Source organism: Eumetopias jubatus, unplaced genomic scaffold (genome assembly GCF_037043125.1).
Source record: "Eumetopias jubatus isolate StellerSeaLion01/CBP00866 unplaced genomic scaffold, mEumJub1_p1.0 scaffold_16, whole genome shotgun sequence".
Taxonomy (NCBI): domain Eukaryota; kingdom Metazoa; phylum Chordata; class Mammalia; order Carnivora; family Otariidae; genus Eumetopias; species Eumetopias jubatus.
In genome coordinates, this window is record NW_028274822.1 from 8,531,187 (window position 1) to 8,675,365 (window position 144,179).

Here is a 144,179-nt window from a genome sequence, read left to right on the forward strand (position 1 = left end):
CTTAGATATCCTCTAGGTCCACCCATGTTGTTGCATATGACAAGATTTTGTTCTTTTTTATGGCTGAATAATTATCTGGGGGGTGTGTGTGTGTGTGACATTTTCTTTTTCTATTCATCTATCAATGGACACTTAGGTTGCTTCCATATCTTGGCTATTGTAAATAATGCTGTGCCTTTTTGAGTTAGTGTTTTTGTTTTCTTTAGATGAATATGTAGAAGTGTAATTGCTAAATTGTATGATAGTTCTATTTTTAATTTTGTGAGAACTCCATACTGTTTTCCATAGTGGCTGCACCAATTTACATTCCCATTAACAGTGCATGAGTGTTCACTTTTCTCTACATGCTTGTCGACACTTCTTGTCTTTTTGATGCTAGCCGTTCTGACAGGTGTGAGGTGATATCTCACTGTGGTTTGATTTGCATGTCCCTGATAGCTGGTGATGTTGAACATCTTTTTGTGTGCCTGTTGGCTATCTGTATGTCTTCTTTGGAAAAACGTCAGGCCGTCTGCCCACTTTTTCTGATCCTGATTTTTAGGAGAGCATTGATTGGCCCAGGAAGGCCTTCATTTATCTGCAGACTGTCAGCATAGTAGATAGTTTTGCCATCTGCTTAGCTGAGGAAGGTTTTTGGTTGCACCTATTGGAAGGGCACCTATCACTTTGATGATGGTAGCTGCTAATCCAAAAGGAAGGGGAACCCTGCACACCTGTCTGATTTCCACATCCCTGATAGGGTGGAACCAAACCTAGGACCGCCATGCAAACCTGTAACATGATAAGATGTAGCAGCTAGGAGTCCATTCCCTTACTGAGGCACGTTTTGCAGAATTATAAAGGGAGGGAAAAAATTAGATTTAAAATGACTGCATCTTCATGTTTTTCATTTATATAGATAAAATCTTAGCAATAAAAATAAAAAGATCAGGCAGAAAATACTACTTCACTCCAAGTGATAGTGTCCTCCTCTAAATCCTCCTTGACCTCCTTTGCTGTACCTATAACTTCCTAATTTGCTACATGATTTTTAAGCAACTGCTTTTTCAACCCTCCAGGCTGAGTCATCCATCTTCCCCTCCTCCAACCTCTCACTGAATGTTTTACAACCTAATTAATAGGTGTTTGATAAACATCAATGTCTGATGAATAGATACAAAATAGTAAAGTGGTTGACTATGTTAACAGAACAGGAAAAGGAGAGCACACGGTATGCACACATTCAGATAAGAGGAGAGGTGGCTTGAAGAAGCAAATTGAATATGTCCTGCCGGGTAGGGCCCGCTTCCCTCCGTGAAGAGAAATTTGTATATAGAAAATTTGCTTTCAGAATGGCTTTAATTGGGGCACCTGGATGGCTCAGTTGGTTAAGCATCGGCCTTTGGCTCAGGTCATGATCCCAGGGTCCTGGGATCGAGCCCCACATCAGGCTCCCTGCTCCGCGGGAAGCCTGCTTCTCCCTCTGCCACTCCCCTTGTTTGTGTTCCCTCTCTCGCTGTGTCTCTCTCTGTCAAATAAATAAAATCTTTAAAAAAAAAAGAATGACTTTAATTACTTTATGCATACAAATAAAGTACATTTACATACATGCATAAACTATGAGTTTATTTCTCAAAAATAATTATTACTTATCAAGGGCCAAAACCACTTGGACGAGTACTGATGTCACATAAGTTGTAAAAGGAGTTAATATGGATTTATCATTTTTTCTTCCATCATGTTGGGGAAATAAAAGCAAAAACAGTATTTTATGTCATTGCAATAAATTAAATTCTTTTTTATCCTAAGTCCCAATTACCCTGGATGAGATGCTAGAAGAGAAATTTATCTGTTTTCAGATTGCCCTCTTATTTTTAGATTGTCTTTTGCATTGTCATTTAAATTTCTTTTCTGCAGCATCTGGTGGAGAGGACTCACATCCTGCTAGTGCTGGTTTATAACTGCACGGAATGTTTCTACTTCTTGTCCAATTGACAATATGTGGTCCTTAGGCATCAATTCCTTTACCAGGTCCTCCATCCAAGCCCTACCCTTAGTGCTATGTGCCTCTTCCCTTCTTTGGGTCCTCATGATATGTTGTCCAGACTTTTAAGATGATATTCGTAAATTGCGCTATTTTCTTTTCCCTTTCTTCCCCCAAAGACAGATATGCCCAAAGGCATGAGTTCAGTGGTTTTCATGCCTACGTTCCCGTTGCCTACCAGAGTGCCTGACATATAACGAACATAAGCATTTGGAAGCTGAATGAAATCATAAAATCAGTCATTATTCTATAATTCCTGAACAGACTATTTTGGTTTATCATTTCTACATAAAGTTTCAATATGCAAATCAGCATCAAGTGCACTTAATTTAGAAGGATGTAATTTGCAGACTATAAAGTTTGAAATACCACAATGTTAAAGACCTCCAGAGATCAAACTGACATGTTGATGAATTAGATTTCATCATTGGATATTGGATAAGAGGAAAAATTATATGGTATATAATATTTGGCATGGTAAAACATAGAGGTGTAAATTAATATATTTATTCTCAAAAGATAATGTGAACACTATTAATAGTTCCCACTTATTAAATGTCTCTTATAAAATACAACCCTGCCACGTGTTTTTATAACTTATCTTCTGTCTCACAACCATGCCAGCTGATTTTACTTAAAATTTCTAGATGAAGAGATAGAGATTTAGGTGGTTTATTAAAATTAAGTACAGCATTAGAATTTGAAACTATCACTCATTTTCTCTGATCCTAAGAATATCTCCCTAAACCTCTCAGTCATAACTAAATCATGTGAGGATAACGTGATTAATAAGAGGATAATAGATACTATGAATATTTTGAGTACCCTTTAGTTACAGAACACATTGTTCCTACCTTGGGTAATACTGGTATTGTCATTGTATCCAACTTAAACCTTAGACAAAAGATAAGTAGAAAATAATAGTAACCAGTATTTTATAGTGCTTTATAGTTTAAAATGGTATTACATGTTTTATTCTAGCTAAGTTTATTTGGGTTTTTGTTTTGTTTTAAGATATTTCAAGGAGCAATGCTCTTAAATTAAGATTCAGAAAAGAATGAAATATTTTCCCACTGGTTTGAAATCTCGCCAAACTAGTATGATTTTCCTATCCAAGTCCATTTGCCACCTAAAGTGTTTATTTACACACATAACACTCTCTCTCTCTCTCTCTCTCTCTTCCTATATATAGGGATCTGTGATATATATGTATATATATGTATTATATATAGATATCTATGTCTATATGTCTAGTTACAGATATTTTTGTATTATATGTGTTAGTAATATATTATGTCTCAAGTTAACAGATAATCATTTTATAGAATTAATCCTCTCTTTTTGAAATTGGTTATGGAGAATAAGACCAAAGTTTCCTTGGACAGTTCACTGGGATATAACATGGATGCCCAGTTTTCCAAGGACAATCTCAGGAACATTGCATTTGCAGGTAACATGGAAAAGGTAACCAACTCTCTCTATATGTAATGACTCCAACATCTAGGTAGGGAAATATACACTTAAGTATAATTGGAACAATAAAACTATTCACAGAAATTTAGATCCAGCAATTAAGTAACAACGTTTTACCTGGTAAGCATTATATCAAGAGTGGCAGATAGAAGACTGCAGTAGATACAGTCAGGTAAGTAATAGCCACTTCCAACAATAACAAACAAAGGAATTCCCAAATGAGCGGTAGATACAACAAGAGCTGGATTCAAAGAAGAGAGAGATTACTGAAGGGAAAATAGCATGGGAAACATTTTATCAAAGAGAAATGGCTTGAAATAGGTTGAAATGGATGCATAGTCTTTTGGGGAAAAAGGAGAGCCTTCCATGTCTGAAAGAAAAGTGTAGATGGAGAAGCACAGAAATATAAAAATGGTGAGTAGCCTAGTTTGGGCCATAACTGAAGGTTGGGCAAATTGAATAATAAAGAGATGGTATAAGAGCCAGTTTTTATTCCATGAACCTATTTTAATTGGCTGACCATAAAATAGTACTTTTAGTAACAGAGCAGTGTTCAGGTTTCAGGTCTCCAGGCAATTGAAGTAGAGTGAGGACTTTAGAAAAGTGTTCTAGAAAGGCAGAGTGGCATTTTTCTCTAAATTCAGAAATTGTAATATCTTCCCCATAAATTAAAACATGCAATTTTAGATTTAAAAAAATATAGATTGTACATCCAAAGGGAGTTCCCTACTCCTGTCTCCATAATTGATTCATTTAAAGTAAGGAATCCTAAAATCATGAAAATATAACATTATAACTTTGTTTTTTATAAAGTAAACATTTTCATATGCTCATTAAAACATTTTCTATTTATTTTGTAAATGTTGTTCATGATCATTTTCTCTAGCATAAATGAATTATGCGTGACTTTAGTGTGTGAAAGCATTTTTCTTCCCATGGTGTGAAGCTATTAAGGATCCAGAGTTCTTTTAACATATAATTTTGTGAAAAAATGAAAATGTTTTCAAATATTTAAGAGAATAAAACAAAGAAAATCATTCATTTTGCAATTAATAATACATTTGTCTTCTGTGGCCAAAAGTTATTTTTTTATTTATTTCTATTTATTTATTTTATAAAGGTTTTATTTATTTGTTTTAGAGAAAGAGCACGAGCGGAGGAAGGGGCAGAGGGAGAGGGAGAGAGAATCATAAGCAGACTCCATGCTGAGCGCAGAGCCTGACGTGGGGCTCGATCTCACAACCCTGAGATCATGACCTGAGCCTAAATCAAGTGTTGGTCACTTAACCCACTGAGCCACCCAGATGCTCCCAAAGGTTATTTTTAAAACAACTCATGGAATCTGAGCACGTGGGCAGAAAAATGTTGATTTGTAAAAATTTTAAAAAGTGTGGCATAATCTTTTACTGAGAAAAAGGAAAATAAAAAGAAAAGATCAGACAACAGAGGTGCATCTATCAAACATGAGCGTCTCCCTTCATCCAAAATTCAGCCATACTTTATAAGTACTGAGAAGAGAATATGCATTAAAAGGATAACAATTCTGTAGTATACATTCCATTAGTATATATCTCCCTTATTATCAAATCAGAGTTTTTGTTGTTGTTGAAAGAATATTATATTTTTAAGTTGTAATGGCTTATGTTGGGATACGGAACTGCCTCTCTTTTTTGGCTTCACATATGTATGTATAAATTGACTCTTGAACAACATAGGTTTGAACTGCATGAGTCTACTTATAAATGGATTACTTAAATAAATACAGCACAGCACCATAAATGTATTTTCTCTTCATTATGATTTTCTTAATAGTTCCTTTGTAAGAATACAGTATATAATACATATAACATAAAATATATGTGTTAATTGACTGTTATGCTATTGGTAAGGTTTCTGGTCAACAGGCTATTAGTAGTTAAGTTTTGGGGGACTCAAAATTTATACATACATTTCGACTGTGTAGGGGGTTGGCCTTCTAACTGTGTGTGCAAGGGTCAATGTATGTACATCCACATATATATAGTCTACCCTCAAAAAATCATTTTGCCTTATCATCCAAATAATGTCCACACCTATTTATTAGGCAGAATAAAATCTATTAGGTTAAGTAATATTTTATTAAAAGACTGACATTGAAAAACAAAGAAGTATAAGGGTAGGAATAATGAAACATGTAAATTCAAATAGCATGGAGCTAAAGAGGTTGAAGATATTTAAAGCAATTTTTGGCAAGCCTTGCAATATTTAGCTCAACATTTTTATATGTAATTAAATTATGAAATAAAGCCAGCTGGCTTTGTAAAGTTTTAAATGCTGTGTGAACAAACACAAAGGCGTATGGGCTTTTGCCCATGTCAGCTGATTTCAGTCTAGGTAGTATACTCACATGTTCCCAATAGTTTCAAATTTTTGAAGCTATTTTCCACTAGGTAAAAATAATTATTAAAATAATTATCTGACCCATGCCAAATCACTTAGTCACCTCTGTATATATGTCACATATAACAAAAATGGCCCTTCCTATTATACTTCTATAATTCATCTAATAAGTTAATAGATTGCATTTGGTTTGAACTTTTTGAATGAGTAAGAATAATTAAATATAAATCTGAAATTAGAACTTGCCAAGGAAGTAACTTTAATTTTGGAAGATGAATTAAAACAAACATGATCTGGCTTCAGAGTTAATAAAAAAATTGGTGCTGCTGGAACCTATCATTTCTTATTGATTTCCATTTTCAAACTGCACAAATTACTAAGCTTTCAGAAACATGCATATGCTAATAACTGTCAAAAGTTTCTCCCCTCAAAATAGGTAAAAATAGGTAAATAAATTAGAATAAAATTGAAAGTACAATATTATTTAGATTGCACATATTCTCTTAAATTGAAGAATCATACAAAATCTGTTATAGTTAATGTAAACATACTTTTAGTCTTTAGATTACTGAGAACGTTTCCAGTTTCCCAGTAACTTCACTGGACTAAGATGATTATAGTAAATCTGAATCCACTCAGACTGCACAAATTTCCTTTGCATATTAGTTTTATGTGTGAAAAAAGCACAGGTTTAAAGTTTGCTATTTATAGGGCGCCTGGGTGGCTCAGTTGGTTAAGCGACTGCCTTCGGCTCAGGTCATGATCCTGGAGTCCCGGGATCGAGTCCCACATCGGACTCCCTGTTCAGCAGGGAGTCTGCTTCTCCCTCTGACCCTCTTCCCTCTCGTGCTCTCTCTCACTCTCTCTCAAATAAATAAATAAAATCTTTAAAAAAAAATAAAAAATAAAGTTTGCTATTTATAAATAAGTGACATCAATTTTTACAATATTCTACATTCTAAGACTATGGTTGATACTGTACTTCCTTTATCTTTTCTGTTTCCTGGAATATGAAATCTGTAGCCACACTTTTTTTTTTTTTTTAAGATTTTATTAATTTGACAGAGAGTGTGCGCACGAGCAGGGGGATTGGCAGGCAGAGGGAGAAGCAGGCTCCCCACGGAGCAGGGAGCCTGAAGCGGGACTGGATCCCAGGATGCTGGTATCCTGACTTGAGCGGAAGGCAGTCACTTAACTGACTGAGCCACCCAGGCGCCCCGGAGCCACACTTTCAAAGGGAAGATATTTGGAAGCTAAGTAACTACTTATCTTTCAAACCTCCTTTTACATAACCTTTCCTGAACAGGCCTCTTCTATTCTGGTCTTTCCTCCATTTCAACCCACTTAATACTCTGGGCAACATGAATATTCTCACCTGAAAAACTCTTCAAATATCCTCGAGTGTGGGGTGTGTGTGTGTGTGTGTGTGTGTGTGTGTGTGTGTGTGTGTTTGAATAAAGTACAAACTTTTTAACCTGGTAGTGAGTTTAACATTCCATGTTTTGTCTTGGGTGCTCAATTTCTTAACTTCAGCATTATATTCTATTATTCCTCTTTATTTTATTTTATTTTTTAGAGATTTATTTATTTGACAGAGAAAGACACAGCGAGAGAGGGAACACAAGCAGGGGCAGTGAGAGAGGGAGAAGCAGGCTTCCCGCGGAGCAGGGAGCCCGATGCGGAGCTCGATCCCAGGACCCTGGGACCATGACCTGAGCTGAAGGCAGACGCTCAACAAATGAGCCACCCAGGCACCCCTATTATTCCTCTTTAAAGACCATCTGTTCAAGGTCAATTATACTGTTTGCTACAACACCCCCACTTTCTCATCCCTTGGGGTTCGTCTTGTGTGGTTGCATAGGCCCCTCCAATTGTTTCCTCATCCAAGGCTGTTTACACTTGCTTTCTTCTGTTAGCCCTTTCTGACCCTAGCTCCTACATGTCCCATCTCTAGTATCATGGTACCTCATAGCCATTGCTTAACCTATTTGTTTATAATTATATGTGTCCAATTGTATCTATAGATTGTTTTTATTGGATTAGAAGTTTCTTGAAAAGATTCCTTTTCTCATCCCTTTGGAAATATTTATCACTCAGTATTTTTTGATAAATGATTTTCCCCATGTCAAGTTTCTTATCTGCCTGTCATATCTTCTAGGTGCCAAAGCCCCAGGAAACAAAAGAAAGCATATCTGAGGTGGTTCACTTTGGTAGCATTTGAGAATGGTAACTAAATACTCCATTACTGTTTCCATCTATAAATAAGAAAGATATACATTTATTTTCTAATTCACAGAAATACTATAGTTTGATATAAAGCCAAGTATTTTCTCTCAATTTTTATCCAGGAAAGGCAATTTGGTGCTAAGCTTTCTAGACAATGCCTATAACCTTCTTAACTCTGCATTTGGGATTCTGAATCATCTTGATTTTTTTCTATTATATATTGGATATTTGCTTTTTTGCCAACATGTTTTCAAAAGAAAGTTTCAGCATTAATTCTCACTTTCATATAGCTATGTTATCTCTTAGTAGAAGGTATCTACTCTCTTATCAGCGGATATTAATATGAAGTTGAAGGTGCAAAATAAACACTGTATCTTCTCTAACATAGTATTGAATATAGGAGTCACTCAAATTGCTGTTTGTACAAAATCAATAAAATACATGAAATGGTCATAGAACAATTGCTCTAAGTTGTTCAAGCTATTTCAATGAAGTCCTCTTGTTTATTAAAATCAAAATAAAATCTTTGCAGCTTCTTGTAAAAAAGGAATGATATATGGAAATAAGATAATCTTATTTTAAGAATGGCAATTTACTCTGGAGGACTCTTTTTAACCTTTTTCACACACCCAACCTTAACATCATCAGATTTAACCACACACGGAGCTTCTGCAGAAAGGATTAAAAATAAAATGACAGGGAGCCTGGGTGGCTCAGTTGGTTAAGCGACTGCCTTCGGCTCAGGTCATGATCCTGGAGTCCCGGGATCGAGTCCCACATCGGGCTCCCTGCTCGGCAGGGAGTCTGCTTCTCCCTCTGACCCTCCCCCCTCTCATGTGCTCTCTCTCTCTCATTCTCTCTCTCTCAAATAAATAAATAAAATCTTTAAAAAAAATAAATAAAATGACAGGTGTGCTTCTTAAATTAATTTAACAGTGTCAGCCAACATTCGCAAATGTAACATTACAGAGTAAATATGAAGGAAAAGTTCAGGTTGCATGCGTAAACCAACGGAAATATCTTCATAGAGAAATACAGCCAGAAAAAAATTCAGAATAAGTATAAAACTACTTTTTAGCCAGATCATCTTTTCTGCGTGGTCTGAACTTAGTGGCTTTTATTCTAGATCTTGGAGATCTCCGTTGTTACTGAATCCTCTGACCTATTCAAAGAAAACAGTATGAAACTCTTTCTGAGATTCCTCAGGCAAATACACAAAGAAAAATTGAATACAGGAGTTTTTTTCCCTAGTGATCCATATAAGTACAAAGAAAAAAAAATAGGAAAGTCAAATGTATGTGAACAAGTAATAGAGAAAGAATGAATACATGGAGTATTTGGTTAACACTAGAGTGCAATCCCATATAAAGACTGATAGAAATATGAATTTTATATTATCTTTTTTTTGGAGTTCTTAAAAATATTTGTCAGTGATTCAGAGGAGGACTTTTGTTCTCCTTCTTTGAATTCATAGATCCAGTACTCATGTTCATAATGTCAAACATGAATTTGGAGTACACAGTCTAATTCTGTAATTGAAAATTTTGGTTTGCCCACAGTTAAGACTTTCTTGAATCTCTGTGATACGTTGCCCAAGTATCTAGATAATAGGACCCCAAAAATTCTGCTGCCAGAGGAGTGTTTCGTTACTACCAGACTGGATGTGGGATGGGGCCGGTGATTTTGCTGTTTCTTTTTCGCTGTGTCCTCATGGTACGAAATCGGGTGTGGACACTGGGTGCACATCGTCACACAGAGGTGACAAGTGTGGAACCGTGTCGCATAAAATACCTAATATCAATTTTGTGTCAGTTCAGTGAGAAAAGGACTCTTCCTGTGAAGAAAACAAATTCCATAAACTCTCCCCAACATTTTGTGCCAGAGAAAGCAATGCTAAGCAACAGAGAGAGACACAACAAAGAACACAGGCATATTTCTGTTAAAAAAACCAATAATGGACATGATGCAGAACACTTTGGAGGGAAGGGAAGCCTCCAGCAGGAAACAGAAGATACAGTATTAATGACTGTACTTTTAATCAATCAAGAAAGTATTATTACAATAAAATAATAATAAAGGATGTGCAGGAAGAATAAACATTTTAGTGCACAATATATCAGGGGTTTGCAGACCAGGAAAAAATGAATAGTTCAACTAGGAACATAAAGTAACAATTGTCTTGATCACAAAAAGCAGTAGCGACACCAGCTGTGTAGGGATGATTAATTGGTTGTGTTCATCAGAATTCTTCTGTTATATATAGTATTATTTATGTTTATTTTTAAAATTTTGTTTTTAAAGATTTCATTTACTTGTTTGAGAGAAAGAAGGAGAGAACATGAGACAGGGGGAGAGAGAGAGGGAGATGCAGACTCCCCGCTGAGCAGGGAGCCCACTTGGGGCTCAATCCCAGGACCCCTGGATCATGACCTGAGCCAAAGTCAGATGCTTACCTGACTGAACCACCCAGGAGCCCCTAATTATGTTTATATATATTTAAGCTTAATGTAGTACGAATTAGATTGCACATAGAACTCCCTCCAAAGTTTGGCTTCATTTATTGGAAATCATGTCACTGTAATCATGATAGAGTTACAGGTTAAGTAAATCCTACCTCTGTAGTTTTGAACATGGACATGAAGGCATAGTAGAGGTAGAATTTGTTTTAACATTATGGCCAGGCTTCCTGTATCAGTCATGAATAAGAATAGACAAGCAGTGCCTTTTATAGAATTCTGTCCAAATAAAAATAAATTCCAGCTGGGTGTGTTATTCATTACACTTCTATTATCCAGGCTTTAACTCATTATTCTACTGTGTTGATACACAAATTTAGTATAATGATTGGTATAACATTTCATATAATTTAAATTCAAATGTTATGACATCCTGTTAGCTATCTATACCTAATATTTTTAAAGACTCCCACAATGTAGAATATGTAAATATAAACTCATTTGCAAGGGCATTAACCTCAATATACAAACCATCCTGATAAAGCCTTTGGAGGCTATATTGTTACCGCTAAGTTAATACAGCTAGAATCCTAGTGCTGACAAAGCAGATGTTTTACATGCAAATATTTGTCTTCTGTTTTTTTTTATGTTTATGCCTGCCCCAAATCAAGATTTGATGAATATCTACATGAGAATGCTAATTAATTCACTAGTAGAAACACGAGGGAATTATAGGCAATGATGCCATAAAACAGCTCCGAACCAGGTATAAGTAAGCGCTGTGTATTTATTTGTTGGTTTGTTTGGAATCATTGCTGAAAATATTTTGGACTAATGAATGATATTCTTGCTTCTACAATCACCTAAGGATAAAAATTTAAATTTGTCGGTCCTGGGGATTTAAAGGCTTCTAAATAAGTCTTTTAAATATAGTTTCAAGGCACTTAAAACTTAATTAGTAATTCCTTCTGTATGACCTGAAGGTGTATCATTGTAACAGCTTTCTTAAGCCCACTGAGTTTTCTTTTTAAATCTCTAAAACCCAAAGGAAGTTGCTTGTTTTCCAATCTCTTGTTTCAACGTAACTCTTTGTCAGTGAGGATCAATTGCCCCACCTGTTATCCAAAATACTATAATTATAATGTACACCAAAAAATTATATATATGCAGTACCTGCATGAGAATGGAGAAATAGAACATTATGAAACAGAAAACAGATTCCAGAAAGAGAAGACATCCCAAATCATTATTATGAAAAGATGGACTGTTCACTCAGTGGGGGCAGTTGCATATGAAAATTGAAATGATAAATCTAGACAGTGATTTTGAAGTGCAACATTTCTTTTTTGGTCCTTTTTTAGGATTTTCTTTGCTCGCCTTACCTGGCCCATCAGTTCTTGTATGCTCTAGTTCATCCCTTAGAGCCCTCACCATATTACTCGTAGTTACTTTCAATTTTTCATCTGATGATTCCAACATCTCTGCTGTATCTCAGTCTGGTCCTGATGCTTGTTCTATTTAAACTGTGTTCTTTTACCTTTTACTGTGCCTCCTAATTTTTTCTCGATCGCTGGATATGATGTACTCTGTAAATGGAACTACTATAAATAGGCCATGTGGTTGTGAGGTTTGGGGAGGAAGGAGGCCGTTCTATAGCCGTGTGATGTGGTCTGAGCCTTTCAGGGGGCCTCTGCCTTCTGGACTGTGACCTTCACAAATGCTTCTCACTCCCTGCCCCTCCTCCACACTTTAGGTGTGATAGGATGGCTCGTGCACTACAGTTGAGTATTTCCCTTCCCCCAGGTCAGTCAGGCTCTGTTTCTCTGAGGGCAGGTCTTCTTAAGAAGGACAGAATACTCTGGCATATTTCAAAATGGTTCATTTTCCTCTCCTCTTGCCAGAAGCACAAGGAGATTCTTCTTCACTGTATATTGTGAGAACCTGGTAGAGCTGGAGGGGGTAAAACTCACAAAACCGCTAGGCTCCCCTACTGACGAGGTCCCCACAGAGTTTTTAACTCAGACTTGTCTACACTGAGTCTCATTAATTCTATCGATTCATCAATTACCATTCCGGTTTTCCCATCGAGGCACCAGTTCCCACAGGAATTTCTGCTCTGGTGTGTAGTGATTCTCTGAATCTGCCTGCCCAGTATTAGGGGCAGCGACATGGCCTGTGACCTCACTTCTCTTACGGATCTAAGGAGGTTTTTCGATTTTTCAGTTTGTTTCATCTTTTTTACTTGTTATTTAACAGAGTGGCAACCTCTGAGCTTCTTTCCTTTTTATATAGTTTAGAAAATCTTGAAGCCCCCCACCTTTCCTTTTTTCCTGAGGGAGGAATGGCTCTGTATTTTGACTGACTTTTTTGCTATGATTACAAGTTTATATAGCTTTACTACTTCTTCTGAAACAATTTTGGCTGTGGACATTGTTACCAAAAGAAACTGTAATTTTATGCATTATTACCTTTTAATTTTTAGATTTTACTCCCGATTTTTTCACATTGAGCTTTCACCCTTAATGTTGTATATGCCAGTCTCTCTCCTTTTCTTGTGATCAGACTTGCCAAAGACTATTGGTCTTTTCTAGGATCCAAGTTTCATTTTCCCATGTGTTTTGTGTTTCATTGATTTCTCCTTTCATCTGTATTGAGTTCTTGAAAGTTTTAGGATATTATTTAGTTATACTTCTTGATTCTTGGGCTGTATTTATCCTTCATTTGTTTTAAATATTTATTATGTTCCAATAAAGGCATTAATTGGAAGACCTGTTTTTTACCCTCATTTTGTTCATTTCCAAGTAGCTGCAATTTTAGTTTTCCTTTCCTTGTTTAATAAATACTCGAGAATGCTAGCATTTATATGATTTCAAACAAAGATGCCTATTTCTTGGGGATGGTGGGGCAAGATGGGAAAGACAAAGGTTTTGTGATTAGCAACTCTTTTTGATGCATTTTGGGGCAAGAGATTGACCATATGTTTTCCTTCTTTGTGTAATTATTTGTTTTTTTCTTTGTGGCCTAATGCCTGGTTCATTTTTTAAGAAGTTCCATTAGTGTTTGAAAACAATAAATATTATTTGTGAATTGATTATAGCATATGGTGTTTTGGTTGTTTAAGTCTTCCTAAATCTTAGTTATTATTAATTTTCTTTGTGTGTATCTGAGCAAGCTGTCATAAATTCTATGAGCATGATTGGATTAATTGTGTTTTTATTTATAAAAGTTTTTACTTTATGTGTTTGCACCTGTGCTTGGTATATAAAATGAGGTTCATTAATTTTGTATCTTTTCACATTAAGATTTGCCTCTTTTTAAATTACAAAAGAATTTTCCTTTAGTCTTTAAAAATATAACAGAATTTATTTTTTCATCATTATAAAGTATTCGGCTGCAGTTCTTTCATTTTTAACTATAGTATTTTTTACTTTAAATTTCATATTATCCTATATTAACATTGCCATTATTCTTTTGTTGACACTTCTTTTGATACACTCCTGTTCATCCTTTATATTCAACTTTTCTTAGAAATTATTTTTAGAAGTGATTCCTGTATAAACGATGTGGCTATATTTTATTTATTTTTTAAAGATTTTATTTATTTATTTGAGATAGAGAGAATGAGCAAGAGAGCAGAAGCAGGGGAGCAAAAGCAGAGGGAGAAGCAAGCCCCCCTCGGAGCAGGCAGCCTGACGCGGGGCTCGATCCCAGGACCCTGGGACCATGACCTGAGCCGAAGGCAGACGCTTAACGACTGAGCCACCCGGGCATCCCTATATTTTATTTTTTAAAATAGTCTTTAAATGTCTATAGTTGAATAAAATTTCAACTTGGTCATATTTAATAATTCATATATTTTATGTTATTCCAATATTATTTATTTCTGATTTTATGCTTTCTTGTGTTTTCTCTTAGCTTAAAATATTTTCCTCTATACTAGTAATTTGGGAAGTCTTCTGTCCAAGATCTTGATTGTAACCTCCTGAGAGCCCTTAAAACAGAACCATCTTACTAACCTGCCTCCCAAATCCTGACCCACAGGAAGTGTGAGATAATAAGGGTTTGTTGCTTTAATCTCTAAAATTTGGGAAAAGCTTTTTTAAGTGCAAAGAGATAACTATAACAGTGACTATAACAAATTTATTTATCCACTTTCTTGCTTGACTTTTTTCTTTTTAAGATTTTATTTATTTATTTGACAGAGAGAGAGACACAGTGAGAGAGGGAACACAAGGAGGGGGAGTGGGAGAGGGGGAAGCAGTCTCTCTGCTGAGCAGGGAGCCCGATGTGGGGCTCGAGCCCAGGACCCTGGGATCATGACCCGAGCTGAAGGCAGATGCTTAATGACTGAGCCACCCAGGCGCCCCAACTTTTTGTTATAGCTATACGTAGAGGTAGATTCAGTTCTATGCAGGATAAAGTGAAATACACACACATATATAAATAGCTAATAAGTTATAATTGTATAAATATATAATGAGAATTATCTCAAAAGCCATTTAAATGAAAATTTTAAGTTTCAAAGACATCTTGTAGAATAATAGAATTTATGTAAATTTTTAAAAACACATTAAAAACTGAGTAATACAATGAATACAGTGATTACAAGAGGGGAAAAAAAGGGGGAATTGATTGATTCAAGGGGAAATTGGCTTAATATGTAATGATTTAGTTTTTCTAAAATTTCTAGAAGCAATACGATAAAATGTAATCCCAGGTAATGGAATTTAGATGATTGTCCCAATATTTTTTTAATGTCTCATGAGTTTAAAACAGTTTTTCTTAAATTGACTTCTAAAGCAATAAATTGTTTTTAAATACATTATTCATTGAATCACTTCCCAACTAAAACCATGTTAGTAAGTATTGACCGTGATGGATTTATTCCAGGAATGGTGGAAGAGAAGTAAGTTAAAGGTAACTGAGATTTCTTACCTGAGTTTACTGGACATATAGCAGTATTATTTATGGGAATAGCAAAAATTTAGACCAGTGAAGTTATATATGGTGACAAATTGTTGAATTGATTAAACCTGAAAGTCATTTGAAATTCAGGATAAATGTCAAATTAGATTATGTCAACATTAGGGAAACAATGTTTGAAAACTACATACACATACTTCAAATCATACTTGTAGTTTAAAAGTGCATATGTGTATATATATAGCTTATATATGCAAACATATATAGTTTAAAAAGTATACATAAAGTTTACATATATATTTAAACATAAAAGTTTAGGTATGGTTTTGAGACATATTTCATTCATATACATATAGCACATAATGACTAATAATGACAGAATTGCAAGAAGGGCTGCTAGATAAGCCCTGGGATTGTTACCCATCAGGGTGGCCTTTGGGAACTTATCTTGAGATCTGCGTAGGAGGCTAGAAAATCCTACTCATGGCATCTGCAATAAGCCATATCCCTTATTGGGGGATGTCTGAATCCTATCTTGGTGGAAAGATCATCTGGGGCTGCCTCTTTTTGGTTATGATACTAAAAATCAGGACTGTATCCTTCTTTTAAAAAGCACAATTTATTATGTGCTTAGTTGGTTAAAAGGAGTAGAACAAATGGAGATTATCTGTTAATAATTAAACTCAGGAATTGTTACTCTGCTTTTTTATAAAAGATTTTATTTATTTATCTGAGAAAGAGCAAGAGAGAGAGAGAGAGCAAGAGCGAGTATGAACAGGGTGAGGGGCAGAGAGAGAAGCAGACTCCCCATTGAGCAGGGAGCCTGATGCGGGGCTCGATCCCAGGACCCTGGGATCATGATCTGAGCTGAAGGCAGATGCTTAAGAGACTGAGCCACCCAGGCACCCCTGTTAAACTTCTATGACCATTTGAAGTTTAAGATATTCATAGCAAAAAAAAAAAAATTTGTACTACAAAGAATACTCATTATGTTTAAATGGAATTATCACCATATGAAAAATTTATGCTAGAATATTATTTACATGTGTTATTATTAATATTTAAAAACATGATTCAGTACTAGATCTAATAACTACCATAATTGTGAAGTAAGAATAAAAGTAACCAGTAGAACAAGCAGAAAGAAAAAAAATCGGTAAACATGTAGAATCTAAAAAACATTATCAGCAAACTTTATTATTTATAGGAAACTCCATCCAACATGGATGCATCACTTTGTTTCAAATGCACATGGAATATTTCGTAGTTAGACCATGTTCTGGGCCATAAAGTTATCCTAAACAAATTTTAAAAGAACTAAAATTATATAAAATATATTCTCTATCCATAAAGAAATTAAACTAGAAATCAATAATAGAAAGATATCTTAAAAATCTCCAAATATTTGAAAACTAAACAACACACTACTAAATAACATATGGGTTAAAGAAGTTAGAAGGGAAATTAGAAAATCTTTTGAATGGAACTAAAGTAAAAACACAATGTAATTTGTGAGATACAGCTAAAGCAGTGCTTCAAATGAAATTTATGGAATTAAATGCTTCTTTTAGAAGAGAAAGTCCTTTTGAAATGAAGAGCAAATTAAACCCACATCAAGTGAAAAGACAGAAATAATAAAGAGCAAAAATTCTTAAAATTGAAAACAAAAGAACAGTAGAAATAGACAGGTATAAAGCTCTGATCTTTGAAATGATCAAGAAAATTGATAAACCTCTAGCTAGATTGATCGATAAAAAAAATAAGTCACATATCATCAACATCAGGAATAAAAGAACATCCCTCATACAGACATTGAAAGGTAATAAAAGACTGTTATAAATAGTTGTATGTCCTTAAATGTGACAATTAAAATGAACTACACAGATTATTTGAAAGATACAAAAAGCCAAGTCACAGTTAGGAAGAAATATGTACCATGATTAATATCACATATTGTTTGATTATATCTTATAAAGTTATACATTATCATGTGACCAGTGAACCCACTTCTGGGCATTTCCTTGGAGAACTGAAAACTTACATTTATGCAAAAATCCACACATGGCTGTATATGGAGGCTTTATTTACAATACCTCAAACTGGGATCAACACAAATGTACTTCAATTAAATGGAGAAAATGTCTACCAGATACCCAAGTCTGATTTTTTTTAGTAGTACTATCAAAGAATAATGGAGTTTCATGAGAAGAGTGGCTCATCCAGATTGCAATGTAAACAATTTCAAAACTTTGAATCTTTGAGACAAGTGCTGATATTTGGTGTGCTGCAGAAATATTTTACATGTACTTCACATTTTACCACAGAATATTAAAAAAATGTGTACACAATGGATTAGCTTTAATAAAAGTATGACTTTTTTTCTGTTTCTTCAAAGATATTCTTGGGGCGCCTGGGTGGTTCAGTGGGTTAAGTATCTGCCTTTGGCTCAGGTCATGATCTCAGGGTCCTGGGATTGAGTCTTATCCCCACATCAGCCTCCACATCAGGCTCCCTGCTCAGCGGGGAGTCTGCTTCTCCCGCTCCCTCTGCCCCCCCCACTTGTGCACCCTCTCTCTCTCTTTTAAATAAATAAAAAAAAAATCTCAAAAAAAGAGACATTCTTAAGCAAAACTGGCATTTTCTTTACCAGTGACTGCATGGCATTGAAGAGTATAATTATTACTTGAAATTGGTGCTACTGCCTTTATTGATGATGGGCACCAGCAGTTTTGCCCACCATTGCTTTTCAATCATTAGAACTGATGTCAACCTAATTGTTCCAAGATAAACACGGAGACTCAAAACGTTTATTTAACGTTATTAATATTTCATCACCATTGTGTCTGTGGCTTCGTAGTCACATAAAAGAAGACTTCCTTCATTGGAGAGTTGGTGCAGAACTCAAAAATACAAGAAAAAGGGCAAGTTAATTCATGGCTATAGATCTGACCATTTGTAAGGCAAAGGTGCAATTCTACACATGGGATATTAACCCAGCCTTCTCGTCTGTATCTAAATCTTTAATACAGTGAACTACTTCATAGTGAAAGGTGTCAGTGTCATGGTTTATTTTACTTCCTGTTTTTTTTTTTTTTAGGATTTATTTATTTATTGGGGGGGAAGTAGTAGGAGGTAGAGTGAGATGGAAAGGAAGAGAGAATCTCACGCCGACTGCACTGAGTGTGGAGCCTGACATGGATCTCTATCTCACGAACCTGACATCATGACTTGAGCTGAAACCAAGAGTCAGAGGCTTAACAGACTGCGCCACCCAGGAGCCCCTTATTTTACTTACTGTTTATCCTGCAGGCATTCACCAATGTCAACTGTATATGGCTTTATTATTTTCTGAGCTCTTGTGTGTGCTTCTGCAGCCAATATGATAACTTATCCTGTAAGTTGCTTCGATGACGTTTTCATTTCTAGTTTGAAAGCTATAACAAATAATTTTTGGATCTGAAAGAGCTTATCACATTTATGTTTGAAAAATTCAGTTCTTTTTCTTTAATGATTGATCTCAAAATGATGCCATAGCTGAACTAGGGCCGTAAATACCACTCAAAAATGCTCTGTAAGGATGGTTACACACAGCAAGTTACATTTTAACATATGTAAAGCTTGGAGAATAGATTTCATTATACTTTTGTTTCTTATTTAGAGTTTTGTTCATTTTCTTTGGAATAGATTCTTCACTTTCATGAGTCAGAGAACTCGGTTATCCCAATTTCTTTTTCAGCGTTCTTAGAAGCTAAACAGTGGCATTTTGGGTGAGAAAAGCAAGTCTTCTCCTCTCCCTTTACAAAGCATCTTTAAGTATAAAAAAATAAAATTTTTATTTTATAATGAAATATTAAGTGTTAATATATTAATTCTGTAAGTGTATGAGATAACATATATAATTATATATAGTATATATCTTTTTTAGGAAATTTTTGAAAAAAATAATATTGCAAAACAAACAACAAAGTGTATGTACATTTTGTAAGGTTCGTTAATGTAGGGTTCCATATTGGCTCAGGAACCAGTGAAGAGTTTTAGAGTAGGAGTCATGTTTTATTACATCTTAGGTTCATTTGGGAAGTAAATATTATTTCTTCCTTCATCTCTTCTATAGAGAAAAGACAGAAACTAAAGGCATGCATGACAAAATACTGGCTCTAGGCCAAATTAAGGAAGTGACAATTTTGTTTCCCATGCTACATTCACTTAAGTATATGAACGAGAGCAAGGTCACACACATACACGTGTAACCAAGAAATACACACACACACACACACACACACTCTCTCTCTCTCTCTCTCTCATAGAAATCAAGGAATCAAGGATGACTCTCATCCCTACGAGACATTGTTCTTAAGTATGTGCCAGCTTCTTTGCACGACTACATCAGTTGACATCATCAGTTCATCAGATTCCTCTCAGGAAAATCAATATGCAAGTAATGGACCCTTCCAACTTTAGCACATATTTATGATGGAAGGAATATCTTAATCTATAAAGTAGAATTTAATAGGAATTAGTAGTGAGATTTTTTAATAGGCAAATCTTTGAGCCTTTAGATGCAACTTTTATATGTCATCTTGATCAAAGAAGGGCCATCCTTTCATTTTGCTTAGAGTTTGTTTTGTTTTGTTTTGCAAAAGAACTTTTCTTCAGACATATCTTATTCATTTTCCTATATTTGGTATGGTCACATCAGTGAGAATATAAATTATATGTATATTAATTATATATATGTGATCATGTCTAATTACATATTTCTAAAGAATATACTCCTGCCCCATTTCCTCATTTATCATTTTATACATCATATAAAGAATTCCTACAAGAACATACGGGAAGTTATCTCACCTGTGCCAACTCTTCTCCACATGACTTTCCTTTATTTTCTCAACACAATGAAACTTTTGTTTTTAGTTTAGTTTATTAGTTTAAATATTTCTTATGTATTTTTTTCATTCAAGGATTTTTTTTGTAACCTGTGTAGTTATTGTCAAGATTAGTTTCACAACAATTGTTCAGACTTTTTAATATCTTAAGTGTTTTCTGTGATCAAAATTAGTTGTTGTGCACAATGATTTCCCTCTTTTGATAAATATTGCTTTTTCTCCTCACTGCTAGTAAGTGTTAATCATTCTTTTTTCCTCGAAGGTGGTATGTTGTATTTTCTACTTTTTGATTTTTGCAACTGAGAGTGTCTCTTTGTCACCAACATCTATGAAAGTTTTCCTAAATTTTATGTTCTTTATTCATAATATTATTCCCCTTCAGTACTGAATACTTTGATCTCTTGCTTTCTGGCATGTAGTTTTGCATAGAGAACTTTGAAACTAGTATACTCAAACCTCCTTCCCAATTTTGATAAATAATACATTTAACAGAATGTTTATAGGATTCTTTTAAACTCTGTGAAACTGAATAAAGGAAACCTCATCTAAAATAGAGTTGAGAGACCAGAAGAGAGAACTCTCATGTACCAATTCACTTTCAATTAGAGACCCAACAGGAACAAGCATACTTTGCATTTTCAATAGGAAGAAGCCTACTGTACTACCACAGCAAGAAAAAGAAAGATTTTCTCCTTGCCCAGAAACAGCCCAGCCAATGAGAAATTGCCAAACCTCAGCCAGGCAGAGACAGTCACCATCCTGAATTCTCACTTTCTCACTCCAATGGGCCTTCATTCAAAACAGCCCCTCCCAACTTCCTCCTTTTTCTCCATAAAGTATTATTCCTCTCCTTTTCTGGACTTGCCTATGATTTTGCCATGGCTTTTATGTCTTGAAATTACAATTCCTCTGCCATCCCTGAATAAACCCATTTTGCTGATCAAGAAACTGGCTGTTTTATTTTCAAGGCCGACAACTCATATAAAATAAAATAATTATTGACGATATCTTTGGATATATCTTTTATATCTAATTTTGATCAACAAAGGATCATTCCTTCATTTTGCTTAGAAATGACATTCTGTAGCATAGAACTTTTCTTCAGAAATGTCTGAGATGATTTATTTTGTTTATTTAATCTAGTCACTCCATCAGGACTACAAATTTCTAGAAATATAGGCATTTTGTTCCCTGATACTAATATTTATTAGTTTCCTATTAGCTGCATCTATTTCCTCTTATTCCTCTGATTGTAATAAATTTAAGCCTCCACAATACTGAATACATTTTTTAATGTGTTAATATAACTATCCGATGAACTTTAATTCTGTGTTTTGAACTTTTAGCTTCCTTGCAATGTTTTCTTATTTCACCCTGTTGCCTTTTCATTTCAGTCTGTGCTCACTTGGCTTTCTTCACTAACTCTAAAGGGAACACATCCATGTATGCTTTTTCAAAGATTCCAAATAAATTCCTGGAATTTTCATCTTGATCTTTCAGAACACTATTTTTGGAGAAACTTTCCTTTAATTGTTAAAGATAATAATTTGCTTTCACTTATATGCAGTGTTGTTTTATCCAGAGGCCAATGTTATTATAGTTCCTCATTTCTAATTCTTGAAAAATTGAGATCTTTTAAGACTGTTGTTTGTTAACAGACAATAACCTTCTTTCATTTATGCTACTGAAAGAAAGTTCTTGAACTTTAAAAACCCAATTTACAGTCTAATATCAAGTTATTTGTAAGCTTAACCAAGGACACTTCTCTTTCACAGTGATTATATCTTTTCTTGGCCTATTCCCTAAATATTTTAAATGTCATTTTTCATTGTAGTGTAACAAGTCCTTAAAAATTTTGCAGATTAGGGGTGCCTGTGTGGCTCAGTTGTTAAGCGTCTGCCTTTGGCTCAGGTCATGATCCCAGGCTCCTGGGATCAAGCCCCGCATCGGGCTCCCTGCTCGGCGGGAAGCCTGCTTCTCCCTCTCCCACTCCCTCTGCTTGTGTTCCCTCTCTAGCTGTCTCTCACTGTCTGTCAAATAAATAAATAAAATCTTTAAAAAATTTTTTTTGCAAATTATAGGTGTAAAGCTTAAAGAATTTTCAGAGTAAAGACACCCAAAACATAAGAGAATAAAATTTATTAATGCTACAATCCTTTCTTTGTGACCTTCTTGGTCACTAAACCCCCAATGGAAAATACCTGACTTGTAATGCCATAGATAACTTTTGCCAATTTTTCAACTTTATACAAATGGAATATTATAATATATTCTTATTTCTGGCTTCATTTGCTCAAAATTATAGTTGTGAGATGTTGCATGCAGGTGTGCTTCATTATTCTCATTATGGTGTATAATTCCATTGTATGAATATATTTGCTCTGGACTGAATGTTTGTATCCCTCAAAAATTGACATGCTGAAGTCCTAATATCTAACATGATGGCATTTGGAGGTGGGGCTCTTGGGAAATAATTGGGTTTGGATGAAGACATGGGGATGGAGCATGATAGGCATCATGCTACTGTGATTCTTCCCCCTGAACCTGCCCTTCATTCTCAGTCTCCCAGAGTGTGGTAGCAACTGGGGGAAACTTTCAAAGTAGTCAATGTACTACTTTTGTTCATCCTACCTTTTATTTTTAGCCTAGTTGTTTTTTTTTAATCTTTTTTCTAAGTTTTATTTATTTATTTATTTATTTATTTATTTATTTATTTATTTGACAAAGAGAGAGCGAGCACAAGCAGGGGTAGCAGGAGATGGAGAAACAGGTTCCCCACTGAGCAGGGAGCCCGATGTGGGTATTGATCCCAGGACCCCAGGATCATGACCTGAGCCTAAGGCAGATGCTCAATGACTGAGCCACCCAGGTGCCCCTAGCATAGTTGTTTTTTGAGGAGTTGCTTATTATAATTAATGCTGTGAAATTACAGGAACAATGGAAACAAGAGTGTGAGAAGAATTTGACATTATTGTCTGCTTTGCAAATAAGCTCTTGCAGGGTAGACAGATGGATATTTGTTTTTTTAGTAGTTAAAGATGCCAGGTCTCTAAGTCAAGAATTGGAAACTTACAAAGAATTTTAATATTGTGCTATGAACTGCCTGAGTCCTATGAAACAAATCCTAAATATGCTGTTATATAAGTTATTTAAATCATGTGCCTTCTTTTAAGTGTAAATTTCTTATAGATATTGGAATTGTGTGTTGGCATTACTCTTCACTGTGTTTGAACTGTATCTAGGGAACACTGTTTTTGCTTGCTTAATTTTTTTAATTTTAAGTAATCTCTACACCCAACATGGGGCTCAAACTCACAAGATCAAGGGTTGCATGCTTTACCAGGCGCCTCTGAACAAGCCAGGCGCCTTGCTTGTTTATTTTTTAAATGTCCTTAGTTACTTATTTTTTTTTAAAGATTTTATTTATTTATTTGACAGAGGAAGACACAACGAGAGAGGGGAACACAAGCAGAGGGAGTGGAAGAGGGAGAAGCAGGCTCCCTGCTGAGCGGGGAGCCCGATGCGGGGCTCGATCCCAGGACCCTGAGATCACAACCTGAGCCGAAGGCAGACGCTTAACGACTGAGCCACCCAGGCGCCCCTGTCCTTAGTTATTTTAGAGGGAAATGTCTCCCGCATTTTCCTTAATACCAACTATTTCTGTCTCTGAGGATCCCTATGTGAAATACCGCAAAGCCTGAGGCACTTTGTCTATGTGTGTAAGCACGTGAGTGTATTTGTTAGAACAGTTTCTCAAGAAATAGTCTGACAGATGATGATGTGGGCCTGAATGAAAATCAGTCTCATAACTTTAGGAAGTACTAAAGAGAAATTCAAGCATCACTTCATCAAAGGAATTTAGTAATAAAAAATTCAGGAGAAGCTAGTGACCTGGAAAGGAGTATAATTGATAAATGCAGTGAAGATACAGAATTTAATGTAGCTTTTGATTGAATAAACTGCATTAATGTCAACAAGGAAACACTCAGGTTAGAAGCCAAAGCTCACTGAAAAATCTAAAAAGGTATTTAACCCATTTCCATACATTTTCACTATGTCATTGAATTAAAACACTAAGCCAAGAAGGTTAAAATAGAAGTTTCTTATTTTTTAAAGGGTAGAGGAGGGTAAATGGAGATGAAAATGAATTATATTTCATTTATGGTCTTTCACAGGAGACTGAATTAAGACCAACCTTATGGCTGATTCATTATAAGATTGATTTTTAACATTCTAACGTATGTGATAATATTAAATGAAGCAAAAATCAGTTTGATATTTGCCAATTTTTATTTTCTAATCCTTAGTGCTCTATTCAGATTATAACTGCAATGTATCTGATAGTGTTACCTTTAAAGAATATGAGAAATACAAAATCTAACTATTGTGTATGTCTAAGGGTTTTTTTAATATTTTTCTCTAAATATATTTATTTGATTTTTAAATCAAGGCTGTGATGCATTTTATAAGGGTTTCAAATAAGCTTTAGTTTAAATATGAATTATGAAATTTTGAATATATTTGCATTTGAAAATAAGTGGAAATAAAAAAATAGCAAACATCTAAGAAAAAAATGCAACACAATCGATACTTGCTTGAAATATGCTATGGCTAAGAGTTTGCTTCTTTTAACTTGATCTTTAGAGTAAAGCATTACTATCTGAGCACCTGAGCCAATGCTGTGATAACCTCAGATCCATTATCTCTTTCTGGGAGACCAAAAGAGGCTTCATGAAATTTTAATGATTTTTAGGAGCATGAATAAGACTACTTGAAGTTTCAGGATGCCTGGGTGGCTCAGGGTCCTGGGATCAAGCCCTGCATTGGGCTCCCTCCTAAGTGGGGGGTTTGCTTCTCTGTCTCCCTCTGCCGCCCCCACCCCCTGCTCATGCTCTCTCTCTCAAATAAATAAATAAAATCTTTTTGTAAAAAAAGACAACTAGAAATTTCTATTATTCCAGAAATATGGTACATTTATTAGCATCCCTGCATCCCAACATTTTGCCTCTTTACTTATCCCTATCAAAAGTTAGCTGGCCAGGGGCACCTGGGAGGTTCAGTTGGTTAAGTGTCTCGTCTGCCTTCTGCTCAGGTTGTGATCCCAAGGTCCTGGGATGGAGCCCCATTATCAGGCTGCTTGCTCAGTGGGGAGTCTGCTTCTCCCTCTCCCTCTCCCTCTGTCTGCTGCTCCCCCTGCTTGTGCTCTTTCTCTCTCTGTCAAATAAATAAATAAAATCTTTAAAACAAAAAAAAAAGTTAGCTGGCCTGAGATTATGAAGGAAGAATGAATATGAGTAGACAACTCTCACTAAAGATTACTGGTTGTCAGGGTTTTCAGAATGTTTAAAGTATTTTACATATTAATTCTAATGATTATCTAGTGAAATTTATAACAGGGATGTTACAAAGCTGTGTTTTCCTGTAATTAAAGGTTGAAATGTTTCCAAAGTTAACATGTTTTATCTGACTTCCCTGACATACATAGTTCCAGTTAAAGGATGAGTACTCTGTGACCCACAATTTTAAAAATCATCAAAGTATTAATTCACTAGTTTAAAATTATTTTGTATGTAAACTCCTTTAATGTGACTCTTTTAACAATCATAACCAGACATATCTTTATTGACGATCTAATTCTGCAGAAATGGTCTAGACAGTTTTTGTCCACTTAATGCATGTTTTATATATTCATTTGGAAAATAATTAGATCAGTAATTAAATATTAATATTTAAAATGTAGAGAGGAGTACCACTGAGTACTAGAATATGGTTTAATTTTTCAACAAGGCTTTCATATCTACTTTTGAGACAAAGAAGTATTTTTCAACTTATTTTTACTATCTATGAGGAAACTGAAATCACTCTGAATAATCACCGTGCGCTGTTTATGAACTATTCTTTACCATGAGTTATTATCGCGACCGGCAAAGACATATTTGAATATATTGTGGATTATTAGTCTTTGAAATTGCCTTGAATTGGGTGCAAAATGCCAGATGTGGTTCATATAACATGTCACTATTTATTAGGTGGAAAATTCCTGCTGAGCAGCTAATTGTAGGCAAAATAAATGGTTTGCATTAATTAGTAATTAACCTGGCTACATTATGAAGGTCAAAAATTAGTCTATGGTATACAACAACTTACCTACATATTTCACAAGATAAATTTATCAATCTAAATACTTTCTGGACAATACAAATAATGACAGAGACAAAATCACATAGGTCAATAAACGACAATGGCAAAATTCCAAATAGAATAGAGTTATACATAGTGAAAAGAAAATAAACATTTACTATGTGTCTTGTATTATCACTCATGTCATTATCTTATGTCATTTTCTATGGAAATGTAAAAGATAATTCTATTATGTCTGAGTTTTAGCCAAGGAATTAGAGGTCCAGAGATGTTTTTCCTACACCATAAATAATATAAGAAAACGTGATCCCTTTTGGTGGTCTGCTAGCTGCCAAATTTGTACAGTCCTAATAGCAGTGAAAAAGAAATAATTTAAAAAGAAATAGATGCAAAGACTGGTATATGAGTACTTAAATAATAGGTTAAACAATGAATTTATGAGCAAAATGATTAATGTTTATATTAGTGGCTCAGTCGGTTAGGCATCCAACTCTTGAATTCGGCTCAGGTCATGATCTCAGGGTCTGCCCCTCCCCCTTAAAATAAATAAATACATTAAAAAAATTTTTAAAAATGAATAAGTAGACAAGCATACTTTTTCACAAACACTTTGCTAATTCTCTCTATATAAAATTTGAAATAGTGGAAATTATAGTGGTGGGAAAAGTAGCAAATAGTGGAAAAGATGGAATAAGAGTTAATGCCAAAGGCAACTAATATTAGAAAAGTGAATATTTAGGCATTGTTTTTGAGATTTAACTAAAAAATGATGACTATATGTTGACTCAATACATTTATATATTGCAATTTGATCACCACTTTAGCGTTAGCTAACACCTCTATCATGTCACATGATTAGCATTTCTTTGTTGCGGGAGGAACAATCAAGACCTAGTCTCTTGGCAACTTGGGAGTTTATAATACAGTAATGTTGACTATAATCACCATGCTGTACATGTTGTACACTTTAAAATTGCACAGTGTTATATGTCAATTATATCTCACTAACATAAAAAACAAAGTCCTACTAAATCCAATAAAAAGCAATTCTCTCTTTGTAAATAAAACATAACAATTCCTGGAAAAATGATGAAATTATAATTTTGGCAAGAGGAGGGCAACAGGCAGAATATAATTTCTACCATTCTCATTTGGAGAAAATCTCTCAGCTTAATAGTTTCTGATGAATTAAAATTTTTAAATAAAAAAAGATGACTGCAAATAACCTTCCTGTTTATTGATTTATTTGTTGAGAATGTAGAAATATGCATATCTATGAATTTGGAGTAGACTGTTTTTCATGATGTCAATTAAAAATACAATTTTCATTTTTTTTAACTTGTTATTTTGAGAAAAGAAATGAGAATGGAGGGATTAATTGTTCTCTGTAAGGTCAAGAAGAGCACAAAATATGTTCACTGACAAGGAGATAAATTCAATAATTCTGGTACCATGTATGAGCTAGCTAGCTGTTCCTTAGTCTATGGAGAAAAGTGATAGCATCTTTAGGACTTTATTGTTATATGTGTCTGTGCCTGTCATCGAAGCAGAGGGGGTGGCAGCTACAGAAATAATAAGCTGACAGAGATGCAGCACATATTTGGGACATTCATCATCTGGGGTCATGATATTGAGGTCATTTAACATCAACAGGACCAACTGGGCAGGACATTATTAATGTTTGGCTACAGCGACACACAGCATTAACTACAAGGCTGGAAACAGGCACCTCCTCCTTTCTGGGAACCAATGAGACAAATGGAGAGGCAAATGAAGTACTTGTACTGGGTGCAAAATGCAAGGGAGTGTCAACGACTCCATAAATCAAGATAAATCAGGTTTTTTTTTTGATAAATCATGTTTTAATGCATAATTTAAAAATAAAAATCAATGCAAAAAATCTAAAATAATCAAGAATTTTAACATTGAAGATAATGAAAATTTTAATAAAATTAAAGAAAATATTAAAAGTTAACTGCAGGCTAATATTTAAAACATAGTATGAAAAGTATTTCCTTTAGAAGAAAATAATATTATCCAGAGTCTCTTTAATATATGACTCATAATGTCATTGGTACAATCTGTATTAGTTAGGGTTCTCCAGAGATACAAACCCATAGGAGATATATATAGATAAATAAGGGGACATTTATTATGGGCATTGACTCAGTCCATTATGAAGGCTGAGAAGTTCTATGCCATTTGCAAACTGGAGAACTGGGAAAACCAGTGGTGTAATTCAGTCTGAGTCCCAAAAGGGCCTGAGAACCAGGTGAGCTGATGATATAATTCCCAGTTCAAGGTTGAAGGCGTAAGAGCCAGAAGGGGTCTGCTAGTATAAGTCCCTGGCTCAAGGACCAGGAGCTCCGATGCCCAAGAGCAGGAGAAAATGAGTGTCCTAGCTTGAGAAGAGAAAGAATACCCTTTCTCTACCTTTGTTCTATTTGGGCAATCAATTGCCCACCCATGTAGGTGAGAGCAGATCTTCTTTACTCAGATTATTGACTCAAATGCTAATTCCTTCCCTAAATACCTTCACAGTTACACCCAGAAAAAATGTTTACCAGCTGTCTGGGCATCCCTTAGCCCATTCAAGTTGACATACAAAGTTAGCCATAACAACAACAAAAAAAATACCCATCACGTTATCCAAAATCACTAGTCATGTGAGCACTAGGAATACATCATTCACACTCAAGAGAAGAAGCAATCGTTGGAGACCACCCAAGAGATGACCCAGATGTTGGAATGAGCAGACAGATTTTCACAACAGATAACTATGCTAAAGAGTGTAAAGAAAAAATATAAATAAAGTACATGAAAATAAGAGGAAAACTCAAATGTGAAATGGAAACTAAAGAAAGAGAGAGAGAGATTTATGTAAAGGAGTTGTCTCATGTGTGAGGCTCAGTGAGTCCAAATCTAGAGCAAGCCAACTGACAGGCTGGAAATTCAGGGAAGAGTTGATGTTGCAGTCTTGAGTCATAAATCTCCAGGCTGGAAAATCAGGCAGGGTTTCTTTCTTTTTCATTCTTTTCTTTTTCTTTTTTTAAAGATTTATTTATTTGAGAGAGAGTGAGAGAGAGCTCGGAGCCTGATGCAGGGCTCGATCTCACAACCCTGAGATCGTGACCTGAGCCAAAACCAAGAGTTGGACTTTTAACCGACGGAGCCACCCAGGCACCCCAGGCAGGGTTTCTGTGTTACATATATAGTCAATCACATCTAAAAAAATACCTTCACAACAACATCAAGAATGTGTTTGACCAAACGACTTGGCTTCACGGCCTCACCAAGTTGACATATAAAATTAGTCATCGCAAATGGTTGTCCTTTGATTTTTAAGTATATATTTAAGCAGTATGCTCCAATGGAATGGGTCAATAAATAACTGCCTGTTATGGACACTGTTCTAGTACTATTTATCAGTATGGTATTTATTGATAGAAAACTAAGAGACAAAAAATGAAGTAGGATAAAAGTGATATTTTTAATTGATCATTGTTCTATATTTTTGAAGATTTTAATCATCAAATGCACCTAATAGTCAAATCAGTTATTCATATTTTACACTTTCAAATTTTATAGTTTCAAACACTCATTTTTGGAGGTTTTGCTCATACCTCAGTTAACACCTGCTCTCAGGGGTCCATCTTTCTGGTGCATCCAGGCTGTAGGTCCTCAAGTGTTCCTCCTTAGGGAGACTGCTAACCTTAGAAAACCTCCCTCCGTTTCCTCCTCTCTGCATGTTTTTTATCCCCTACACATGTGAATTGAGTCCAGTGAGGCAACTGCCTGTGAGAGTCGTGTGTTAGGAAGAGGCATGAGGAACTCTGTGGCTCTAAAAAGCAGTGAAGAAATTCTCATTAGCTGGAGCGCAGGTTGGGTCCGTTACACTTCAAAACCCTCCCTGTTCTTTATTCATGAGGCAAGAAGAAAGAACATTATTAAAAGAGAAATAACCTTTATTGCAACCACAGAGAAGGATGCTTTACAATTTGCCTCAGAAAAGTTGACTTTTCTTCCTATTAGTAAGTCATTCAAAATTAATTATTCCTTATTTTTATTTATTTTGCAATGACATAGAAGAGAATATATTGTGAAGGTAAAACATACATGTCCCTTTTTCTCCATCACACACACTTACAAGCTTTAGAAGCAGAAAGCAGAAAGTAATGACCCTTTGACCCAGAAATTCCACTAATAGAGAAAATACACTTTGGAGGAAATACGCACTGGAGAAACTGTTTTAGGAGAACTACATAAAGATCTCCAATCACCATTATTTTTTGTAGTAAAGTTCTGGAAGCAGTGCAAACGTTCATCCATTGAAGAATGGATAAATAAATTTAGCATGATCAAACAATGGATTAAACAAAAATAAAGGGTACATTTATTAAAATCAATAAACTTTAAATGCATAATTTCAAGTGAATAAAAAGCATGTTGCAAAATGATCTGACAGTGCTATATTACTCCTGTAATTATTGGTGACAATATATGTTTATAGTGACAATATATATTACATATATGTTACATATAAAACCATGAATGGAGAAAAACACATTCACTCAGTATCTCTGGCAAAAGATAGGAGGGAACACGTGTGTGTGGGGATAGAATTTGTGCAGTATATCTATAAAGCTTTTTTATAATAGATATAATAGTTAAATCTGGGTAATTATTACATGGATCTCTGCTGTTAATATCTATATGTTTTTATCTTTGCAGAAAATCACAATTTAAAAAACAACAAAGATGATATTAAGTTGAAATAAGCGGAGACAACAGAAGGCTCTTTTGAGAAGGAGAATCGTAGCTGCTAATTACAGTCATTTGCATCCAACTGGATCTTTCACAAAGGAAATCATCAACAGGGGGTTCTATTTTATTTGGAACTGCCTTCCTCCTTGAAAAATATGTATTTTGATATCTATCAAGACTCCTTAAGGTTTCTAAAAAGAAGAGCTATGAATGCTATAGAGTAAATAAGATCCTTGGAAAATCTGAAAGTCTAACCAGTATACTTTGTAACACAAACTGAATATGTTATGCTGGGTAATCGTGACAGATTAGTGATCAGTGTGCATCCGCAATTCAACAATACATTCGGGTGCACGATGAGATTGAATCTGATGTTTATCTTATTTAAAACTCAAATAATCACATGTATATTAAAAAACTGTAATGTTGTTTCAAAAATACTATGGTGTAAGACGCAAGCCTGCAGAATAGAAAACCAAAACAAGAACATTGTATATTTCAAAAATGGTACCGTTCACAGATAGAAAAGGGACGTTTCTAATCTTGAGAAAAAGAAGTCAGAATCCAAAGAAAGTGTTTCTAATGAAGCAGAGCTATTTATTTAGAGCCCTGTGCATACCTAGTAGATAGTGAAGTTCTAGAAACTGGAAGAAAAGACCTACAGTGATGACACTGATGAAATCTTGCAGCTTGCCTATACAGAGTTGCCTATAGAGAATGCGAATTGAAGTCTTATTTCTCCTGCAAACATATACTTTAAAAATGAGATTACTTAATAGCTCCCTGCTGCTTTTATTGGAAAGGCAGTTAGAAATCATACAAATTCCACTTTGTATTTCATCTCTCATGCCACATTTAATAATATAATCTCAAATAAGGCCACATGGAGAGGCATAATTCTGCTGCTCATGATAAAAAAAAGTGCCATTTTCAGAAGATATTTAGAACGTGCAGCGAAATTGTTCACAGATACCCAAAGCTGGTTTTGTGTTTTTCACTAGCATATAGAGGAGGCAAAGCTCAAGCTATCATCAAAATGTGCAATCATTGGCAAAAAAAAGCCATTTTCCTTGTAGACAAGAGAAATTACTTTGAAATTCTAGTAATGTAAGTATTCTATTAATAGAAATTAACTTCATAGTCACAATTTATTTGTGTTTTTTCTGTGTAAACAAAATGATTCACTGGATTAGAATAATAGAATGTAGAAATGGAAAGAGAGGCAGCCAATAATAAATTAATAATTGGAATTTTTCCAGCAGCTTTGGCACATTTCTCCAGAATATTTTTGTAGTCCTAGAATATTCAGGAAAAAGCCACCGGGAAATTATGCATGAGTTCATAATCACATATAGCTCCTAGAAAATATGTACAATATACTCTACCTTAATTTTCAGACTAGAGTATTAGATTTATCTTTTTTTAAAGATTTTATTTATTTGTCAGAGAGAGAGAGAGCACAAGCAGGGGGAGTGGGAGCAGGAGAAGCAGGCTCCCTGCTGAGCAGGGAGCCCGATGAGGGACTCAATCCCAGGACCCTGGGATCACGACCTGAGCCGAAGGCAGACGCTTAACCAACTGAGCCACCCACGTGTCCCTAGAGTATTAGCTTTAGATTCTATCCTTTCATGTGTTCGATTTGTAGATGAGGAAACTAAGGTCCAAATAAGACCATTTTCACAGCTATTGGAAGGGGCACCGAGAGCAGAAAAATCCCAGGGTTGTGCTCATTCTGGAACACCTGAACATTTTTTCTTCTTAAGAAAGATAAAAGAGAAATAAGTCAGTGGAACAAACCAACTATAAAGCACCATTAAAACACAAGCAGTGTATTATTAATGAAGGTACTTGTGATATAATAAGAAAATGAAGTTTTCTTGTCAAATTATCATCTTAGAAGAGGGTTAAAAAAGGTCCCTGGCAGTCAGAAACAATAACAGAGAGAATCCTGAAAAGAGTGTTTTTAGTTGTGTTTAATAACAATTTATAAAAGCTTTTATGTAAAGAGTAGTTTTATGCCAAGAAGTGTGCTAGTCGTTGAGACTACAAAGATGAGTGACACATTCCCCACTTTCAAGGCTGTCAAAAGCTTTTGTGGGAGAGAATGGTATGTAAAAATATATTAAGGGCAATGAGGAAAGTCTGTAGAAATTGCAATGGAATATTTTATGTGTAGATCAAGGAAAACTTCACAGAGTAAACAACTTTTCAGTAGTCTGGAAAAGTGGGTCCGGTTAGCAAAGCGTGAAAATCCTGATGAGGAGGGAGGGAAACGTATAAAGATGGAAAACAACAGGGGTCAGAGGAAGAGAGAGGGCAGAGAAGGGGCAGAAGAAGCTGGAATAGTTGATGAACAGCAGGGATTGGGGAATGTAGGGGTGGGATCTAAGGCTGGAAGCTGGCAGCGCCGTCCCTTCATTAGCTGTGTCCCCAGAGAGCACACTTCATCCCAGCCCTGCTCCCCACATTGGGCACGCGGCAGGACGGAAGATGGCAGCAAGCCTCCTCTCTCACCTTGCAGACCCTGCGGTCCTAATGAAGACAGGAATTTGGCTTGTGATAACCAGGAGAGGGCTGGGCGGATTCGGAGTTGGGCAGTTACTTGATCAGGTTTGGGTTTCAAAAAGCTCATTCTGGCAGTTGTGATGAGGGCAAACTGAAGGGGGTGATAGTCTGAGCAGAGGAACTTCTTCCTCAGACTGAGCATGTCTTTTCCAGAATAGTTTCGTAGTCCAGGAAGTGTGATAGTGTCTGGAGAACAGGATATGCAGGCTGTTGGCGGTTACTTGTCCACAACTGCTCTAGCTCTCCACCCCTACAAAGACTCCTCCCGTATTGAAGGAGAAACCTTTCTAATCATTCTCTCAGAAGGGGCGGGAAAGACTGAAAATAGTTTCCTAAATGGCAGAACGGTGCTCCATGTTGGAAAAGAGATAAACAGAGTTACCGTCTCTATCAGCTCTGGTTCTAAGAAATGTCATGTTGATCGCAGGAGTCTTTGGAAATGTCACTGCCTTGTCCTCCCAAATCATTGATGTCTCAGGCAGCCTTCAGGGAAGGATTTCATTCTCCAGTCTGCTTTCACAGAATTGGATTAAACACCTGTCTCTGAATTTTAACTAACCCAGACGACTTTCCTTTTCCTTCTGCTCTGACTTCTCTGTTGTTCACTGAAAAACCAGTTTACCTTTTTCACTTAACATTTCCTAATGTTCTTAGTCCTTCCTCTGAACTTCTGTTTCTTACTGTCCAAATGCCTTCATGTTCTTTTCTCTTCATGTATCATTTTGTAATCCTAGAATATAGTACAGGGACTCAAATATAATAATTACTTAGTAATACTTGTGGAAAACTAAGGGTATGAAATTTAAAAAAGAATAAATAGTCCTGAAAATGGTCCTGTTGTTAGGCAAAGGCTCACTTTAATTTTGAATTTGTTTATGTGGAGATTTTCTTTTTTTTTAGTCTTTTCTTTATTTATTTTTTTAATTAAATTTATTTTATTATGTTGTGTTAGTCACTGTACATTACATCGTTAGTTTTTGATGTAGTGTTCCATGATTCATTGTTTGCATATAACACCCAGTGATCCAAGCAATACGTGCCCTACTTAATACCCATCAACAGACTAACCCATCCCCCCACCCCTCTCCCCTCTAAAGCCCTCAGTTTGTTTCTCAGAGTCCATAGTCTCTCATGGTTCATCTCCCCCTTTGATTTCCCCCTCTTCATTTTTCCCTTCCTACTATCTTCTTTTTTTTTTTTTTTTTTACCATATAATGTATTATTTGTTTCAGAGGTACAGGTCTGTGATTCATCAGTCTTACACAATTCACAGCGCTCACCATAGCACATACCCTCCCCAATGTCCATCACCCAGCCACCCCATCCCTCCCACTCCCCTCCACTCCAGCAACCCTCAGTTTGTTTCCTGAGATGAAGAGTCTCTTATGGTTTGTCTCCCTCTCTGGTTTCATCTTCTTTCATTTTTTCCTCCCTTCCTCTGTGATCCTTTGTCTTGTTTCTCAAATTCTCATATCAGTGAGATCATATGATACTGTCTTTCTCTGATTGACTTATTTCGCTTAGCATAAGACCCTCTAGTTCCATCCATGTCATTGCAAATGGCAAGATTTCATTGTTTTGATGGCTGCCTAATATTCCATTGTATATATATATATATATATATATATATATATACCACATCTTCTTTATTCATCTTCATCTGTTGATGGACATCTAGGCTCTTTCCATAGTTTGGCTATTGTGGACATTGCTGCTATAAACATTGGGGTGCAGGTACCCCTTTGGATCACTACATTTGTATCTTTGGGGTAAATACCCAGTAGTGCAATTGCTGGGTTGTAGGGCAGATCCATTTTCAACTTTTTAAGGAACCTCCATACTGTTTTCCAGAGTGGCTGCACCAGTTTGCATTCCCACCAACAGTGTAGGAGGGTTCCCCTTTCTCTGCATCGTTGCCAACATCTGTCATTTCCTTGTTAATTTTAGCCATTCTGACTGGTGTGAGGTGGTATCTCATTGAGGTTTTGATTTGTATTTCTCTGATGCCAAGTGATGTTGAACACTTTTTCATGTGTCTGGCCATTTGGATGTCTTCTTTGCAGAAATGTCTGTTCATGTTATGTGAAGATTTTCTTGAGTAAACTATGAAAATGTATGTCTTAACAGCAGGATCTCAATACTAAATATATGACTGATACATACGACAGCTTATAGTATTACAATTAGAGATTATCTTGTTCAAAACTGGAGGCTAAATTTATGTAGTATGCCAAATTAATTAAAAATACACTGAGAATATTTTCATTTTTGAAAAACATGATTTCTGAAATCTTCACTTCAGAAAAAAAATTGAGTTGTTCATAAATACACTCAATGATGCTTAAGATAAAAAGTGCCAGACTCTAATTTTGAAGAAATAAATTTAAATCTCTCAAAAAATTTTAAAAAGAACTTTTATTTTAAGTAACTCATTACTAAGTACAGTTGTTTTCCTTTCAACACATACCTTCAAGGCCTTGAGATAGGGAAACTGAAGGGACTCTGTTTTAGAAAGGCTCCATCTCTGCTGTTTCTCCACCAGGCCCCATTTCCTCATGTTCTGTATTTTACCTTGCATCTAAGTAAACCAAAGAAGCTATGTTCCCATGCCAAAGGGGAGGCAAGAGAGTTAATCATTTTCTGAGGGTCATTTTTGGCCCCCATATACCGGATAACATCTTAGAGCAAACCTCTGTCGACACTGGTGTCAATACCCCCCACCTTCAGTGATTTATGGAGTAACACCTATCATTCACCCTGACACTTACCATTGATCAGACCCTACCCTAGATTCCTGAAGGAACACATACCCTGAACTCCTTTCCAATATAAACTTCTAACCCCAAGCGATGGATTGACTCACTTCTCTGTTTCCGAGTCTCCCAGACACTCTGTCTGCTATACTCTATCACTTACCTTATTCAATAAACTCTGTTCTCATTTCCTCCTGGCTCATGTTTGATTTCTATCCTGCGTGGAAACAAGGAGCCTCTTGGCTGGTCCTGTGGGACCCCCTCTGTGTCCTCGAACCTGGCCTGCCTACATCAGCACTTACAGGAAAGATTATGCACATTTGAATAACTGAAAGAAAGCCAGTGAGGCTGGACCACAGGGAGGCAAAGCTAAAAATGTAGGCAGAGATATAATCATGCTTGATCTCTAAGGCTTTGTGAAATATTTTTATGTTCAAGCGCTTGGTGATATTGGTTATTTGTGATGTCTAACCTCTAATATCTGCACAAGCTTATACAAGCTAATTAGCCTATAGAAACCTCCGTGTACTCAGAGTGTTGTTGGGAAGAGTAAATGAGATCATATATATTACTTAAGTCAAATGCTTAGCATGTAGCATTCAATGAATGTCAACTACTAATCTTATAAACATATTGCATGATGCCCCATTCAGACAGAGAATGGGAGAACATTGATGATCAAGGATAGTATCTTCTACGCATTGTGATTTCACATGTATTGTGATTACTTGAGAATATTCTTTTGCCCAAAACACTCTCTCTCCAGCCAGATTCACTTATCCTTTTGGACTAAACATAGATCCAGGCCATGCACAATTGCAATACCACTAGTCCAGGCCACTCCAGCCCACTTTTGCAGGCAGTAGTGGCCTCTTCTTTTTGGCCACATTCCTTGTAGGCTCTGAGCTTCTTGAACAAAGGATGAGATCCTTCCTCATCTTTGTTGCATGAAACCTAGTGTTAGTGGGAAGGTTCTGTCCCCAGTCCTGATGGGAGCTCCATTACCAAATCTGCCCTTGTTTTCCTCCTTTATGTAGTGGTCATTTGCAGAACAGACTAAACAGGCATCCCCCAAGCACTGCTTGGCATTCATTGTCCTCCAGGGAGCAAGGAGTTCCCAGGACTTGGACATTCCACTTCCGTAGTGGGTCCTCCTCTGCCCCTTAGTGGCTAAGGGCCTCACTTAGCAGTGGGCCATGTTTCTGCTGTCCCACTAAACCGCAATCTCCAACAGAGCCTTTGTAAGTACAGAGCCGATGTTTCAGCCATGATGTGATACACTTCTTGATTTCTTAATTTGTTTAGAACAAAGGAAGAGGAATGCTATTTCCTGGCCTACTGGAAGCCACAGCACTTAGTGAAGAATAGGTATTCACTAGACTTTTGCTGAATGAATGGAGATAGCACTTAATCAAATTCAACAAGTAAGAAGAAAATTTAATTAGCCTTGAAGTCTCGTAAGTGCAGCTATACTTTAAAAAAAATCCTGTGCTTGCAAAAGCTGTTGATTTAATAAATTATTTGTCAAGGAATGGGCTTTCTGAATATTTATCTCTTCAATATTAGGTAGCAGGCTTATTAGTTAGTAAAAAAAAAAAAAAAAAAAATGGACCACACAGTTTCAGTGGCAAAAAGGACAGTTAATCTAGAGATGTAAAATGATTATAATCATAAGTGTAGGCAACTAGGAAAATCTATATGTTGAATGGGAAAGGTGGAAAAAAATGATGCCAATTTCAGCATAAGCCAATTGTAGGGTAATTTATTGTCTATACGATCACAAAATCTTTCCTGCCTCAGCATCCCAAAAGATCACTTTTAACCACACTTGGCATTGCTTACATTCATTTTTAGGATAACCTAAAAGTTCATTTTATTTTCATGGTTGAACAAGTTTGGAGTATATTTCTATTCACCCATAACTGTCATTTGCTGTTAGGATGTGCATGAGCATAGGAGATGCTTTTGGAGTCAAATTTGTGTCACATGAACACTTTGAAGAAGGTTAAAAGCACACTGAAGTGTTGCTTTTACCTTGGGCACAATTTAGAAAGTTTAGTTTTTTCCCTCTTAAGTAACGCATTTAATTTTTACAACTTTTTTTTAAGAAAATAAAAGAAGGGTGCTAAATTGAAATTAAGGTTTAAGAAAGTAATATTCACACGAACTATATTTCACACTTAGATCAAACTCAGACTGATATATACAAGTAAGCATGAAAATTCCTTGTGAATTTCTCAAGAATTAATGTTTTTATGTTCAGCCTAACTTCATTAACTGCGTGTTGCCCTTCTCAGATACTTGTGTGGGCTTCATCAATAACCGTAACCACACACACACACACACACACACACACACACACACACACACATCCACAGATGTCCTATGGACTGAATTTATATAATTCTTCCTCTTCATTATCTGCTTTTGTGGAAATCTTCACACATACTTTATTTTTTTAAAAGATTTTTAAAATTAATTAATTAATTAATTAGAAACAGGAGTGGGGGAGAGGCTGAGGGAGAGAGAGGGGCAGAGGGAGAGCATCTCAAGCTGACGCCCCACTGAGCGTGGGGCTTGTGAAGTGGAACTCAATCCCACCTGAGATCATGACCTGAGCCAAAACCAAGAGTTTGACACTTAACTGACTAAGCCACCCAGGTGCACCTGCACCCGTACTTTTGGTACTTAGCTTCAACGAGATTTTTGTAGTTCTTCTAGCCTGAAAGGAGGGAAAGTTGACTAACAGACTGAATACCCAAATCTAGAATAAACGAAAAAACTCTAAAGTAATCCAAATAATTAAGAACACTTTGCACAGGGGGCGCCTGGGTGGCTCGTTTGGTGAAGCGTCTGCCTTCCGCTCCGGTCATGATCTCAGTGTTCTGGGATCAAGCCCCACTTCTGGCCCTCTGCTCAGTGGGAGTCTGCTTCTCCCTCTCCCTCTCCCTCTGTGCTCTCCCCTCCCCACCCATATAAATAAATAAAATCTTAAAAAAAAGAACATTTTGCACTTAAGTAAATACTATTTGAATGAGAATTATGTTTCAGGCAAACGCTTCCAACAATATGCATGATTGGATTATTTGACCTTTGGAAAATTTCCTCCTGCTGAGAAGGTTTCAATTACTGTCTGTACAATCAAAAATAGTACATGGCTTCAGTTCATCTAGGCTGATTTGGTGTCGTTTTATCGATCCCACACTTACACATTTTCCTTGCATCTTTTCATGGAAATGGCAGATCACCAAAGATAATCATGTTAAACTCCTCAGAGAGTTTTGCGGTTTAAAGTATTGAAATTCCCCCAGAATTATTGTGCCAACCAATTCCTCTTTTTTTTTTTTTTCAAATGTCTAGGACTCAGGATGCTCTTCAAGGAATGTTCTCCCCTTACAACTCTTGAGTGCCGTTTCTCAGACCACCATGAGAAAGATCAGTGTTTTAGTCTGTAAAAGTGTTCCCTACCCACACAGCAACCCACCCAACTCCCAGCATTGTCCATGAAATGCAGGCAGAGTCAAGCACAGTGACAACAGAGCTCAACCTGTTTTTTGTCGAGGTGGTTGCTGGTTTCATTCATTCATTCATTCATTCATTCAACAAATACTGCATTCAGAATGTACTATGGTCCAGGTGCTCTGTTAGCCACTGGGTGGTTCTCTCTCTCCTGTAGCAGAGATGAATTCTAACCTAAAGCTTTGTTTATTCTGTCATGCCAGTATAGATATGTTAAACATTTGAAAACCACAAACCACATTTTCTCCAAAGCCATCCTTCATGTTCCCCATACTTCCTCTTCCTCATTGTCATTGTGTGAGACTGTAAGCTATTCCAGAGCAGGTACTTTTTATGCCCAACATTTAGTCAGTGACTAACATGTAATATGTTGCCCAGAAAATGTCTGGGACAAGAATGAATAACTTCATTTGGTTAATAATTCAAATATATAAGCCTATTTCAATTTTTAAAGATAGGTAAAATGTTACCCTACCACTATTTTAAAAATCTTTTAGATTTATTAGAATTTACATGTTTTACAGTAATACATTTTAAAAAATGAGTAGAGCTGATTTTCAGAGTAAATTATACACTATCTTCCCTTAAAAGACTAGACCTCATGTTTTCTATAATTCAATATAAATCATAATTAATAGCGTTTAATTAAAACATCTAGCAAAGTCATCAAATAGTGTCCTAGAGAACTTTATGAATGCTTTAATTTGCATTCCATTAATATTTTAACTGGTACAAATCAATTGCAGGGGCTACTATGGAAATTTATTTCAAGGCGTCAGAGTTCAGCTTTCAGGGCAAACCCCCAAACACAGCACTAATTTTCCTTTTCCTCTCTGTCCCAAGAGATGCAGAAAATTAAGGAATTAAAAGGAAAACAGCTAGGTGGAAACTCTGCATGAAAATGATATACCCCAAATCATTACCAATGTTCTTCTGGAGGTGTATATAACCCATGTATTTCAAAGCAATCACCATGTTGTTTCTCTCTTTCTCTGTCTCTAACAATTCTAATTTATTTTTTTTTAAGATTTTATTTATTTATTTGACAGAGAGAGACACAGCGAGAGAGGGAACACAAGCAGGGGCAGTGAGAGAGGGAGAAGCAGGCCTCCTGTGGAGCAGGGAGCCCGATGCGGGGCTCGATCCCAGGACCCTGGGATCATGACCTGAGCTGAAGGCAGACGCTTAATGACTGAGCCACCCAGGTGCCCCTAACAATTCCAATTTAATGGTAACACAGCATTTTAAATAATAGTTATGACTTTGTTTAAATTCTCAGTTATTATAGTTCATGGGCCCTCACTTTGAATGGGGGCAGGGGAGATAAAATATATTTAGTGTCTGATTAACAGAGACAGAAATTAATATTAGTCAATTATCAGTATGGGACTCATAAATTTATGAAAACGGCATATGATGCATTTTGAAAAATTATTCTTGAAATTCTTTAAATGTGTAGCAGTTCTAGGTCACTAAACTTTTAAATTCAGTTATATAAAAACAAATAAAAATTAGGAATTATACTGGAAAAGAGTTCCCAGAGCAATCCATTTTTTTTTTCCTTTTTGGGGGGAGAGTTAATAGTGTAATGAATTGAAGGTGCAAGAGTCAGATTTCTGTCCCTTTTAACAGTATGAAACAGGGCCATTATCTTAAAAAATACTGTTCATAAATCATTCACATCTCTTCCAGAGAGATATTGTCATGCATACACATACGCATACTCACAGAGTATACATGATTCACTTACTTATTTAGTCATTCAAAAAATATGTGTTGAATGCTGACTCTCGGCCAATGATGGTTATGGTTATGCAGTACAAACAGCCATGTTCTCTGCTTTTGTAGAGTTTACAATCTGGTGAGCAAAGCTGTGGGAGGGAGATAAGTCACGACTTATCTTTTTTTCCTGAAACTCCAAAACAAAATGCTTCTGGGTACCAGGCACCTTTCCTCATGCCATCATCCTGGGCCAGCCTGTAGATATACACGTAATTAGCCTTTCTAAAAATAATTTTTCTTAATATACCTGAGTTTAACTTTTTTTTTTAAGATTTTATTCTATTTATTTGACAGATAGAGACATAGCAAGAGAGGGAACACAAGCAGGGGGAGTGGGAGAGGGAGAAGCAGGCTTCCCGCTGAGCGGGGAGCCCGATGCGGGGCTCGATCCCAGGACCCTGGGATCATGACCTGAGCCGAAGGCAGACGCTTAACGACTGAGCCACCCAGGCGCCCCTGTGTTTAACTTTTTAACTTCTTTCATGTGGAACCGAAAATTCAAATTTTATTTTTTCTGATATTTAACACCTTTCCAAATCTCATGAACCAACCTGTTCCCTACTGCTCTCCTTCCTAAGTTGTTCTCTATTTGAACTTCTTTACGGTACTTAACACCATGAAAAATTATTTTCTTTACTAGGATGAGGCTCTTAAGGACATAGACTTGATTTATCTTTTCCACCCACCACTTCCCAGCATCTAGGACAGGATCAGGCAGATGAGTAAGGCTCTATAAATATGCTGACCAACTTTCTACTTTCCAAAATCTCTTTTCTGAGTGGCTAATTGTTCTTGAGAATACCTTACATTTTATTAATGTGATGGGGTGGCTCTGCATCATTGATGATTACGGCCATTGCGTTTAGTGTGCTCTGTTTTAGGAGCATGGGATTTAGAATATGTTTTTAAAGTTTTCCAGTCAATAAAATTTAATATATAAAGAAATGGGTAGTAAAGGCTTAAGGGGTTATACAGTACTACATTGGTAAAACAAAAAGAAATAAGGAACAACGAAATACTGTAACCGTCACAGATACCAAAGATGAGATGCAATAGCGGTAAAACAATATTGCCAAGTAGAACAACTCATTTCTGGACATACTTGATTTGCCAGTTATTTGTCACTTCTCTGATCTCAATACCCCCTTCTTGGTCCTACTTTCTGATGCAAGACCTGGATTCTACAAAACTATTTTTCCTTTGCCTGCTGTCTCCTTATGAAAGTCTGCCTAAGGGTGTTCCTCTGGGGAAACTGCAGAGCTGGAGGAGGAAGGAAAGGCTTTCTGTTCCTCCTGCTTTGTGTTTGTTTACACTTTATCCCAGGGTGGCTTGGGAAGGCTGTGGAATGGTGTGGTCTCCTGGTGTCCCTGTGGCAATGCCCCCAGCCATTACTTCAATACCCAGCAGGGGGTGGTGTGTTCTTACATCAGCCACACCATCTCCCAGCGCAGGACATTCAGGCCTGGAAATCTCCACCTCCATCCCCAGTCCCCCACTCTGTTTCTCAGAGTCTTCCCTGTTCACCTTTGCAACTGGTGTGAATTAGGACCTCCTGCTGGTCTTACCCCCAGAAGCAATTCTGAGTTAGAACCAGTGTTTTGTTTGTTTGTTTGTTTGTCTAATCCCACTGGCATTAGATGCCCAAGCTAAATGTTGGAAATGGCAGGTTTTACCCAACAGTAAATTAAGGAAGATGCAGCATTTGTCACTTGTTGATCCCTTGACCGCGGAAGCAACATGGCGGCTTTGCTCTCCCTGCCCTCCTCACAGTGGGCTTCCCATGAGGTGAGGACTGAGGTTCAAGCAGAATTTGATCTTGTCTAAAACTTCCTCAGAGTTCTTTTTCAAATAAAAGGACAGTAATTTTCTGAGTCCCATTAATTCTTGCATGCTGGAAAACTTGTCAAAAGATATTTGTTCAGATTTGTTCTACTTAAGAACTTCTTTTAGCATTTTATGTCTTGGAATCCAAAGATCGGAGAGAGAGCTTTTTATTATAATGTAGCGTGGACAGCAACTAAGGAACTAAATAGCTTTCTTCTTCTTCTTCTTTTTTTTTAAATTACATTCATACCAAAAGACTCTATTTTTAATTAGAAGGGGATACAAAGCACAGATACAGAATTTCTGACACAAGTCGATGCCAATAAAGCAAAAGCACGTAAAATGCCCAAGAGTCAGTCCTTCTGTAGAGAAGAGTTTTCTGTTTACATCTTCATTTTTACTGCTGGCAGAAGATTAATAGTAAATAACTGTCAACCAAGTATAGGGTGGTAAAGCGCCACTAAGGAGGGAAAATACCATATGTCTTCCAATACTCAGGTACTATGAGGACATTAGGAGCATGATTAAAGGGGCAGCCACACAGCGTCCAGGTGTATGTGGCATATGGCACATTTCCTGCCTAACTGTGCATCTCATGCTCTTGTCAGCTAAAATTACTAATGCAGTTTTACTGCTACTTGTGAATGTATAAATATTGATTTGTTCCTTAAGTAAACTCTCAATATGAATCCTTTACTACTTATTATAATGAATCCTTTATTACTGATCATCATAATAAAATTACTTTAAGGGATATGAGTATAAAGAGATTCATACATTTAAAAACACTTTAAAAGTAGAATAGCTAATATTTATCAAAATTTTTCAAAGTGTTAGTCATCATTTTAATTTCTTTAAATACATAAGCATACTTAATTTTCATGAGTGTTATTATTGTCTTGGATTCAGAGAAGTAAAAAACTGAATTACGGAATTTGCCCATGGTTACATCTATTTTTTTAAGATTTATTTATTGATTGATTGATTGATTGATTTGAGAGAGAGAGAGAAAGTACATGGTGGGGGAGGGTCAGAGGGAGAAGCAGACTCCCCGCTGAGCAGGGAGCCCGATGCGGGACTTGATCCCAGGACTCCAGGATCATGGCCTGAGCCGAAGGCAGTCACTTCACCAACTGAGCCACCCAGGTGCCCCCCATGGTTACATTTAATAACTGGAAGAGTTGATATTCAGTTCCAGATATTTTTAATTATAAAGGCTGTGCATTTTCTACTCTATCATCCTCAATGGAAATGTTACAGATGTTTTTATAAATTAAAACATTTATGGAAAACAAAATATACTATATACACTAATTGTGCACTATTTCTGGTGCTTAAAATAAAAAATGGGTTGAAGATGAGGTACTCTTGGAGATGGTTGCTAAGATACATTCTTTGATACTTCTCCCTTCAAGAGATGGAACTTAATTTCTCTATCCTTAAGTGTACACTGTCCTTAGTGGCTTACTTTTATTAAGTAGAAATAGCAGAAATGATAGTATGCTACTTCTGAGATCAGGTTATAAATAGACAGTGGCTTCCATCTCGAGTGCATGCTCTCTCCTTCTCTCAGGTCACAACTTAGTGGGGCGGGCGGCTGTGATCTGCAGTAAAGGTCCACATGGCAAGGAGTTGAAGCATCTGGCTAGCAGCCATGTAACTGAGCTCAGAACAGAACTCTGAAGTGTTGGGGCTGCAGCTCAGACTTACTGTTTGATGACAAGCTCATGAGAGTTATTGTGGCAGCCACTCATGTAATCTCTGTCTTGATACCTCAGCCTCATAAACTGAGTCAAATAATGAATGCTTGATGTCTTTAAGATGTTAAATTTTGAGGCAATTCTTACACGGCAGTGTTCAATAATACGCTCTGTATAAGATTTAAGATTTACCACAATATAAATAAATAAGCTCACGATTGAATGAATGAGTGAAAGCTCAGGGCATTGGAGAGAATTAGCTTTTAAATTGCTAATATGAAGAATGTGTTCTCTTGATAAGTATGTTAAACAAGTATATGTATAAATTTATACATTTGAATATATTATATATACATTTGTTTTAAATATTTTCACTATGTATATATGAAATATGTGTCAGATTATCCCAAAGGTTTAAGCAATGCTCCTTAGCATGGTTTATATTATCATATGTACTTGAAAATAATAAAAGTGCATTTCTTTCTGGATGATCTTTTAATTCTGTTAAAAGAAAATAGCATCTGTTGCACCCAAAACCATAAGATACCTAGAAAGAAATCTAACCAAAGAGGCAAAGAATCTATACTCAGAAAACTACAGAATTCTCATGAAAGAAATTGAGGAAGACACAAAGAAATGGAAAAACGTTCCATGCTCATGGATTGGAAGAACAAATATTGTGAAAATGTCTATGCTACCTAGAGCAATCTACACATTTAATGCAATCCCTACCAAAATACCATCCACTTTTTTCAAAGAAATGGAACAAATAATCCTAAAATTTATATGGAACCAGAAAAGACCCCGAATAGCCAGAGGAATGTTGAAAAAGAAAAGCAAAGCTGTTGGCATCACAATTCCGGACCTCAGGCTCTATTACAAAGCTGTAATCATCAACACAGTATGGTACTGGCACAAAAACAGACACATAGATCAGTGGAACAGAATAGAGAGCCCAGAAATGGACCCTCAACTCTATGGTTGACTAATCTTCGACGAAGCAGGAAAGATTATCCAATGGAAAAAAGAGTCTCTTCAACAAATAGTGTTGGAAAAATTGTATAGCCATATGCAGACGAATGAAACTGGACCATTTCCTTATACCACACCCAGAAGTAGATTCAAATTGGATGAAACACCTTAGTGTGAGACAGGAATCCATCAAAATCCTTGAGGAGAACACAGGCAGCAACCTCTTCAACATCAGCTGCAGCAACTTTTTCCGAGACTCATTGCCAAAGGCAAGGGAAGCAAGGGCAAAAATGAACTATTGGGCCTTCATCAAGATAAAAAGCTTTTGCACAGCAAAGGAAACAGTCCACAAAACCAGAAGACAACCGACAGAATGGGAGAAGATATTTGCAAATGACATATCAGATAAAGGGCTAGTATCCAAAATCTATGAAGAACTTATCAAATTCAACACCCAAAGAACAAATAAATCCAATCAAGAAACAGGCAGAAGACCTGAACAGACATTTTTCCAAAGAAGACATCCAAATGGCCGGCACATGAAAAAGTGCTCACCACTGCTTGGCATCAGGGAAATTCAAATCAAAACCTCAATGAGAGGTTTTTCTCACACCAGTCAGAATGGCTAAAATTAACAAGTCAGGAAAAAACAGATGTTGGTGAGGATGTGGAGAAAGGCGAACGCTCCTACGCTGTTGGTGGGAATGCAAGCTGGTGCAGCCACTCTGGAAAACAGCATGGAAGTTTCTCAAAAAGTTGAAAATAGAGCTGTCCTACAGCCCAGCAATTGCACTACTGGGTATTTGCCCCAAAGATACAAATGTAGTGATCCGAAGGGGTACGTGCACCCCAATGTCTATAGCAGAATTGTCTGCAATAGCCAAACTATGGAAAGAGCCTAGATGTCCATCAAGAGATGAGTGGATAAAGAAGATGTGGTGTGTATATATATATATATATATATATATATATATATATATATATATATATATATACAACTGAAAATTAGGCAACCATCAAAAAAATGAAATCTTGCCATTTGGAATGACATGGATGGAACTAGAGGGTATTATGCTAAGCAAAATAAGTCAATCAGAGAAAGGCAAGTATCATATGATCTCACTGATAAGAGGAATTTGAGAAACAAGACAGAGGATCATAGGGGAAGGGAGGGAAAAATGAAAGAAGATGAAACCAGAGAGGGAGACAAACCATAAGAGACTCAATCTCAGGAAACAAACTGAGGGTTGCTGGAGTGGTGGGGGGTGGAAGGGATGGGGTGGCTGGGTGATGGACATTGGGGGAGGGTATGTGCTATGGTGAGCGCTGTGAATTGTGTAAGACTGATGAATCACAGACCTGTACACCTGAAAAAAATAATACATTGTATGTTAATTAAAACAAAAGAAAATAGCATCTGTTGATTTGTCACAGACACCAGTTATATTTTTATATCTCAGAAGACACAAGAAGGAATTTGGAAAACTCTTGTTCTGTATTTGATTTTGACTAATGAGGATGACTAACTAACTTGATGATATAACTTAGTTGACTGATTTATTGATGAGGTGAACTAGTAAATAAGTTAATCCATATAAAGTTCTATGCTATGGACTGAATTGCATCCCCTCAAAATTCACATGTTGAAGCCTTAACCCCCAATGTGATGGTATTTGGAGATGGGCCTTCGGCAGTATATCAAGTTTAAATAAAGTCGTGAGGGTGGATTCCTCAGGATAGATGGGATTAGTGCCCTCATAAGAAGAGAAACTAGAGGTCCTGAGCTTCCTCTCTCCTCCATCCTCACCTTCCTCCCCAAGCCATTAGAGGGAAAAACAAGAAGGTGGCCATCCACAAGCCAGGAAAAGATCTCTGAGCAGAACCCAAGCACGCTGGCACCTTGTTCTCAGACTTCTAGACTCCCAAACCATGAGAGAATAAATTCCTGCTGTCTAAGCCTCCCCTTCTATGGTGTTTTGTTATGGCGGCCTGAGCTAAGATGCTCTAAGCACAATTATCGGCACATGGTGATTTAAGCGATGTGAGCTGTTGTTGCCATCAACAGTATTCATATTAGTAGTAGAATTAGTAGTAATAACAGTATCATATTTTAATGTATCATTCCTCCACGAATGGAACAAAGTCCAGGAGAAAAAAAGTGGTCAAATAAGTTGTATTCCCAACCTCTCTATTTTTTTCCCAAGTTTCACAACTTTGCTGATATATACAGTTCTACAACCCCACATACCCATATGACTTGCTCCCTCCCTTCCTTTGAATCTATGTTTCTATACAATATTACCCGAGAAGACTCCGGAAACGAAATAGCCGCTGCTGCCCCTCACACCGTCACACACACCATATACCCCTCAGCTTGTTTTGGTTTTCTCTCTGTATAGAATTTTGAAATATTACATTTATGGGTGAGTATTTTATGTCATTCCTCACAACATGCAAGGCTGGGAGAATCAGGACTGTCTCTGTTCATTGCCTCATTGCCCCCGATAAGCTTTGCATGCATTGCAACTTTTTGAATTAATAACATATCTGGAACGTCTTTGAACTCAGAACCTAGATCTATTTCATTCATTTTAATGGCTTTGCATTTTATGAATGTATATTCATTTATTTACTTATTTCCATTTGGTGGTATTTACTTTTATTCTGTAACTGAATTTCAAATTTTATGTTAATTCACGTTTTCATATTTAAAAGCTGTTCCCAGCTGTGGGGTGCCCGGGTGTCTCAGTCAGTTAAGCATCCAACTCTTGATTTTGGCTCAGGTCATGATCTCAGGGTCCTGGGATTGAGCCCCATGTCAGGACCCTGGTCAGCGCGGAGTCCGCTTGAGAATTCTCCCTCTTCCTCTGCTCCTCCCCCCTGGTTGCGCTCGCTCTCTCTCAAATTAAATAAATAAATCTTAAAAAAAAAAAAAAAGCTGTTCCCTACTTCAGCCTCCCCAGTTCCAATTCTCACTTTCCAGAAACAACTACTTTAATTTCTTAACTTTTTCATTTGGTATTTATGTCCATTTCCCCCAGTAATTTGCTGTTACTGATATTTTTATTTAATTTTCAACTTTTAATATTATCATGAAAAACTGTGCACACAAACACAAAACACACATACGATCCTATTTATTTTGCAGATGCGTCTCCGAATTTATGGGTATGGGCAAGCAGAATTCTTATACTTTTTTCCTCACATCAACATGTACATTGATACATACGCATGTAGAAATATTTGGGGTAATGAAACATTTTCCCTTCTCTCCATTAATTCTTTATAAGAGGTCAATAAGAAGTAAATCCTCCTAAATCTATCAGAGAGGGTACATTCAAAATCAACATTATGGAAGATATGTCCATATATAGAACACAAGCTCTGCAGACATTACCTATGACTTATAATGTGGTTTAGGATACATGGTCCTGGGTCTGACTTAAATGAATAAATATCAAACTTTCTATTCACATGTCATGTAGTAAGATTCAAAGAGGCATTATCTGTAAGAGCACGAGGTAAAGATGAGGTAATGATACTGCTGTGTCTAGCCAGTCAATCAAATGAGTACGCCTTTGTGAAATATACGAACAACCAATGTGCCTCCTATGTTTATAATGTGTGTGCAGGCCCTGAGTACAGGTGTGTATTGGCATGCACATTTTTCTTGTACATACCTTCCTGATTTAAATATTCATGGAAACACAAATACTATTGTCTTTTATTTGTCATCATTTGGTAGTGAAGAAGGTTCAGATTCTACCCAACAAAAGGAGAAAGGACTTCCAAGGATAGCATCTGTTTCATTGGCAAAGCCTGCCCTGTTTGTGAATGTAGCCTTGGAATTACTATTGGGTTTGGCACTTCTGAGATGGACTGACTTGGTGAAATTTTTTTCTTTTAATTAAAAAAGCCCAGCGAATTTCAGGCCAGGTTCACATTCTGACAAATGTAATTGTGTTTTGAAAAAGGTGAGCAGGCCTTCTTGATGTTCTTCTGCATCTCACCATAGAGTCAAGCCCTTTATTGGATATGCGGTAACTGGAACAAGACAGACACAGTTGCGATAGTCTTTGCGTAGATATGTGCTGTGTGGGCTTGGTGCCACTCACCCTCCCACCTGGCTTAGCTAGCTTTCCAGCTCCATGCTTCCTTTCTTAGTTAGAACTCAAATATACCGACCGTTTTCTTTGCTCTGAGATTGCCTCTTTCTCTCTCCTTAGCGTGGGCATCTGCATGTTATTTTATTATAAATAAAATCTTGGATCTCTTGCTAAAATAGGGTCTTTCTGACAAGGAAGTTGCATGCCTATTTAGCAACATATTATCTCACTCCTTCAGGTATCTTACTTAATAATATACCCCTGTGCATATCTATCGAAAATTGAGGATATTTTTTTTTTTCCTAATGATAAAATCAAACTCAGGGATCTTTACATACATCTCCATTTGCCTAAATAGATAAATATTTCATAAATTTGGAATGAGTTAGACATTAGGGTAGAAATAGAGCAATGACATGTAGCATCAGTGTTTTGGAGTCCTTTAATTTAGGGCATATGGCATTAAAAAAGAAATAAAGAACAATGGTTTAAAACAAGAGTGTACCAGCACCTTTCAGCTCATCAGTATCTAGTAAAAATGCTCAAGGAATGGTGACATAATAAAAAACATCCAAATTCTGGTTTACCCAAAGAACAATAATAAAAGGGTCTTGTGTAACCCAAAAAGTCTAAATAATGTGGCTGAATGGCTTGGATGGGACTAAAGGCACTTTTCATTCCAGGTACTTGTGTAACAATGGGGATATCAAGGAGGTAAGTGACATATAAGCTTGTATGTGGATCATAGGTTTGTTTTGATGAGTTTTTAGTCATCAGGTATTTCAATATCGAATTAGGTATTTTCTGAAAATCAGAGTGTGCACCCTTCCACTAACATGAATTCTCAAGAAAAGCAATCCTACACCTAAATGGAAGTCCACAAGCTTAAGAACAAAGCATTACCTCCGCAAACAATGAATCATGGAACACTACATCAAAAACTAATGATGTAATGTATGGTGATTAACATAACATAATAAAAAAATTAAATATGCATTTATAAAAGAAAAGAACAAAGCATTACCTTTGGAAAGTACACCTTTGCCCCACTTTTTAATTACACCCAACTCCAACAGAGAGAGCATTGTCTTGACTTATTTTGAGAAGAGGTAACTATACCATGAAATGCCACCTCATGAATTGTTGGGCAAAAAGACATGGAGGAGAAGCCTGGACACACTTTTCAGAGCTGGTTTTAAAGAGCACAGATCTATAAGCTACAGTTAAATCCATAAGCAGAGGAAGGTGTTGAATCCAATCACATTTCCATCAAGGTCTCACCTGATGTGCAGTCAAGAGCAGCTTTACGATACCTCCATAGCCATGATAGCCTAGCAATATTGGAATGGAATTCACCGAGGGAATCTTTCAGTACTAAAGAGAAATTGAGTAACATCCTTAAGAAGAAAGGCAACTGAGGCTAGCCCTACTGAATGTTAGTCAACAATAACTATTTGAAGTGATTATGTATGCAACATACTAAACTATCATTGTTCCTAATAGGAGAAAGACATAAATAATTGTCTTCATTCGGCATGGGAACTAGGCACCAAATTGATCTGTTTGTGTTGCCTCTTTAAGAAGAAACTTGGAGCGTTCTAAGTTTTCGGAAACTTTAGAGAGATGATGTCTCTGAGAGGGTACTGCTGTGTCATTAAACTTAGAAAATTATATAGGCAAATCTATTCTTTTAAGTCAGGTTACCCTTCTCATTCTGTATTTCAATTCAGACTATATCAGTTGTCTGGCTGGATGTCTGTTCTAATGAAACTTGCTTTCCATTAAGTGGCTGCTGACAGCTTGAGAGTCACTGTACTGTGATACAGAAAACGACCCACTTTTAAATGGGTTAATGATCAAACATTACTGGGAATACCCATTGAAAACAAACCAACTTCTATTTGTACTGTTGACCACACAATGGTCAATTGCCTCCTTCCTCGCACCTTTTAAACAGGATGCTTCTTTAAACATTTAATTCTCAAATTTGTGCCTTCCAGATTATTGTCCATTGCATCTCTGTGTTAAATATTAATGCCTCTACATTTTTAAACCAACCCCCTTGTGCTCTCTGCTCTCACAAATGCACCTCTTCTTGCTGGAGCTCCCGGGTACCGCTGCGTTGAATAGATCACCCTCTTCCTCTTTCTAGTTTGACTCCTCTCCACACTGGCACATCTGTTCCCTTCCAGCACTTCATGTGTTGGCAAACCCACACAGCAGAACTGCATTTTGACTCACAGTCTGTTATTCTGTCATTTGGCTCCAACCATTTGGCTTCACATCTAAAAGCCTGGAGAAGAAACTTGCACTGCGTTGGTATGACCTGAGCTGAGGGCTCTCACTGGAGATGCGCTTCTCATCTGCATAAACAATGTAAACACAAAAATGAAGTTTTCTTTTCCCACACTTGTCATATTTTATAGTTCCAAACATGGCGTTCTACCACACCGCCTCCCCCTTTCTCACCATTTTGCTTAAAAAGGCCTTTTTTTTAAGGGAGAGAGACCTAGTGCAACAGGGAATCGGAGTCCTCAGTTTGGGTGGTGGTGAGTGTGGGCTCAGACAGTCAGCTGTGTGGAAACATTTCGGAGGAATGAGGTGGGAGAGTGGTAAAAAAAAAAAAAAAACCTTTCTTGGAGTAAGTGAACAAAAAGATCACCCTTCTATGATGTCTTTCTAGAATGATATTTAAAATTCTATTGTGCGAATGTAATCCCTCACCAAGAGAATTTCTTATGCTACACGGTGCTGAGAAAATCAGTATTATCAGTGACTCCATTCTTCTGGCTGCCTAAAATATAGCAATCTGACTTTTAAATGTAGTTAATTCATTAATAGATATGAAAGTGAAACCAGCACACATACTTCCCTTTAATTAAATTTGCCATGATACAAAGTGTTTTAATATATAGACTTATGATTTTATCTTTTTAAAAATCATGCTTATATGACCTCAAAATCCCAGTTATTTTTCAGTTCTCATTCTGTATTCTAGAAAATTTCCTTACCAGATTTTTGTTGATTTACATCATAGAATATATATTCAAGATCAGCTAAAACATGTTAGTAGATCCAAATCTTTTTTTTTCCCTGATAGATCATTTATTTCCTGGGATTTCGAGGTAATAAATAGACTCAGCTATGCATTCTTGGTTGTAAATATCAGATCCCTATTTTGGCTATTGTAAGCAGAGATGGAATTTATGTTAAGGATATCAGGATGCTCACGGAATCAACATAAAGCTGAGAAACCATGTTCAGAAAATGGGAACAAAGCAGGCAAACAAGGGGCACTGGGCTATAGAAACCCGGGTGAACTCATGCTTCAGGAAACAGCTGAGGGCATTAATGCTGGCACACGGGCCTGGGGGCACTGCTGGCTACACAGTCAATGGGCACCAGTCATGAGCACATCTACCTGGCAGAGTGTAGATTATATGGACCTAGGCTGGCTGCCACGGTAGAGAGAGGGAGTTATAGCCCATAGCAGTAAGTGCAAAACCCTTCAGTCAAAAGTCTGCCTGATGTCAAATATCCCCGTGTATGAAAGGAGTTTAGATCATGGGAAGCAAACAAAACAAATAACCACCATTGAATATATACTAAACAATGGAGGCTCTCAGGGTCTTTCCGTCCTACCAAATAATGATACAAATTATTGTTGTGCTGTTTACTATATGCAAAGTGAAGAGAGGACTAATCATCATCTGTGATGCTTTACAGTATGAGTCCCTAGATACTATTTTCATGGAGCACTTTTAAATATTCGCATAATGATTTTGTTCATTCATCTTCAAAACCCCAAACCTAAAATAACACATTAAAATGTTTTCTTGCTGTAGTAGGCAGAAGAATACTAATAGAATGGTCCTAATCTCTGTAACCAGTGGCTATTTTACCTTATATGCAAAAGGAAATTTATGGATGGGATTAATGTGGAAAACATCCATATGGGGAGATGGCCCTAGATTATCTGGGTGGGTCAAGTCTAATCAGATGAATCAGAGAGCCTTTCCCAGCTGTGATCAGAGAGCAACTGTAATGACACAAATGAGATCAGATGAATGCAGACTTACTGGCTTGGAGGACAGAGAAAGGAAACCCACAAGCCAAGGAATAGGAGGCAGTCTCCAGAAGTCAAGAAAAAAAAAAAAAAAAAAAAAAGGCAAGAAAAAGGGTTCTCCCTAGAGTCTCCAGGAAAGAATGCGGCCTTGCCAAACATCTTGACTTAAGGCCAGTGAGACCCATCCAACTTCTGCCCTCCAGAACTGTGAGATAAATTTTTGTTTTAGGATGCTAAGTTTATGGTAATTTGTTACAAGGTGATTTGTTATGGCAGCAATAGAGAATAGCCCAGTTCTCCTGCGAGTCAGCAGGTAGCAGGTCTTCCTTCCTTTGCTTTACACATGGACCAGGTAAGACTCAGGAAGACTAAGACTGACTCAGTAACAAAATGAAATTCGAGTGTTTAAGCAGCTAAATCAACCTGGTTCTCCTACTTCACTGCAACAAGTTTGCAAGGGCTCAATAGAAACACTCATACTGCATATGCATTATTGTGATATTGTCAGTTTTGAGGATTACGCATCACCCATCAGTGGGAAGATTTCCAGAAACACACATTTTTGAAGTTGCTTATTAAAAATCCAAAATTTCTAGGGATTCATGCAAATGTTAATACCAAGGGAAAGGCATTGCTAATATGCACAGTGTGCTTTTGGTTTCTATTTGAAAACAAAACATGCAGACAAAAGACTTATCTGTAATTGAGTCTAGATTTTCAATGTTTCAGTTACTAATCATGTAAAACTTACATCATCCCTTATTTAAGAATTTTCAAGCATGTGAAATTGAGGGGAAATCTCTACCTCAGGGCCAATGCTGCATTGCAGGTCATACACTCTATAAGACAGGCTATCAGTGTAGAAGGAATTCTCTAAAGGTTAAAAAAGGAAATATTAGCACACACTGCGTTTATTAAACCCTAGAGCTGATAGGAAGTTGAACAACAATTTGTTTTCAGTACTTCCCCATATTAAATTATATTATAAATTGGCAACCTCACGTTCAAGGGAAATAAAATACAGACAATTATTCCTTCATGATTATCAGTCCCTGATAATGTAAACTGTTGTGGATGGGTTCGGCCTAATGTGACCATACATGCTGGCATTGTTATCATTTGAGCCCACGAATTTCCATTCTGTTTTATGGTAGTTTTATGAATCCATAGTAATATTCTCATTTCTCAAACACAGAGAAAATACGCTTGAAAAATACGCATACTGGGTTGTGGACTTAGCTCCATCAGAGAAAGGTAAACATACCGATGACAATATACCGATGACAATAGTCAGGTCAACTCCATCCTTAATATAACAAACTAACCCTGACCCTGACCTTAATATAACAAACTGGCATTCTAAAAAGTCAAATTCCCTCTAACAATAGCTCACTTCATTATAACTGAGACTAAACCTATGGAAATTTAGTGAATTATACCAAAAGGATACTACCTCCATGTTTTCCCACTGTAGCAACTACACTGTTTGAGGCTTCAAACTGACTGCTACAACACTGAAATAAATAATAGTTCGGAATGCATAGAGACCACCATAGAGCAGCTACTTGCTTTTCCCCTCTGTGCTATTTGACTTATCTACACCATTAGTGTGATTGTCTTTTCCAGTTACTTGATTTAAAAGAATTTTAAAAGAGCTCTTCTATATAAATCCTGGAGACCAATTCTATATTCCTCTGAGATACAGAATGCCAAGCACTTTATGGCTTCATATTTTAATAGTCTTTTTTTGGAAGTGTGATATATATAGAGAGAGGACACATCATAGCTGGAGAGCTCAAGAATTTTAACCACAAAAACACCATCTGGATCAAGGAATAGAATATTTTCAGTGCTGTAGACCATCCCCCAGACCTTCACCCAGTCTTTATTTTCTTCGTTCTCATCTCCATAAAGCTACCCACAATCCTGTTTTCTAAAGCCTGAGATGGATTTTGCTGATTTTCGAATTTTGATTATATGTCATATATGCGTCCTCTCTCCTATCCACCACCCTGAACAGAATACTACTCAAGAAATCATGTTGTACCACATAGCACGAGTTTTTAATTCCATTTTTACTGTTATTATCTCATTTTATGAATATACCAGTATGCATTCAGGCTCATTCTACCTTGATAGGCATTGATGGTCTGTTCTAGTCTTAGCTCTTGCTTTATAATCTCCTCATTCACGTATGTCCTTTGGTACCTATACCATATATTTCTGTGCGTATATAACCAAGAGCACAATTGCTGGGTCACAGGGTATGTGTTTGTTTGGATTTAGTAGATATTGCTGTTACCTTCTGAAAATGAGAGTAGCAGTTTGCATTTCAACAGCAGTCCATAAGAATTCCAGTTACTCCAGGCCTTGGTTGACCTACACTTTCTCTCTTTTTAATTTAGTCATTCTTTTGGTTGCATAGTGGTATTATGTGATTAATTTAACTTACCTGATGGCTGATTTTGAACATCCTTTTATATGTTTATTTAGAAGTACTGAGCAAGGAGTATTTAATTCAAGCAGAAGAGTGGGCCATGGACATTTGAAGAAGGTGCTTCAAGGAAGACTGCATTTTTGAGGTGGACATGGAAGAATAAATATAACAATTTGTCTGGTAAACAAAAATGAGATTGAGGTGGAGCAGGGAGGAGGATTTTCCATATTAGCTGGTTTCAGAGCAGTGATCATTGCCACAAAAAGAGACAAAGGCCTAAATATATGTTAATCCTTAAGGACTCGATGAGTTCAACATATCTAGAGCACAAAATAAATGGAGGGGAGGAATGGAAGAGAAAATTATGAAGGAAAATTCAGGCTGGATTGGGAAAGGGGCTTGAATGTTCTTAGGATGGAGATGGGGCTCTGTTATTTAGGAAATAAATAAATATCTAAACTGTGCAGTTGTAAATAGCAATGATTATAAAAATAATCATAATAATTAAAACCTGGTATAATTACTAAAGAATGAAGAACACATTTTATGTTCACAAAATATTAGATTTATTTTGTTTATTTTTGCTGCATGTAACATTTTTATCTTGTAGAAATCTGTGCATGCCCATAAAGTAGACAGATTTAGATCCCATTAATGATTAATATTGTTTCAAAATTGAAATCCATGATTCATTGTTTGTACAGAAGTGAGCTCTAATATCATGAATGAATAATACAAAATATTACACAAAAGAATTCATGCTCATTCTATGAATAAACTGGTAGACAGCTTTTGGATAAGCTACACAAATTATTTTACTAAGAATTCATTCTGTATACAAGAAGGAAAACTGAGTTTAGGGCAATAAATTAAAATTATGAAAGCAGTGGAGTTTTGTATTTTAAGAACATTTGGACCAGTTCTGCTTCCAGAAACAACATTATCTCATCGTAATTTGTGATGAACCTATAGTTAGATCGTCATGGATTCCGTTCTAAACTGCCTCGTGTAGGTCAATGACCTTCAGCAAGTTGTCTAAACCACATGAGCTTCATTGGTCGTAACTGTAATATGAGAATATGCTCATGTTACAGAAAGTTTTGCATTTTTCAAGCAGGAATGTCTGGCATGAAATAATATCATCACATTAGTTGGCAGTTCAGCTTTCTAATTGCCACTTATTTTCTCTTATTCTTCAGACTACCCCCATTTTCACTTTCAAATATTTGCGGATTCTTATTTGAAAGGAAAATGACTGTAACTGTCCTGCTTACTCTTCCACAACGTCAGCGACAGACCAGGTATGTTAAAATTTTAGGGCTTTCTATAAAATTCTATAATTTCAGAAAAATGTGCCATGTAAATACTGTAGAGTTAAACCTATCTGTTGATACTTGCCTGAACTTAAAGGATTCATCAAAGTTCTGTGCAATTAATGTTTTCTCATTTCCTTAAAATTCTTGACTAGTACGTAAGTAGAAGATGCTTAGTTTTATACATTGCTGAAATGAATTTATAGATTTGTTTTAAATTGACAGTAATAGCGTTTCTTTATTTAAAAAAAAAAAAGGGTGATGAAGTGCTTCTTTTTTTAAACCACTGGCTTGTATCAGCTATAGGATCACCTGGGTTTTAATTTTTTAAATCCATTTAATATGTAATAAGTAATAGTAACTTCTGCTGATATATGACAGAATTTTGTTTCCCCAGCGTCAGAACACTTCATTGGGTCATCTCAGTTTTCGGGCATGTCTTGTCAGTGCACTTTGCCCAAACCTTCTATACCTGCCTCAGAATTTGTCTTCTTGCTTTATATTTTTCTTTTTTTTTTTTTTTAAAGATTTTATTTATTCATTTGACAGAGAGAGACACAGCGAGAGAGGGAACACCAGCAGGGGGAGTGGGAGAGGGAGAAGCAGGCTTCCCGCTGAGCGTGGAGCCCGATGCGGGGCTCGATCCCAGGACCCTGGGATCATGACCTGAGCCGAAGGCAGGGGCTTAACGACTGAGCCACCCAGGCACCCCTGCTTTACATTTTTCTATGAAATCTCTGTTTTATCCACAAAAACATGCACGACCTATATACTAATATGCCTCAAAAATGCACCTGAGTGCCTCCCCTGAGACCCAGCTTTTCTATCCGGCCTTTATATCCATCCAGCTTGGTGGAGGAGCCGTCTAATTGACCTTGTCCACAACAAGAGCATGACCTTCTCATTTGTTGGTGAAGATCTTTACTCCACCTGCATGCTTTCCTGCCTTAATAAAGGACAACTGTGTCCGTCATGGGATTCAGCAAAAAATCCTGTGAGATACCTTTGACCTTCTACTTTTACTCCCTGCGCATCAAGATCTGCTTCATTTTCTGAATCACTAAATCGTGAGTGCCTCCCTAATCCACCCATGACTTCGACCTCACTGTAGTTGCCTAGTCTTAACTATGCAACCCTTTATCAAGACCCTTGCCACAATACTCTGTTATCTGTATTCACTCTTGATGCTCCACCTGTATACTCTCCTCTCAATAGCCTGAGTGACGGTTACTACATGATCCAGCCATTATCCACTCTTCTGTATAAAATCTCTACAATCATTTCTCTTAAAATTGCTGTGAAATATAATTAATGCAAAAAGTGTATAAAACATTAGATAGAGATAAAGAATGAGCAAAGAACCAGCTGCATACTACAACTGAGTCAAGGAATAGAACATTAAGGGCAGCTTCCAGGATTTATTTCCTGGCCACTTCTTATTTTCCTTTCTTCCCAGATCAACCACCATCTTGAAATCTATACCCATTATTCCCTGCATTTTCTGTCTTCTTTGTTATCCAATTATGCATCTCTAATTGAAACTATCAAGTGTCGTGTATCTTAGACACCATATAACTGGAAGTAATATATTTATCTTCTGAGACATACTTCCCTCAATATTAGGCTTCTGAGTATCAGTGCTATTAATGCATGCAGTTTTTTTTTCTGTTTCACCCAATATTCCATTGTGATTTATTCATTCTAGATTGAAGTGCATTCTGATTGTTTTAATTATACTGCTATCATGACTGTTGTTACTGTTAACTTTCTTGTAATTGTCCTGGTACACATGTGTAAGAGATTCTCTAAGTCACGAACTCTGTGGTGCAGGTCCTGAGTTACAGAGAAGGGCAGAGGTTCCCAAACATCACTGCACTTTAGAATCACCTGGGGAGGGCGTCTGGGTGGCTCAGTTGGTTAAGCGACTGCCTTCAGCTCAGGTCATGATCCTGGAGTCCCAGGATCGAGTCCCGCATCGGGCTCCCTGCTCAGCAGGGAGTCTGCTTCTCCCTCTGACCCTCTTCCCTCTCGTGCTCTCTGTCTCTCATTCTCTCTCTCTCAAATAAATAAATAAAATCTTTAAAAAAAAAAAAAGAATCACCTGGGGAGCTTCTAAAACTCCCAACACCCAGCTCTCACTCCGTATCAATTAAATCAGACCAGCTAGATGTGGAGACAGGCTGCAGTAGCTTTAAATATTGCCACGTGACCCCCACGTACACCAGTATGAGAACCACCATGTTGAGAGTTTGTTCAACTCTGCTGAGTGATGCCAAAAATGTTTTTCGTGGTGGTTATGTTCCATTTTCCATCTCCAGCTGCAGTGGGTGAGTGTTCTGTTGTTTTGCAACTTCTCCAAAATTTTATATTATCCGATTTTTAAAATGTTGTCAGCTGGTAGATGAGAAATACCATTCACTTGGGGGTTTTAGTTTGTATTTGGTTTGTATGTCCCTGTATTTCGATTTGGTAGGAAATGTTTCCGTTTCTGGAAACTGCTTTGACATATATATCATTATGTATCTCTGTCCATGAGAGTTGTGCCCTATTCTTATGTTGTTGAATGTCCTCCCTCCCCAAAATATGAACTTTATCAGTTTTGTGGGGACAGAGCATCTATCGAGTTGTTTTCCCCTTAATTCTCAAGGTAATCTAATATTTTTTAATGGACCTATGCATGTGCTCCTTAAATAAGCCCCTTATATCTAAGCCATATTATCTCAATGTATAGCTAGATTCAATTTGCTAATATTTAGTGAATTTGCATCTTTTATTTTGAAATTTGTCGATACTTTTCTATGTGTGTATATTGGTACTGCTTTTGCTCATTTATTTTGATGTATATTTGAAATTTTTTACTCCAGACAGCTTTTCTTTTATATTTTAAGAAGGTAATGTATTTTCCCATGTGGAATATTTTTGTTTTTAAGGCAATGAAATCAGTTAAGTCTACATTATAAAAAACAACTCATTAGATACAAATCCTAGATTTAATGTTTTCTAGCTGTGTGTGGGTGTGGGTGTCTTCTGATAATGAAGCGAGAAAAATTAAAGTCATTCTCCATCAGCTTTTATTTTTCACTTGTTCATTCCTAAAAGAGCAAGCAAAGCTGTAACCAGGCACATTTTATCAAGTGACTTGGTAGAAATAGCATGGCAGAAGATAAGACCATGAACACTGAAGCCACGGTGTCTCATTGCAAATTTTATCTGTGCTGCTCACCAGCTTGTGACCTTGTGGAGCTTATTAGATCTGTGTCTCTGTTTCCTCACCTGTAAAACATGTTAGATAATAGTAGCTTGCTCGTAGGTTTACCATGTAGATTAAATGAGTTCATATTTGCAAAGCCCTTAAAGTAGTTCTCGGTTCATAGTAAGTACGACATATGGCATTATTATGTAACCGATAAATAGGATGCATGTGTACGTGTTCATGTCCCTTGCCTTCCCACCTGATGATGCTTAACTAGAAGGTAAGTTCCAAATGTGTGGCTTTCATCTACATGTCAATTTCTATGGGCGTATGCATAGCACATCCTTTCTTTTTTTTTTTTTTTTTTGTTTGTTTTTTGGCACTGAGATGAGCTGCTTCCTGATTTTGTTTTTTGGTTTTCTAAGTATTTTAGAGGTAAAATAATTTCCTTCTTCAATGATGCCTTTCCCCTTCTTTTTTTCATTACTTGTTACTGATGTTGTTGGGTCTGGGTGGCTATTCTCCCGCCCTCACATTTTCCCCTGAGAGACACAGGGAAAATGACCCTTCTGGTGACTTCTGGGTATTCATAAGTAATCCTTGGTGCCGATGAGCAATGGCTAGTTTGGAGAGAGCCCCTACATCTTTCTACCTAGGCTGCATCTCTGCCTTACTTTTTCTTCCAAATTTAGGGAGGGCATCATGAGGCACATAAATTTCTCCATCCCGGTATTGCTCTCTGATTAGGGATTAGAGAAGCTGCTTGTCGTTCTGTCAGTTTGATCCTAGGATAAAACTTGTGTCAAGCACTTCTGCTATGAATGATGTATAGGAAGTGTACAAACATATACACCAAAACTAGTTAAAAGTAGTTAAAAGTGTGTAAGATATTGTTATATCCATTTCTCATTAAAAATGACTAAGTCTAATGCTGTGTGCTGATGAAATTCTTACCTTATATGAAAAGAGGATTTTTTTTCCCTAGTTACTAATTGTCATGTTGAGATTAAATGTGGCTATGCACAAGTTTGTTGTCAGTTGCGATAAGGGTATTCTTTTTTATCTGATTTCATGCTTCTTGATAGAAAAATGTCACCACAATATGGAGTTTTGGCTCCCAGTATGTCTCTGTAACTCACATTTTTATAAACTCATCCTAAGGCTCATCCTACATGTGTTTCATCCTAGGAATAAAAATATACCATGAAAAATACCTTGCCTGCATTAGCCATTTTCAGAGTAAGGTATAATTATCTTTCATTGTCTCTTTTCTGAACTAAAAATAGTTCCAGTTCTTCTGTAAGAACTCCAGAAGTTTCAACTTAATGGTAAAGGTCAGCGAAACAACTAAGGAGTGCTTAGAATAAAAACAAAACCCACTTTCACACAAAAAATTCAAAACTTTCTATGATATGCCAATGGTTGCAGAAAAACAAAGTCTATTTTGAAAATGGAAAAAAGAGAAGCTTCATCATTTCAGTTCTTACATGGCACATTATATTATCGTCTTTTAAAAAAATATTTCACCAAAGTTTATTTGAATCTGTAGTCAGAGTTCAGGATTATTTCCAGAGTTCTTGAATATTGGGGCTCTTGATTCATTCGCAGTCTTAAAAATGGAGTTGTCAGCACAGTAAGGAACATAGCATCTGACAAGAAAAGCAGGAGCCAAAGTCATTTCATTAGCCAAAAATCTTTTTAAATGATAAAATTATGCATTGGAATCCCCTTGAGCACAACTCTTTTCATATTAGATAAGGAATGTTGTAGCTTTGGAGCTCCTCTGCTCTTTGAGGTACAGTTGATATTTAGATGTCCATTTGACACAAATAAGTGATTTTTTTTAAGATTTTATTTTATTTATTTAGAGGGGCTAGAAAGTGTAAGTGGGTGGAGGAGCAGAGAGAATTTCAAGCGGACTCTGAGTAGCAGGCTGAATCCTACCACCCCGAGATCACGACCTGTGTTGAAATCAAGAGCCAGAAGCTTAACAAACTTAGCCACCTAGGAGCCCCAAAACAAATAAGTGATTTTCTGTAAGACTCACACTTAAAAAATCACTGTTACCTTTACCAGTTCATGGACTACATAATTTGTTCTCTTTACAGATACACAAATAGCTTTTGTTTTAAGTGCTCCAAGAACTAGACATAATGACGTTAACTGGGCATCTAGCCTCTTAATTTTAGAAATCAGAAATGTTCTTGATTAGCCTAAATAAAGGTTCAACGCAGTCCTATATTTCCACCTTCTTGCCACACAGCTGCAGGTTCTTTCAATCAAACTGATGGGCGAGTCCACACCCCCATCGGCTGCTGGAAATGTGTGATAGGTGAGCAGCATGGATCTGGACTTCCAGAAAACGATGGGGAGTCTTCTCTTTTTCCAAATCGCCATACTTGAAGAAAGGTTTTGTTTTATTTTGTTTTACCACTATCTACATCTTTTGTATTTTTACTTAAAATTTATTAAAAGATTCATGTAAGTGAGTCTATATACTAAACCTCATGGTCAGGTTTTCCTTTTTGATATCCGGGAGGGCCTGTTTTTTTTTTTTTTTTAAAGATTTTCTTTATTTATTCATGAGAGAGAGAGGGAGAGAGAGAGAGAGAAGCAGGCTCCCAAGGAGCAGGAGGCCCGATGCGGGACTCGATCCCAGGACCCTGGGATCATGACCTGAGCCGAAGGCAGATGCTTAACCATCTGAGCCACCCAGGCGCCCCCCGGGCCTGTTTTTTTTAGGCCCTATTTCTAATCAGGTAAATCCTGGCTTTTACTTTTGCTAATTTCCTTTCTGTATTCCTCTTTGCTTTTCAGTGGGCTTTCTCTCCCAATGGTCTTGCAGTTGCTGTTCTAAAGAACACCCCTCCTCCCCTCATCTGGGCTCCTGCACACATCTGCCCTTCTCTGATATGTCCAGGGCTCCAAAACTCTTCCTTCTTGCCTGTTCTTTACCCACAACCAAAAGTTCCAGTGCATCACCAGCTGATTTCACTTGCTTTTAAAAATGAAATCATGAGATTAATACATCTTATATGAATATCATTTAAAAGAGAATTATTAACCCAAAGAAGTCATAATTGATAAACTTTGGGCTACACAGAGCTTCCTGGTGCCCCTAAATCCTGTTACAGGCAGCTGCCTTCTCTGAATGAAATGGTGCATCCATGCACAAAAGGATGCCCTGCACTTCCGCTTTACGAGGTACCCCCTGGTAATCGAGACCCTCTGTCGTTTTGTTTTGTTTTGTTTTTGCTATTGAGTTGTATGAGTCCTTTATATATTTGGATATTAACCCCTCATCAGATAAATGATTTGCAAATATTTTCTTCTATTCTGTTGTCTTTTAATTTTACTCTTTCCTTTGCTGTGCAAAAGACTTTAAGTTTCTACTTAAAGTCCCACCTGCTTATTTCTGTTGCCTTCCCTTTTGGTGTCAAATTTTTAAAAAAATCATCCTCAAGACCAGTGTCAAGATGTTTACCACCTACCTATGTTTTCTTCTGGGAGTTTTATGGTTTCAGGTCTTACATTCAAATCCTTAATCCATTTTGAGTTAATTTTTGTATATGGTGTAAAATAGTGGCTCAGTTTCATTCTTTTGTATTTGGCTGTCTAGTTTTCCCAGCACCATTTATTGAAGAGATTGTCCTTTCTCCACTGTATGCTCTTGGCTCCTTTGTCATAAATTAATTGACCATATGTGGGGCACCTTGGTGGCTCAGTCTTTAAGGGTCTGCCTTCGGCTCAGGTCATGATCCCAGAGTCCTGGGATCGAGCCCCGCATCGGGCTCCCTGCTCCGTGGGAAGCCTGCTTCTCCCTCTCCCACTCCCTCTGCTTGTGTTCCCTCTCTCGCTGTGTCTCTCTCTGTCAAATAAATAAATAAAATCTTTAAAAAAAAATTTAAAAAATTGGCCATGTGTGAGGGGGTTTATTTCTGGGCTCTCTTTTTCTGTTCCATTGATCTGGGTGTCCGTTTTTATGCCAATTGTTTTGATTACTATAGCTTTGTATACTTTCCCTGAAAGTGTAAATAGGATTGAATAAAAACTTACATCTTCAAGAAAATAGTTTAATAGAAATTCCACAATAGGAAAAAAAAACTGACCTTAAGCTTCAGACGGCCTCTAAATATTTTTATGTATTGTCCATCATAAAAGAAAATGCACATCAGTGACAGACTGAGAAAACAGTCAAAAGGATGCAGAACAGTGGAATTTCCTTCCACTAAACAGTAACTAACCTTGTTATCCTAGATAATAATAGACCTCAAAGTGATGTGATGAGCACTGGGTGTTATACGTAACTGATAAATTATTGAACACTACATCTGAAATTAATGATGTACTATAAGTTGGTTAATTTAAATCAAAAAAATTTCAGCAGAAATCTAGAAACCATTGAGATATTGCACAACAGCATGAGAACGAACTGAAAATATTACAATGGAAAATTGCAATGCTCATGATAAATCAATAGACAAGTATAATGGCAGACATACATATCTGATGAAATATCATGTTCAATCATTTTCTGAAAGGGCTAAAATGAAAAAAATTATAACATCAAATTTGGTAAGAATCTGCCACAACTGCAGCTGTCATACATAACCAGAGGAAGTACAAAATGTTCCAGTCATTTGTAAAAATAACTTTCAGTATTTGAGAAAATTTAAAATGTACCCACCTTATGACCAGTGAGGGGAGAGAAAGGGAAAAACAAATTCCTTAGAGTAGAATCCAACTGACATAGATGGAAGGATGGAATGAATGATAATAAATAGACTAAAGGATTAACAAGTGAAATATTGATGAGAAATCACATACTTATATAGGCTCAGATATCTTCCCAGATACTAGTTTTTAATTAAAATTAAAAAATGGCAATTTTAAAGAGAAGAAAACTGGCAATTTTAAAGAGAAGAAAAATGGCAATTTTAAAGAGAAGAAGTCCCTGACAAAGGACTGAAACCTGTCCTTACCAATACTGGGACAAATTGCCATCACATACCTCCAGACATTATGCACTAAGAAGGACACACTATCATTTCAGATGAATTTCTGTCAAGAAATAGAGTAGAATCCTGATTTAAATTTTGGGACACTTTATGCATTACTCTCCTGTAATCTGAAAAAAAATCAAGAAGCACACAGAAAGATTTAGGAACTGTTCTATAGTGAAAAACTATAGAGACATCTCAATTAAATGCAATGTTGGGTGTGAGTTGGATCCTGAGACGGGGGGAAAAAAAAAAAAGCTGTGGTCATGGCAGACCATAAAACAACATTCTCTGCCATGACCACAATGCAGTTATCAATTTCAGGAAATGTAACATTGATACAATTATTATGTTATCAATAGTCCATATTTAAATCCCATCAACTGTCCCAATATTAGCCTTTGTCCTCATTTTTTAGTCATTTTGAATTCAGTCTCTCTATATATGAATAAAGAGGCATGAATCCTCCAATTTATTCATTAGATAACAAGCATTTGGTATCTATATTATATGTTTGTATTTATGTATATTTATAGTGTGTATATATAGAGGGATTGAGCATGCATGTGAGAGAATGAACAAAATAGAAATAATTGATGACTTTTGTTAATGCAGGAATAGTAAAAGAAACTCTCATAGTTGCAAGTTACCTGTAAGTTTGAAATGATAGCAAAAGTTGCCATTTTAAAAATTTAATTTTAACAATATGTAAAAAAATAATACATTATAACAAGTGGAGTTTTCTTCCATGTAGACAAAGTTGGACTATTATTCTAATGGTAATTAATTCATTACATTAAGAGATTTAAGGAGAAAAAAACATAAATACCTTAAAATATGTAGAGAGGCATTTGATCAAATCCAATAGTCATTCCTAACAGAATTTAGAGCAAACTAGAGCAAATTAGGATTAGGGATGTAATTTCCTAAAGGAGATCTACAAGCCTTTAGCAAGTCTTCTGTTTCAAGATAAAATGGCTGGTACCAATCAACTAGTATAACAGAGGTCCTAGAAAGTCTTGTGTATGGGGGTGGTGGTGTAGGGTGTGTGCACATATGTTTGTGACAAAAGTGGCACTGTAGGGCAGTGGTGAAAACATATTCTTCTCAATAAATTGTACTATTATAGTTGTTTATGTTTCTGGGGGAAAAAAAAAATCTCAACCTTTGCTTTCTACCATACACATGTTTAAATTCCAGTTGAATTGCCGACCTAAATTTGACTAAGAAACAGTGAATCTCTCTTTTTTTTTAAGATTTTATTTATTTGAGAAAGAGAGAAAATGCACAATCAAGTGAATGCACAAGCGGCGGAGAGGGGCAGAGGGAGAAGCAGACTCCTCGCTGAGCTGGGAGCCCCATGCAAGGGCTTGATCCCAGGACCCTGAGATTATGACCTGAACTGGAATCAAGAGTCAGGTGCTTAACTGATTGAGCTGCCCAGGTGCCCCAGAAATAGTAAATCTCTTAAAAGATAATATAAGAAAATATTTTCAAGGCCTTAGATTATGAAAGTAATTCTTAAGAGAACAAGAGTGCTAACCATAAAAAAGGTGATGACTTTTCTGATATCTAAATTAAAACCTCTCCTTATTAAAACTTACCACTAACAGAGGCAAAAGTCGTGCTATAGAGTGGGAGAAAATGTTTGCAATTGGTAGGTAATATATTAAAAAAAAACCCATCTCTACATACCAATAAAAATGTGATCTGGGACACTAGAAAAATAGGCAGAAGCTTTGAAATTACATCTCAAAAAAATAATGTCCAATAAATATATAAAAACATGGTCAACTCTCTTAGGAAACTAGGAAATAAAAAGAAATCATAATGAGGGGCGCCTGGGTGGCTCAGCTGGTTAAGATTCAACACTTGATTTCAGCTCGGGTCATGATCTCAGGGTCCTGGGACTGAGCTCCCGGTCCCAGGCCCCTCATTCAGCCGGGAATCTGCTTGCAGATTCTCTCTCTCCTTCTCCCTCTGCCCCTCCCCCCTGCTTGCACACTTTCTCTCTCTCTCAAATAAATAAATCCTTAAAAAAAGAAAATAATGAGAGCACACCACAAAAACACCAGAATTCCTAATGTTAAAATGATTGTTAGACTTTGTACAGATGCAGAATCATGGGAACTCTCATTTCACCAGTGGGAAAACTGTTTGACCTTATTTACCAGTGTTAAATATCCATACCACCGACCCCTGCAGTTTCCCTCCTTGGTGTCTATACAACAGAAACTTGAACATATATGTGCCAAGGGACCTGCACAAGAATTCTCACAACACAGTTATTTCCAGAAGCCCCAAACAGAGCATATTAAATGGGATCAACTGTAGAATACATAAATAGTGATATAGTCATATATTGGAATACTATATAGCAAAATAAATAAAAGAATTACAGCAACATGCCACACTGGATAAATCTCATAGAAATATTGAGCAGAAGAAATACTCAAAGGAATATATACAGTTTCATTCATGTTTATAGAAAGTTCAAAGTAGACAAAAATGAATGGCTGGGGATGCATACTTACGTGATGAAAATATAAGAAAAAGCAAGACAGTGATTGCTATAAAGGTTAGGAGAGTGATTGTAATTTAGTGGTTGTATTCTGTGGGGACGGGCTGTAATCTAGGATGAGAGCTCTAGCTACTTCTTGACTTGGGTCCTATGATAATGTTGTTCTCTGTGTATGAATTTCTTAAATTGCTCTTTTACTTGTTTTCCTCTACTTGTGGTATTTACACAATTAAAATTTTAATAGTAACAAAAGATTACCGTAGCAGAAAAATTCTAATAAATGGAGAAGCAAAAGTAAGATGATTTGATAAAAATCTTAAATATTTATTGATTTTTAAAAAGCCAAGCTCATAGATACAGAGAACAGATTGGTAGTTGCAAGAGGCAAGGGTTGGGGGATGGGAGAAATGGGTGAACTGTTTTTGTTTTTTAGTTTAAATAAATTGAATAATAATAAAAATACCCAGCCAGGCTTCCAGGCCCACCTTAGCAAGGCAGTCCAGTAATCCTGACCTCTGTAGTCAGCCTCAGTCAGGGGGAATATTGCCTTTTGGGTAGGTTAGTGCTTGTGAATTGTCATATGCCTTGTACCCCACACCCAAAAATGAATATAAAATAACACAGCAATACTGAAATAAAATTTCCAGCTCTATTTAATTCTAAAGAACAGGAAAAGTAATCTAATGCTTTCCTTTCTCCAGTTCTGTTTGATCCTTAAAATAAATTTGAAAAGTCAGAATTATAAAGAACTGATAGAAAACAATCATTATTGTTAAATCTCAACTATACATGTATATATGAGATTCATGTGCCCAGGCTGGAATTATAGGCAACAATAGAAATGATTTTTATAAGATAAACATCTCTCATTATAGTTTAAACCCCAAGTCAAAATAAACGAGCTTAAATTTAGACAAATCTTTTTTTTTTAAAGATTTTATTTATTTAATAGAGACAGAGAGAGAGCGGGAACACAAGCAGGGGGAGTGGGAGAGGGAGAAGCAGACTCCCCGCCGAGCAGGGAGCCCGATGCGGGGCTCGATCCCAGGACCCTGGGATCATGACCTGAGCTGAAGGCAGTCGCTTAACCAACTGAGCCACCCAGGCATCCCCTAATTTAGACAAATCTTGATCAATATTTATAAAAGCTTGTTGATTTAATGTCCTGTTGCTAGGAGCTAAACTGGAATTTCTCAAACTTTTTTATATTGGTTTTCAAATTTTTTTCTTAACTATAACTTTTAACAGTATCAGAGATCATGTGATTAATAAAGAACACTGTAGCAAGTGTTTCCAAAGGTATACCTAGATTTTATACATTTTATACATAGAATTTAGAGTGGACGTTTTTGATTCATTTGAATTAATTCTTTGAGTTAATGTTTATGTTGCATATGTTACGAAATATTACTGTTATCGAAATAGCACATTTTAAAAAGAAAATGTACCATCAGTAATTTGTGACAATTTAGACAGTAAATATTTTAAAAGGTAATGATTACCTTATGTTTAGGCTCGAAGAGTAGGACACATTTTCCTTGGCTGTCTCTGGTTCACGTAATTGCTCTGTGATTGAAAGCCGTAATTAGCTCCTGTAGGACTTGTAAAAAGACAACGAGTAAATACAGTGCTCTTAAGCATTTTGGGTTTGTTGCTTCAGGCTGTATATTTTGGGTCTTAGTGAATTAAAAATTTTGAATTCAAAACACTAATTCATTCTAAAGGTATCTAATTATGCCATGGATATGGACATCAGAAAACACAAGTTAATTGTGAGATAATAGAAAGTTGTTGTTTTAATCCATTCAGGTTTTGGTACTTTGACTTCTCTTCATATGTGTCACATGAAATTGACCTAGAACTGACAAGGCAATCACAGGAAACCGTTGAAACATGTATGGGAATCTCATCTCTGTGAGTGAGAGAGGCCCAGTGTGATAGTGGCAGGTGTGACCTGTCCCTTCAGTATCTTGATCACGTAGTAATTAGGTGAAGAAATTGTCCTTTCCTTTCAGCCCCAACTTGAATTCTTAGGATTCTGAGCTTACCACCAGTTGGAGCAATGCTATGAGAAGGTCTTCTATTAAGTAGATTTTCGGATATTTGCCCTGATTTGTTCTTGTTCTGAGGTTTGGAACTACAGAATACGAATTTAGTATATGTTAACACGATGGCTCTTAAAATATTTGAAGGAGCCCATTCTCTAGGTCTTATATTTCCTCTTTTTCTCAGAATACTTGGACTGTAAAGGAGTGAAATGTTCACAGTTATGTGTTAAGGGATGCAACTTACTTGATCATTATGGCAAGTGGTGTGTGCCCACACACATCCCATCTACCTGCTTTGCAAAGCAGATTTTAAAAGAAATCCATTCAGTCTCAACAAGTGATAGGATAAAAACTGAAAGGATAGCATAAAGAAGCTTAAGTCATAAAATAAATTATTAAAAGATGTTTCAAGAAGCTTCAGTTATAAGAAGCTTCTGCTAGATTGGGAACAACATGGAGTCAAGATTAAGACAGGCCTTTAAATAGCTCTTGGTGGGTGTAATGGCTTAAAATAAGCAAGCTCTGTGTAGAGACTAGTTCAAACTGATCCATACTTTGGGTCCTAGTTCGGGGAAAAATGCAAAGTTGTATTTACCCTTACTTTTTCATGATCCTTCGCTAGAATCTATAATGAATTTAAAAAAATCATTACACTCTTAAAATACATGGGTATAGAAGTGCTACCAAAGCAAATTGCAGACACACTAGTCTGCATTGTCCTTGGTACAAGCAGCTGGTTCTCCACTGTGTGGCATGTCCAGATGCAGAAACATAAAGTGTGAATGTGCATCTCTATTAACTGCCAGATGGTGTTCCTTCACATTTTTTTTCACTTTCCTGTTTGAGATTCATGATACGTTTTCTTACTACATTAATCTCTTATAAAAGTTCTTCAAATTAAAAAGAAAGACAAACTGTGTTTGTGTGTGGGTGTGGATGGATGGATGTGTCTGTGTTTGTGTAATAAATAGTCAGATAATCTTTGTTACAAATGTTTCCCTGTGGGATTATTTTAGAACTCTGACTCAGGATCCACCCCCTGCATGAATCTGCAGTTTAATGTCACCTGCTTTAATAGTGTTTCCGGCCTCACCTTCTTCGGGCCTTCTACCTCCTTACACTGGGCATTTTGACACTCTATCTGGTGTTACAAGTCTTCATGGCACTCACAATAGAACAGTCTGTCGTTTTGGTAGCTGGAAGTTTTGAATCTCTGTCTTCCCTTCTTGAGCCGTTTGGATATTTTTTTCCCCATTCTTCATAATGATAGTAAGGTAGCGATAGCAAGGAATAAGAATAGATCTTTATGATCCTTGCACATCATATATATCCCAGTGGTGAACACCAATTACCAACCTACATTGGAATTTATGAGGTAGCCTTAAAATCCACATGCCTTAAAGGAGGCAGTCAACTAAGTTTATACATTGAAAATTCTCCTTTATAGCTATGGCATAATGGAAATTATATCTTAAATGCTAGGTATTTATTTCTCAAAATATTTGTTTCATAATTAATCTTTACTTCTGAGTTGGGATTGTACAGATCTTAGTTTAGATAGTTGATACGTATAAATGGCAAGCTGAATCTTTGATCTGTGGTTATTGTATCAAGATATACGGGATGCCTAACGTTCAGAATATTTACAATATCTCAATTCTTTGTTTATTTTTCAATCTCTAAACATGCTAATCAGCTATTCAATTACATAATTTGCAGCTTGGGATTTTTAATAACAAATTAAAAGATTTTTCACCATTTCCCCTATTCCCTTTGTCTGTTGACTTGAATATCCCATTAGGCCAATGTTGCAATATTTTTTGCAGAAATTTTGTTAGGGTTTCAAAAACTAAATTGCTTATAAAAATGTTGCATGTAACTTATCTCCCTTTTAAAAGTGTTAAATATTGATGAAGATGTCCTTATTCAAATTTAGATAAATAAAATCAGGCTTTATCTTATGAATTTTGTATTTTAGCCATTTATAAAATGTTATTTGAGCTTTCTCAGATTTTAGATATTTCATTATATGGACATCAAATGTGTGTGTGTGTGTATTAAGGATCAATTAAGTGTTTCAAAAGTTAGTATTTTTATCCTTTAGTTACAATGTTTTATCTGAGGTAACTTCAAGAATGCAAATGGCAGAAGAAAAATGGTCTTGAACAGTACCACTCACTTTTAACTTCTTAATCTTTTAGAATAGTGTTTATTTTAATTGTATGCACACGTGTGTGTGTGTGTGTGTGTATCCCTGTCTATATGTCAATTAGGATACTTCTGATTGCTTTATAAAAGCAAACTGCAGAAGTTCACAAGACTAGAAATTTGGGGCACATCAATTGTTTTAGGGGTCATTTATTTTGTTTCAGTTTCATTCCTTGGAATATTCTTTTTTTTTTTAATTAATCCTTGTAGTTTAAGATTTTTAATGGCTGGATAACACACACCTATACATACTCATGCACACACAATGATGATCTTTTTCCTAGTTGAGATTAATAAGTTCTTTCTTACTACACTGATCTCATAAGATTAATTTGCTAGTGTTTATTCAATGGTTGGTTTGGTGGAAGATTAGCATCTCTATAGTCCCAGAAATCACACCTGATATGAAACTGAAGCAATTGCTAGGGCCATGTTTCCTAAACATGAATGAGCACATGAATCATCTGGTGATTTTGTTAATGTGTAGATTTTGTTTCAGTACTTCCAGGATGGGACCACTGCTGATCTGAGAACCACATTTTATTTATTTTTATTTTTTCAAGTTTTTATTTAAATTCCACTTATTTAACATATAGTGTAATATTAGATTCATGTGTAGAATTTAGTGATTCATCATTTCCATCTAACAGTACTCATCACAACAAGTACCCTCCTTAATCCCCATCACCCATATAGTGCATCTCCCTTCCCACCTCCCCTCCAGCAACCCTCAGTTTGTTCTCTATACTTGAGTATATTTTCTGGTTTGCCAAAATTTTTGTTTTTGGTTTTTTCCTCTGTGTTCATCTTTTTATGTTTCTGAAATTCCACACATGAGTGAAATCATATGGTATTTGTCTTTCCCTGACTTATTTTGCCTAGCATTATAATCTCTAGCTCCATCCATGTCATTGCAAATGGCAAGATTGTGGGTTTTTTAAATTTTATATTGTTATGTTAATCACCATACATTACATCATTAGTTCTTGATGTAGTGTTCCATGATTCATTGTTTGTGCATAACACCCAGTGCTCCACGCAGAACGTGCCCTCCTTAATACCCATCACCAGGCTAACCCATCCACCACCCCCATCCCCTCTAGAACCCTCAGTTTGTTTTTCAGAGTCCATCATCTCTCATGGTTCGTCTCCCCCTCCGATGTACTCCCCTTCATTCTTCCCCTCCTGCTATCTTCTTTTTCTTTTTTTGTAACATATCTTGCATTATTTGTTTCAGAAGTACAGATCTGTGATTCAACAGTCTTGCACAATTCATAGCGCTCACCCTAGCACATACCCTCCCCAATGTCTATCAACCAGCCACCCCATCCCACCCACCCCTGACCACTCAGCAACACTCAGTTTGTTTCCTGAGATTAAGAATTCCTCATATCAGTGAGGTCATAGGATACATGTCTTTCTCTGATTGACTTATTTCACTCAGCCTAACACCCTCCAGTTCCATCCACGTCGTGGCAAATGGCAAGATCTCATTCCTTTTGATGGCTGCATAATATTCCATTGTGTATATATAGCACTTCTTCTTTATCCATTCATCTGTCGATGGACATCTTGGCTCTTTCCACAGTTTGGCTATGGTGGACATTGCTGCTATAAACATTGGGGTGCACGTACCCCTTCGGATCCCTACATTTGTATCTTTGGGGTAAATACCCAGTAGTGCAATTGCTGGATCGTATGGTAGCTCTATTTTCAACTGTTTGAGGAACCACTATACTCTTCCAGAGTGGTTGCACCAGCTTGCATTCCCACCAACAGTGTAGGAGGGTTCCCCTTTCTCCACATCCCCGCCAACATCTGTCGTTTCCTGACTTGTTAATTTTAGCCATTCTGACTGGTGTGAGGTGGTATCTCGTTGAGGATTTATTTGGATTTCCCTGATGCCGAGCGATGTTGAGCACTTTTTCATGTGTCTGTTGGCCATTTGGATGTCTTCTTTGGAAAAATGTCTGTTCATGTTTTCTGCCCATTTCTTGATTGGATTATTCTTTGGGTGTTGAGTTTGGTAAGTTCTTTATAGATTTTGGATACTAGCCCTTTATCTGATATGTCATTTGCAAATATTTTCTCCTATTCTGTCGGTTGTCTTTTGGTTTTGTGGACTGTTTCTTTTGCTGTGCAAAAGCTTTTTATCTTGATGAAATCACAATAGTTCCTTTTTGCCCTTGCTTCCCTTGCTTTTGGTGATGTTTCTAGGAAGAAGTTGCTGCAGCTGAGGTCAAAGAGGTTGCTGCCTGTGTTCTCCTTTAGGATTTTGATGGATTCCTGTCTCACATTTAGGTCTTTCAACCAGTTGGAGTCTATTTTTGTGTGTGGTGGACCATGAAATGGTCCAGTTTCCTTCTTCTGCATGTGGCTGTCCAATTTTCCCAACACCATTTGTTGAAGAGACTGTCTTTTTTCCATTGGACATTCTTTCCTGCTCTGTCAAAGATGAGGCGCCTGGGTGGCTCAGTTGGTTAAGCGACTGCCTTCGGCTCAGGTCATGATCCTGGAGTCCCGGGATCGAGTCCCGCATCGGGCTCCCTGCTCAGCAGGGTGTCTGCTTCTCCCTCCAACCCTCTTCCCTCTCGTGCTCTCTCTCTCTGATGCTCTCTCTGTCAAATAAATAAATAAAATCTTAAAAAAAAAAAAAAAAGATAAGTTGACCATAGAGTTGAGGGTCCATTTCTGGGCTCTCGATTCTGTTCCATTGATCTATGTGTCTGTTTTTGTGCCACTACCATACTGTCTTGATGATGACAGCTTTGTAATAGAGCTGGAAGTCTGGAATTGTGATGCCACCAGCTTTGCTTTTCTTTTTCAACATTCCTCTGGCTATTCGGGGTCTCTTCTGGTTCCATACAAATTTTAGGATTATTTTTTCCATTTCTTTGAAAAAAGTGGATGGTATTTTGATGGGGATTGCATTGAATGTGTAGATTGCCCTAGGTAGCATTGACATCTTCACAATATTTGTTCTTCCCATCCATGAGCATGGAACGTTTTTCCAATTCTTTGTGTCTTCCTCAATTTCTATCATGAGTATTTTATAGTTTTCTGAGTACAGATCCTTTGCCTATTTGGTTAAATTTATTCCTAGGTATCTTATGGTTTTGGGTGCAATTGTAAATGAGATCGACTCCTTCATTTGTCTCTCTTCTGTCTTGTTGGTGTATAGGAATGCCACTGATTTCTGTGCATTGATTTTATATCCTGCTACTATACTGAATTCCTGTATGAGTTCTAGCAGCTTGGGGTTGGAGTCTTTTGGGTTTTCCACATACAGTATCATATCATCTGCAAAGAGTGAGAGTTGGACTTCCTCTTTGCCGGTTTGGATGCCTTTGATTTCTTTTTGTTGTCTGATTGCTGTGGCTAGGACTTCCAATACTATGTTGAATAGCAGTGGTGAAAGTGGACATCCCTGCCGCGTTCCTGACCTTAGGGGAAAAGCTCTCAGCTTTTCCCCATTGAGAATGATATTGGCTGTAGGTTTTCCATAGATGGCTTTTATGATATTGAGGTATGTACCCTCTATCCCTCTACTCTGAAGAGTTTTGAACAAGAAAGGATGCTGTACTTTGTCAAATGCTTTTTCTACATCTATTGAGAGGATCTTATGATTCTTGTTGTTTCTTTTGTTAATGTATTGTATCAAGTTGATTGATTTGCAGATGTTGAACCAGGCTTGCAGCCCAGGGATAAATCCCTCTTGGTCATGGTGAATAATCCTTTTAATGTACTGTTGGACCCTATTGGCTAGTATTTTGGTGAGAAGTTTTGCATCCATGTTCATCAAGGATATTGGTCTGTAATTCTCCTTTTTGATGGGGTCTTTCTCTGGTTTTGGGATCAAGGTAATGGTGGCCTCATAAAATGAGTTTGGAAGTTTTCCTTCCATTTCTATTTTTTGGAACAGTTTCAGGAGAAAAGGTATTAATTCTTCTTTAAATGCCTGATAGAATTCCCCTGGGAAGCCATTTGGCCCTGGGCTTTTGTTTGTTGGGAGATTTTTGATGACTGCTTCAATTTCCTTAGTGGTTATAGGTCTGTTCAGGTTTTCTATTTCTTCCTGGTTCAATTTTGGTAGTTGATACATCTCTAGGAATGCACCCATTTCTTCCAGGTTATCTAATTTGCTGGCATAAAGTTGCTCATAATATGTTCTTATAATTGTTTGTATTTCTTTGGTGTTGGTTGTGATCTCTAGTCTTTCATTTTTGATTTTGTTGATTTGGGTCATTTCTCTTTTCTTTTTGATCAGTCTGGCCAGGGGTTTATCAATCTTGTTCATTCTTTCAAAGAACCAGCTCCTAGTTTCGTTGATCTGTTCTACTGTTCTTTTGGTTTCTATGTCATTGATTTCTGCTCTGATCTTAATTATTATTTCTCTTCTCCTGCTGGGTTTAGGCTTTATTTGCTGTTTTTCTCTCTAGCTCCTTTAGGTGTAGTGTTAGGTTGTGTATTTGAGATCTTTCTTATTTCTTGAGAAAGGTTTGTATTGCCTTATACTTTCCTCTCAGGGCTGCCTTTGCTGTATCCCAAAGATTTTGAACAGTTGTGTTTTCATTTTCATTGGTTTCCATGAATTTTTTTTAATTCTTCTTTAATTCCCTGATTGACCCATTCATTCCTTAGTAGAATGCTCTTTAGCCTCCATGTATTTGAGTTCTTTCCAACTTTCCTCTTGTGATTGAGTTCTAGTTTGAAAGCATTGTGGTCTGAAAATATGCAGGGAATAATCCCAATCTTTTGGTACCAGATGAGACCTGATTTGTGACCTAGGATGTGATCAATTCTGGAGAATGTTCCATGGGCACTAGAGAAGAATGTGTATTCCATTGCTTTGGGATGGAATGTTCTGAATAAGTCTGTGAAGTCCATTGGGTCCAGTGTATCATTTAAAGTCTTTATTTCCTTGTTGATCTTTTGCTTAGATGATCTGTCCATTTCAGTCAGGGGGGTGTTAAAGTCCCCCACTATTATCATTGCTATCAATGTATTTCTTTGCTTTTGTTATTAATTGCCTTATATAATTGGCTGCTCCCATTTTCGGGGCATAGATATTTACAATTGTTAGATCTTCTTGTTGGATAGACCCTTTAAGTAGGATATAGTGTCCTTCCTCATCTCTTATTACAGTCTTTGGTTTAGAATCTAATTTGTTTGATATAAGGATTGCCACCCCAGCTTTCTTTTGGTGTCCATTGGCATGGTAAATGGTTTTCCACCCCCTCACTTTCAATGTGGCAGTGTCTTTGGGTCTAAAATGAGTCTCTTGCAGACAGCATATCAATGGGTCTTGTTTTTTAATCCAATCTGATAGCCCGTGTCTTTTGATTGGGGCATTTAGCCCATTTACATTCAGGGTAACTATTGAAAGGTATGAATTTAGTGCCATTGTATTGCCTTTAAGGTGACTGTTACTGTATATTGTCTCTGTTCCTTTCTGATCTGTGCTGCTTTTTGTCTCTCTTTTTGCTTAGAGGACCCCTTTCAATATTTCTTGGAGGGCTGGTTTTGTGTTTGCAAATTCCTTTAGTTTTTGTTTGTCCTAGAAGCTTTTTATCTCTCCTTCAATTTTCAATGACAGCCTAGCTGGATATAGTATTCTTGGCTGCATATTTTTCTCGTTTAGTGCTCTGAAGATATCATGCCAGTCCTTTCTGGCCTGCCAGGTCTCTGTGGATAGGTCTGTTGCAAATCTAATATTTTTACCATTGTAGGTTACATATCTCTTCTCCCGAGCTGCTTTCAGGATTTTCTCTTTGTCTCTGAGACTCGTAACTTTTACTATTATATGTCGGGGTGTTGACCTATTTTTATTGATTTTTGAGAGGGGTTCTCTGTGCCTCCTGGATTTTGATGCCTCTTTCCTTCCCGACATTAGGGAAGTTCTCTGCTATTATTTGCTCCAATATACCTTCTGCCCCTCTCTCTTTCTTCTTCTTCTGGGATGCCAATTATTCTAATGTTTCGTCTTATCGTATCGCTTATCTCTCGAATTCTGCCCTCGTGATCCTGTAGTAGTTTCTCTCTCTTTTTCTCAGCCTCTTTATTTTCCATCATTTGTCTTCTATATCGCTGATTCTCTCTTCTGCCTCACTTATCCTAGCAGTTAGTGCCCCCATTTTTGTTTGCACCTCATTAATAGCCTTTTTGATTTCAACTTGGTTAGATTTTAGTTCTTTTATTTCTCCAGAAAGCGTTTCTCTAATAACTTCTACGCTCTTTTCAAGCCCAGCTAGTATCTTTAAAGTCATGATTCTGAACTCTAGTTCTGACATCATACTAATGTCCGTATTGAGTTGGTCCCTGGCTGACGGTACTATCACTTGTTCTTTTTTGCTGAAGTGATTTTTTCATCTTGTCATTTTGTCCAGAGGAGAATAGATGAATGAGGGAACAAAATGCTAACAGGTTAAAAATGTCCCCAGCAAATATACTCTATACAAATCAGAAAAGACCTGAAACCAGGGGAAAAGAAATGGAAAGAAAGAAAAAAGAAAGAGAAAAGAAAGAAAGAAAAAAAAAGATTAAAAACAAAAACAGAACAATACAAAAGAAACCGAATATGATCAAATATGAATAGGCTAGTGCATAGATCAGTGCCACACACTAGATTTTGGGCGTATTTTGTTCTGTTAGAAAAAAGTGCCTCCTAAAATTTTAAAGGAAGAAAGACTTATATATGTACAAAATAAAGGTTGATACAATGAAGGGATGGAAGATGACTGTAAAGATGAAAATTATAAAAGATTTTATAAGAGGAATTGATACGATAAGTTGTTTGAAAAAAGAAAGTTTTAAAAAAAAAGGAGAGAATGTGATCAGGCAGGAGACTAGAACAAAGCAATACACTAGTGATTTAGGGTATATTTTGATCTGTTAGAAGAAATTGTATCTCAAAATTTTTAAGAGAGAACAACTTATATATATATATATATATATATATATATGTCAAAAATAAGGGTAACTACTATGAAGGGATAAAATATGACACTAAGAATGAAAAATAAACAATGTTTTTTTAAAAAAAGGGATTGATAAGATGTTGATTGAAAAAGGGAAAAAGAGAAATAAAAAAAAAACTTAAAAAAATTAACTTTGAAAAACTAATGAATCATGGTAAAAAAGCCATGAATTCTATCTGGAGTATTTCCCTAGCGCTGGAGTTCTCCCGTTCTCCTTGATTGGTAAACTTGGTCTTGGCTCGCTGGCTGTTCGTGCTGATCTTCTGGGGGAGGGGCCTGTTGCCGTGGTTCCCAAATGTCTTTGCCGGAGGCGGGATGCCCCGCCCTTGTCGGTCTGGGCTAAGCAAGCTGCTCAGGTTTGCTCTCAGGAGCTTTTGTTCCCTGCAAGCTCTCGGTACAACTTTAGAGGAACAGGGTGAAAATGGCGGCCTCCCAATCTCCGCCCCAGAGGAGGGAAGAACTCGGGGCCCCGCTCCTCAGTGCGCCCCCAGAGAAAAGCAGTCACTCCTGTGTCCCCGGTCTCCGGCCGCACTCCGTGCTCACCGGCCTATGATGGAGCGTTTCTATCTCTGGCACCCGACCCCGTGTGGAGTCTCCAAACCCAGCAGATCCCTGCGGTGCACTCCCGCGCTGCTCCTCCCGGGGGAGGAAGGGGAGTCTCCCCAGATCTGCTGCTTGTTGGGTCCCTGCTGGAGGAGCAGTGGCCCGACTGGGCCGCGGATCAGAGTTTATGGCAACCCTGAGCTGAGAGCCTGCGCCTCGCTCCATCTCTGCAGCCGGCTTCCCCGCTCCGATACCTGGGAGCTCTGCCGCACTCAGGCACCCCCGGTCTTTCTGTGACCCTGAGGGTCCTGAGACCACACTGTCCCGCGAGGGTTCTACCCCCCGCTTAGCCACTGCAGCGACGTCCCTCCGCGGAGCTGATTTCTAAAAGGTCCGATTTTGTGCTCCGCGGCTCTAGCACTTGCCAGAAGCGGCCGACGGAGGCCCCCTCCCCCGGTGTCTATCCTCCTGAATATCGCCTCGGATTCACTTCTCCGCACGTCCTACCTTCCAGTAAGTGGTCGCTTCTCTGTTCAGAGAGTTGTTGCTACTCTCCTCTTCGATCTCCTGTTGAGTTCGTAGGTGTTCAGAATGGTTTGATCCCTATTCAGCTGAATTCCTGAGACCAGACGAAATCCAGGTCTCCTACTCCTCCGCCATCTTGCTCCGCCCCCAAGATTGTGTTTTTGATGGCTGAATAATCCATTGTGTATATATACTACCTCTTCTTTATCCATTCATCAGTCGATGAACATTTGAGCTCTGTCCACAATGTGGCTATTGTTGATAATGCTGCTATACACGTCGGGGTGCATGTGTCCCTTCAAGTCAGTATTTTTGTATCCTTTGGGTAAATAGGAGTTCAGTTGCTGGGTCATAGGGTAGTTCTATTTGTAACTTTTTGAGGAAACTTCATACTGTTTCCCAGAGTGGCTGCACCAGTTTGCATTCCCACCAATAGTGTAAGAGAGTTCCCCTTTTTCCACTCCCTCACCATTTGTTTTCTCCTGTGTTGATTTTGGCCATTCTGACTGATGTAAGGTGATATCTCATTATAGTTTAGATTTGTATTTCCCTGACAATGAATGATGTTGAGCATCTTTTCATGTGTCCATTAGCCATCTGTATGTCATCTTTGGGAAAATGTTTATTCATGTGTTCTATTCATTTTTTTTATTTTTTATAATTATGTTAATCACCATACATTACATCATTAGTTTTTGATGTAGTGTTCCATGATTCATTGTTTGTGCATAACACCCAGTGCTCCACGCAGAAGGTGCCCTCTATAATACCCATCACCAGGCTAAACAATCCCCCCACCTCCCTCCTCTCTAGGAACCTCAGTTTGTTTTTCAGAGTCCATCGTCTCTCGTGGTTCGTCTCCCCCTCTGATTTCCCCCCCTTCATTCTTCCCCTCCTGCTATCTTCTTCTTTTTTTTTCTTAACATATATTGCATTATTTGTTTCAGAGGTACAGATCTGTGATTCAAGGCTTGCACAATTCACAGCGCTCACCATAGCACAAACCCTCCCCAATGTCTATCACTTAGCCACCCCATCCCTCCCATCCCCCACCACTCCAGCAAACCTCAGTTTGTTTCCTGTGATTAAGAAGTCCTCATATCAGTGAGGTCATAGGATACATATCTTTCTCTGATTGACTTATTTCACTCAGCAAAACACCCTCCAGTTCCATCCACGTGGTTGCAAATGCCAAGATCTCATTCCTTTTGATGGCTGCATAATATTCCATTGTGTATATATACCACCTCTTCTTTATCCATTCATCTGTCGATGGACATCTTGGTTCTTTCAACAGTTTGGCTATGGTGGACATTGCTGCTATAAACATTGGGGTGCACGTACCCCTTTGGAAACCTACATTTGCATCTTGCTGGTAAATACCCAGTAGTGCAGTTGCTGGGTTGTAGAGCAGCTCTATTTTCAACTTTTGAGGAACCTCCATACTGTTTTCCAGAGTGGCTGCACCAGCTTGCCTTCCCACCAACAGTGTAGAGGGTTCCCCTTTCTCTGCATCCCAACCAAAATGTGTCATTTCCTGATGTGTTAATTTTAGCCATTCTGACTGGTGTGAGGTGGTATCTCATTGAGGTTTTGATTTCGATTTCCCTGATGCCAAGCGATGTTGAGCATTTTTCATGTGTGTGTTGGCCATTTGGATGTCGTCTTTGGACAAATGTCTGTTCATGTTTTCTGCCCATTTCTTGATTGGATTATTTGTTCTTTGGGTGTTGGGTTTGATAAGTTCTTTATAGTTTTTGGATACTAGCCCTTTATCTGATATGTCATTTGCAAATATTTCGCCCATTCTGTCGGATGTCTTTGGGTTTTCTGGACTGTTTCCTTTTCTGTACAAAAGCTTTTTATCTTGATGAAATCCCAATAGTTCATTTTTGCCCTTGCTTCCCTTGCCTTTGGTGATGTTTCTAGGAAGAATTTGCTGGGGCTGAGGTCGAAGAGGTTGCTGCCTGTGTTCTCCTTTTGGATTTTGATGGACTCCTGTCTCACGTTTAGGTCTTTCAACCAGTTGGAGTCTATTTTTATGTGTGGTGGACCATGAAATGGTCCAGTTTCCTTCTTCTGCATGTGGCTATCCAATTTTCCCACCACCATTTGTTGAAGACACTGTCTTTTTTCCACTGGACATTCTTTCCTGCTTTGTCAAAGATGAGTTGACCATAGAGTTGAGGGTCCATTTCTGGGCTCTCGATTCTGTTCCATTGATCTATGTGTCTGTTTTTGTGCCACTACCATACTGTCTTGATGATGACAGCTTTATAATAGAGCTGGAAGTTCAGAATTGTGATGCCACCAGCTTTGCTTTTCTTTTTCAACATTCCTCTGGCTATTCGGGGTCTCTTCTGGTTCCATACAAATTTTAGGATTATTTTTTCCATTTCTTTGAAAAAAGTGGATGGTATTTTGATGGGGATTGCATTGAATGTGTAGATTGCCCTAGGTAGCATTGACATCTTCACAATATTTGTTCTTCCCATCCATGAGCATGGAACGTTTTTCCAATTCTTTGTGTCTTCCTCAATTTCTTTCATGAGTATTTTATAGTTTTCTGAGTACAGATCCTTTGCCTATTTGGTTAAATTTATTCCTAGGTATCTTATGGTTTTGGGTGCAATTGTAAATGGGATCGACTCCTTCATTTGTCTCTCTTCTGTCTTGTTGGTGTATAGGAATGCCACTGATTTCTGTGCATTGATTTTATATCCTGCTACTATACTGAATTCCTGTATGAGTTCTAGCAGCTTGGGGTTGGAGTCTTTTGGGTTTTCCACATACAGTATCATATCATCTGCAAAGAGTGAGAGTTGGACTTCCTCTTTGCTGATTTGGATGCCTTTGATTTCTTTTTGTTGTCTGATTGCTGTGGCTAGGACTTCCAATACTATGTTGAATAGCAGTGGTGAAAGTGGACATCCCTGCCGTGTTCCTGACCTTAGGGGAAAAGCTCTCAGCTTTTCCCCATTGAGAATGATATTCGCTGTAGGTTTTTCACAGATGGCTTTTATGATATTGAGGTATGTACCCTCTATCCGTCTACTCTGAAGAGTTTTGATCAAGAAAGGATGCTGTACGTTGTCAAATGCCTTTTCTGCATCTTTTGAGAGCATCACATGGTTCTTGTTGTTTCTTTTGTTAATGTATTGTATCACGTTGATTGATTTGCAGATGTTGAACCAGCCTTGCAGCCCAGGGATAAATCCCACTTGGTCATGGCGAATAATCCTTTTAATGTACTGTTGGATCCTATTGGCTAGTATTTTTGTAAGAATTTTTCATCCATGTTCATCAAGGATATTGGTCTGTAATTCTCCTTTTTGTTGGGGTCTTTGTCTAGTTTGGGGATCAAGGGAATGCTGGCCTCATAAAATGAGTTTGGAAGTTTTCCTTCCATTTCTATTTTTTGGAACAGTTTCAGGAGAATAGGTATTAATTCTTCTTTAAATGTTTGGTAGCATTCCCCTGTGAAGCCATCTGGCCCTGGGCTTTTGTTTGTTGGGAGATTTTTGATGACTGCTTCAATTTCCTTAGTGGTTAAAAGTCTGTTCAGGTTTTCTATTTCTTCCTGGTTCAATTTTGGTAGTTGATACATCTCTAGGAATGCATCCATTTCTTCCAGGTTATCTAATTTGCTGGCATAGAGTTGCTTATAATATGTTCTTATAATTGTTTGTATTTCTTTGGTGTTGGTTGTGATCTCTCCTATTCATTCGTTATTTTGTTGATTTGGGTCATTTTTTCTTTTTGGTAAGTTGGCCAGGGGTTTATCAATCTTGTTAATTCTTTGAAAGAACCAGCTCCTAGTTTCGTTGATCTGTTGTACTGTTCTTTTGGTTTCTATTTCATTGATTTCTGCTCTGATCTTTATTATTTCTCTTCTCCTGCTGGGTTTAGGCTTTATTTGCTGTTTTTTTTTTTTTCTCTAGCTCCTTTAGGTGTAGGGTTAGGTTGTGTATTTGAGGCCTTTCTTGTTTCTTGAGAAAGGCTTGTATTGCTATATACTTTCCTCTTAGGACTGCCTTGCTGTATGCTAAAGATTTTGAACAGTTGTGTTTTCATTTTCATTGGTTTCCATGAATTTTTTTAATTTTTATTTAATTTCCTGGTTGACCCATTCATTTTTTTTTTTAACATTTTATTTATTTGACAGAGAGTTAGTGAGAGCAGGAACACAAGCAGGGTGAGTGGGAGAGGGAGAAGTGGGCTTCCTGCCGAGCAGAGAGCCCAATGTGGGACTCGATCCCAGGATCCTGGGATCATTACCTGAGCCGAAGTCAGATTCTTAATGACTGAGCCACACAGGCATCCAACCCATTCATTCTTTCGTACGATGCTCTTTAGCCTCCATGTATTTGAGTTCTTTCCAACTTTCCTCTTCTGATTGAGTTCTAGTTACAAAGCATTGTGGTCTGAAAATATGCAGGGAATGATCCCAGTCTTTTGGTACTAGTTGAGACCTGATTTGTGACCTAGGATGTGATCTATTCTGGAGAATGTTCCATGGGCACTAGAAACAATGTGTATTCCATTGCTTTGGGATGGAATGTTCTGAATATGTCTGTGAAGTCCATTTGTTCCAGTGTTTCATTTAAAGTTTTTATTTCCTTGTTGATCTTTTGTGTAGATGATCTGTCCATTTCAGTCAGGGAGGCGTTAAAATCCCCCACTATTATTGTTGTCAATGTTTTTGCTTTTGTTATTAATTGCCTTATATAATTGGCTGCTCCTTTGTTAGGGGTATAGATATTTACAGTTGTTAGTTCTTCTTGTTGGATAGACCCTTTAAGTAGGATATTGTGTCCTTCCTCATTTCTTATTACAGGCTTTGGTTTAAAATCTAATTTGTCTGATATAAGGATTGCCAGTCCGGCTTTCTTTTGGTGTCCATTAGCATTTTAAATGGTTTTCCACCCCCTCACTTTCAATGTGGGCGTGTCTTTGGTTCTAAAATGAGTCTCTTGCAGACAGCATATTGATGGGTCTTTTATTTTAATCCATCTGATAACCTGTGTCTTTTGATTGGGGCATTTAACCCATTTACATTCAGGGTAACTATTGAAAGATATGAATTTAGTGCCATTGTATTGCCTGTAAGGTGACTGTTATTGTGTATTGTCTGTGTTCCTTTCTGGTCTATGCTGCTTTTAGGTTCTCTCTTTGCTTAGAGGACCCCTTTCAATATTTCTTGGAGGGCTGGTTTCCTGGTTGCAAATTCCTTTAGTTTTTGTTTGTCCTGGAAGCTTTTTATCTCTCCTTCAATTTTCAGTGACAGCCTAGCTGGATATAGTATTCTTGGCTGCATATTTTTCTCGTTTACTGCTCTGAAGATATCATGCCCGTCCTTTCTGGCCTGCCAGGTCTCTGTGGATAGGTCTGTTGCCAGTCTAATGTTTCTACCATTATAGGTTACATATCTCTTCTCCCAAGCTGCTTTCAAGATTTTCTCTTTGTCTCTGAGTCTCGTAAGTTTTACTATTAGATGTCGGGGTGTTGACCTATTTTTATTGATTTTTAGAGGGATTCTCTGTGCCTCCTGGCTTTTGATGCCTGTTTCCTTCCCCACATTAGGGAAGTTCTGTGCTAGAATTTGCTCCCTCCAATATACCTTCTGCCCCTCTCTCTCTTTTTTCTTCTTCTTCTGGGATCCAATTTTTCTAATGTTATTTCATCTTATCGTATTGTTTATCTCTTGAATTCTGCCCTCGTGATCCAGTAGTTGTTTATCTCTTTTTCTCAGCTTCTTTATTTTCCATCATTTTGTCTTCTATATCGTTGATTCTCTCTTCTGCCTCATTTATCCTAGCAGTTAGTGCCCCCATTTTTGATTGCACCTCATTAATAGCCTTTTTGATTTCGATTTGGTTAGATTTTAGTTCTTTTATTTCTCCAGGAAGGATGTCTCTAATAACTTCCCTGCTTTATTCAAGCCCAGCAAGTATCTTTAAAATCATGGTTCTGAACTCTTGGTCCGACATCGTACTAATGTCCATATTGAGTAGGTCCCTGGCAGACGGTACTACCTCTTGTTCTTTTTGCTGAGATGATTTTTTATCTTGTTTTGTCCAGAGACGAATAGATGAATGAGAGAACAAAATGCTAACAGGTTAACAACGTCCCTAGCAAATATACCCTAATGAAGTTAGAAAAGACCTGAAACAACGGGAAAAGAAAGGGAAAAAAAGAAAAAAGAGAAAAAAAGAAAAAGATCAAAATAAACAAAAACAGAACAACAAAAAAAAAACCAGAATATGATCACATATGATCAGGCTAGTGCATAGATCAGTGCCACACACTAGATTTTGGGTGGATTTTGGTCTGTTAGAAGAAAGTGCCTCCTAAAATTTTAAAGAAAGACTTATATATGTTCAAAATAGGGGTTGATACAATGAAGGGATGGAAGATGACTGTAAAGATGAAAATTATAATAGATTTTGGGGCCCCTGGGTGGCTCAGTCGTTAAGCGTCTGCCTTTGGCTCAGGCCATGATCTCGAGGTCCTGGGATCGAGCCCCACATCGGGCTCCCTGCTCAGCGGGAAGCCTGCTTCTCCCTCTCCTGCTCCCCCTGCTTGTGTTCCCTCTCTCGCTGTGTCTCCCTCTCTATGTCAAATAAACAAATAAAATCTTTAAAAAAAAAAATTATAATAGATTTTATAAAAGGAATTGATAAGTTGTTTGAAAAAAGTAAGAAGTTTTAAAAAAATAAAAGAATGTAAAAGGGAGAGAATGTGATCAGGCAGGAGACTAGAACAATGTCATACACTAGTGATTTAGGGTATATTTTGATCTGTTAGAAGAAATTGTATCTCAAAATTTTAAAGAGAGTACAACTTATATATATATGCCAAAAATACGGGTAACTATTATAAAGGGATAGAATATGACTCTGAAAAATAAAAATGTACTTTTTTTAAAAAGGGATTGTTAAGATGTTGGTTGAAAAAGGGAAAATGAGAAATTAAAAAAAAAAACAGTTAAAAAAATTAACTTTGAAAAACTAATGAATCATGGTAAAAAAGCCATGAATTCTATGTGCAGTATTCCCCTAGCACGGGAGTTCTCCTATTCTCAGCAATAGGTAAACTTGGTCTTGGCTTGCTGGCTGTTCGTGCTGATCTTCTGGGGGAGGGGCCTGTTGCCGTGGTTCCCAAAAGTCTTTGCCAGAGGCAGAATTGCCCTGCCCTTGTCAGTCTGGGCTAAGCAAGCTGCTCAGGTTTGCTCTCAGGAGCTTTTGTTCCCTGAAAGCTCTCGGTACAGCTTTGGAGGACGAGAGTGAAAATGGTGGCCTCCCACTCTCTGCCCGGAGGAGCCGAGAACTCGGGGCCCCGCTCCTCAGTGCGCCCCCAGAGAAAAGCAGTCAATCACTCCCGTGTCCCCGGTCTCCGGCCGCACTCTGTGCTCACCCGGCCTGTGACCGAGCGTTTCTGTCTCTGGCACCCGACCCCGTGTGGAGTCTCCAAACCCAGCAGATCACTGCGGTGCGCTCCCGCGCTGCTCCTCCCGGGGGAGGAAGGGGAGTCTCCCCGGCTCTGCCACTTGTTGGGTCCCTGCTGGAGGAGCAGTGGCCCGACTGGGCCGCAGATCACAGTCTATGGCAACCCCGAGCTGAGAGCCCGCGCCTCGGCTCCGTCTCTGCAGCCGGCTTGCCTGCTCAGATACCTGGGAGCTCTGCCGCACTCAGGCACCCCCGGTCTTTCTGTGACCCTGGGGGTCCTGAGACCACACTGTCCTGCGAGGGTTCCACCCCCCGCTTAGGCACTGCAGCGACGTCCCTCCACGGAGCCGACTTCTAAAAGTTCCGATTTTGTGCTCCGCGGCTCTAGCACTTGCCAGAAGTGGCCGACGGAGGCCCCCTCCCCCGCCGTCTATCCTCCCGAATATCGCCTCGGATTCACTTCTCCGCACGTCCTACCTTCCAGAAAATGGTCGCTTCTCTGTTCAGAGAGTTGTTGCTACTCTCTTCTTCGATCTCCTGTTGAGTTCGTAGGTGTTCAGAATGGTTTGATCCCCATTCAGCTGAATCCATGAGACCAGACAAAATCCAGGTCTCCTACTCCTCCGCCAACTTGCTCCGCCTCTGTTTTCTGTCCATTTTTTAACTTGGTTATTTGTTTTGGGGTATTGAGTTTGGTAAGTTCTTTATAGATTTTGGATACTAACCCTTTATCAGATACAGCATTTGTGGGCGCCTGGGTGGCTCAGTCGGTTAAGCAGCTGTTTTTGGGTCAGGTCATGAGCCCAGCATCGTGGGATAGAGTCCTGCATTGGGCTCCCTGCTCAGTGGAGAGCCTACTTCTCCCTCTCCCTCCGCTTGCCGCTCTCTCTGCCTACTTGTGCTATCTCTCTGTCAAATAAATAAAATCTTTTTTTAAAAAAATATATCATTTGCAAATATCTTCCCCCATTCCTTAGGTTGTCTTTTAGTTTTGTTGATTATTTCTTTCATAGTGCAGAATATTTTTATCTTGATGAAGTCTCAGTAGTTCATTTTTGTTTTTGTTTCCCTGCCTCCAGGGATGTATCTAGTAACAGGTTGCTACAGCCAATGTCAAAGAGGTTACTGCCTGTGTTCTCCTCTGGGATTTTGATGGTTTCCTGTCTCATATTTAGGTCTTTCATCCATTTGAATCTATTTTTGTGTGTGGTGTAAGAAAGTGGTCCAGTTTCATTCTGCATGTGGCTGTCCAGTTTTCCCAACACCATTTATTGAAGAGACTGTCTTTTTTCCATTGGACATTCTTTCCTGCTTTGTTGAAGATCAGTTGACCATAGAGATGTGGGTTCATTTCTGGGTTTTCTATCCTGTTCCATTGATCTATGTGTCTATTTCTGTTCTAGTACCATACCTTCTGGATCACTACAGCTTTGTAATATAATTTAAAGTCTGGAATTGTCATGCCTTCAGCTTTGCTTTTCTTTTCCAAGATAACTTTTGCTAATTGGGGTCTTTTGCGGTTCCATACAAATTTTAGGGTTGTTTGTTCTAACTATGTGAAAAATGCTGCTGGTATTTTGATAGTGACTGCATTAAATATGTAGATTGCTTTGGGAAGCACAGGCATTTTAACAATATTTGTTCTTCCAATCAATCCATGAACATGGAATGTTTTTCTATTTCTTTGTGTCATTTTCAATTTCTTTCATTGATGTTTTATAATTTTCAGAGTACAGATCTTTTACCTCTTTAGTTAGGTTTATTCGTAGGTATCTTACTGTTTTTGGTGCAACTGTAAATGTGATCGATTCCTTGATTTCTATTTCTGTTGCTTCATTATTGGTGTATAGAAGTGCAACAGATTTCTGTACTTTGATTACATTTCCTGCAAATTTACTGACTTTGCATTACCAGTTCTAGACATTTTTGGGTGGAGACTTCTGGGTTTTCTATACAGAGCATCATGTCATCTGCAAATAGTGAAAGTTTAACTTCTTCCTTGTTGGTTTGGATGCATTTTATTTCTTTTTGTTGTCTAATTCCTGAGGCTAGGACTTCCAGGACTATGTTGAACAACAGTGGTGAGAGTGGATATCCCTGTCTTATTCCTGACTGTAAAGGAAAAGCTCTCAGTTTTTCCCCATTAAGGATGATATTAGCTGTGGGCTTTTTGTATATGGCCTTTTATTAAGTTGAGGTATGTTTCCTCTACCCCTTTATCATGAATGGATGTGTACTTTGTCAAATACTTTTCTGCATCTATAGAGAGGATCATATGGCTCTTATCCTTTCTTTTATTAACATGCTGTACACGTTGATTGATTTGCAAATATTGACCCACCTTGCACCCCAGGAATAAATCCCACTTGATCATGGTGAACGATTCTTTTAATGTGCTGTTGGATTTGATTTGCTAATATTGAGAATTTTTGTATCCATGTTCATCAGGGATATTGGCCTATAGTTCTCTTTTCTAGTGGAAATTTTGTCTGGTTTTGGAATCAGGGTATGCTGGCCTCATAGAATGATTTTGAAAGGGGCACCTAGGTGGCTCAGTCAGTTAAGCATCTGCCTTTGACTCAGGTCATGATCCCAGGGTCCTGGGATTGAGCCCCGTATCAGGCTCCCTGCTGAGCAGGGAGCCTTCTTCTCCATCATCCTCTGCCCTTACCCCCTGCTTGTGCTCTCTCTCTCTCTCAAATATTTTTAAAAATGAGATCCATTTCTATTTTTTGGAATAGCTTGAGATGGTTAGGTATTAACTCTTCTTTAAATGATTGCTAGGATTCCCCTGGGAAATCATCTGGCCCTGGACTTTTGTTTGTTGGGAAATTTTTTTTTTAAAGTTATATTTTTTTGATAGAGAGCACAAGTGAGAATGGGAGCAGGAGGAGGGGCAGAGGGAAAGCATCTTCAAGCGGACTCCACGCTGAGTGTGGAGCCTGAGATGTGGCTTGATCCCATGGCCCGTGAGATCATGACCTGAGCTGAAACCAAGAGTCAGACATTTGATTACTGATTCAATTTCTTTGTTATCACTCTTCTATTTCTTCCCCTTCTAGTTTTGGAAGTGTATATGTTTCTAGGAATTCATCCATTTCTTCCAGATTGTCCAATTTGTTGGCATATAATTTTTCAGAATATTCTCTTATAATTGTTTGTATTTCTGTGGTATTGGTTATTCTTTCTCATTGTTATTTTATTTATTTAGGTCTTTTCTGTTTTCTTTCTGATATGTATGGCTAAGAGTATACCAATTTTATTCTTTCAAAGAACCAGATCCTGGTTTTTTGTTTGTTTCTATATCATTTATTTTTCTCTGGTCTACATTTTTCCCCCTTCATCTCTTGGCTTTAGGCTTCATTTGTTCTTTTTCTAGCTCCTTTAAGTGTTACGTTAGGTTGTGTTATTTCAGATTTTTCTTGCTTCTTGTGGTAGGTCTGTATTGCTACATACTTCCCTCTTAGGACCACTTTTGCTGCATCCCAAAGTTATGGACTGTTGTGTTTTCATTTTCATTTGTTTCCAGGTATTTTTTTTTTTTTTATTCTTTAACTTTCTGGTTGACCCATTCATTCATTGTGATCGGAAAGTATGCATGGCATGATCTGTCTTTTTGTACTTGTTGAGGTCTGAATTGTGATGGGGGTATGTGATCTATTCTGGAGAATGTCCCAAGTGCACTTTGAAAAGAATGTGTATTCTGCTGCATGAGGATGAAGTGTTCTGAATATATCTGTTAAGTTCATCTAGTCCAGTGTGTCATTCAAAGCCATAGTTTCCTTGCTGATTTTCTGCTTAGATGATCTGTCCATTGATGTAAGTGGGGTGTTAACGTCCCCTACTATTATTATTCCTTTATGTTCATTGTGGCAAGATCCTTTATGTTTGTTATTGTTTTATATATTTGGGTGGTCCCATTGGGGGCATACATATTTACAATTGTTAGATCTTCTTGTTGGATTGTTCTTTTTATTATGATATAGTGCCCTTCTTCATTTCTTGTCAGTCTTTGGTTTAAAATCTAGTTTGTCTGATGTAAGTATTGCTATTCCAGCTTTCTTTTGTCCATTTGCATCATAGATGTTTCTCCATGCCCTCACTTTTTTATTGTTAATCACCATACATTACATCATTACTTTTTGATGTAATGTTCCATGATTGTTTGTGTATAACACCCAGAGCTCCATGCAGAACGTGCCCTCGTTAATACTCATCACCAGGCTAACCCATCCCCCGCCCCCCTCCCCTCCAGAACCCTCAGTTTGTTTTTCAGAGTCCATTGTCTCTCATGGTTCATTTCCCCCTCTGCTTTCCCCCCCTTCATTCTTACCCTCCTGCTCTTTTTTTTTTTAAACATATAATGTATTATTTGTTTCAGAGGTACAGATCTGTGATTCAACAGTCTTGCACAATTCACAGCGCTCACCATAGCACATACCCTCCCCAATGTCTATCACCCAGCCACCCCATCCCTCCCATCCCCCACCACTCCAGGAACCCTCGGTTTATTTCCTGAGGTTAAGAATTCCTCATATCAGTGAGATCATATGATACATGTCTTTCTCTGATTGACTTATTTCTCTCAGCATAACACCCTCCAGTTCCATCCACATCGTTGCAAATGTCCATGTCCTCACTTTTTATTTGAAGGTTTCTTTAGGTCTAAAGTGAATCTCTTGTGGGCAGCATATAGTTGGGTCTTCTTTTTCTTTTAATCTATTCTGACACTCTGTGTCTTTTGTTTGGAGCATTTAGTCCATTTACATTCAGAGTGACTATTGATAGTTTTTTACTTAGTGCTTTTGTATTACTTGTTCTGTTGTTATTTCTGGAGATTTTCTTTTATTTTCTGGTCTTTGTTGCTTTTGGTCTTTCTTTCCCACTCAGAGAGTCCCTTTTAATATTACTTGCAGGGCTGGTTTAGTGGTCATGAACTCCTTTAGTTTTGTTTGGGAAACTCTTGATTTCTCCTTCTATTCTGAATGACAGGCTTGCTGAATAGAGTATTCTTGGCTACAGTTTTTTTTCCCCATTCAGCACATTGAATATATCATGCCACTCTTTCCTGGCTTGTCAAGTTTCTGTGGAGAGATCTGCTGCTAACCTTATTGGTCTTCCCTTGTAAGTTATGGACTGCTTTTGTCTGCTGTTTTAGGATTCTTTTATATCGTGCAGATTTATCTTGGTGTTGGCCTGCTTTTATTGATTTTGATGGCAGTTCTCCATGCCTCCTGGATTTGGATGTCTGTCTACTTCCCAATTTAGGGAAGTTTTCAGCTATAATTTCCTCAAATTAATCTTTGCCCCCTTTTCTCTCTCTTCTTCTGTGACTCCTACATTACGAATTCTATTACACTTGATAGAGTCACTGAGTTCCCTTAGTCTACTTTTGTGATCCAAGATTTTTCTTTCCCTCTTTTGTTTAGCTTCATTATTTTCATAATTCTATCTTCTAGATCACTTATTTGTTCATCTGCTTCTTCTAACCTTGTGCTCAATACATCCAGTCAGTTTCAAATCTCAGTTATTGCATTTTTTTTTCAGCCTGATTTGTTTTTAGCTCATTTATCTCTGCAGTAGAGGTCTCTCTGATGTCTTCTATGCTTTTCTCAAGCCCAGGTAGTGTCCTTATGATTGTTGCTTTAAATTCTGGCCCAGACATATTACTTCTATCTGTTTTGCTTAGGTCTCTGGCTGTGACCTTTTCTTGTTCTTTCTTTTGGGATGAGTTCCTCCATCTTGGCATTTTGTCTAGGTCTCTGTCTTCTCTGTGATAGGAAAGCCTGTTACAGTTCTTGCTCCTGACACTAATCGCTTTATAAAGACGAGGTCATAAACTGTCCAGGGCCTGACACTTCAGGAAGTGTTTCTGGTGTGTGCTGCATGCATTCTGCTGTCTTATGATTACTCTATCCCTCAGGTCAGCCCTCTGCAGAGTTTCTTCTTGCTAAAGTGGGGAGCATTTGGACCTTGGCCAGAATGTGGCAAGTTATAACTAGTGTGCTCTGGTCTGCTTCTTAAGAGACTTGATGCTCTTTCCACTAGATCTGAAGCTTTGCAGAACTGTGTGGTCCGTGCATGCAGGGGGGTTTGTGCTGGTCTTCTGGGTAGGGGGCTGGCTGCCCTGGTCATTAGGCACACTTGTCCAAGAAAAGCAGCACCAGTAGAGCACAGGGGGGCAGGACTTGGTGTAAGCAGGTTAGGCAGCCAATGTTGGCACTGTGCTGTTTATTGAAGTTAGATTATGCTGAGGGGCAGGAGAGGGACCTGCGGGTTCTTTTGGAGGACCACATTTTAAGTAAGGTGTCAGAGCAAAGACAAGTCCTTTTGAGTGGACCCTGACTAGACCCGCCATGCTCAGCAAATTCTTAGGTTAATAGAGTTTTAAAAAGCATACACAGTCAGTTTTATAGATGCAATATGAATACAAAAGGAAATGCAAAAGTATAGTGATTTTTCTCATTATAAACCATTTACAATATAGTAAGTTGGTACAGATGGCATAGAAGAAACATGCAAGTTATATCAAGATTTTATGGCTTACCAAGGGAAGTCATACTGTACTCACATAACTAATTATGTGTACTCACATAAACTAATTTTGCTGAATTTTCAGAGTGACACAGTTGGGATCCTAGTAAGTCTAGCAAATGCTCCATGGTGGTTTTCGCTTATCTGGTAGGACTTTATGGTGCATAGATAGAATACCACCAGTGAGAGCAACACCAGTCTATCTCTTGGGGAGAAGTAGGCATGCCTGTGTTGTCAGACTTTTGCAGCATCCTCCATCTTAATGACGTTTTGAAGAATGCAGTCTTAAGAGTTTTTCATAGTCATGCATCACTTCCTTAGATTTGTATAGCAGTTACTCAATTTGGGAAAGTCTCAAGCCCAGTATTCATGGCACTTCTTTGCTAGAAAACCAAAAATGATCTCCTGGCTTAAGTATTAACAGGCTACCAATAAGGAGGTAGCCTTCCAGTTTTTGGAATGGACATCAGTCTGGGACCCCTGATAACTCAAAATCTTAGTTTTATTGGTAGCATGTAGTGTGGAACAAAGTGTATATAGGTCAGTTATGCTAGAGATTCAGTGTGGTACCTTTACCATGGATCTCCCCATGTGATATCCCTAACAGACAAAGGGATGTTTTGTTTTTTTTTTTTCTTTTGAGGAGCCCATAAGAGTCATTGAGGTTAAGTTACTGGTCCAAACAGCATCCTAGGAATTAAGAGAGCTAGAACTTGATTCTCTGCCTAATGTTTCATATCACACATGCTAGTGCTTCTATAAATGTAGCACGCATTCATTTGTTGATTCAATCATTTGTTTACTTGGTCATTATATATTTCCTTAGTTATTTGTTAGTTTGTATTAAGCTTTTTCAATGTGGCAAATGAATAATCTTGATAAGAGTTTTTATCAGTAATGCTATGGTGATTGGGTTCATTTAGAGGGAAATCAGTCTGCAAATCCTGAAAAGATGGTTGTCCTAAAATATACACATATTATAAATATATTTTCTCTAAATAGACTGTGTATGCTGTTTGGTTAAAGATTTTCAGATGAACCTGTTGAGAGATTCCACATGCCTACAATCTCTAGAATAGGTATTTAGGGAGAAATCATCAGGAAGCTTGTCCGGGTTCCTTGGGTACCCAGCTGTCAGTAAGAGAAACCAGGGAGCTGTCCAGCCACTTCTGTAGCCCTCTCCCAGATCCTAAGAAGTAAGGTAGGAACTGTGGATCTGTGCTGCCACAGGGGCTGTGTGGGGGGTGCCCTGCCATCAGTGTGCCATCCTGGACTCAGACCAAACTTGCCCTACTTTGCCTGGTTTTCCCTACAACATAAAATGGTGCTGTAGTTAGAATGTGTTAAGTGACTTTTACTAAGGGCTGTAGGCACAAAGTAAAAAAGCTAATAGGAAAAAATACATTTATACAATATGTAAGAACAAAATTAAACTCAATTTTTATAAATGGCTAAAACATTCATTTGCCATATTTTTTTTTTATCTTCAAATGCTATACCTCCACTTCTTCCACAGGATTCAGCATGTAAAAATTTGAAAAATGACTGGGAATATCTGAGAGGCCGTAGTTCTAAAGGCAACCTTTGGAGGCAACTGAAATAACTATTAGCTGTACAATGTTGAAGCCAAGAAAAACTATCTTAGAAGAATGATAATGTTGGTGTTTCAGTGGAATTATAGAAGCAAATAATATGAAACTAACTTCTGAGGTAAAATTCTTAATTAGGAAAAGTTACCAAACAGAAAAAAAAATATTCCCTGTCTAGGCTAATTTAGCTTTCTTATTCATAATAAATTTTGTTAAGAATGGTCAAAACCTTAATTTCTGGGAAGCTAATGATCTGCTTCATCTGTGTCCAAGGATTTCTTTCCTCTTGGGGTTCCTCTTCCTTTTTACTGTTTTCCACACCCATTGTAGGGTTGCGGGGAGACTGGCCAGCACATTATAGAAGCAAATACACAGAAGAAAGAGCAGATAAAACTCCAGTTCATCCATTTTGATATCTATTGCTATTTTTGATGAAATATCTAGTAATGAAGATGACAGAGTGAATTTTCAGACATTTTTAGGACTATCAATTTGAATTATTGGAAGAGATCATTTCTTTTAAGTCAATTTAGGAAAGAATATTGTATAATAAAGTATACAAAATATCCCTTACATCTTTCATCACTGGTGATAATTCACCTCACTGGGTCTTACCTGTGGTTTGAGTCTGCACACAGGAATGGAAGCATCTGTTGTTTACAGCCAAGATATTTTTACTCAGAGAATATTCACAAAGTTAGTACTTCTCAAAAAATGGTACAAGTTGCAGACATTTTATTTTATACTGCCATATCATTTTTATACTGCTCAATACCAAAAAAAAACTGTTATAAATGATTTCTAAAAATTTTTATTGTTTTTCATACTGAAAGGAAGCACTGCCTAAGCAATGAAAACTTTCAATTTTAGTATTCTAATGAGCTAGGGAATATGTTTGAGCACAAGTTCAAAAAGTAATATGTTAGTAAGCACTGCGTTTAAAGAAGGAACTGCAACTTCTCCTAAAACATCAAGCAGCATTCATAAAAGATATAGATGTGTCCATTGTGATGTTGGGAGTGCATAGGAACCCTGTGTGGTTAGCTGCATAGTCGATGATGCCTCTTGTCATGTGACCACCTTTCCTTCATCTAGAAACAATGGGTTTATTCATTAAAAATTTTCTCAAGCTCTATTGTACTATAATTGACATATAACCTTGTGCAAGTTTATGATGAACAATGTGTTGATTTGATATGTGTGTATATCATGAAATGATTACCACAATTAGATGGGTTAACATGTCCTGGTGGACTTAGTAACTGTCAATAAAACATGGTATTGTGACTTGAGTTAGTCCATTATGTTCCAGTGGATATAAAAGAAATTAGTGCCATAAAACCGCCATTTATTTTGCTCAGATTCCATTGATTAGAAATTCAAGGAGTGCACAGAAGGGTGAAATTTCTCTGCTCCATGGTTTCTGAGGCCTCTTGGAAGGCATGAAGATGAAGGGACGGAATCTTTTGCAAGCTCACTCAAGTGTTTGATGTCCTGTGGCAGTTGCTGGGAAGACTCAAACAGCTGGGAGCTCGAAGTTCAGCTGCTTGGGCAACTGGCAATGATTAGCATGGTCTCCCGATCCCTCCAAGATGGCATCAGAGAAGCCAGATATCTTACACAGTGACTCAGGGCAGGTCTCAAGGGACAGCATGTCTGGTAGAACCTGTATCACCTTTTCTCACCAAGTTTTATAAGCCACTTCCAGTGCTTTATCTCTGCTTTAAGCCGGGCTCTAAGGTTGGCTCATAGTCAAGGAGAGAAAAAGTAGGCTCCGTCCCTTTATGAAAGGTGGGTCAAAGAGTTTGCGGAATGTTTTCAAGTTATCTCACATTGCTAAGAGAGAATTCATACATAATTACAAAAAAAAAAAAGGGAACAAAGACACGAGTTGTTTCTTCAGTCGTTATAATGTGCTCTTTTTCACTCCACTGAGAAAGCAAGTGTAATTGCGTGACATCACTGAAAATCTTCTTAAGATAAAAAAGAGAGCAAGTTATTTTAAGAACAGAAAGCTGTGATTAGATCATGCGCAGATAGAAGGATGCATTTCTATCACTCCTTCTCTATAGGACTTGGGTGGAAGGATGGGAATCTCCAAATTCTGCTAGAAAACTTAGGTCTTTGCTTTTCTTGAAATTTTTTTTCTAACAAGTCAGGAGAAGTAATATCTGATCCTCATTTTCTGTTGCCCTCAACAGAAAATAAAGGCAGTTTATTCAAAATCCTCTGGCAGATAGAACTTTGACTTTTTTTTAATCCGTTGCCTTTGCATAATATACCTCATCAATTAATTTGTGCCCTGCAAATGGGACTAGAGTTTTTCCTGATTTTTGGTGATAAATTCCCATAAAACCTGAGAGAGATTGGTTAGCATGTATAATAATAATTTGTCTACAAAATCACACATTGCTGTGTCATTTTTAAATGTCTCAGACTTCACCTTTGTGTCCTGGGCTATAAAGAAGATGATCATAACTATATGTGACTTTCAGAAAAGGATGATGCAGATCTATATCCTAGTCACTTTTAAGGATGTACGCTAAAATTGTTTGAGTAATTTGTATCTCAAACCAAATAAGCAGGAATATCTGGGAAGGGCTACAAGAGCATGGAAGCTTAAAAATTCAAAAATTGCAAAGGCATTGCAAGTGAAAAAAGTATAGATAAATATGCATTTACAAAATTTAAAAGGTGATAGCAACATCAGGCACCTTGATAGTAGAATAAGAACTTAGATTAGTATCTTAAAGCAACTTGTTAAGATCATATTATATCTTTTAAGTGAAATTCTATTACATAAATAGAAGTAAGAAAGGGGATGTGGATGCTTAAAGTATTTTATTTTTTGTTCAAGTTTTTATTTAAATTCTAGTTAACATATAGGTTATATATTGGTTTCAGTGTAGAATTTAGTGATCATCACTTACATGTAATACTCTGCTCATCACAAGTGCCCTCCTTAATGCCCATCCCCCATCGAGCCCATCCCCCACCCACCTCCCTGCAGCAACCCTCAGTTTGTTCTCTAAGCAAACCATAAGAGACTTTTTTTTTTTTTAAAGATTTATTTGAGAGAGAGAGAATGAGAGATAGAAAGCACGAGAGGGAAGAGGGTCAGAGGGAGAAGCAGACTCCCTGCTGAGCAGGGAGACTGATGCGGGACTCGATCCCGGGACTCCAGGATCATGACCTGAGCTGAAGGCAGTCGCTTAACCAACTGAGCCACCCAGGTGCCCCGGCCATAAGAGACTCTTAAATATGAAGTATTTAAATACAAATGTATCTGAGAAATGTCAGAGCTGTTACACAGTTTTGTGGGTTTTTTTTAAATTTCTATATATGTACCATTTCTAATGTGTTATATGACCTGACATTCTAAGTTAAATATCACAAACTTAGGTAATTTGAGTCAGTTTTGCTAAAAGAATATCTGTGTCCACGTACAGTGGCCAAATACACATCTTTATGTCAAGTTATTTTAAGTTGCACATGTTTAACTGAGTTTTAGGCTTAGAGGCAATTTTGTATATTTTGAAATATATTTGACATATAACATTGTGTAAATTTAATATGTACAACCTGTTAACTTGATATTTATATATTGTAAAATGATTATATAATTAGCAATTATATTCATAATTGCTTCATAATATTACATAATTATAATTTCTTTAAAATGGTTAGAATAAAGTTCTAGCCTCTTAGTAAGTTTGATGATTACAATATTCCTTATTGTGTGTATTAGATTTCTAGGACTTATTTACTAATTGCAAGTTTGTCTCTTTAAACATCTGTCCTGCCACCACTCCTGTCTCCTGGTAACCACCATTTACTCTGTGTTTATGAATTTGGCTTTTTTAGATTCCATATCTGAGTGATATCAGACAGTATTTTTCTTACCCCAGCATAATATGCTCAGATTCCACCCATTTTGCCTCAGATGGCAGGATATTCTTCTCATGTTGAATAATATTCTAGTGTGTATGTGTGTGTGTGTGTGTGTGTGTGTGTGTGTGTGTGTGTGTAAATATAAAGTCACATTATTGTCCATTCATCCGCCCATGGGCACATTGGTTGTTTTCCGTATCTTGCTACTGTGACTAATACTGCAACAAACATGGGAGGGCAGCTATCACTTCTGTATCCCGTGTGTGGATACTTAGAAGTGGAATTGCTGAATCATATAGGAGATCTATTTTCTAGTTTCCGTTGCTATGCAGGTTTTATGTTTAGTTATCAACTTTTTATTAAATGTACCCATTAATAAATACTAAATAGTTTTAGAATTATTGCTGGATAAATATATAAGCATTTAAAGACTACACAAGTGGATATACTTAAAATTTAATGTTAAATTCCAGTTTGGTTTGAAACATGGGGGTTGTGCATGATTTTTTTCTAAAAGTGACTTGTAATAATTCATCCTATTCCATATGCGTAGCATGAGGTTGTCTCCTTCCTGCCCATTGGTTCATTATTAGCCTCAGTGTTTGCTTGGAGCTGGAGAATATGGCAGACTTGATGTGCTGTCCCAGTTTGGGGCTAGCCCTCTAAAAGGCCTGGGGCCTGGGGCGCCTGGGTGGCTCAGTCGGTTAAGCAACTGCTTTTGGCTCAGGTCATGATCCCGGAGTCCTGGGATCAAGCCTCCTGAACCCTCCCTGCTCAGAGGGGAGCCTGCTTCTCCCTCTCCCGCTCTCCCTGCTTGTGTTCTCTCTCTCTCTTTCTCTCTGTCAAATAAATAAATAAAATCTTTAAAAATAAATAAAAGGCCTGAGACGGCTTCTGATTTTTGCTTGGAGTCCTGAGCCCCCTTGAAAGAAGTTCAAATATTATTTGAAGTTTAGTTTGAGGCAGATTCTTCAAGAGCAATAATGAATACATAAAGATATGATAGGTGTATTGCATATACAGAATGTCCAAAGTTATCAGTATAATATACTTAGGGGCTTTTGAATTTGCGGCAAATCCTAAAAAGGGCAGCATTGATCAGTTTGTATTTGGGGAAATGTAGAAATCAGTCTCTATTGAAGTTCCTTCACATAGTTTCCTGCATCACCATGTGCCCCAAAGCTGTAACTTTTTGGGGAGTTTTCTGCCTGAAGTTCCCTTTCCCTGGGTACTTGTGTGGTTCGCCCTCTCACTGGGTTTAGATCGCTGCAATCAGTCTCACGGAGCGTGAATGTTTTCCCACCACGTGTGAGGCACTGACTCCGTGGCTCTTACACACACTGCCCTGCAGCAGAAGGGGGTGTTTCTTCTCCTTCCCGTGGGAATGTGAGCTTCGGGGGAACGGCAGGGTGCGCACTCACAGCTGCTGTGTCCTCACACTGAGCCACCCCTGCCACATAGCAGGAGGTTTCAAAGGAGTGAAAAACTGTAATGATTCTACTAGACAACAAAACATTCAAATTCTGGTATTTTTGTTTTCAATAATATTTTTACCTCTCCAAACATTTCTGAAATTAGAGAGGCATGCAAGGGAAATTATTTAACAGGAATGCTGTAGCTAAGTAAAAACTTCTGGATGCCCATTTCAATCCAGAATAGTGTCTGTGTGCGGGGGCTGCTTAGCATTAGCTCGTCCCTAACGGTTATTGGGATTGCAACAGTGAATTTTTCAAATGACCATAAATTGGGCTGTCAATGAAATTTACTTAATGAATATTTTCCTTAAGCCCTAGAGCCGTGTGCGCTTCAGCGCCAGGAGGTTCTGTGTGGGGTCTTCACACCCGGGGATCCCACGGTACTGGTTCCAGGATCGGAATTTTTTTTTCTTTTCTATCCTTTCCTCTTGCCTTTCATTTTCTCTTTCCTTTCCTTCCACCCTTTCCTTTTTCCTTTTTCTTCCCCCCCCCCTTTCCTTTTTCCTTTCAAGATTTTATTTATTTGACAGAGAGCACAAGTAGGGGAAGGAACAGTAGAGGCAGAGGGAGAAGCAGGCTCCCTTCGGAGCAGGGAGACCGAAGCGGGGCTCCAAACCAGGACCCTGGGATCATGAGCCCAGCTGGAGGCAGATGCTTAACAGACTGAGCCATGCCGGCGCCCCTGAAATTTTTTTTTTCCAAAAACAACCTTTTAAACTATTGAATAAATCTGACTATAGGTAAAAAAGAAATGTTACTTATGATCACAGTATGTACTTTATATGGAGCTTTAGACCCTGACACTTATTTTACCAAAATTAACAGAATAGACCTTTAAGAAAAACTGTCTTTTATGTCTTGTCTCCCATATGCTTCATGAAGAAATGACTCAAAACTGCTTCTTCCTATATGGGGAGAGATGTTCTTAGGTAATCAAAGGCCAGAGAGATTTCCTGGTTATAAAATGTTTGGACGGTTTCATTTTTGGTTTAAGCAGGACATCATTTTAAACACTAATGAATTCTTCTCGCATTTTAAAAATTTTGTTAATTTCTTGATTTTCCTTTACACATCTTTAATTCATTGTGGAAGTATTTGCTTTAGATACAGACAATTCTTCATATATATCTATATATATCTTTCACCAAGTTACGAAGCAGAATGCTGAATGCCTAGAAGTCTCCTAGATAGAAAGTTATAATAAAGATCAAGTATATTTGTGCACTGTTTACAGATAACTAATATTTAGTAAGGAAAGTATCTCAAACTCATATTTACAGCATAAAAAACGAAAGTATTAAAGGGCATGTTTTAGGTCCTTCTGATAGCCATCCTAAATTACATGGCTGGATTTAATATTTTATATCATTTTAATTTTCATGATATCATGTTAACCTTCTCAGATAAAAATCCCTCCCCTGTTGCCTATTGAAAAAAAAAATTCCTTTAAAGGGAAAGAAAGTGGTACATTTCTTGATTACAGAGAAGACTTGACAAGTATATACCAAAGAAAATTCGCATGTTATATGAACACATTTCACTTTGAGTAAAAATTCCATCAGTGCTCTGTTGTCATGACTACTAAGTCATGGTGGGGTCAACCAGGGCCTGTGAAGGGGAAATAATCAAGATTAGAAATGCAAATGGATTATAATGATGGTGTGGTGTTCAATACATCTAGATCTGTGCAAATGCTTTCTTCTTTAACATCCATCTATATCTGGGAACACACACATACACACACACGCCTGGAATGGTATTCACCTGATATTTGTAAAGATTACTTCTCATTGGTAGAATTTGGGCTTTAATTTGGTTTTGGTAGGCCTCAGCATTCAAAAAAAAATTTACTTTGATTTTAATACTGCTCAGAACTCTGTTGTAAGAAACACATATTACTCTAAAATTGTATTACATCATGACTCTTAAAACTTATTAAAATTTAAAAAGTTTGTTTCCCATTAATGTGTACTTATTTGCCAAGCTACTATTCTCTAAAAGTTTTCATAGAACTAACAAAAAATTCATAAGCAAGTACAGTTGATACCAAACACGACAGTGACGAAAGTTTTAGGCATTTTAGGAACTTATTGTGCTTGGTTTTCAGTGAAATAGACATATTCTAATAACTCTGGGAAATGGAAATCTTGTAAATGCAACTAGTTATTTTTAACCTTTTTATTAAGATATAATTGATATATAATACTATCAGTATTTAAGTTGTAAAGCTTGATACGTTTTGTCATATATCCACCCATAAAACCATGATATCAATTTAAGGAGTATATCTCATCATCCCAAAGAGTATCCTCATGCCCCCTCCCCCCAAACTTCCCTACCTTTCCACCCCCAGGTAACTGCTCATCTGCTCTCTTTCACTATAGATTAGTTTGTATATCTAGTATTTTATAGAAATGGTATAATACAGTATGCAGTCTAATTTAATTCATTCACCAGTATATAAAATCAGTGACACCTTTTTCAAAGCTGGCCTTCAGTATTTTTAAAATAGCATAATGGTAACTTTATTCCCTGTTGCGTATTAGTTCTGTGTAGGGCAGGAAAATGTCGTGAAGTGTTATTCACCTGGACAGAACAAAGTATTGAAATAAAAGTTTTGTGGCTATATAACAGGCTATTAAGAACAATTAAATTAAGAACAACATCAACTCTACCAGGTGATGAAAGATTGGTTCACTTTACAGCAATGCTTTTTTTTTTTTTTTTGGTAATTTAAAACCATAAAGTATTTCAGAATAATGTATACACTTGGAATTCTGTAATTATTTTTCTGGGAGGTCAGCATATATAAATGTAAAATCAGGCTTATTGATCATAAAACCCACAAATGTCTGAAAAATAATGGTGCTGCCTATAATCCATAATTTCTGCTTATTTATAATCCTATTATGTTATATATAAGCATACATAATGCATATAAATTAGCATTATATCACATCTTGGTCTCTGCATGGCCACCCCAAGTTCTTACTCCTGCATAGCCCTAGCACCCTCCCCACCAGCACCCCTGCTTCTGCATTTGTCTTCCATCTCTGCTCCCCGATGTACTGGTCTTCCCAAAATATGTTGGGTCATGCTCCTGCCACATTATTTCCCTCTGAATAAAAGTCCAATTTTGACACAGTCTTTGCTTTCACCTATGTTAATTTCACCAATAATATAGCTAGGTTTGACAGAACAATTTTATCAAAAGATGGGTGGATCTCAAAAAGGATGGAAGGAGTAATATCCTTTCCACCGGTGAGATTCATGATTTTATGCTTTTCAGGTGCACTGAAACAAAGCTTAAACATAATTTAACAACTTCCAGAGAATTCTTTTACCTTGTGCTTGGAAGAACAGAAAAGTTCATTATGCAAATCAATTCACTTTTGATTTGGATTAAGTATTTTTCTTGTTTGTAGAATTTTGAAAGCTAGTTTAAAGGCATTAATGCTGACTTGGTTCTAGTAACTCTCCCAAGAAAATGTTGCCTTATCAATGACTTATTAACCGAACACAAGAATGGGAGCAACACTCATTAGAATTAATGTAGTTTTACTTACGTTTCCCTTTGTCTTGTAAGGAGTTTGGGGATTGGTAGCTGCTTGTTCATTCAGGTCAGCACAATTACGTGGAGATAAAAATGAATCCCTGACAGGAAAGTATCAAAATAAGGTAGAAAACCTTAATAAAAAATTTAGTGTGACTTTTAGATTTGTTTTCCTTTTGTATTATAAAGTTATGTCTAGAAGTAAGAAAAACATTATATTTACCTCTCAACCCATACACATGTGCACACGTTCATACTCGTGCAAGAATGTACAGTTTGAAACAGGAAAGATTGGCATTTTCTTCAAGAAGCTTAATTTCACAGGATCGTTTCAAGGATGGATGCATCCAAGCACATGAAAAAGTTCGACTTTTAAAAAATTTTTGATTCAACCTCTTTTCAAAATTCTTCATTCTCATAATTCAAATTTTTGAAATAGGGCAATAAAACAAAGATCCACAGGAGAAACACTGATTAGTTTTTAAAGAATGCTGTTCTGCAGGCACTGTGATTTCAGTAAGAGATGTGGGGTTTTAAAGGGCAAACGGTGGTGACCTCTGATACCTGACATTGTGGGAAGGCTTTCTCTTTTGCGTGCATACAATATTGTTTTAAATTTGTGGAAGTATGGATGATTTTACATCCTATTTTTTGCTTTTTCTGTGCTTCTCAAATACAATTTTAAATGTAATTCCATTACTGGCTTATCGCATGTTCTGTGATGTTTGATTTTCTGGTAGGTGAGTTATTTTCTTTATCCAAGCTACTATCTGTCAATTTTAAGCTATACTATAGAATAGATGTGTAATGTAAAAAAGGTCTTTCATGCAAAAGTCCTCAGTTTCCTTTTGTTTTCATTGAAAAGTTAGATGAGCCCTTAGATGGATGATTAGGGTAGAGGGGAAGGGCACTGGAAGTCCAGTTTAAGGGAAATGGTAATCCCACAAAATGTTTGAAATCCTGCACAAGTCATTTAATTCACCTGTGCCTTTCTTTTAGTGATAAACCTGAAATGGTGAGGAACAGAGGGTTGATCTAAGGTCCCTTTCAGCTAGATTACTTTGAAATCCCTGATTATGCTGTAAATGATCATGCCATTAATACCAGCTGTGAACTGTCTCCCCTAAACCTCAGCTTAGAGTCTACCGTGAAAGTTCTCTGCGTTCTTTGTGTTCTCTTCTTCCCCTGTGATCCTTCTGATCAGGGTCAGAGCATCTCCTGGATGATGTCTGAAAAAATCCATGCCTTCTTTTTATTGCTTTTGAAGAGACTGCTTGTTAATATGGGAAATGAGGACATGGCATTGATAGAATCCTCTCTGAATTCCCGTGTCTGCATAAAGCCTACTTTATAATTTTCACATTTGAACACATAATTTTCAGACAATCCACATTCCGTACTGTGTCAGTATCACCGAAAAAATTCTTATTATTGGCTCATCTTTTTAAGGACCTATCATATGCAAGATTAAAAAAAAAGTATGAAGCTGATCCTCCAAAAAAGGATGTATAACTTGAATTTTAAAGATTTTATATATGAGTCCAGTGTATTTGCTGGAATAAAAATCACAAGAATGATTTTAATTAAAATGACAAAGAATTTTGGAGTTGACACCTCCTAAGAGGAGGTAGTACTAAAGGCTTGCTTAATTCCATTTAGTTACAAAGTGTTGCAAAGGTAAATTGACTTAGTCTGAGTCCAGTGTGTATTGTGAAGAGTTATTTCATACACAATTACAGCAGATTCTCAATTAATCCTACTTGGTACTCACACTGAGCTGAAATAGCTTTACTTATGGGTGAATATGTCCAGAACTAATTCAGAAATGACCTATTTCCTTGTTTTTGTTTCCATAAAGATCATAGACATTTCAGAAAAAAAAAATCATCCAGAATAATCTGGTTCCCCTTATTTTGCAAACTGAGGCTCCAAGACCTAATCGAGTAACTCTCTTATACACCTTGTTCCTGGAGAATGGGCTAGAACCCAGCCCTGTCCAGAGATCTTGCTAGGACATGAGTGTGTGTGTGTGTACATACACAAATACTCTTACACATGTAATAGTCTCCTTGGGTAATTTTTTTCATATGTTTTATCTACTTATACACCTTTTATCTATAATTATCAAATGTAATGGTCTTATATATGAATATATCTCTATATTAAATATATCTATGCTTACATCTATTTTTATCTACTTCTAAATATTCACCAACTTACCTGTTTTCTAAAAGTTTAATTTACTAATATGTTTAATTTTTCTGTAAGCATCTTTGGCAGAAACCTCTAAGCCATCTGCAAATCTAGGCTGAAATAATATACCCTTACAATTAATATACTTCACATGTGTATTATCTATACTATAGTGTATGCATATGTATGTACACATATACACATCAGTGTATTCACAATTAGGAGCCAGCTATCAAGAAGAGTGATAAAAATGCTTGATGATAACCAACCACACTCTATATCCAGGTATTTAAATTCTTAAATTTAATTCACACAGATATTTTTAGAATCTATTTTCTGCTGATTCACACTCTGGCAGCCCTGTGGAGCTACATAAGCTCTTATGTTTTACTTGGCTTACTTTGGTTTTCTTTGCCTGCTTGGACGTTATGCAGTGACCATGGGTGCCATCTTACCCACGTAGGAAAAGCCACACATTGCATTCACTGGACTTTAGGGATGTGGAATGACTGTGGAATGAAATAGGTGCCACACCCATTCATTCTTTTCATTTCGTGCTATTAAGACTGAACACAGCAATGCAAAGTACACTCTGAAGCTAAAGGCAAACATAGCAGAATCAACTGGAAGAAATCAGGAAACCCATTCCCTGCCATACAGACAGATGGGCAGGATCATTCAGAATACATTAATTTTCAGGGCAAAGGGCAAGGAAAGCACAGCCTTTAGGACTGAAGATCTTAGGCTTTGATATTTGCCCCAAATAAACCACACACTCAAAAAAAAACTGGATCACACTCTCAAGACATCCAGAGAGAGAAAGATCTAGAAAAGCATAATCTTATGGGTAGAGGAAGCTATTCGCAGAGATGGTGAGAGAGAGATGACACCACTTTGCTGAGTAGGAAGGTGGGGAAGTTATTATGTAACTGGGGTACTGAAATTCTCTGGTAATAACACAATGCGGGTTCTTTGCTATGGCAGAATTAGGAACATCGTAAATGATAGCTGTGCTCATTGGATTTTAATATTAACTTTAAATATGCTGAACTGAAAAAAAATTCCTCTGGGGGATTCATAAAGATTAATGCTATATAATTGAAGGAGATATATTTTTGGTTGTTTCAAAGACTGTTGCTGTCTCTCAATATCCATGTTCATTTTCTGCTTTAGTCGTAATATCCTATTATTCCTGCACATCGCCACCTGTAACGTAGACTCCCTTGCCTCTCTCTGTGGCCCTGTGACTAAAGTCTGGCCAGTGGGATGTCTGCAGTGTGGTTAGGTGGCACGTCCAAGACATGTCTTAGCATGGGGCACGTTCTTCTTGTGCTTCCTACCTCTTCCTTTGTGAAACAGCACATGATCGCCTGGTGTCTAGCAGTTATCAAAGATTATAGAGATGCAGAAATTTAGAAGCCAGGGTTCCTGCCAACCACATGAAATTACCAAGATGACGCTGCCTCTCTAGAAATTCATCTTCATCTTTCTTGTTGAAGCTTTTTCTTTTTTCTTTTTTCCCCCCTCTTGCAGGCACACCTACCCTAATTGGGTGTTTTTATTGATATCTCAAAGGATACATACCACTTACTCAGATGATAGGAGTTCTTTAACAACTTCATAGAAGCGTAAAGATAACGTGATAATTTATATTTTTATGGAACTTTAGAATTTTATAGTTAAGATGTATCTCCTATCTTCAAACTCCAAATTCAGTGACTATGGGGAATTGACAAGTACATAAATTTATGAAAATGTGATAAAATTTTACAGATTCTGTTTTTCTGGCAAAAATGCTCCTCAGAAGGGGAATTCAAACCTGAGTTACCTCTTTATAGTGTCAAGTGGATTCACTCCAGGAGATAAACCCCAGTTCCACCGTTAGGACTTCTCTTTCTTGAATGTGCTAAAAATACCCAATTTCCATGCTGTTGATAATACCATTTAATTGTCAGTTGCAAATCCCGATAGGTAGAGGGAATCATCATTCCCTGTAGATACAGATCAAGTTTCTCAGATCACCATATAGAACAAAATACTCTTTATTTACATCAATGGGATTAGCAAAACAGATGCTGAATCTTGTCACAAAACTCTAGGAGAATTCAATAGCTTTGGTACTAATGGGATTGATAGAGTGCTTTATGTGGTTGTCTGAGGTGCACTTCACTTCTTCCTGTTAGAGATTTTGCTTGAGGTTTGTTAGAATTCAATGCAAAAGATAAAAGGGAATTTTGGATTTGATTAGTGCTAAATCATAAGTACCTTCACCATAATCATTAAGGGTGCTTTTAATAACTAAGCAGAAGATTTCCATCTTTGCTGGTTCTATAAAGGGTATCAATGTGTGTATATATTTACATTTAAATTGATACTGGAATGCAGACCCTATCACCACTCACATATTTTACTGAAAACTCTTATCGCCTTTCAATTACCATGGTTCTTGTGCTATTAGGAAAATAGTACAGTGAATTAATCATTTTAATAAAATGTGACTTTCTTAAAAGGTAATTATTAAAGGGAAAATTATGGCTTATCAGCAAAATATTAGGCTCTCCTCTTGACATTAATTTCAAAGTTGACTTATCTTAAAGATGGTTGAATACTTTTCATGTTCTTATGTGTTAGTGTCATTGTAATTTCCAATCTAAAATTAGATTAACTTTTTATCCCTCTCTAATACCAATTCAAAGGATGTAAAACTATTTAAAAACATACACTCTCCTGTATCTTTATTTTATTGGACAATTATGTTTATTAGTTATATTAAAGCTTTCCAGAAGAACCAATGATGTGTTAATAGGCATGAAATTTATTCTGTGGCTCTTGAAAACAATGTTAATTTTTCCATTTTTGTCAAGTAAAAATCTCAATTCCTTAACACTCAAAGATTTATTTCTGGTCATTCCAGTGATGACTAATGCATATCCACATTTAGGGAAAAAATAGTTGTTATATAAAATTAAACACTGATTTTCCAAATCAGTGAAGCATAATATTTGAAGAGGAAAAAAGAAATATCCACTGATTGTATATCCAACCAAATTTGTCTGGTTCTTCACTTTCTTAAGCAATTTTACTGAGGTCTAATTTACATACCACAAATTCTCCCACATGAAGAAAAACAAGTGAGTGTATAGAAAACAAGAAAGTGTGTAGAAATGCAACCCTTTCTACAAATTTGGCTTTATCTACAAACCTAAAAAAGAGAAGTACTAAACCACTGAAGGAACCAGATGGTAGAAAGCCTTGTTAAAGTATAGTCCTGGAGAGATGGGAAATAATTCTCATTTGATAAATCAAGATATTTAAATAATCAGAAGTTTTACTTCAGTTAAATGTTTTCATTATAAAATTTCATGACCAAATCTCATTTAAAGATTAAAATTTAAAAATTAACATTCAAATGGTAGACTTCTGGTTTCCAGTTCTTCATGTAATGAACTTGGAAGCTGCCACAATCTTCTAACATGTGAAAATCTGGACAGTCTGAGAAATCATCAACTCTTTTGGAATTAGAGAGATTCCAGAGAAAAGAAGACACAAGTCAAACCATTGCCCCCAAGATTGAAGAAACAGGTGAATACAGTGAGTCCATGCAAAATGTGAAAAATTCCATGGGAATCAGTGCTGGGTAGGAAAATCTGAACTAAATTGATGAATTGCTGGAGGCTCAGTGTAGACAGACAGCAGTGAGTCACAACTCCAGAGGACCCAGTCACAGGAGGGACCTGACATATTGTGAGATTTACCTCCGGGACCCTGACCAGATTCCCACAATAAAGGAAGACCACCTCAAGCTTCTGGCAGGAAAGGATAAAAGGAACCATTCAAAATAGAGAGCAGTTGGTTATTCCTAGCAAGGCTCGCTTTCAGGGCAAACTGGTTAACCAGAACCTAATTGATCTTGGGAAGGAAAATACCCAACTCGAACCCACCCTAGCCATCTTGTCCCAGCTAGGTGGGGAGGAAAAACCTGAGAAACACTTATGATGTTCCCAGTGCAGGACACATAGGCTCACTAAAAGCCTGAGACCTTATCACAGGATTAGAGAACCCTCCCTTCCCCTCACATCTCGTTATCATATCACTAAAGGCGTATGTGCAACAGTTCCTTTTACCCAGTACATCATGTCCAGCTATCAAGAAAAAATTAAAGACCTACCAAAAGGCAAGACACACTCTTTGAAGAGATAGACCAAGCATCAGAACCAGACATGACAGAGGTGTTGGAATTATCAGACTGCAAATTTTAAACAACTGTGATTACTATAGGCAATTCTCTAATGGATAAAGTAGTGAGTGTGCAAAAGGAGGTGACCAATGGGAGCAAGGAGATGAGAATCCTAAGAAAGAACCAAAAAGAAACTCTAGAGATTAAAAAAAAGTAACAAATGAAGAGTGCTTCTGGGTTTTTAAGTAGACTAGACACAGCTGAAGAAAGAATCTCTGCTAGAGACTATATCAGAAGACGCCTCAAAAAGCAGAAAACAAAAACCCAGAACAGAATATCTAAGGATTGCAGAACAACTACAAAAGGTATAACATTCAAGTCATGGGAACACTAGAAGGAGAAGGGAGAAAGGAACAGAAGAAACATGAAACAAAGACGAAAATGTCTCCAAATGAATGTCAGGCACAAAACCACAGATCCAGGAAGCTCAGAATAGTAAGCAGGATAAATGTCAACAAAACAAAACAAAACACCCAAAAACCCAGCATGTAACTTATAAAGCACAATGAACTCAAACAGACAAAAATAAGAAAATAAGATTTTCTGTGTATTTAATCATATTCCCATTTTATACAAATAAATTTTATGTAGAAGTTTTAAAAATGTGAACATACTGAACATGGGATAATTTAATTATGACAGTACTTTTATCACATTATAATTAGAGGTGAACAAGTATCTTTACCGAGCAGTAACTTTTCTGGTTTCAGTAAGACTCTGTGGACGTTGACAAATTAAATGGCATTCAGGCACTTTTAATTGCTTATACTTGAGAGGGTTTTGTGCACCTGGTGAAATTCTAGGCAACATTTACATGGTGTGAATCTTCAAGAATATAAATTCACAAGCAGCTGTCTCTAAATAGTAGTTATTAAACAAGCTGATTCACTGAATTCTAACACCTCCACTCCTCAACTTTTCTGCTTGCCGTTTATTCTCTTTATAATAAGGTAGATAGAAATAAATTAACACTCCATTCTTCTAGATTTGAATTTACAGACTCTGCCCATGTGTATCATATATTATTTAGATAACCTCTATTTTAACATCTTGCATAAAACATGAACTGAATAAACACATAAGAAATTTAAATAGGATATTATGAATAGCCTCTTCCTTAATTGCATACAGACATTTTTTTGCTATGGCTATTAATTCTTAAACATAATGTATTCGAATAAGATTCATAAATGGAATCAGAAGATATTTATGTGCCATCTTGGCTAAACTGGACAGGGAAATCACAAAGAATTAGAAGTATAGGTAATTATAGGGAAAACAAAACAAACTGCTTTGATAGAGGTTGAGTAACAGAAAAATCCCAAGATGCAAGACTGGGTATAATGGGAAAAATAGACATCAGACAGTTGACCTAAATCATACAACATGGAGAAAAGACATCAAGGCAGAAGGAATGGGTACACGAAGAAAGCAGCATTTGGGTTGGGCCCTTGTCTGAACACAAAGTTGTAGCACAAAAGACTATCAATTCCTAAGAATGGAATGATGGAATAACTTGAAAGTGAAGGTGGAGAACAAATTCCAAAGAAACTGTCTTTGCCAGCTGAATCTAACCAAGCAAGTTTCTATGACCAAAATGTAGATTTTACCATTCATAGTCCAGTTTGTACACCAAGAATATGGTTTCTTAACTGCATGGAAGATAAAAATAAATATTACACCTTCAAAATTTGAATTTATAGATTTCTGTCAGGGTGTATCATAGATGGTTTAGATACCCCTATGTTAAAACATGAGGTGACCAAACTTACAAGAAAAGCTTGGGTAGAGATTGTAGTTCTTAAGGTTTCAGTTTTCTCTTGGCGAGTGTAGACAGAACGCTGTGTGGAAGAAGTTCTCATGTTTCCTCACAGGGAGATCACTGCTATTTGATAGTTTATGGGGCTGACATTGTTAACAGGCTTCAAACATTTTAGCATTTAACTAGGTAGGTATATAAATGAGGAAAATGCAGGTATATTGGTTGATGATGATTATTGGGTATTCTTATACACCATTCAGTGAATGGATAGAAAAGCAGTTCAATTTCAGAAATGATCTGTTATGACCCCATGAAAGGAACAGACCGCAGGTACTGTGTGAATTCCTACTGATGCGTCTGAAGGTTAACAATGACTGCTCACTTACAGGTTTTGAGGTAAACAATCTAATCACCAAAAATGTCTGCCCACTACCATAGGAGGATAAAGTGCAATGCGACAGAGCAACTTCCTTTTCAGTAACAGCTGCAGGCACTAATCAAACAGCGCTAATTAAAATTGGGAAGGAGTAGAGCAGTGACAAAAAAACAACAGGATTTCATAGGATGGCGACCACTGAAAGATGGACTCCATCTGACGAGGAAGGAGCCAAAGACACCATATCCTACAGGAGTGTGGAGATAGAGCCAGACCTTCATGATAACGAACGAAAAGGGATTAACCAGTAGTCTACACGTAGAAATTCTTTCAAAGAAAAAATATACTTAATTCAGGAAAAATTTCAAAGATGAAAACAACTCAAACTCATTAAAGCTAGAATTCTGTAAGTATTAAATGACGTCCTCAGAAGGCTTTTTGTAAAAGTAGTAAGAGGAGAGAGCCTTCAGAAGAATCACACAAGGAAGTCTGAAGTCTTCAATAAGCTTTGGTGCAATTCTCAATTCTCAGATTCTCTGACACTGTGCTACTCAAATCATGGTAAACCATGATTGATACTGGTCCTTTGACAAGATAAGGAATTTGTGCCCGAATATAGAGCAACTGCTGCTGAAGCAATATAGTGTTGACTTCAGCTTTTTAAAATTATATATGTGTGTGTGTAAAATCTCAAGACTTTATTGATGAAGAAATGAATGTGTTGATTTACAGTTTACATTTATATCTTGCTGCAGACAAGTTTCAAGGAGTTCCCTTAGAGCTACCTCTAGAATTCATTTTTGCTTAATAATGACAGTAATAAGTAACACTAACATGTAAAGCTCCCACTAAAACATAGTCTTTATTTTTAAATAGGCCCTTTAATACTTCAGATATTGTAGCTTTTTTTTCACTAGGGGAAATTTTCTCAGTGACCCTGCTCTATGTTGTAAACAAACAAGATCAGTATTTAGAGATAACATTTATTACATACATGTGTATGTATATATACAATCACACACATATGTGTGTATGTGTTCTATGTAATCAGAGTAAAGAGACAAAAACCACACCAGTATCCAGTATAGTATCTGAGAAGGGAATTAGAAATTCTAAACTTTTATGGAAAATAAAAATAAAAAACAGCCTTTAGACAATTTAAAAGAAAATTATACTGAATGACTTTAATTTTATAAGAAATTCACCCTAAAGTTTCATAATTACTTATGTTTCTGATACCTTTAACCCAAAGGTAAGCATCATTGTAAAATGAATAATCAATTTCTCAGAGAAAACCAAGGTCACACCATTTTCAGTACTGCTTCCAGGGTAAACTTGGTAGTTATTTGATTTACAGTTTTTCTATATGTTACACATTGTCTTTTATATGCCATACATTGATCTTCTGTATACTATACACTGAGCTTTACATGTAATGTGTGGTACCTCCCAACCTTGTAATTGTTTCTCCATGTGCACTTTGCTGCATTTGGAAAATCTTAGTAAAGTAAGTGACAGTGGACCAGGCAGATCATTCTAGATCCAATAATGACATTCATTATAGGAATTCAACTCCCCATCTATTCAGAAATATAACGTGACATTCTAATTCAGTCCTTATGCTGGTTAATAATCCCATATTTTGTACTACAGCAAATAATTTATTCGTAAGCAGATATATACCTTTTAGGGACTTATTGTAATAAAACCATTATTAAGCCATACAAAGTGAATTTTCTATGACAAGATTTTTTTGACAGAAATATCTATCATAGTTAATTGATCCTTTTAGGTGAGAGATTACCAAGTAAAACTTATGCATATCAAATGAAGTGGGAAACTATCATTTTAATTATGCAACCATTAATTATCACCACATATATATAATACCTAATCCTTAACAAAGGTATGTATAGAATTAGAACACTAGGTTTTCTTTTAAAATTACTGAATTAATAGACACATACACAATTCTTTCTCATGGTCTCAGGTAAACCACAAATAAGAATGGTGCCCAAAGCAACATCATAAAACTAGGAACACATGGGATACCTTCCTTGATCCGGTCCACTTGCCTAAGGCTTACTCTTTGGTCAAGCCCCAGTTAAATTACTATTGCTCCTTGCCTGAAACCTCAGTTGTTAACAATTTACATCATCTTATAACTTTTTAGAACTTCCTAAAATATTCTACTCTTTTTTTCCTCATCAGTCTAAATCATAAGTATTTTAAAGCTAGGGATAATGTTCTGGGTCACATTGTCCCCCAAGGACCTGTGGCCTATTTAGTGCATATTTAGTAACTATTACTGAGCAAAGCCTTGAGCAGACTATTGTCCAACTAAGTGGCAAACTCAGGACCAAGAGACCTTTGGATTACCATACTGACATTGAGCTACATTATGTGATCAAAGATACTACACTCATTGTAGACAATCGGTTCTTTATGGTCCACACACAGTGATTTATATGTAGCCACTGTAAGTGTGTTGTAAATAGAACCTGTTGTGTGTCCCTTCTTGCTGTTATATTACATGCATTTGAAGAACAGCAGTAGGAAAAGAATAAATAGAAGTAATTATCTCTGTGTAATCAAGGCAAAGAGCTTCTGTGTTAAGTCATGAACTCAGAGCATTTAAACAATTCCCAGAACATTCTCAGAGTGCAGAGATTCTCTTACAGCATCGCTTTGTAGAACAATCTATTATCTTTTCTAAACACAACAGAACATAGAAGAATATTTTGAACTATTTTTGATATGTTAGGTGCTATTGAAACAAGACCAAAGCAATGTAATTTTTATTTATTTATTTATTTATTTATTTTATTTATTTATTTATTACAAAAACACATTAAAACAAACTTATGTTAGATATTGGAAACCTAAACTGATGAACAAACAAAGCCCAAAATATTTACTGGTATACCCGTCATAGTGTGGATACCCACTTACAAATTTCCAGCGTGCAAAAAGGTCCAAAATTCCACCTACTGCAACCATCTCAGTAACTGAATTACCTGGCATATCTCAAGCCTGCTGTTATGTTTGGAAACTTGGAAAAGACACTATAAACCTTTGGTCTCTTTTTCATTAAAACTATTTTGGGACCAGAAAGCAGTAGTGCTCTCCAGCTGCAGTTATGTAGCTTCAGTCTATGCACTATTTAAGTGACATAAATCTATCACTTTAATTAATTTTTAAAAGTAGGCTCCATGTGCAGTGTGGAGCCCAGTGCAGGATTTGAACTCATGACCCTGAGATCAAGACCTGAGCTGAGATCAAGAGTCAGATGCTTAACCGAATGAGGAGCCCCCAACCCCAGGCACCCCGCCATCACTTTATAGTGTGATCTTATAAAAATAATTTGAAATAATAATTAAAAACACTCCTGATACCTCTCCTCTATTCTGAGAAGACATCCGTGGGCATGCCCGCAGAAGGCATACAGTTCATAAAATGGACTATATCTCATCCCCAAATACTCTCCCCCCTGCTCTTGGGCCTATACTTTCAGCTACGTGCTGGACCTATTCATAAATAGTGCAAATTTACATTTTAATATAAAGTAATTATTTGTCCATTCTTGGCATAAAACATCTTCTACTTCCTGTATCCCTTTATATATTAATATATGTTTATTAATTTATGTGCATATATACACACACAGTGCAATTGTGAAATGGGTGACTTAATCCTAATGCAGACTCTCTCTCATTGTGCTCTACCTAATCTCTCCCAATTCAATGGTAATAGAGTTCAGGGCATTTCTAGACCTAAATATTTTCTGAATCCAATTCCCAAACTGACTTTATCTCACTTAGAGTCCTGTGACTACTTGTAAGTGGAATCCCTACTTAAAGTTCCCTTGCCTTGATTGAGCCCTCATTATGCTAAATGTTCCAATCCTAGACCTGGTACAACCTAGACCACTATTTTTTCCAGATTTCTAGGGTAAAATGAAAGCTAAAATAAAAAAAAAAGCCTCAGTGTTTAAGTGACCTAAAATATAGGTTAATAAAGTAAGTTTGATATCTTGCCAAATTTGTCAAGCTAATGTTTTTTGAAATCATTTGACTCAAAATTTATTGGAAGCAGCAAATCTAAATATATATATATATATATATATACACACACACACACGTGTGTGTGTAGTTTCTTCATTAAACCAGCTAAATTGATTATAGCAAGGAAGACTTCTAGCCATGCTAATATTATTATGTTTTCCTTTTATAATCTTTGTCTTGTACTTCTGGGATCAAAGCCTTGAGACTGGATAACTTTTTATAACAACAAAATTGTCATTATTAAAGACATAACAGAGCCATGTGGGAAAATGTTGATTTAGGAGAATAATGTATATTTAAAGTCAGAGACTTGTATGTGTATTTAATGGGCATTGCAATATAAGGTTGGGTTTTGGGGGTTGGTCAGGTATATATGTAATCTGAAAACTTATGAAGAGCTGGGGAAAAGTGTTTATCATAGAGAGTATTCCTCCATTCCTTTGTGTGTGTGTGTGTGTGTGTGTGTGTGTGTGTGTGTGGTTGTGTGTATACACACATATGCATATATATAGTTTTTTAAAAAAGATTTAGAGAGAGAGAATACGAGCAGGGGAGGGGGAGAGACGGAATCCTCAAGCAGACTCCCTGCTGAGCACAGAGCCCAACATGAAGCTCTGTCCCAGGACCCTGAGATCATGACCTGAGCCATAATCAAGAGTCAGCTCCTTAATTGACTGAGCCACCCAGGTGCCCTTATATATACACAGTTATATTTCTAAAAGAATATAAGATGAATTCATAAAGGTCATATCTAGATATAAAAATCAGATCCTTTACATTCAACATGTTTTGTTTGCCAAAAACGTTATATTAAATGTTGAGGTAATATTGTTTGAGCTATGATTATAATTTGAGCAATGTGATTTCACATGAATTTAAATATTACAACACATGTTGCAACACAGCAATGAACTTTAAAGGATCAAATATAAGAAAAATAAGGAAATAATTAAAAATGTTAATATCACAATTATTAATGTGTACTTATTATTAAAAGAAATACACACCTAAGGACAATAACCTCTAAGTCATTTATTACATCTTCTGCCACATGCACCCATATGTGTTACATTTCATGAACTCCTACTCTTACTGGCTTCTCTTTATTTGATTTATTTTGATCCTATTTATGTAAGATGTAAGACATTTAAAAACAAAGGATAAAATAAAATTTCTTAATATTCATTTGTTGATTCAACTTATGTCCAAGGGTACAGTGATTCTTACAACATGATAATGATTTTGTTTAATTAAATCTATGGGGAGGAAAATTCTCTGTAGCCAAGCAGTTTGTTCAGACCTGGGCATGGAGTTGGGGGCAGGGGTTGTGTAGTAATGGCAGGACTCTGGTGTTGGCTTTGCACACATCTGTGTATAACCCCAAACACCCAACTTCAGGCCCATAGGGTTCAGCACAGATTTCTATCACTTTTTGCTGAAAGTTAAGTTTATGTATCTTCTTCCTTCACTGGAATATAAGTTCCAGCAGTGTCTAAATTTGTCACTATTCATTCATTATTCATTCCCTAGTATCTAGAAAAATTCTTGGCTTATTGTCTCAAAATTATAGAAGGATGAATGAATGGGATATTTTATGATTTACTCATGATCCAGATGTTTCTCACATAGTAAGTGTCCAGTGAATGTTCTTTTAGTGGACTCTGGCACTTGTATCCAAACTGCAATCTTAGGTTGATTATAAAATGTTGACTAAGACATCAAAACATGACTTTAGTTTACTTATTCAATTGTTAATTTGTATTTCTTGGAAAAACATTGCTGCATGTATTGTGTATTTTTAAATATATGTGCATTATTATAAGAGTTGCTATTGAGTTAGACATCTATTGCTTATTTTTTTAGTGGCATCAATTCATCCATTTTAATCTTTATATTAGAATGACTGACTATTAAAATTGACATTTCACAGTGTCAGCTTTGCCCATTTACCTTTGTTTTTATTATCGTTTACTCTATTTGAGAGAATAGGTAATATATATTCAAGAAATTATGAAAAGATATAGAAAAAGCACTGACAACATTTTGATTCAAATATTAGGAGATAAAAATAAGGAATAGAGAAAAACTGTACAAGTTTTACTGCATATATACAAAAATTGGATTTCCTGCTCATTTCCAGCTCCATATATTTTAAACAACATGTTCATAGCCAAATTATGATTCTAAACCAAGCAAATACTGTAGCAGAAAGGTCATTCTGCAGAAATAATAGTATTTTAACTTCCTCATCTCTGGGTGAGTTAATGCCATGATGCAGATGCCTTCCCCATTTAGATAAGAGAAGATGAAGGAAATTGTATTGCAATTTTAATATTTCCTTTGTCACTGTGAATAAAATCCATTAATGCTAAGGCTTTTACAAAGCCATCCTATGTGAACAGAAAATACAACCAGGTTATTAACCAAATGTAATTGCTTGGTGATAACAGACTATTTGAGTCTCTATTTGAAGCATATTTAACTTCAAAAAGGCTATCAATTAGGACACTACATTTAAAGCAAGTGGAAAAATTATGTGTGGACACTTTTAACAAAAGGATGACACTTTCGTAAAATAGTACATATCATTTTAGAATACCAAACTCATTCTTTAGCATTGTTTAAGAATGAAGGAACTTAATACATTTTTTGGTTCCCTGATGCAAAAAGGCAGAAGGTAACTGGACATGCCCAAGCCTCAAATGGTGTATAGAATACACATCCAGGGTCATGTTGCTCCTAATCCTGGTCAGTATGTCCACAGAGTTCAGATGAGGACTACATAATGCAGTGTGCACCTGTGTGGGTGTGTTCTAAGTATCCCTAGCAATGAAACAGGTTGACTAGAACATTGGAAGGTGAAAATCTTGCTCATTGTTTTCATAACTTTGATACCTAATTTTGAAATCCTAAGGCCAGAGCATTTTGTGTTCAATGGTGTCATTCATATTTGCTGACTTTGATAGAAACCTGAGCCCAAACCCTAGCTCCACAGAAAGACTATTTAAGATAATACTTTCGAGGGATGCCTCTGTGATAGGCACACTTCAAAACACATAAAAGATGTCATATCCTGAATTTGGACAATCATTTCAGTGTTATTTTAGGGGAGATACATGTAGGGAAGAAGTTCTCACGAGCTCTACTCAACATGGTTCTTATTCTGTGCTTTTTTTTCCCCCCCACTTGAAGAGGGAACTTAATCTAATCAATATGATGGGCAAACCCCATGTTCAGTAGAGACACTACACTTCCAGAGATCAGTTTGAGATTGTGACTTCTCTTCTGCCTGCACCCAACCCCTCCAATTATTGTTGCTTTCTTATGGGCCAGGCATTATGCTTCTTGTGGGATGAGCTTTCATGAACAAGACGATGTGGTCCTTGTCTTCATATGTCTTGGAGTTTCCCTGTCTCTTTCCCCCTTACAATCAGATTAGTAAATTGACTCCTGAACTGTTTCTTTGGGATGGACTTGTCAGTAATTGTTCTCTCCACAGCTGCCCCCCCCCCTGAAAAATGGGATGAAGTACACCACTTTATCACCTACTCTTTTACTATCCATGAGCCAGACCCTAAAAACCAAATCTAAAACTCCTTATCTTTGGCAGGGTTAACAAAAGTGCAGGAATTTCTTAATATTTTACACTTGAAATTTGTGTATATTTTTCTCAAGCCATAAAAATTAGACAATTACTTCTAAGCATGAGTTTGAGATACATTTTAAAATATTTTATGTTATGCTTTCTTTATGGAATCAGATTCAGATTAGTATAATAGTTTCATTTTCTAAGTGCGATAATGGGGGCTGCGTTTTACAACTGAACAACTTAGATTTGAACAAACAGGAAAGGTGCTTCTGGTAATGTCTGGAAGTGAGTCCACAAATCTTTGCTGAAAGCTTCAAATCCAAACGGAGCTAGTTTGCAGCTCCCAGAACATTCTACAACTAGGGTGGATCAGAACTATAAACCATTTCAGCTTGCTTATTTTAGGGGGAGGCACCTTACTTCCCTTCCCACAAGTCTCTGGTGGGATGCCCAACCCAAACTTAGAAGCCGGATGACTTATGACCTCTTTGATCTGCCTTCAGTTTCCCATCCATCCAAATGAACGCCCGGCCATTTCCCCAACACCACATTGAAACTATCTTTTAACCTCTTTGCTATGCCCTTTGCATGCTCTCCTCATGTCTTTGCCGATGGTCCCATCTTTTTATTCATCCAAAACTTTTCGAGGCTTATGTGCACAGCCCACACTCACTGCCTCCCTGTATCCTTTCTGAAACCATCCATTCCACATGGATTATCCTGTCTCTGAATTCCTACAAATTCATTCCATATATTTGACACACAATTACCTCTGTGATATGTCCTCTTGTTCTGTCTCAAGGCAAAGCTCCTGCCTTGTGAGACACAAACATCGATGTCTGCTCTCTTCTATCAGACTCCGTGAAGGCCCCACAGGAGTGTCTTCAATACAGCTTGATGCCCTTGATAGTAATTTTGAATTAGTAATTCCAGATATAATTTTTCCAAATCTTTATGATAAGTGACACCATTATTTATGTCATGCACGTGGGAGTTGGGCATAAGCTCTCATAGTTAACACAGGGACAGAATTGGTATGTGTCTGTTAATTACATGCTAAGATAATACAATTCTTTGAATACTAACAATAAGAGCTAACATTTATTTAAAAGGGACAAGGAGCCAAACTGTTACCTATTTTTAGGGTAAGAAATCTGAAGCTTAATAAAATCGATGTCATTTCTCTAAGTTATGCTTCAAGGATGAGTCAGTACTTAAACCCAGGTCAAACTTTCTCCAAAATGTTCGCTGCTTCTTAAAAAGTTATCTAGGGAATAAATGCGTTAATGGGTAGAACAAAACGCACCAAATTTCCTGTTAATACTTCAAATTCACTAAATCTGTCTAAAATTCCAGGTACCTTTTACAATATTGGCTATTAGTGGCAACATGAACAATTACTATTAGCCCAGTTTTGTAGATGGGAAACTGCATGATCACGTAGTCAAAGGACATGCACACTCTGGCTTCTCAACTTGAGGTCTTCCCATGATTCGAGGTGGTCTTGCCCACAAATGTGATTCACTCCCTGTATCTCCATGCCTCTTCTTTACTTGGTTAGTGAACGCCTCCCCATCCCAATGAGACTAAGCAGACATCACTTTCATTATGTGGTTTTTCCCAAACGCTGTCTCTACCAAAAATGTGTTCTACTTATTTTTGTATTGTTGGCGTATAGTAATTCTATAATGAGCCCTTTGGGTTAAAAATGATTCTGTAATTTCAGTGTTGTGTATTTAAAGTTCACATTTCTTTTTTCTCATTTTTATTTATTTTGTGGTGAAATCTTTCTTAGTCACAGCTTTCAAAGTCAGATGAAGGCTGTTATTTCCCTTTAAGCATTACTAACATTTTATTCAGGGATATTTTCCTTTAGTGAGAAACAGTAGAAATTGGCATCATACCAAGTAGGCTGATTCAGCAAGAATGCACCTGGCAAACAACCAGTTTTGTTTTATACTTTTAGGTTTTCTGTTATGAGAAGCTATAATGGGTCACAGTAACTGGGGACAGAATGCTCATGCAAATTAGGTTTTAATTCCTTACTGTCTTTTACCACCTCCATTGGTTCTTTTGTACACACAGAAGCCTTACATATTTCTTGGCTATTTATGTCATGTAAGTAAGACTTCTGTTTTAATTATTTCCTTGTAGAAGTTTCTCCATTTGTAGAAATAAAAATTGAACCTGCACCTATGAGTCAATGGTTTGGACAGATCCTTACAGGTAGTTGATTTTAAAAACAGAAACACTGCTTCACAAATATAGGATTAAATTCAGTAAGAGACAAAGAATGCTTTAAAATACATTTATATAGGCACTTTCTAAAAGTCAAAACCTTAGAAACCATTATTCATCATAACTACAGAAAATCCTTAAAATATTTTCCAAGCTCTTGGCTGAGATATAAGAGCAGTCCATGTCCTCCAAATAATCAATAGTAAACTAAAATTTATATGGATCCTTCACTGTCCTAGCAATTATTGTAAATTCTCTATATTTGTATGCATTGTGCTATCAAAATAATTTGATGTAGTAGAGCTGATATGGGAGCACCAGCTAAGATCAAACTCTCAAAGTCACACATTTTGTAGGTAATAAACCAGGTGTGGGACTTACACATCTATGTTTACTGTTTGTCCTCAGTTTGGTAGAGAAAATGTCGTATGGTTATGAGACTATTAGAAAAGTTTTCAGTTTAAAATTTTACTTCGGTTTCATGAGCATAAAGATTGTGACTCTATGAGATTTATGTTTTGGAAATATAATCTTTAGCATGGTCACACGTGATAAAATTAAAACACCATCTCTCAAATCCCCATTCTTTCTTTCCTGGGGGAAGAATCAATATGATTAAGTCTTGTTTAAGGATATCACTAAGAGTATGTCACAGAACAGGAAGCTTGATGAAATCCTTGATGAAGAGAAGATTTATATCTGGCCAATGGAAAAGACTATTAATATACATTTTATTACCATACTACTGAGGAAGAAAAAACCTCAGCCGGTCAGATTTTGAATAAGCAAGCTAGTCTTTGGTTTATGTTCCTTAAAAAATTCCAAATAATGCTGTAAATAATAAGTTATTCATAATTTTTTATCAATAATAATCCTAAACCTCTCTGGACAAAAATTTTGGTTTCCAAAATTCCTTCTGTAAGAAAACATGCTGAATGTAAACTGAATGATTTAATATTTTTTTTACTAAGTTCTATTAAAAACTCCCTTTTCAAATGTAACTACCTTTGTCAAAACTCTAAGCTTTTAAACTGATCATCTATAAAATTAAGAAATGTGAAATTTCAAAAATAGAATGAAAGTGATAGAAATTAGTATAAAACACCAAGGACCAACAAGGTAAAGGATACAGTAAGATGCATTTGTTAAAATTACTAATCATAAACATGAAGTCTATGCTGTTGATATTGTAGCAGTTACATTTTCAAACCAGAAAATCAGAATGCAATGTTAGTGTTAAAAGGCTATACGAATTCTGTATGTTTAAATATTAAATGAAAAGTTTGTAGGTTTCAAAGGAAATAAAATCTTAGGTAAGAACACAAGTCTAATTCTCATTGAGGGTCAGATCAACGGCAAGATATTTACCATAATTACAAAATATTCTGAATCAAAAGTTGATTTTTTTTAATTCAGTGGTTATAGTGTCACAAGGCACCTCTCATGAAAATAAAACTGGGGATCAGACTTCCCTCTATTCTCCTTGAAATATGGCAAAGTCTTTATACCAGGACCCAGATTTATGGTGTCACAGATGGATAGAAAGTGGGCAGTAGGATCTAGTAGACATGGGTTTGCAATTCAGTCCCACAGCGTCCCACCCATCTGCAGCTGGACAAGTCCCGGAACATGTGTGACCTCAGTTTGTCTAGATCACATCAATAATAACCCCACCTCGTGAAACCCACTGAATACAGGACACTGTACGTCAACAAGATTAGATAAGAGTGGCTATTTTTTAAAATATTTATATATTTGAGGGGCACCTGGGTGGCTCATTCCGTTAAGCGTCTGCCTCCGGCTCAGGTAGTGATCCCAGGGTCTTGGGATCGAGCCCCGCATCGGGCTCCCTGCTCAGCTGAGAGCCTGCTTCTCCCTCTCCCTCTGCTACTCCCCCTGCTTGTGCTCTCACTCTCTCTCCCTGTCAAATAAATAAAATCTTTAAAAAAAATAAAATATTTATGTATTTGAGAGAGAGCAAGAGAGAGAGAAGTGTGGGGAGAGACAGAGGGAGAGGGAGTAGCAGGCCCCCGCTGAGCAGGGGAACCTGATGCGGGGCTCGATCCCAGGACTGTGAGATCATGACCTGAGCCGAAGGCAGATGCTTAACCGACTGAGCCACCCAGGTGCCCTAAGGGAGGCTATTTTTTAAGAAATCTGTAGACGAACCATGAGAGACTCTGGACTCTGAGAAACAAACTGAGGGTTCTAGAGGGGAGGGGGACGGGGGGCTGGGTTAGCCCGGTGATGGGTATTAAGGAGGGCACGTTCTGCATGGAGCACTGGGTGTTATACACAAACAATGGATCATGGAACACTACATCAAAAACCAATGATGCAATGTCTGGTAATTAACATAACATAAAACTTAAAAAATGTAAAAAAAAAAATCTGTAGGGTCTTAAGTATAGAGCACAAACTGATGGTTACCTGAGGGGAGGTGGGTGGAGGGATGGGTTTAAGAGGTGATGGGGATTGAGGAGTGTGTTTGTTGTGGTGAGCACCAGGTGATGTATGGACGTATTGAGTCACTATATTGTATACCATGATCTGATAATACACTGTATGTTAACTAACTAAATTTAAAGAAAAACTTGGGAAAAAACCTAAAACTTAAAAAAAATTAATACATGCATTCTATAATAAAGGCCATTTTACATAAATAAAAAAAATCCACTGCAAAGTGACACTGTTGTAGGGTGAGCTCACTTTGCTGCATGGGCATGTTAGCAACATAGTAACATCTATAGCTCGGCGTGAGAAGCGTGCAGAAGCCTGACATGGTCAGTAGGCAGATTCTTACTATGAAACTCTGTTTCTAAGCCTTGCCATAAATAAAATTTCTGTAAGTCTTTCTAGTAGACTGTTATAAGTATATAGTGAGCTGCGTGCTTATATTTGGCGTATATAGTTAGAGACAACTTCCAGAAGCACCTCTGGGTCAGCTCAACTCAGCATTGTGTGATCTAGTAGGAAGGCCGGGAAATGGAAACTGTAATTACCCATTGATTAAACAACAAACATCTATACAATCACACACAGGGTTAACTGTACTCCACTTTTGAAGCAATATAATAACAGATTTGAAATCATTCAAATATTATATAAATGGGATACGTCACAGGAAGTAGGACAGAACATCTGATTTTCCCAAGCAATATAATTCATGAAAATAATGAAATATGGCCGGATCATGATACCCTACACCAAAGAGGATAGAAAAATGAGAAAAATTCCAATAAAGTTTATTACTGAGACACTAATATACATCATTAAACACACAGTTGGGACGTTGGGAAAGTAGAGCAGAAACAGTGAAGCAGGGTAACAATTATAAAATAGACAGTATTTAAGATTTTCCTTCTACTTTTAAAAGTTTGTAGGATGACAGTTTTATACCTGAAGGCATCATCCAAGATAAGATAAAGAGAAAGGATCATTAATGCACATAGGAAGCTAAAATATTAGTAATAGGCTAGATGGAAATATTTCTTTCCACTACTGCTTACATGAGAGTAAAACTGAATTTTGCTGTACCTTTAGCTCCTATGTGCTCACAGGAACAGCTCTTATCCCCACCCAGAAAATATCCTCTGACAGGGAACCTTGCACAAATACCTAAAAGACACTGCTGACTATGTTAATTCATAATTCTATATTGTGTCGATAAATGTATCTAACTTTGGGTTTTAGCTTTCCCTAAAGCCCTACATCAGAACAAAACATGATCTTCTGTGTATATATGAACAGACTACTCAAACTTTTGAAGGCATCATGAAGATAGGAGTCAAGCTCTTGGAGTTGGGACTGAAGGTCTCAGAGAGTTGCTGTGGATATGAGCTGCATTGCTAGAAGAAATGCATACATCAGAGGTAGTAGTGTCTGAACATGGCAGGAGCTTGCTCAGCTCCACTTTGGGCGTTTCTATTCCGGGCCTCAAGTGATCATCGTGTTTAATTTCGGCGTTATGTGGCATCGTGCAGTCTTTTTGATCCCACTCTGTTTACGCCTGCTGCTGCAGGGTGAGAAAGCAGGAGAACAAGGTAAGGCAGGGACGGATGCAGGGAGGGTAATGCTATGGCCTGAGGGGTCCCCGTGACTCCCATGTCAGAATCCTTAGGCCCCGTGTGACACTATTAGAAGGCCAGGCCTTTGGGAGGTGATTAGGGCCTGAGGGTGGAGGCATCATGAGCGGGATTAGTGTTCTAGCAAAAGAGACCCCGCAGAGCTTCCCAGCCCCTTCCACCACGTGAGGATACAAAGAGAAGTCTTGCCATCAGAAGGGACTCCTCTCAGACGATGCCACCACCATCATCTCAGACATTCAGCCTCCAGAACGGTGAGAAATAAGTGGTTTTTGTAGGTGTGTGTTTATAAGCCCCCCGGGCTGTGGTAATTTCTCATGGAAGCCTGACCAGGCTAAAATAGATGTAGAGGTAGGGCTGTATGTATTTTCAGGAACAAAGCAGAAGGAAAATGGAATGGAACATAATTCATACTAATCGCCCCCCCACCCCGCCCTACCCCAAGATAGAAACAAAATCAAAGAACTCGAAAAATGATACATTTTTAATGATACCAATGACCTTTACTTCAGACTGAAGAAAAATCCATTCATATTGTTACTAGGATTTTTCTTAATGCTCTAAGTAGCATTTTTGATACAAGAAATGTTAAACTGTTTAACTATTTCTGATGTTAAGACTATATATTTTAGACAAAATAGAACTAGGAAAAGGCTGAGCTGACGGCTACACCAGATTCTGGAATGCTGAGCAAGTGAATTTGTGAAAATTAGCGATGAGATTCCTCTGTGCTGATGGGATATCCATAAACCTATTCCTTCCTTTGGTTTGATCAGAAGACTGGGGTTCTTTACTATTCTGCAGTTCCATACTTCTCTCTCTCCCTCCCTGCCTCCCTGAAAAATAATTTCTGTATGATCAGTCATGATACAATGGAATTTCCTTACTGGGGGGGGGGGGGCGTCTTCTGAAGAAATTAAAACGTAGATTCTCACACAGAGTAAAAGGCTACCAGAATGTCTAACTGTAATAATATACTTCAGGAAATAAAGCATATATATCCTTTTCCAGCTTAGTATGTAAATATTAGGAATAGTTTTTTGCTTCATAATTTTGAACAAAAACAGCACTTTCCTTTCACAGAAGAAGCATATTAAGAAAAATTAAACATCGCTTTAAAAAAAAAAATTTGCAGTGGATGTTTTACTAGTCCTGCAATGCATGTTTTACTTCCCCTGAATTATGTAATCACTTTCAGGGGATTTGAAAATAATTATTTCAGGAAAAGGGTGTAGAGCTCCTGAACTTGCATAATTTCCCATAAGAAAAACTAAATCAGAATTATATAAGTATATATCACTACAAATCCAGTTGGCCCTGGGGCAATGCCTGGAAGAAATAAGAATGCAGTAAGCCACAAAAATCAGGTTAGCCTCAAGCTCTACTTGTGCTCAGCAATCTTGCTTCAGTGATCATTTGGTGAAAGACCACAAGTACGTAAACTACCCATGGCATCGACAAGATTGAAAACAGAAAAGTAGTAGAATAGTTTAGCAAGAACCCAAGCAAACTAAGAAAACATCAAGGGGAAGGAAAACACGATATCGAAAGCAAGGAGGTTGAATAGTATTCTAACTAATTTAGGTGTGGCCTTCAGGAAAACTGAGCAATTGGTGGAAGCAAACAAAAAGTAGAAATGAGACTAGGATTATCTGAGTGGGCAGTCTACATTTACTAAATTCTTTGTATAAATGGAAATTTCTTCTTTCCACACAGAGCTCCTTGGAAAAAACTTTTTAGAAGCCCTTTAGAATTCCTGATCAAATTATTGTTCTCAGTCATGATATTCTTTTTTTTAAAGATTTTATTTATTTGAGAGAGAGAGAATGAGAGAGAGAGAAAGCACATGGGGGGGAGGGTCAGAGGGAGAAGCAGACTCCCTGCGGAGCAGGGAGCCCGATGCGGGACTCGATCCCGGGACTCCAGGATCATGACCTGAGCCGAAGGCAGTTGCCCAACCAACTGAGCCACCCAGGTGCCCCTCAGTCATGATATTCTATTATTATCAATGATATAAAGCATACAGTAGCCACAACCATCCCACTGTTATCTATATAGTATCCTTGATATTTCCTGTTGAGCACTCAAAATAGTATGTAATTGTAATTATATTTGCATCAATTTTTTGCTACCCTGCCCCTTCTCCACACACACACTCACTCTCACATGCAGACATCAGTGACTATGTGTACCTGTCATCTCTGTCCCCAGAATACAGTATCTGCAACAGGGTGGGTGCTGATTACGTATGTTTATTTAATGAATACCATATGATAGACTTAGGGTTGATGCCCTAATAGCAGTGGAAATTAAAATCTTTTCACCCTTTTATTAAAATAAGATTTTATGTATCTATTTGACAGAGATTGAGAGAGCCCAAGCAGGGGGACAGGGAGAAGCAGGCTCCCCCCTGAGCAGGGAGCCCAACGCAGGGCTCGATCCGAGGACCCTGAGACCATGACCTGAGCTGCAGGCAGATGATACCCGGCTGAGCCACCCAGGCACCCCAATACCTTTTCTTGAGAGACTGTCAGCATCATAACTTAACAGCTGTTCTAATCTTCAAAGCAGGTTCCAGTTTCCAGGAATTTCTCTGAGGTTAATGAGAACTTAGAACAGAAACTTATACGCATAGATGTTTATTGCTATAATACTTATAATATTTAAAGGCTTGAAAGTAGAAGAAAGTATTTAGCAATAGGAGGATAACTTCAAATATAGGCTATTCAGACCTTAGGATATTATGAATCCATTAAAATGGCATTTTAAGAAGAGTTTTAAATTGCAAAATAGTTAAAATATAATTTTGGTGAAAAAGCAAGCTCAAATCTGCACAGAGATCACAATTGTGTTATATAGGTTTGTATTTAGCATATAGCTATATATTTAGCATATGTATGAATCAGTGTGTGTGTGTGTCCAGGGAGAGGTTGTAGAAATAGACATAGATATTACAAACATGAACCCTAAATATGACTCACAGTTTTGCCACCTAATAAATAAATTAGTAATAGAGCATATTTTTATAATCAAATGTATTAAATGCAGATGAATTTCACATTTAATCCCTTGTCTGTGTTTCTCCAATATATATGACTAGTTAGTAAAGAGATAGAGTGTTTTAGTTTCCTAACCAATGTTAATCAGATCTGTAATGTAGTACTAATAAAATCCACCAGACACCCATTGACCCCTCACTGAGAATATTTGTGGGAATTCTTGGGTCTGTAAAATTATATATGCAAGTTTTATTAATGCAGAGTCAACATTTCAGTCATTTTTTAAAAATTTATTGTTTTTAATTAAAAATACACACTAAATTTTTGATTCTATGGGGAAAAAAACCCTAAATTTTGCATTCTGCAGCTAGAATTAATATTTGAGTATATGGTTGAAATAGATGAAGGCATATATTTTTATGTACCCAGAGGTAATAGACTTATTTTAATAAATCTAATAAAGCTAATACTGCTAAAATGTATCTTTAAAAGAGTAGGGTTCAGGTACGTTTAATGGGATGAGGTGTAACATAAGCAGAAGATTTAATAGTGTAGGTTTATTTTTATTCTTCATTTTACTATTCTCCAGAAGTTAAAAGCAATTCGGTTGATTTTTCCTCCCTACCCCCATTCCTCCCTCTCTCACCCAGCATCACATTGTTTTTTTTTGTTTCTGCACCAGCAATTCTGTAAGATACAAATAAGGCTAAATATAGCTGACTTTATTTTCCATAAAGAGATTAAAAAGTGATAAATAGAATAAAATACAATTTTGTGGGAGTTATATTACAGATCACTTTCATTTATGAGCTTGGCATTATTTTCCATGAAAGAGGAAATTCCCGTTTTGTCTAGGCCAGTGAGATTTTTCTTTTCTGCTTACTGCTAAAAACGAACTTTGTCAACTTCCTGCTTATACCCCTGCAAATTTACCTGTGTAATTTACACCACTTTCTTTTTACTGGATACTGACATTTTCCAAAAGGGGAATTTCTAAAAATGGAAACTATATTCTTGAAAGTTGAATGCCGTGTCACCAGGAATTTTTGCTCTTGAGGCCATCCATCGCTCATGCCATAGAAATAATTGTCAAAATTTAATAACCAGAAGTAAACATGTGACATCAACTGTGCTACTAGAAAATCATCTGTGACTGAATCAATATTTTTGTCCTCACATCTGACTGTGTAAGCAAATTTTATAGTCAGAGTTCTATAGTGTTCTTGACAGACATGGCAATAATAAGATAATATTGCAAATCTTTAAAGAGGGATATGACTGCTCTACTCTTCTTCCCATGTGCCTACGTTTGATGTAAAAGTAAAAAATTTGTGTAGTGTAAATAGTGAAGTTAAATATTAAGGAAAACATACCAACATCGGCCATCATTGAACATGTAAAAATCACCAACAGTAATATTTTAGTTCATTGACGTGGTCTGCATTTAGTCCTCATCAGATCAAGTTCACTAGAAATACCTACACTGTAATTGAAGAAGGTATTGAATAGTCACAGATATGGAAGGAGAAACATATTGCATATCAAACACTCAAATAAGTTAAGAGGAAATGGAAGTCTACACATAAAGGGCATTTTCAAAGTGAAGAGAATATGTGAAATTTAATGGGGAGATAAAAAATTAGGAAATTTCTGTTTAATTTTAAGAAGACAATAAAATGCAATGAAAAGATGTTCACAAATATTATAAAGTATGATAAAGTACAATTTAATAATTCATATTCTAGATTCCTTAAAGAATGATAGGATATATTTGAGTGTAAATGGTTTCTTTATTTTATATCACAACTGAAAAGCAATATGGAATCTAAATGTTCCATTACCCTGCATAATTTTTAGTTTAATCCGGTTACTGTGAAGAGCAAGACACTTACCCTTGAATTCAAGGCCATTTCTCTGATCTCTAGAAATCACTGTGGTTACAACAACAGGGAGATATTCCTTTAAATATATCAAACTCCCTGCTTTCACATTCTGAAGCATTTTTCTATGTAGAAATCTAGCAATGAGCTAAGATATTATAAAATAATGATGAAGATAATATATAGAGCAGCATTTAGAGGACATAAATACATAGGAATGCCATATAGTATGAAACAATAATCTGATAAATTATATTAATCCCTCTGTAGAAATATAAATTATATAGAAATCACATGAAGAGGGTGCTTGGGTGGCTCAGATGGTTAAGCGTCTGCCTTCAGCTCAGGTCATGATCCCAGGGTCCTGGGATCGAGTCCCGCATTGGGCTCCCTGCTCCTTGGGAGCCTGCTTCTCCCTCTGCCCCTCTCTCTCTCTCTCTCTCTCTGTGTCTCTGTCTCTCATGAATAAATAAATAAAAAGTTAAAAAAAAAAAAAGAAATCACATGAAGATATTTAGGTAGGTCTGTACCTTTAACCTGCCTCCTATCTCTCAGTTCTTTTCACCAAATTATATTTAGCTTATATATGTTTTAAAAAAATAGAAGTAATGACTATGTGTGTTAATTTCTGTGGTCTAAAAACAGAACATTTAAAAATGTTGCTGGTAGCTTCATTAAGGATACTATTAAAAGTATAGCTTGTGGTAACTGTGATTGTGAGTTACTTGGCTATCTTATAAAAGCGCAGTTAGATAAGATTTAATGTACAATGCGGTTATCCATTCATGAGATTAATTAGATTTGGGTTTAATTTCCTTTTCCCCCCATAACATGAAGAACGGTCATAGAATGATTTTATATTTTATAATCTTCTTATTCACGGAAACAGGAAGGGATTCAGAAATGCTTATACTACATAGAAAAGAGCAGATTTGCTTATTCACATTGAAATTTGTCTTCTCTAAACAATTTTTTTTTTTAAAGATTTTATTTATTTGACAGAGGGAGAAGCAGGTTTCCCGCTGAACAGGGAGCCTGACGCGGGGCTCCATCCCAGAATCCTGGGATCCTGACCTGAGCGTACCAGGCACCCCTAAACAAAAATTTTTAAAGACTGAGAGAGCCTATTGAAAAAAAAATTATAAATCAAAATATTAAATGCAAATATATGAGAAGTAATCACCGGCTCATTTTCTAGAAAATAATGTAAAGACACACACACATACACCAAAAAAAAAAAAAAAAAAAAAGTTATTTGCTCTCTTGGGATTCTACCTTTTAAAATGTCAAAACTTCCCCATTAAAATATTCTTGCCCCCAAAGCTTGAATATAGGGCTGTATTAAAATCGGTATTTTGATTCTTGACTCAGAAACAAAAGAACAAAGATTGTGCATCTATTTGTATAGATCTTGTACATATTATATTTTCAACCTGAAAAGGGTATTTTTCAAGGATTTATTAACTCACAAGTCTAGAAAAATTAGCAAGCTGACACTTAGGATATTTCCTTGTTTCTACTCTATAAAATGTCTTAGTTACAGCTTCCTTCCCCCCAGAAAATTATCTCCAAAAACTGGAAATACACCAAATGATTTTTTAAATATTTCCAACACAAACTTTTCTAATCCCGTTGCCATGATAACATGTTTTTAAATACCTGGAATGAAGTTAAGAAGGGAATCTACCTTATTTAAGAGAGAACTAATATTTTTCATTCAAGAAAATATTTCTGAATCATGTGGCATGTGGCAGATATTGTTCTAGGTGTTGGTCAGAAGGCAATGAACAAGACAAATGATATTCTTGACCTCGTGGAGCTTACAATCTGGATATAGATATCCTATCTGTATCTATAAACCATATATGTGTGTATAATTACTATTTTACCAAAACAGTGAAAACAGTGCATCCACAAAAAATAGGAAAAGACCATTAGTATTTTGGTATTTGTTTATGTTTACTGCTGTTCATTTTTAAGGTAATATAAATTGTCAGAAGACATAAAGCTCATACCTGACTTTGTTTTAAATATGCAAATTGTAAAATGGCTAAAAGAAAAGTCCCTAGAAAAATATTAGGGGCATTCTTATAATATATTTGATTTTATTTAATAGAAAACCCTATTCAAAGTATATTTCTCTATGAAGTGAGTTGAGCATACTTCAAAGTTTTCCACAATATCTGTAAACATGGCAAAATATCCACGGAGCCAGTAGACATTATCTTGATTATTGTAAATAACTGTCTATATCTGATGGTGATTGAAGTAATATCTTTAATTTGTTTTCAGAAATGGCATAGTTTTTCTTGAAACTTTACTCTCTTTTTACCCTTTTCTATGTGAATTTCAGTACAACTTGACAAATTCCCTGCAGATTTCTATTGCCATTTTGATTGGAAATGCATAAATTTAAAGATTTCTTCAGAGAAACATGACGTTGTTATTATAATGCATTATCCATGCATGCAAGATAGGTCCTAATACTTAGGAACAGAAAATTCATTTATGTTCTTTTTATATAAATGGCCTGTACATTATCTTGGATGGATATTTTGTCAGTATATAATAGCAAAATTGTCTTTTTTTTTAACCAGTATTTACTTTTCTCTTTGCATTCTTATTATACATTTTTGCTTTACGGAGGTAGAGCACCGAATAGCAGATTTGCTGGCTGTTTTTTTTTTTTTTGTTCTTTTGTTTCTGAACTTGATGGGAGGTTTGATGCTTCACTGGGAAGAACAATATATTCATTCTTTGTCTGTTTTTTTAAATTTAGACATAGTTAGCATACACTATTATTAGTTTAGGTGTGCAATATGATGAATTCAACAATTCTATACATTTCTCACTGCTCACGTGAAGAACGATATTTGATATAAGCCTCAAGTAGAGATTCTAACTGGGTAAAGAAAGTCCTTTTATGTTTCTAGTTTTCATCATGAATAGGGTTAATATTTTAAGTTGTTTCATCATTTTTGTTGTAATAACATACTGTTTTTTTCTCAATTGGAGTGGTGAAATAAATTAATACATTTCTGATAGAGAACCTTCCTTGAAGTCTGAGAATAAATACCATATGGTCATGATGAATGTTTTATAACACTTCTAGATTCCATTTGCCAAGATCTTCACTTAGGATTTTTATAATCCTAATCCTAGATTAATCTCTAATTCTCATACTATTTTCATCAAGTTCATTTCAATCATTTACTGTCTCATAAAATGTGTTAGGGAATGTGTTCTTTTGAACTTCTCTTAAAGCATTTTTAAGATCTGTTTCTTAAGGTTTTGCTAAACTCATCTGTAAAACTCAGCTATAAAACTTGGTTTATCTGTTTCAAGAAGGAAGAAGGAATTTGATGCATGAATGAAGTATTTAATAATAATTATCAGGTTTCTTTTTGACTTTTTTTATGGAGTACTGGAAATGATATTCTAGAAAATTTCAAGTATCTAGATTTATAACTTTAATGGATTAAAATTTTTTGGAACCTTCACTTGGATTTATGTCAACTATAACTGTAGTTTTATTCTGTTTTTAAATTTTTAAGTTACTTGGGTGTGTTCCCTCTTTTTTCTTAATTGACTAGGTAACAGTCCTTTGATTTGATGAGACATTTGGGGACTTCTGGTTTATCTTGAATGTCTTTCTCCTTCCCCCCAACTTTGCTCCATAAGGAGTGACTTTCGTCGTTGTCACTCTTAGGGTCATGTTCCAGGCCTCATGGCCCACTTTTGCAGCCAGGGACAGGCAAAGCCCTAATTGTAACCCGACTGCTGTTCTGGCCAGTGGAGAGTTTTACTTGTATGCTGAACATGCCTATGTTTCTTAATGACTTAGTAAAAAGGGGTCTTATTTCTTCTATGTTCAGGACAGAGAAAGGACAGTGAATACATAATCTTACAATATTATCTTGACAAGGATTGCTTACATATTCTTATGTCAGCAATCATTTTACATAGGAATGTAAAAATTATTTGTCTTATTAGATTTTAGCATAATGCCTAAAACACTATTTTGTCACACTTGGTTTATGTTTTTATTCAGCCAGAATCATAAAAGGATTGGATATGTAATTAGACTACCAAACACTTCCATTTTCCTAGATTAATGATGGTCCATAGGCAGCAATTTGGAAAATATAATTTATTGTGCTGAAACAATAACCTCATATAGTGGTAACTAAGCAATCTATAAAAGTTATTGCAATTTCAGAGGTGTCTAATGTAGTCCCAAAGAAGAGCTAAGAGAAAGTGGGTCTTTTTGTAAGCAAACCTCTATATCCTAAAGAATACTGGGGATAAAAATGATTCAGAAACAGGGACCAAAGGACCATAATAACAAAATTATTCAATTTTGCAAATTGCTTCATGCATATAAAATCAAGCAATTGTGTCTGTGAGTGGCATTTCATCTTATTTATTTAAAAAATGTATAACAATTTTTAAAAATTATTTATGATTACAATGTACAATATTAGAAGAGTTCACTTAAAATTTCTTTTAAATGCTTTCAAATATATTTTCTCATTTGATCACCATTACAATTCTGTGACAGACTATAAATGTTTCTAATGATACACACAGACGCACACACGCTGAGCTAACGTGGTCAAGTGCATTTTCCGCATTGTATATGAGTCTTCCCAGTTGTAAATGTCTTAAACAGTTATTCTATTTATTCCAATGTATAAATACACATACAGAGATCTTCATTTCTTATGTGATAAGATAATGGACAAATGCAAACACTCTAAAGATTCAGAATTTTTTGACATATCTTAATGTTAGCTAACAGGAGATTTCCTTTTTCCTATAAATTGGTTTTTAAAAATCTGTCATTTTCATTTTCAGTGAAATTCAAAATTCTTATTTGTAGTGCACGCAAATATGGGATAAAGAAAGAGACCCCATACATAGCTTAAAGAATTCCAGTGGTGACAAAGCATCCAAAATGGAATGTCATTCTTTAACATTCAGTGAAATGTAAGAAGAATTGTCAATTGTAACTTTTAGTAGTATAATTTCATAAGAAATCACAAAAGGAAAGAAAGTGTATGTGTTACTGTTTTAAGAATTCTTTTGAAAAGTGGGAGAATTATTGCCATAAGATAATAAGTAAAACAATTCAATATAAGGCTTAAATTACATTAAGTGTAATAAGAAATTCATTTTTTTAAATAATGAGAACTGTCTGAAAATAGAATATAATTCCTTGTGAAATAGTGAGTTCCCCAGGACTAGAAGGATATAAGTGCAGGTGACGTTATCAGAGGGATTATTACATCAACATGATGATTGGATAGGTAATCTTGGTGGTTTTTTCTAGTTTCAATTCTCTAAGATTATTTTTTTGAATATTTTGGTTCTCTATTCAACCTCCAAGTGTTGATTTTGAAAACTTTCTTTCTGAAGTTAAATATATTTCTTCATTAATTCAGTGACCATGTGCGTAGCCCCTATTATAGACCATATAGAGGCAGGGTACATACAGTGATAAATAGGGACATCCCTGCCCTCAAGATGCTTACACCTGGCAGAAAATATAGATGTTAAAGAAAAGCATATACCTATATACAAATAGGAAGTCGCACTTGGTATGGGGCTAGACTTAAAATATCAGGTTGCTGTGAGTTTAAGGGTAAAGTTCAATGTGATCGCAAAATGCCTCACCAGGGAAGTGACACTTCAGTTGTCACCTAAAACAAGAGAAAGAAGTCAGGGGAAGAATAATGAGTGTAATGTCATGGCCATAAAAAATAGACTGCGCTAAAATATAGTTATGGGTAGAGCTTTGCAGTTTCAGGAAATTAAAAAAAATAATGCTTCTGAAACATAAGGGGGGGACAAAGAAGTGCAAAGAAAATTTCAGGGGCTTACATCATCCCAAGTTTTAGAGGTTATTGAAAGAGTTCAAATATTCTAAGTTTAATGAAAAGCTATTGAAAAGTTTTCACCTGGAGAGTGACATAATATAAATTGTGTTTCTAGAATCCCATTCTTTACTGTAGAGGATGTTCTGGAACTGGAGATGGAGGTTGGAAGCTAGTGCAGGAATGCAAGGAAGAGAGAATAATGTTCTAGACCTGAGTAGTAGCAGAGTGCTGGAGAGGAAGTTTAAAGTTCCAAAGAAGATTTAATTGAATTTTCTGATTTGTTAGGGGAGGGGCTGAATGATGTCAAGAACTTAATACTTTCTGAACAAGACAAACTAGCCGGCATCAGATTGATCCAAGGGTTGTGAACAATTATAAATATGGGGCAAAAATGTACAAAAACATATTTGAAAGCAATGGACTATACTAGGAATTTTAAGAGAGGAAAGCCCATGAAGGGAGACCCAGATTAACCCTGGATTTCTCACTGGGGGAATTTTTCAAAATGCTGCCCAGACCATTAGACCAGACAAAGAGCACTTGCCTTGCCGAGTGTAGAAAATGTGATCAGAGTCCCATGGGGGCTGTGGAAGTGCCTGGGAGTTGAATGGCAAAATCTCAGAGAATAGAAAAGAACAGAGAAGTGCTCTAAACACCTGCACAGACATGCTCTCTGCCCCGTGATGGTTCCTAAGCTGAATATGTGCAAAGCAAGATTCTAGAAGGTCAAGCAGAAAAGCAAGCTAAGGGTTTCAGAGGTCTCACAGTACTGGAAAGATGTTGAAGGTCCTTCCCAGGCATGCTGGACAGAACTTGGTGCACACATTAGGCGCCAAGACACCAGAAACACTGTTCCCTACAAGTAAAATCATGCCCTAGTAGTAAAGGCTCTGCTCTAACAGGATAAATGAAAATACATCTGTGCTAAAATGGATTAAAACCAAGCATCAACAGTGTCTTAGTCTATTCAGGCTTGCTAGAACAAAATACCACAACTGGGTAGATTATAAAGAACAGAACTTGCCGATGTGGCTTAGAATTCATGAACCTTATAAAATTTGAGGGCTGTATGAGATACACTTAAATTTGAGTAACTCATAATTTGATAATTCTGCATTTAACTATTTGTAAACAATGTACTGTATTATGCTATTGACATGCAGAATTTCCTTTCCATACAATAAATTTTTTTTCAAAAAACAGACATCCCAGAAAGTCACTGATAATAATAAAACAATAGGAACAGTGTTAAGACCAATAATATTTATCAGTACAAATGTAAGCAATCAGAGAATTTCATTTATAAGCTCAAATTTTAGAGGGATGACTCTAGAGCCAGAGCTTCAAAGAGAAGGATGATGGGTAATGTGTGGCTTGGGGTGGAAAATGACCATTGTAACTAGTCCAGGTGGACCCTAAAGATGACTATAAAGGACCATAAAATTTTAAAAGATCGCAAAACTTCCCAAACATGAGTGATGAGATTGTCATTTTGCGGGCCTCCATCTTCCACACTTTAGTCCTTGAAAAGGCAAAGGTCAATGGAATCAGAATAGTTTAACAGGGAAAATATATTTTCACTCTATATGTTAGCAATATTCACTTAGTTTTGGGGACAATATATTGCTGACAAGAAATTAGGGGAAAACCTGTAATAATGTGATATCCAAAATCTTATTCCAATGATTTTCCTTAATTATTGACCCAGAGAATTCCATTACACATAAGTAAAACATAAAAAGCATAGACAATCTAGGGGCGCCTGGGTGGCTCAGTTGGTTAATCGGCTGCCTTCGGCTCCGGTCATGGTCCTGGAGTCCCGCATCAGGCTCCCCGCTCAGCAGGGAGTCTGCTTCTTCCTCTGACCCTCTTCCGTCTCGTGCTCTCTATCTCAAATAAATAAATAAAATCTTTTTTAAAAAAGCATAGACAGTCTTTCATAAACTCATTAAGCAGATCATTTTTTAAAAGATTATTGTGAAGATTATTAAAATTAATGTATGTGAAGACATTGGTTTGCTGGCTCAATACATAGTCATCAAGAGTGGTCACTATTCCTTCCTTTAACTTATTTTCCCAGAGATCCTCTTGTGTCAACAGGCTCTTTGTCAAGTTTCATCTTGATGCTGTCTATTCTTAATTTTCTATTATGTTAATTATAAAGTAAGTGCCAGAGACTATGCCAGTTCTTATATTATTTCCAATCTCCATAACAACCACAAAATCAGTATTACATTTTTTAAAAAAGAATTTGTCCAAGACCAAATAACAATAACTTCTAGAATTAAAATTGAAATTAAGCTGAAATCTTTCACTCGAGCCTGCCGTAAATAATGTAAAATGAAGCTATTTTGAAGGGTTACAGCCAATGATATGTGAAATTTAAAAACATGTGAGTATTCTCCTACTAAAAATGCCTAGAAGTATTATAATCTCCCAGAAAGCCATCTAGTTAACTTAGTTCATTCAGAATAAACTATGACTATATTTTTTTGCTCTTCTCCTTTTAAAATTATTGTCCGTTGAAATAGCTTTATGTGGGATAGAGTTTGTATAAAAGTAAATCTTGCTTTTTTCTCAAATGTTTATTACTATTTGTAGAAGGAAGGAGTTTAAATATCTTTGACTCAAAGGTTACTTCTGTACTTTCCAATGTGGTAGCCCTAAGCCGCATATTGCTATTAAGCAATAGTGATATGGGTGGTACAAATACAGATGTGCTGCTCGAAGTAGAAAATGCCTTTTAAAAATTGCAAATACCTCATTTTTAAATTGAGGTATAATCAACATGCAACTTATTAGTTTCAGGTGTATAACATAACGATACAATATTTGTTCATATTACAAAGTGATCACCACAGTCTAATTTTTTTTTTAAGATTTTATTTATTTATTTGAGAGAGAGAGAGAATGAGAGATAGAAAGCAAGAGAGGGAAGAGGGTTGCAGGGAGAAGCAGACTCCCTGCTGAGCAGGGAGCCCGATGCGGGACTCGATCCCGGGACTCCAGGATCATGACCTGAGCCGAAGGCAGTCGCTTAACCAACTGAGCCACCCAGGCGCCCAGATCACCACAGTCTAATTAATATCTGTCATCATAGTTACAAATTTTTTTTCTTGTGATACCTTAAGATCTACTTTCAACAAAGAAATGCAAGACAGTATTAACTGTAGTCACCATGCCGAACATCATATCTCCATGAATTATTTATTTTATAACTGGAAGTTTGTACTTTTTGACCCTCTTCACCCATTTTGCAGACCTCTATCCCCTGCCTGTGGTAATCATGATCATGTTCTCTGTATCTCTGAGCTCAGTTTGTTTGTTTGTTTAGAGACTACATATAAGTGATGTAACAGTTCCATTCTCTCTACATCTTCACCAATACTTGTTATTTCTTCTCTTTTTTATAATAGCTATTCTAACTCCTGTGAGGTGATATCTCATTGTGATTTTGATTTGCATTTCTGTGATAATTCGTGATCTTGAGCATCTTTTCATGTGTCTGTTGGCCATCTGTGTCACCTCTGGAAAAATGTCTATTCGTTTCCTTTGTCCATTTTTTAATTGGGTTATTTGGGATTTTTGGTATTGTATAAGTTCTTTATATATTTTGGATACTATATCTTTGCAAATATCTTCTCCCCTTCAGGAGGTTGCTTTGTCATTTTGTTGGTTTCCTTCACTGTGCAAAAGCTTTCTTATTTTGGTGTAGTCCCAGTAGTTTATTTTTGCTTTTGTTTCCCTTGCCTGAGGAGACATATCTAGAAAAATGTTTCTGTGGATGATGTCAGGAAAATTACCGCCTGTGCTCTCTCCTAGGATTTTTATGGTTTCAGGTATCACATTTAGGTCCTTAATCCATTTTGAGTTTATTTTTATGTATGGTGTAAGCAAGTGGTCCAGTTTCATTCTTTTGCATGTAGCTGTCCTGTTATTTTTTGTTTTGTTTTGTTTTGCTTTTGAATCATATGAGGGTTATTTTAATTTTATATTTTGGATGTTGACCTCTTATCACATACATGATTTGCGAATATTTTTCTCCCATTCTGTAGATTGACTTTTCATTTTGCTGATGGTTTCCTTTGCTGTGCGGGAGCTTTTTAGTTTGATGCTGTTCTACTTGTTTATTTTTGCTTTTGTTGCCTTTGCTTTTGGTGTCAGATACAAAAAAAAAAAAAATCATTGCCAAGAACAGTGTCAAGGAGCTTACTCCCTATGCTTTCTTCTAGGGGTTTTATGGTTTCAGGTCTTACATTCAAGTCTTTAATCCATTTTGAGTTGATTTTTGTATATGGTGTAAGATAGTGGGCCAGTTTCATTCTTTTGCATGTGGCTGTCCAGTTTTCCCAACACCATTTATTGGAGAGATATACTCTTGCCTCCTTTGTCATATATTAAGTGACCATTTATGTGTGGAATATTTCTGAGCTCTCCATTCTATTACACTGATCTGTGTCTGTTATTATGCTAATACCATACCATTTTGATTACTATTGGTCTGGAATATAATTTGAAATCAGATAACATGATGTCTCCAGTTCTGTTCTTTTTTCTCAATATGGTTTTGGTTATTTGAGGTCTTTTGTGGTTCCACACAAATTTTAGAATTTTTTTTCTACTTCTGGGAAAAATTCCTTTGAAATTTTGATAGGGGTTGCATTGCATCTGCAGATTGCACTGGGGAGTATGGACATCTTAACAACACCAGTTCTTCCAATCTATGAGCACAGAATATCTTTCCATTTATTTATCTCATTTTTTATATTTATTGCATGCTGATAATGATATATTGGATATGTTAGGTTAAACAAAATATATTACAGTTAATTTCATCAACTTCTTTTTTCCTTTTTTTAATGTGGCTCATATCTGGCTTACATTGTATTTCTGCTGCCCAGTGTTGTTTAAAATTTTAGTTTTCAGGGAGCCTGGGTGGCTCAGATGGTTAGGCGTCTGCCTTCAGCTCAGGTCATGATCCCAGGGTTCTGGGATCGAGCCCCACATCAGTCTCCTGGCTCAGCAGGAGGCCCGTTTCTCCCTCTACCTCTTCCTCTTCCC